At 41.5% G+C, this 117,976-nt stretch overlaps 3 protein-coding genes across 6 annotated transcripts; 2 read left to right on the top strand and 1 right to left on the bottom strand.

Annotated features, from left to right (window-relative positions):
- Positions 1 to 17,738: 17,738 nt before the first annotated feature.
- ccdc88ab (coiled-coil domain containing 88Ab) lies at positions 17,739 to 102,000 on the top strand. Of its 3 annotated transcripts, XM_066696946.1 has the most exons (33): positions 17,739 to 18,475; positions 18,582 to 18,682; positions 27,403 to 27,511; positions 50,048 to 50,117; positions 57,885 to 57,943; positions 58,660 to 58,743; positions 60,239 to 60,379; positions 64,785 to 64,954; positions 71,150 to 71,231; positions 71,617 to 71,775; positions 72,225 to 72,371; positions 72,570 to 72,714; positions 73,256 to 73,440; positions 74,778 to 74,915; positions 75,636 to 76,706; positions 77,090 to 77,217; positions 77,753 to 77,891; positions 78,526 to 78,702; positions 79,094 to 79,255; positions 80,030 to 80,307; positions 80,759 to 80,902; positions 81,963 to 82,149; positions 82,791 to 82,936; positions 83,166 to 83,258; positions 84,760 to 84,965; positions 86,981 to 87,064; positions 88,232 to 88,429; positions 88,927 to 88,995; positions 90,426 to 90,506; positions 94,215 to 94,486; positions 95,335 to 95,842; positions 97,814 to 97,919; positions 98,610 to 102,000. In XM_066696946.1, exons 1-32 carry the CDS (start codon positions 18,413 to 18,415, stop codon positions 97,879 to 97,881), a joined length of 5,664 nt encoding a protein of 1,887 aa, XP_066553043.1. In that variant the 5' UTR covers positions 17,739 to 18,412; the 3' UTR covers positions 97,882 to 97,919; positions 98,610 to 102,000. The 3 variants fall into 3 exon arrangements, with proteins under 3 accessions (XP_066553043.1, XP_066553044.1, XP_066553045.1); XM_066696947.1 differs by lacking the exon at positions 90,426 to 90,506; XM_066696948.1 differs by lacking the exon at positions 86,981 to 87,064.
- Positions 102,001 to 102,866: 866 nt separating this feature from the next.
- On the bottom strand, positions 102,867 to 104,612 carry prorsd1 (prolyl-tRNA synthetase domain containing 1). Its single transcript, XM_066696952.1, has 2 exons — positions 104,397 to 104,612; positions 102,867 to 103,938 (listed from the first exon to the last, which is right to left on the bottom strand). The coding sequence occupies exons 1-2, from the start codon at positions 104,481 to 104,483 to the stop codon at positions 103,510 to 103,512; spliced, it is 516 nt and encodes a 171-aa protein (XP_066553049.1). The 5' UTR covers positions 104,484 to 104,612; the 3' UTR covers positions 102,867 to 103,509.
- A 35-nt stretch (positions 104,613 to 104,647) lies between these two features.
- Positions 104,648 to 114,275, top strand: mtif2 (mitochondrial translational initiation factor 2). Of its 2 annotated transcripts, none has more exons than XM_066696950.1 (14): positions 104,648 to 104,769; positions 106,062 to 106,291; positions 106,686 to 106,800; positions 107,644 to 107,815; positions 108,358 to 108,518; positions 109,401 to 109,577; positions 109,775 to 109,914; positions 110,451 to 110,575; positions 110,812 to 111,016; positions 111,490 to 111,742; positions 112,016 to 112,156; positions 112,767 to 112,931; positions 113,392 to 113,532; positions 113,852 to 114,275. In XM_066696950.1, the coding sequence occupies exons 2-14, from the start codon at positions 106,076 to 106,078 to the stop codon at positions 114,019 to 114,021; spliced, it is 2,181 nt and encodes a 726-aa protein (XP_066553047.1). In that variant the 5' UTR covers positions 104,648 to 104,769; positions 106,062 to 106,075; the 3' UTR covers positions 114,022 to 114,275. The 2 variants fall into 2 exon arrangements, with proteins under 2 accessions (XP_066553047.1, XP_066553048.1); XM_066696951.1 differs by lacking the exon at positions 104,648 to 104,769 and adding an exon at positions 104,845 to 105,236.
- The last annotated feature ends 3,701 nt before the right edge of the window (positions 114,276 to 117,976 follow it).

Below are 117,976 nucleotides of genomic sequence, written 5' to 3' on the forward strand. Positions count from 1 at the left end.
AGCAGCACGCCAGCCTGAGCACTGGGTTGTTGTGTGCAGTGTGATGGGTAAGGGCCCTTCAGTTTTCCTGCAGCACCACTGTTCCCCTTGTTCAGTTTATTTGCTTTACTGATTAAATTCAATATATTTACATGCTTTCATTATTTTGTAATGGTTTAAAACTATTGCTGCTTGAATACATCTCTAAATGACTTCAGTGGAAGCTTAATTAAACTTCAGTTGTCAGGCAGGACACCAATCCTCTAACCGCAGTTCCTGTAACAGCTAATCCTCTAACTGTTTCTACACAGAAACCTTCGGTCTGGGCCTCTCATTCTGTACTGTACCTGAATCTCGATTCAAAATAATGTGTACACTACCCTGTTGCAATATGCCAATATTAAATATATAAATTAAATACATTTGGAACATTTATACACTTGCTGGCCACTAGATGTCATTAGAAGACCGAAATCAACATTGCATGCACTTCACATTTACATTTACACTGTACCATCATAAAATGCCAACTGTATCTGAAGAGGATTCCAACAGAGCTATGTAAAGGTGAATGCTGAAAGCAGAGAGGTGTAGCAATAACTGTACAATAAAATGTCACATTTAAAAGCATTGAAGAGAAACAATTTACAGTACAGCTGTGCCAGCAACAAGACTGTGTAGGACTACGTTGGCCTGAGATTAATCTATACATACAGACTACATTTTTTTTAAGATGTTCACCACTATCTGGTTGATACAGAGTGCGTTTACACAAGATAGGCCATGAAAGTTTAGAGCGTGTGTTTGCAGACAAATAAACAGGTGAGCCCATCCAGTGATAAAGTGTTTAACAAGTTAGAATCACTTTAAATCCACTGTCTGTACAAGTGGACTGTTAATTAATGTATTTATCTACTGTAGATCGATCCTAACCAGTGTCTTAGATTTCTTTCTCCAAACCAATGAGAGGGAAACACACTAGTGAACCATGCAGCAGCCAACCTGTGCCAGTAGAAGTTTCACCAAGAAAGCCTTTTATCTTTTATGGCTTTGAAGGTAAAGACAGCATAGTTATACGGGGTGCCTTATCATATGGATAATCATGAAAAACAACAAAATGGAATAACTCGTCATCATTCATATTGAGCAGTGTGGGACATGTCCACTGTGCCTATGGAGCCAGGCACACATTATTTGGGGGGGACAAATTAACATCATGCAAACCTAACCTCACCAGTGATGACGTCAGTGCTACAGATCCTCGAGTTCAAGGTTGGCACCCAACCAATTCGTTTCAACGCAGCAATCAAAGCATTAAGCTGTGTCGCAATTTTGGGAAAATTATACACTTTTATGTATAGAACATTTGTCCCGGGCCATTGGGAACATCCCACCACCAAACAACAAGGTCCTAATGTTAATTTCAATATTGCTGTTAAGATAGCTGGCTATGTTGACAAATACCTGCCCTGCTCTTTATTTACCGGATGTTTCAATGTTGGGCCTTTTAGTGATACAAATCCCGCTGTGGCCGGAACCCCCCAGTTCATTACAATATATTACTTTAAACTCTTACTTTTTGCTAAGATCTGCTCCTAAGACATGCAGATAATGACGATGTCACAGTCCCAGTCTAAGCACTTCCACAGTTCAACATTGCCCCTTCCATACCAGTCTCCTATCCCAGCTTCATTCATTCAACATTCAATCATCACCACAATCTTCTTTCTGCACACCTGCTGTCCATCAGCTCTTCCTCTACCTTCCTATTTAAACCTCTCCCTAACTCTCATTCAATGCAAAGTTTTGTATGCCTTAACTACATCCCTGAGCAGTTCCCTATGTCTTGATTTATATGTAAGGATTTGCTAGAATCGGTGGCGCTGCTGAAACCGTTACAGTCGATGACCATCCCACACAGAAATCATTCGAGAACTGTAAAATCCAACGCAGACCAGCTCACCCTGCTCACTGATTGGGTTAGGAAGAACCGTCACTCAAACCTAGTGGCCCAATGCAGACCCATGATCCACGCCTCCCTGTAAGCCCCGCCCTCACGACAAAACAATTCGAAACCAAAAAAAAAAAAAAAAACACGAAAGCAAAGAAACTGGCAGAGAAAATAAAGATCCCAGTATCACAACCACAGGGAGTGACTGCAGTGCTAGCTTTAACATTATTTGCTTTCATTTTTTTGATTTTGATATAATTAATTTTGTTTACAATTCTATACATTTTGTTTTCTATTGTTTAATTTTGGATCTCAACATTCATTTTTTCTTAACTTTATTTTATATTTATTTCATTTTGAATTCGTTACTGGTGCTAATTTGAGCCCATACACTACCTCTATTTGCAGCAATGTTAAGAAAATAGTGTGCAACACACTTAAAAGACATGTTACTGTCATGTGTAATTTAACAAAAATAACACTTGCACTTCATACAACAGTTAATTACTCTTGGAAAATTCTGTACTTGTCAAGACAACTACTGTATACACACCAGTTTCATGCGGGAAAACAAATGTTAGTTATTCCCTTTGCCTTCAGCCACATTTCGTGGATCGATTTTGCTCCCTTAGTCTTGGGATTGTGCAGTCTTGTAGGCGGTCCGTAAATTGTCCCTGTTTAAATGAATGCATGAAATTCCGACAGAAATGGCTTCAGGACTGTCGCTATTTCGAACTGCAAGTTTGATTAATCACTGGATTTCAGGAAAAGGTGATTAGAAGGAACTGTCGCAATACAAAAAACCTAAACAGTTCTAAATAGCGACACTTTGATTAATAGGGCCCTACCCTGCTAACACAAAATGTCGTCACAACGGTGTAGCAACGTAATTGTGTGTTAGCTGGGTATATGCTTGAAACATTGATATTCATTTGTAGACATGACAACTAATTATCCAAGTTCACACTCAGCCAGCTTCTTATCCAACAATTGTATTTCCTTCTCCACCTTCCTCATCTTTAATTGTAATTCAGATAGGCTTAACCGGTCATTACATTTAAAAAGGCTTTAAGCAAGATCAAATACAGTACATGTTCCAACAACCTAGAAATAGATAAATTATGAATATATATTTCTATACAGTATACTACTGGCCAGCACGGAGCTCTACATTATATCTGCATAAGACTGAGATCAAGTATATTAAACATCACCACGTTTTGGGGTCCTCTTACAGTATTTCATTGAAATCTTACATTACTTTGATACAGGAGCGCCTGCAAATATAGTATATGTGCATCCCTCGGTCATTATTTGTAAGAGTATGCAGTCGATTTTCTTGCCTGCACGGGTTCTAAAAGGAACCTTTTAGGGTTCCTGGATTTGATACTATGGAGGGACCTTTAAATGTTCTTATTAGAACCACCAAGGTTGCTTATAAACAGGGATCCTTAAAGAACCTTAAGTGTATCTTAAATCATCATGATGAAAAAAGGTTCTTAAATTATCCTTTGTGTTTACGACGGACCTCGCGGTTCTTAAACGAACCCTTTCATTAAAATAAACTCATGAAGAATCCAAAGGTTCTAAATAGAACCGCATTGTGTGTCTTCCATTAACAGATAGAGCTGTTTATAATATTTGTTTAGTTTTTGTTCAAAACATCGGTTTTGTGAGTACATTTGGAAGGAAGATGTTCATAGTAAACCATAAAAGCGTAGACTTTAATTTAGTAAGTTGTAATTTAGTATTTTGCCATAGAACAATATACAACATGTCCCTAACTAAACAAAACTAGACATCTGTGCAATGTACCCTAGAAAATACTGGTAACAGTGACTCCAATGTAAAACATTTATTGAGGGTATGTCTCCACCTAGGGTCACTTTTGTGTAATCGTTTAGTTTCTGGCGCTATTAAAATGGCAGAACAGATCATTCAGAGTTATACTAAGGTAAGCCGTTGTGACATTTAATCCATAATTGCTGATATCAAGAATTAAATTGCTGATATCAGCAATTCATGGCACTCTGTTGTGACAGTTAATCCTTAACTGGATGTTAATGAGTATGCATTTTTGATATCAAGAATACAATTGCTGATATCAAAAATTAACAAGAATTAACTTCCAATTGTTGTTTTCTATTTCTGTTCAAATCAAAATGCATACTAATTAGCTTCCGGTTTTATTTTTGATATCAAAAATGCATACTAATTAACATCCGTTGACGTGTAACTTAACCCTTTACACTCCGCCCCATTATTTTTAGTCTCTCAGCCGATTTGCACTTAAAATACGAAAGGCCACAACTTGTTCTTCAATTTGATATAAGATAAATGCATATGGCACAATCTGGCAAGGAGAAACACAAACAGGAAAAATGCCAGTAGAGAATGGCTACCGCAGAGATTGTTTATTCAACAGTGAACAGGGCAATGTCAGGCTTTAACAACGAGACGAATGGCCATTCTGAGTGCTCTGAATTATTAACATCTACTTGGGGACTTTTCCGAAGAAGGGGAGTAACTATAAAGGTGCCCTGATTTGATTGAATGTAATGCCTGGACAGTGACAGGGCACAATGCATCATATAGCCTAACAACATCCCTGTCTGAGTCCCTCCTGCTGGAGGAAGGCTACACTACTGCTGTCAATCACAGCTGCAGCTTCTGCTGTTTCCACTTGCCTAGACTTTTACACACAATTCTCTCTAACCTAAAGTGGCCTTGTGGTCACTAGTGATGGCAACTGATATAAAATTACAATTCCACATCTAGTCTATAAACAGTGGAAATGTATATTACCATGATTACTTTAACCATTTTTATTAAAATCTGAAGTTCCGTTGATCCCAAGGCAAGACATCAACACCAGAAGCAAAGAAACCCAGCCACAATATACACTCACCTAAAGGATTATTAGGAACACCTGTTCAATTTCTCATTAATGCAATTATCTAACCAACCAATCACATGGCAGTTGCTTCAATGCATTTAGGGGTGTGGTCCTGGTCAAGACAATCTCCTGAACTCCAAACTGAATGTCTCAATGGGAAAGAAAGGTGATTTAAGCAATTTTGAGCGTGGCATGGTTGTTGGTGCCAGACGGGCTGGTCTGAGTATTTCACAATCTGCTCAGTTACTGGGATTTTCACGCACAACCATTTCTAGGGTTTACAAAGAATGGTGTGAAAAGGGAAAAACATCCAGTATGCGGCAGTCCTGTGGGCGAAAATGCCTTGTTGATGCTAGAGGTCAGAGGAGAATGGGCCGACTGATTCAAGCTGATAGAAGAGCAACTTTGACTGAAATAACCACTCGTTACAACCGAGGTATGCAGAAAAGCATTTGTGAAGCCACAACACGTACAACCTTAAGGCAGATGGGCTACAACAGCAGAAGACCCCACCGGGTACCACTCATCTCCACTACAAATAGGAAAAAGAGGCTACAATTTGCACAAGCTCACCAAAATTGGACAGTTGAAGACTGGAAAAATGTTGCCTGGTCTGATGAGTCTCGATTTCTGTTGAGACATTCAGATGGTAGAGTCAGAATTTGGCATAAACAGAATGAGAACATGGATCCATCATGCCTTGTTACCACTGTGCAGGCTGGTGGTGGTGGTGTAATGGTGTAGGGGATGTTTTCTTGGCACACTTTAGGCCCCTTAGTGCCAATTGGGCATCGTTTAAATGCCACGGCCTACCTGAGCATTGTTTCTGACCATGTCCATCCCTTTATGACCACCATGTACCCATCCTCTGATGGCTACTTCCAGCAGGATAATGCACCATGTCACAAAGGTCGAATCATTTCAAATTGGTTTCTTGAACATGACAATGAGTTCACTGTACTAAACTGGCCCCCACAGTCACCAGATCTCAACCCAATAGAGCATCTTTGGGATGTGGTGGAACGGGAGCTTCGTGCCCTGGATGTGCATCCCACAAATCTCCATCAACTGCAAGATGCTATCCTATCAATATGGGCCAACATTTCTAAAGAATGCTTTCAGCACCTTGTTGAATCAATGCCACGTAGAATTAAGGCAGTTCTGAAGGCAAAAGGGGGTCAAACACAGTATTAGTATGGTGTTCCTAATAATCCTTTGGGTGAGTGTATTTCCAAAGCTCATCTCATTTCAGTGTAATAACAATGTGAATTTGCTATTAAACGAAAAGGGATCCACAGCACAGTCTATTAATAAAGGACATAAGGCTCCCGTACTACTAACAGAGGCCTTGGGGGCACATGCATGATTATAGTGCCTCTGGGACCCCTATAGATTAATATTAATAGAGAGCCTGTGTCCTCTACATCAGCAAGAAAGCCCAGAGACACATGTGTTGTTAATGGGGAGCCACTGGTGCTCATAGTAATAAAATCAGTGTCTTTTTACTGTAAGTCCTCCAGGTGGCAAATATAATATTCAAGTTGTCTAGGAAACACATGATAAGCTACTGTAAGATCTATCCAGTATTAGGAAATCCAAGCATGTAATTCTAATAATTGGTGTTAATGGTGATTGGTTTACGGTACACTTATTTTTTCAGTTTTTTTCAGCACTCAAACATGCACAGATATGTTCAGTGTGCGTCTGGGAAACACTCTATAAGAAAGCTTTAATGACCAAACTGGTGCTTTATGTATTGGTCAATTTGTTAGTTGTCCAAGAGTAGTGTGAACAGTGTTGGTTGAGAACATATATGTGGTACCACACACTCAGTCCCAAACATATCTCAGTAGAACTCCCATACAAAACCTCTCAATGCTTTTGATTTTAAATAGGACATGAATGAATGATGTCAGCTGGCATCCATTTGCAGAGATGTTCATTAATACAAGATGTCAATTTAGATACAGGTGAGCCAAAACCACTCTGAGACCATTGATAGACAGTTAAGAATTCCAAGTTCCCAACATAGACCAATGAATCTCAAATAATTTCAGGAACAATCTAATATAGGACAGTTGTGATCAACCCTGTGAGTAATTTACTCCTAATCCCTTCTGTTGCACTGCAGATGGACTCCTACGGTATGGATGGGGGTTTGGGCATGTGTGTATCTGCTGCCAATGAAAAGCATTTCAATTTAAATTGACAGAGCATATATCATAGTGATTGATTAATTAGAGACTTAATAATTGGATTATCATCATCAGAGTTAATTGATCACGCATGTATGAGATATTGAAATGTGATGGTTTGTGAATTCTCTAATCCTGGTGGAGATCTTGTAGAGAACAAAACATTGATTTGACATTGCTTAAATAAATTCAACACTTGTCACATCTACAGGACATATTTCAAACCATAGAAGATTTGGTCCCTCACTCCCCACACATACTGAAAACATACCACACTGCTTTGATATAGCAATGGGCATACAATTAATTACTCTATAAGGCTATAATATCACACCTTGACATATTGGCCTAGATTTAGCATAGGCCTTTGGAGATTAATTAATTAATTATTAATTAATAGCCAAAACCTTTTCAGCTCCTATAAAACCATCCAGGGGTTCTTAATGAGGAATTCAAAGTGCCTGTCAGTGTTTCTTTTGTTTGTTTTTCTAAATGTTATTAAGAGACCTTGAGAAAACAGATCATAAATCATTAGCACACCCTAATGGCGGTTTATTGCATTTGTCACTAATGCATACAGGCACAGTAAGATATTCTTTATTTATATGTTGGCCTGGGGATCACTAATCAAAGCTAACAAATGTCTGTTTTTCGCAGATCTTTATTGCTTTCCATTTCATACAACCACGGCTAATTACAGTGAATGTAAGGCATTTGCTCAGATTGTAACAGGATCTGGTAGGAGGGGAGGAAAATAATCAAAAGACACACGTGCGATTTTGCACAGACACTTTCACTGGAGCTCTTGGCGTTTTTTGGTGTGGAGCATTTGAAAAAGCCTCTGGGTCACCCCCTTGTAAGAGCTTTGGGGGAGATTAAAATTTCACCCCCCCATAGAGTGTGCTGCATCATTTGTCAAAACCGTGTACATCCTAGCTGTTAAAAAGGGAATTTTGTGGGGAAGCCTTCTCTATAGATGCTGAACAGTCTGCTTCAGTGATGTGGTGGTGGTGGGGGGTGTTGTTATGGAAACAGATTAAGGTCAGCAACATTTTTAAACAGCTTCTATTAGCAGTTCTGCCGTTGCCATGGATTCTGATAGGTCCGAATTATTTCAAGGGCGTCTTCTCTGAAACCTGTTTTGCTGTAACTCAGCGTGAATCCCCCACTGTGATATTCGTCCGGAGATTTCATTCTGGAATAATTGTGTACAAGTTGTTGGCTGCTATAAATCTACAGTCATAATGCATTTTTGCATTTTTGTGGATGTGGCTAGCTCACAATTGTCCTTTCTAGTGCCCAAGCAAGTGATGTGCTCACGATGAACAGACTTCAGAGTGCCTCCAGTTAATGTGCAAATGACATGAACGTCAGACTTAACCACCAAACCGAAGAGATGCTGACAGATAATGCCTGCCATTTACAGCACAGAAATGGGGATCCAAAGCCTTAAGATTCATAGCTATGCAGACATATGCATAGCCTATATGTAATTTCATACCATTCTTATTTTATAATTATTAGTAACATTTATTATTGTAAATCAAGAACATAAGAAAGTTTACAAACGCGAGGAGGCCTAACGACCCATCGTGCTTGTTTGGTATCCATTAATTACTAAGTGATCCAAAGATACTATCCAGTCTATTTTTTAAATGTTCCCAAATTTTCAGCTTCAATCATATCGCTGGGGAGTTTGTTGAAGATTGTAACAACTCTCTGTGTGAAGAACTGTCTCCTGTTTTCCATCTTGAATGCCTTGAAGTCCAATTTCCATTTGTGTCCCCGGGTGCATGTATCCCTGCTGATCTGGAAAAGCTCCTCTGGTTTGATGTGGTCGATGACTTTCATGATTTTGAAGAGTTGAATCAAGTCCCCACGTAGTCTCCTCTGTTCCAGGGTGAAACGGTTCGGTTCCCTCAGTCTCTCAGTAGGACATTCCCTTCAGACCTATAATAAGCCTGGTTGCTCTCCTCTGAACTGCCTCTAGAGCAGCGATATCTTTCTTGAAGTGTGGTGCCCAGAACTGTACCCAGTATTCCAGATTAGGTCTAACATTGTACAGTCTGAACATTACTGCCCTTGTTCTCAATTCAACACTTTTGACAATATACCCTCACATTCTGTTTGCCTTTTTTTATTGCTTCCCCACATTGTGTGGATGGAGAAAGTGAGGAGTCCACATAGACTCCTAGGTCTTTCTCATGCGTTACTTCATCTAGTTCTGTTCCTCCCATAGTGTAATTATAGTGGACATTTTTGTTACCTGCATGTATTACCTTGCACTTGTCCACATTGAATTTCATCTGCCAGGTGTCAGCCCACAACTGAATATAATCTAAGTCCCTTTGAATAGCCTGTGCTGTCGAGATTGTATCTGCTGACCCACCTATTTTAGTATCATCTGCAAATTTGACAAGTTTGCTAACTATCCCAGAGTGCAGATCATTAATATAGATTAGAAAAAGCAACAGCCCTAATACTGATCCCTGTGGAACTCCACTAACAACCTCACTCCAGTTAGAAGCAACTCCTCTAATCGACACCCTCTGTTTCCTAAACATCAACCAGTTCATAATCCATCTACTTACATTACCCTGAATGCCTACAGCTTCCAATTTGAGGACCAGTCTTTGGTGTGGAACCTTATCAAAAGCTTTCTGAAAATCTAAGTATATCATATCTTCTGCTTTCACATGATCTATAGCTGCAGTTGCGTGTTCAATTTAGTAAGCGATGATCTGCCTAGTCTAAACCCATGTTGACTATCTCCAAGAATATGGTTTTCATTAAGATGCTCCTCTATTTTCTGTCTAATCATTTTCTCCAACATTTTACAATTAATGCAGGTGAGACTAATTGGTCTGTAATTTCCTGGCTCGGTTTTGTCCCCTTTCTTGTGGATTGGTATGACATTTGCCGTCTTCCAGTGAGTTGGCACATCCCCTGTTCTATGTGTCATTTGGAATATTTGAGTTAGCGGCCTATAAATAATTTCCCAAATTTCTTTAAGTACTGTTGGAAATATACCATCTGGCCCAGGTGATTTGTTTGTTACTAATTCTGCTAGTCCCATTAGTACCTCCTCCTCATTTATCCTGATCTCTCTTAGGGTTTGACTGGACTGATTGTTAACCTGTGGCATGTTATCTGTTTTTTCTTTTGTAAAAACCTCTGTGAAATACTCATTTAAATAATTTGCCACATCTTGTTCGTTTTCCAAAATACTTCAATTTTTGCCCTTTATCTGTTTCACTTCCTCCTTTATTGAGCTCTTGCTGTTATATTATTGAAAAAAACTCTTTGCATAACTTTTAGCTCCAAGAGCTATGCTTCTTTTTATTTCCCTCTTTGCTTTCCTGATCCCTTTCTTAAGGGCTCTTTCCAGTTCAACATATTCTTTGTATTTTGTTTAGTCTCTGTCCCTTTTGTTTGCGCTATACAACATTTTCTTTCTATTGATATTCTTTGCATACTTCTATTAAACCATTTTGGCCAATGTTTTTTGGTCCTCAAGTTTTGGTACAAATTGCTCCTGAGCCTCAAGTAGTATATTCTTAAAATATAACCATCCATTTTCAACTGAATCTGTATCCAGTGTGCTCCAATCTACCTCTTCTAAGTGCCGCCTCATACCTTCAAGGTTTGCTTTTTTTAAATTGTAGATCATTGTTTTAGACATGGTCCTTGTTTTTTGAAAGAATGCCTCAAAGCTAACCATGTTGTGATCACAATTTGCCATTACTTCTGTAACTAGTGTCCCTCTGACTCGATCTTGGTCATTTGAAAATATCAAATCAATACATGCGCTCTCACTGGTTGGTTCCCTGACAAATTGAGTTAGAAAGCAGTCATTTACCATCTCAACCATTTCTATTTCTGCATCTGTAGTCCCAACTGGGCTTTCCCAGTCTATGTTTGGGAAATTGAAATCCCCCGTTATAAGAGCCACATCCTTGTTCATGCAGTCCTGATTACACTGTACAATGCCACATCTTTCTGAATATCTGAATTGGGTGGTCTGTAATTCAGGGGCTGAGTAGTGTCTTTAAGGGGCGATTCACAAGTGAACCTGCTGCAGGTTTGAAACTTGGATGGCTGTGTCTTCTGAGTTTCCTTCCATAATGAGCTCTGAGTGCCTTAAAGGGTATTCACGGAAAATAGACCTACTACAAAATGCATTATATTGTCTTTCCTGACAGCTTGTCTGAATTTCAGGACCACGGGATAAAACAATTTTAAAACATGAAAAACAGGGAATTGGTTGGCGGAGAATGAAAGCAGGCTGCTTTGTGTCTCTGCGGTTTATTTGAGGCAGTCCAGTCCAATGAAAATGACGTGTCACCACTATGATGCAATTAAATGTAACATTTTTAGCAAGAATGCTCCACCACAGACAACACAATTATACAAGCTATACAAGCAAACAACTGCTGTGAACAGAGCCCAGCTGAAGGAAATTCAACTAAACTCAGACTTGACTACAATTTATGCTAAGCTAACCAAATAATGTTGTGGCAACATTGTAGTGAACTCAATAACATTATTATTCTTTTTTAATCTGTGGTGCTAATAAGCTTCTGTACAAGAAATACATTTGTGCTTCAAATGTATTGTAATTCTAGGGAGGGACCTCAGAAATGTGCAGACAACATTACTGCAAAACCCAATGAACATTAGCAGATAAGTGTGGTGAGCGGCAATAGATTTTTTGCGCATTTGTCAATACCAAATTACAACCAAACTAAAACCTCCCACAATATTGCCCAAAATGAAATGTGTGGGGTGGGTTTTTCAGATGACATCAATAGATAGACAGACAGGCCAATCTCTTGAATGCATCCTTTCATTATCACATTAATAATAACCTACCAGCATTATCCCACTCAGGACCTGTACAGTAATTGTCACGCAACCGGGTCAATCAATCCGAGGCACAATGCTGCTATATCAATCATCAACTGATCTTTATTGATCATGTCTTTGCAAAGCTCTTTACAAAGGACAGCTGTAGGCAGCCATAATTAAGTCCATCATTACAGTGAGCTGCGATGTTCCATAGGCAAAAACCATACTTAATCAGTCCCTTCAAATAGAATTCACATTTGTACGCTTTACAACAGCTCTGTTGGATGCCAGAGACTTTTTTCAACACCGGATGCAGTTTTTGGAATTAGTTTGGAACTGGTCCCGAAGCACCTTCCTCAAAAATGTTTTCTCAAGCTCAGGGCTGCAGTAATATCCCAGTTCAGGTTGTTGCTGCTTAGAATATTTCTGTGACTTAAATTCAGAGGGTTCTGGATATATTGGGCCAGTTGCAGACTGTAATTTGTCTGTTTTTGTATGGTTGTGTGTGCATGCTGGGGTTAATAAGTAGTTCAGAAAAGGTTTAACATGGATTCATTGATTTATTTCAGGGTAGGATACAGTGTGCATATTTGCTCCATAGTGAACCACACACTTTGAGACGGTGGGATTTTAAAATTGCTTTAGCAGAAAGATATTAACGTTTAATAAATCATTACACCGATGGTTAACTGAGTATTGTTGCTTAATTACAAAAAACGAATGAATGCATGCTGTATTTGCATTGATAAGAATGCATTTGAATGACCTTTTCTTTGTCGTTTGCAGTTATTAACACGGTAAACACACTATTTACTTTTTGTTAATTAACAACTGCATATAACAGCTAATGTGCAAGTATGTAATATTAATTAATGGTTCACTCAAATTGGTGGCAGGAATATTGAACAGCCACTCTTTGCTTTTATTCTAAGGCCATCCTGTCTCAAAGGGTCAGATGAGACGTGCTCAGCCTAGTTCAAGGACAAGTTATAAAACTGTTCTGCCTCAAATTATAAAGCCAGATGGCAACCCTAGCTCTCTGGAAGTGATCCCAGAGGTGCAGATAATAGTTTTTCAGTGAGCAGGACTCCACAACTGTCCACCCCATGCTGATGTTACACAACCTGAGTCAGGCTTGAAACCAGGCCTTCACAGAGCAAAAGGCCATACAGGGGGTGATTGAAGTAGCCTCCTCCTGAATCAGTGAAAAGCTTTTCATTTCTGTAAATTCCACTCTGAAAGACATCAGACTTGTCTGAGGCAGTACAAAAATGCCGGGTAAATGAGGTGGAAAGCCTTTTCAAGTCCAGCACGAGGAAAATATTTGCCGTTTCAGCATTTTGTAGCTCCTATGGATAACAAAAGGAGGAAGGCAAGATAAATGGATTGCATCAGCCTAAGAATTAACATTGGATCTAATTAAGTCAATTCTTCTGCAAATTGGTCCTTGGTAATCTGTGAGGTGGAGACTTCATTGATTTATTTGAAGGACCTTTTGTTCTGTACAGTGACGAAGGAAATCATGTTTTTTTGTGTGTGTTTTTAACAGTGTCAGCAAAAAGAGTTAAGCGATGGGTAACTCCCAATTCATTCCGGAATCGCCACTTCCATTCTTTATGTTGTTGCCAGTTGAGCTGTGTGTTTTTGTTCAGCATATGACAGCAAACACAACACATATCAGACATCTTCTAATGCAGGCTAGTGGTCTGTGTAATGATGAAGATTATGGATTCCCAGTCATTTAATTTATTTTCAGTATTCTTATTCGCTACAGGAAATTATTCTAAATTCTGATATTCTCCCACAACAACCACCAAAGCCTCTATAAATACATTTCCTATTAATCTGTACACCATCTTGGAATCTCTAATTGGTGATCAGTATGAATAGCTATTGTACCTTTCAAATTCTACTTAGACTCGAGTCTGAGTCTAGAGGTGCCCTCTGGGGAATACGTTACGAAGCTGAAACAGCGCACCTATTGTGTTGGCCAAAAGGGATATGCTAAAATGATGGAAAGACAGAGAAACTGGGAATTAAAGTAGCAGGACTGACAGAATTCATCCCACAATCCCACAATTCCCTTTGCATGTTTAAAATGCAACTGTATGGTTATTCCAGACATTATTCCATTTTCAATAACCAACTGATCCAGTACAGGGTCACAGTGAGTTGGAGCATAGCCCGGTAGGCCGTACAGACTTTTATCCTGTGTCGAACTGATGCACACAAACTGCATTTCAAATCAAGTGGCAGAGAGACAAACGAGTGACACAAATCCCAGAAACTTGTCTACCATTGCCCACTAATGAGCTTTCAAAGAAGGGTGTTGGTTTGGATCTCATCAATATCATTCTTTTGTGAAGAAACAGATGCAGTGCCAAGAAGGGGTCCAAAAGAACTCCTTCGATGGGAGTTATTTGACAGGCCAGACATGACTTCAATGAAAATGAGCTGTCTGATTTTAAAACGAATGTAACCGAGGATTTGCTCTTCTGTAAAAAACATTTTCGTTCGGCGCTTGTGCCCCAACTGAGACACGAAGTCTGCTGATAAAAGTGTTAATCCTCTCCTGGTGATAAATGACCCCTTTAAATGACAGGCTGCGAAAGCTTGATGAGTAATGAGCCTTTCTTTTTTTGTTACCGAAGATGGACCTCCCATAATTAAATTGACAGCCCCTGTAATATTGTGAATGGCACACTGTATAATTAACAAGCTCGCCTTTATCTGCTCTCCCTACTTTTAGAAATCAGAGACGTTCCGATCACTCGTCCCATGATGATTTCTCATACGGCACATTCCTTTCGAGGCAAAATAACCTTTCACATTTGCCCAGAATAGAGGCTTTTCTTCTTTTTGTATATCATGCATATAAGGATGTTTCCCCCCAATTTTATTTCAAATGTTGCCAGTCCACCCAAGCCTAAATAGCTTTCTGCTGCTCCAGTCTGTGCTGTATATTTGCAACTAGCTCTTTTTCTCACAGAAATTGGGCCATGACTCCATCTTGGCCAGCAGCCCAGGCTATCTTAAAAACACATGCAAATCATTTGCCTGGTTCAACGCTCAGTTTTCAAACAAAAACACTGCTAAATATGTAAGTATGTGGATACACGAGTAAGAGACGTCAGAGTACCCTGTATGGCAGTTGGGTTTGTGGCATTTTTCAAAACAGGTCAGGGTGTTTTCAAAGTCTCAACCGCCTTTTTCAAATTAGTAAGTCATGTAATGTTTTTCTTCCTTCTGTAATTTACTCGAAGTCAGACACAACATAATCAATATGATAACCCTCAAAGAAGAGATGTACCACTTACATTTACTTCAGTATACTGTAAGTACACTCCTAGTATACCACAGTGCACTTGACTGCACATCTTTTTCATCAGGGATTGTTTTTCTTATATGTTTTAATTATTCTGACTTTGGAGAGTTTATATAAATGCAACCCGACACAATTGTATTCACAATGATCTTATAATAAAGATAATAAAATGAAAATAGGAGACACCAGAGCCATACATTCAGCTCACAGCAACTGTTCTAGTTCTGATTTAAGGACACCTTCTGTACCTACCTATATGTTAGCTCATATCATCTAGGTTAGGGGTAGACATGTTTCCTACAGGGATTGTTATCATTATTGGAGCAGCTCTTAACAACACCAACAATAATAATCAAACTTGCGAGCGTTCAGTCTACTGGGCAAATACAAGCACTTCGCAGTAGATGCCATTGTACTCATATTCCTCACTTAAATAATATAAAAAACAGCAGCCTGTGTGATCCACAGTAATAGAAACAGTCATTATTCATGTAGACTTAAAATCAGAAATTGAAGACAACATGCACGCTGCATTTGATATGGTGCAACCCATATTCCACAAGTAGGATAATGTGCTAAATCTTGAACTGCTTTGCTTGGCTGTGGAGCTTGTGGTTGTATATATGAGCACTGTGTATTGATGCTTAGTAAGATTTTAAATTAATGTAGCTGCTTTAAATATCAGCCAGTACTCCCATGTCAATTACACATGAGCAAGGTGCATCTAACCAAAAAACAAACAACAGAAATACAGAGTCCTGGTTTGGGATATTGGTTTTGCTTCAGTTTCTCAGTTAAGTAGCAGGACTTATAATTAATAACAGAAATGCATACATATGAACTACTATGGGGGTTTGTTTGATTACAGTCATTACAATGCAATAAAGCATTGTAGAAATACCTGAAAAGAAAGACGTGTATCCACTCATTGGATTAATTGAATCAGACACTCAACAATAAGAATATCCCTCTAGTGTTGTCAGTGGTTGTTTTATAACTGTCCTATGACCAAAAAAAAAAAAAAAAAAAAGATTGACAACCGAAATAAGAGACTACTAGTTGAACCAGCTGTAATGTATCGTTATGTAGAGCTTTCAGCCCAAGACAATGATTATTACTGAAGGGAAAACCTTCAACAATGGTATTAGTTAACATAAAATGAAAATTTGAAAATCTATACAGAGAAATCCATGTGGGAAATGGGATACAAATCTGGTCAGTGAAGTAGTAGTAGTAGTAAAATGCAGGCAATAAGTAAAGTGAAATGGAGGTCAGAAATAAGTAACAAAACTGATATTTAAGAAGGTGTGATACAAAAAAATAGATATACATACATTTCCTAATTCAGTCTAAGCCAGGGTTCAAAGTTACACAAATGTTTGACTTGATCTGTGAAAAAGCCCATCTGCTTTAGAGTATTGATCCTGTAATTCAGGCGGCATTGAGGCAGAAAGCCTCTCAACAGAAAACGTATCCTCCAGCCATGGAGATACACCAATAAATGGCCACACATTTCTAATTACATTGTGGCCCACTATAGTAGAAATGTCTCATTCCCTTTCTTTGTGTGCTAATGAGCTGAAAATCCTCTCTATTTTTAGAAGTGACAAGACAAATGGCCTTGGGAGGAATAACCATATATAAGCCGCATGTTGTTTGTGATCAAATTGATTTAAACATTCATATTTTATTTTTTGAACTTCCGGTAAACAAATGAAAATCGATGATGACGAATCTTTGATCGCGTTCAGGTAGCGCAGATTACCGCAGTTCTGCACGGGTTTGCGCGGCTCCACCAATGGGATCGGTTGGACTGTGAAGATCTGCGCAGAATTGCGGAAATCTGCCCTACACGAACGTGACCTTTGCTTTTAACCCAAGTATTAAATCAAAACTGCTTAACAAGCAGCAGGTGGCGCTGTTTCACCACTCATATTTAAACAGGGAATGTCATTCAGCAATAAGGAGAGCTACAGGGATGCTGGTTAAAAAGCTCACAGACATGTATGCGAAGCTAGAAAACAATATTCCAAGTGTTACATCCATATATATAAATATCTGCATACGTATGCATATAATAATAATAATAATAATAATAATAATAATAATAATAATAATTAGAATATCTAATTTTGTAATAGACTAATTCGCCCACCCATTGACAACGCATTATCTAAAAAAAAACGAGCATTGTATGTATGCTTCGTGCAACTAGAAATGTCATAAAATAAAATAAAAACACTCATAGTTTATTTGTGGAGGAGGGGGTGGCTGTCTTCTATCTATTCAAAGCATTTGAACAACAAACAACCAAACAAACACACTCGCTTAGTGTGGTCGTGACGGACAAATCTGATGTATCTGATCTCAGGTACTATTTTCTTCCCTTCCAAGAGAGGAGCGGACCAGCTCTGGCGGACGTAGACAAGGGCTTCTTGCGAGCAAATCAGTGCCCTGAAGGGGGTGGGGGATCAGGGAGCAGAGAGAGAGACCGACCAGGGGAGGTGGTACTTCGGCTCTGTGCAGCTCTGACTGACAGTTCATAGCGGTTACTTGGCAGCCTGGAGAAAACCAGGAGGAGCGAGAGAGAGAGAGAGATATGTAACAGTACAGTCACCGCACAGGAAACATAATTATACAGCACAAGGGACGGAGACGGTCCAATCTGGGATGATTGTCACACACTCCTGATTTGCAACGTTTCGGAGCTGACATTTTTAAAGGATTCTTTGGAAGAATTTGCGTCTTTGTTTCAAGACACCCTTAAAAAAACAGAGGGGGATAGTCATGATCGATTTTGTGGGACCCCAGCCTATCCGCGTAGAGAGCAGCCCGCTGCCGTGAAGCGGTCCTTGGGGCAGCGGTGCAGATTAACGCACATTGCTTTGGTGGGCTCCGCTTTTGCAGGAATTTGCGAGCACTTTACGGGTCGCCACCAAGGAGGGAGGGAAGGCTGTTTGAAACAATGCAACAAGGCAGCTAATGCAACCCTGTCTCGGTGAAAATGATGTAGTCTCCCCGATCCTGCCTTCAGCAAGCCTGCATTTCAAGGAATGGTCGGATGCTGTTCCCCCCCCCCTGCTTCTGAAATGGATGTCTTTCAAGCAGGAGCTGCGCCTAAATAAAGCAAGGGTTCATTTTTTTTTCAGTGGAAAAACAGGAACCCCTCACTGGGAAACTACACAGATACACGAAAAGATCTCGTATTGATACTCAAAATGGAAAACGAAGTATTTACTCCTTTACTGGAGCAATTCATGCTGACCCCCTTGGTGACTTGGGTAAGTGCTGTTTTTTTACGCATTTACGCATGCCTATATTGTAGTCATTTGTGTAACTGTTTTTTTTTTATTTTTGATTCTCATTATTTTGTGTTTTTCGCTCTAGGTCAAGACGTTTGGGCCACTGGCTGGAAAAGACGGTGGGAAACTTGGGGAATATGTAGAACTGGTGGACGGGATCTTTTTGAATGAGATCATGCTCCAGATGTAAGTATGGTTTACAGTCCTGCTGCTTCAGCGGTCGCGATTCTGGAGCGCAGAGGTCCGCAGTTCTGCGCGGCTCCACCATTGGGAGCACCGGATTCTGCAGCTCATGCGCAGGAGTGCGGGAATCTGCGCTTCCAAAAGAGAACTGTGCATTCGCACGTTACTGCATTGTATAGGATCCGTGTCAAGATGAGACACAGCAGTGGGAGGATGCTTAGTGTAAAGAGCCTAGTTCTTCATTTCCATAAAAAAAGACAACGCAGGGTGGATCTGATTGCTGTTTGTGTCGACTTGTGTGAGTGACCCAATTCTATGACCTGGCCAGCGGAGTGGGATCATGTTAATACAGTCACTTCCACTTTTGACACATTGAAGGACGGCCTCTGTGCCCCTGTCTGGCTTTGCCATTGGTAACCCGAGTCAGCAGCAGCTGATCTTCCACTTGAACGATCAAATCACACCATCCGCTTCCATCTAAAGTGTCATCTGCAGCCTACTGGAATAGCTATCCCCCCATCTTTATGTGTTTGTACAGTGAGGGTACCACCAAACAAACAAACAAGCAAGCAATAACTACATGGGCTGCAGTATTATCAATAACAACCCAATTATTAACATAGATATGCCAACCAAAAAACCTAATAGACATTTGCATTCCTGTCCAGAAGTTATACCTGGAGGGTCATGATTTGTATTGGAATTTAATTGATTTGGATTGTCTGCGTTATTGATGGTGGTCAACAGCAGACGGAAATGGAGTTTGTTCTGTAGTGGCCGTGTCCGTTGTCTTGTTATGAGGAGGACGGTGGAAATGGTGTTTGGGTGCTTTCTTGTTTCCAATCAGAATGGAGAATAAGGAGAACTGTGAAAACTCCAGCTGCCTGTGCATAGTGCAGTGGACACCATATACTGTATAGCTGATGCTGCATTGAGATAGTCATCGTCTAGGATATTCAGGCCTAGTGTTTGCTGGGAGCCTTGAATTCCTGCTCTGATCTACCCGTATTGGGTTGAGACGCATGGTTTCACATAGCTGGTGTTCGAGCAATGCAGTAGTATTAAATCCAAGCAGGATTATCTCAGTACAGAGATAACTGGCTAACTGTGCCAGTCACTCAGCTGGTCTACCTGTGGGTTGCTGCTGGTTTTCACAAGTGGACTAAGAGCTGCCCCTTCCCTATCTGTCAGCGTGAGTGTTGCGTCTGTCATCACCTTAATGTGTTGCTTTGAACTCCTTCGGTGTTATGCTGGTGAGGTTTCACTTCAATGCTGGGTTAAGGTTGTGGTCCAGCCCTGTTGTGTGTGACATTGGTTCATATCCCACAGTTAGATTTACAATAATTGTGTGATTTAATTGAGACATTGTGCTCTAACGCCTCTTGCTGTAAATAAATAATTGTAATAAATCGTTTTTTGTGTCTTGAATGACTTTTGGCAGTGGGACCTATTGTATGGCCAGAAAGCCTCGTTTGGCAGCAGAGACTCTGGTACTTGGCCTACTTTTATCTAAATAAAATTGAGCTTTCTTGGCTACATTTCTTGGTCAGATCAGCTGGACTGTGTGAGGGACAAAGCAGCGCGGGCATTTTTTATGTTTTGTGTGGGTTTGCCGTTATTGTGTCCTTATGGGTTAAAGCTTTCTTCTCTGGCTTGTATTTGACATGGGGTCGGGTGTTATTAACTTTTTGTGTCCTGGTTTTATGACAACAGCCAAAATGTGATTGGTGTTTGTGTTGAAACAGAGTATGCACCATGTCCAATTACAGGAAACTACAGTAGGGGCCTCTTTTGTTTACAGGATGCTTTTATAGGGTAATAAACCTATATATTGTTGCTGTCCCTGGTCCTCTCCGTTATTTGAAACTAGATGCAGGCCTATTTGTATTTTAATTGGTCTAAAGTGCTTTTGGCAAGATCACACATTTGTGGGAAGACTGTTAGTCCATCAATTTGAAGGAATGTGTCAGAGCTCCAATCCCCCTCCAGTCTGACTTACATTGCTTTGTAGACAGAAAAGGCTGAAGCATAATGGAGAATCGGCTCAAAATGTGGAAGTAACACTGACTGGAGGCCTTCAGGAAACCTTACTTGTACTCATTTTGACCATAGCTCAACACATCTGAATTCCACAGAGACGGACATGGCTTAGTAACATGATGACTGGCTGCTAGTTTACTAATTGCTTATTATTGATCATGTTAGAGGGGTTTGCTCCTTTCTCAGAGAGGGGCTTCTGCATATAGTACGAAGCCAACATGTCGTATTGTCAAGTTGAAAGTCCAATTCCAGTGATTTCGAAGCGCAGTCCCCAAATAAGAGTTTCTTGATTCGGTATGTTTGGTTTCTCCTCTCCAGGTGTTGGTACAGATAATGAAAAATAAATTAGATTGATAGGATGTTCTGTTTATTGGGCTGATCATTCTGATGAAGGGGAACAATATAAAATGAACCCACCACTTTTTAAATCAAATCCCTATGAGCCAATGCAAAATCCCATGCTCCAGAAATCAGGAAAACGGATTTCCTGGGGGAAAGTGCACCACGTGTAGTCTGCTAAACTGCGGTGGTCCTCCCTCATGCTCACTGAGAGCAACACAAGAACCCTTCTCCTGGACCAAGTGGACAGCTGCTGTTAGTCTCTGCAGTGATTCCTCAGTAAATCATGGTATTCAGTAGATAGTGGCCAATAACAGAGCTGGCATTGTGAAGCATACTCATGAAGTACTTCTTTGTCCTAGAGAGCCTTAAGTATACTTGGGTCATGTTTTCACTTTGGAACACGGCTCCCCAGTTGAGTCTCGTTATTTTGTCTGTAGGCTTTCCCCCGACTAAGTATTTTTAAAAATTGTATTTGTCAGGCCGTTGTTTTGGATCTCTCAAGTCCGTATGTGTAGTGTCTACAGTATTTCCACAGCAGGCGAAAACGAACAACCCCGTTTGCTTGGCCTGCAAACGGTGGCAATGTATGACCCAGGAAATAGACCGATTACGGTGCGTGTATTAAAAGATGGAAGGAAAGTGATTTACGGCCTGGTAATTTGTAAAGACAAATTAGTCAACGAGTCAATGAGGCATGGCTTCTTTGTTGTCCACTTAAACAGCGGTGAAATATAGCTATCCTAGTCTCTAACTCATGTGGCTAAGGAAAGCTCTGTTTGTGTGTGTTTGTGTGTGTGTCTGTGTGTCTGTGTCTGGAGATCAATACCATCATTAGAGAATTGGAGACCCTTGTCTTTAGATGTGCTGTGTGATTACCAAGAATAATGGGTGCTAGACAGATCAGACAATCAATTTTTAAACCTTAAACACCCATGCGTTTACGGCGAGGACATTCATCACTGCAGGGGGTGTGGGAATCTAGTTTCTGATACAGCAGGAGTCGACATAACCTGAGATAATGACCGAGACGTCTGACACATTTCCTTTAACTACCGTCCTCCAGGTACAACCATGTGATGCTTCAGTCTGAGCCTCTGAAGGCAGGGACAAACCTAAAGCAAAGCCACATAAAGTACAGTGTTAAGTGATAAGTAATGGATTGGTGCTCACCCCATTAATAAAGATTGATTGTGATTGCTGGTTGTGATGTCATACTTAAATGTATTTGTTGTTATCTTTGAAAGCAGTCAGGAGGAAGTTCAGCTCATTAGATTTTTAAGGGACAGGAAATAGAAAGAGAAAAAAACCCTGTGTATAAAATAACCTTTGTTAAATGGTTTTCAGGGATGTTTTTGTCTTCTGTGATCCATAGATTTCATGTGAGTCTAAAGGAGGTTTAGGATCCTGTCTATTCCGTATACAGTGGGGTCTCCTGTGCCGAACTCCGGACAACAATGAAAGCAGTAAAGGCTGCAGTTGTCGTGGGGATTGGGAAACCCCTCCTGGATTATTTAATGGTTTATACTAAAACATGCACAGATGGCAGGAGATGAGGCCGAGCGTTTCCAGAATGCTGAGACTGGAGCATGCTGGGGCCATTAAGCTATCAGATTCCAGCCCTGAAAGATGTTGGTCAGTATGTCAGCCGACACTGTCATCCCTCACGGGCTGAGAGTCGAGCAGTGGCAGTGCGGGGGACAGAGTCTTTATTCAGCAGCTTAGGGCTTCGTGCGACTGTGTTTGTTGCCATTTATTTATATATTTGATTGTCTCCTGGGCAGGCCTAATTTTCTAGAGAAAGGGGTCAAATGCCAAAATCGAACAAGGCGTATGTAGCTCAGGCCACCAAAGCTCGAATTGAAGTGTCATCAAAATCGATACTGGGATATGAATCCTGATCTCTGGAAAATAAGAGACTTGCTGGAATCTCTTTAAGAGCTGGTTAACTTGCATGCGACTGTCAGGGAAAGTTTTACAGTCTGTATTGAGTTCTCATTTTTCCCCCTTTTGATCTGCCTGGTATACTGCAGCTTATAACTGGTTTTCTTTTAATAGATAATTAACTCCCTAATGCATCATGTTGTTATATGCAATTCTAGTAAAAAGAAACCACAAAGAAAATACATTACTAAAGTGCTCTTTGCTGGTGCCGTTTCCTCAATCGAATTGCCATGCGGCTTATGTAACTCAGATTAATTATTAAATGAAGTGCCCAGCCTGTACGGTACAGTTTATTTCACCTCTGCTTCAGACAGAGTCCGTAACAACCTGTGAAGTCATGCAGCAGTCTTTGGCCTCCCTGCATCTGGAGCTGTGGTTTCACCGGCTCTCTCTCTTTCGGTTATCTTCAAGAAAACACAAAGTACATCCACGCAGCCATGATTTGAACAGCCTTTGCTTTTTTTACAGTAGTGAGGAAACTTACGCAGAGATAAGGTATCTGTGGCGTGACAATTTAGGAAAGAAAAACATAAACTCTAAAATATTATTACCTTTCTAGTGGTTTCATCAATACACTGCAGTTTTTTTAATATTTTGTCTTTTTGTTAGATATGTCAGAATTCCTTGCATTCCTGCTGGACTCCTTGTATGCACTTGTCAAATTCCCCATTGCTGGCTATCAGGGTAGATGAAAAGCCTTTATCAGCTCTTGCAGTCGGGAGAGGGGATAGATAAAATGGCAGCACTGCTTTGCCATCAACCAACCAACTTCCAACACAGCCTTTCCACTAAAGCGCCGTTTGGGTTTTCCGTTTTAATTTCCTGCATATGCAACTCTTTGGTTAAACACATGCACACACATATACACGCACACCCAACCCACACACGCACTTTAAAGGATTTATGTTTTTTGTAACCCGATCACTTCCTTTCATATTTCTAAGGAGCAGGAAGTGGATGATGCATCTTTAAATGACCTGAATGAGGTGTCAGGAAGTATAGTTCTATGCCACCAGCTTCTTATTAAAATTCACTTTGTAGATATCCTGAGCTGATTGCTATATTTAGCTCTAAACACTCTTCTTTTGATTAACACTGTGTTTATTGGTGGGCCGGAGATCGCTTTTAAATAATCCTAGGATCTTACAAGTTCATTTATGGGGAGGCAAATGCTCTTTCACAACAGCTGCTGAATTGAACCACAGCAAACAAACCCAAACATCTCACAGTGACTCCAAACCATAAGGAAGACAATCTTGACCCGTTAAATCCCTTCTAACCTGCCCCCTCAGGAAGCGGCTGCCTTGACATTGAAAGTCCGTTTTACAAGGCGAGAGACTCTTCGCGCTGGGCTTCAGCACTCACCCGTATTATGAATTCTGCGATGAGTAGGACTGTGCGTCATAAACAAAATGCCACGTCTGTTTTATCGGTGCTGGCGCTGCGGTTGCTGTCATTGCATATCCTTCGGTCTCCAAACCCTGCCGTTCACACAGCACTTCCATGTACGTCTCATTTAACCCAGGCAAGTGTCAGTGGGGAGCATCCATCACAATTTACTTCCTCTGTCTCTCCTGGGAGCCTGGCCTCATCTCTTGGGACAACACAGCAACAGTGTGTATTGGGGAATGGTTAAGCAGCTGAGTATAAGTCTGCTTAACTTCTGCAGTAAATAATACAAGCAAATGTATGCAGTCACTAGTCCAGTATATTGGAAATTATAATGTTGTTGTTGTTGGATTTTCATTTGCTCTGTGTGTGGTTAAATATTAGTTTCCCTCCCCAATCTTTACAGCATCAACCTCCTTCACGTGTTTGTATTGTACTGTCCTCTCAGCCTCACACACAGCCAGCTTTTAGTTCAGCTGAAATTGATGCAACTTGTCATAAGTAGGTTACTCATAAATGTAAAAGGCCTTCAGGCTGTGTTTTACTGCTGTGCTGCCTATTGACTTCTGCACAGATTCAGCCTATTTTGCAGGGGCTATTTTGTCATTGAAGCATTTTAATTTCCTACCTTACAATGGGCCCTATTCAACTGCTTGAGGATTGAATGGCATTGATAATCTCTCTAGATAAAGTACCCAGATCCCCCTTTCCCCCTGCACTGTACTGCACAGGACCTGAGTGTAGGTTAGCAGGTTTAAAGTGTATTTATTTATGGCATGGGGGGTGGCTTCTGACCTCATATCAGGGTGCTATCTAAACGAGCATTGAGATATCGCCCCTTTCTGTTAACTACTGTGCGTTGCATTAAGGGATTACATTTTCTGCCCTGGTATTAAATTAAAGGGGTTAAGACAGTCCCCCGCTGTGCATCTTCAATAAAGGCAGTGATTTGTGGGTCACGTGACCGGGCTATTCACACTGCAGAGAAAAAAAGAAGCCTTGTTCCTGATTTGCAAGACTATGGGGAAGTTTGTGGGTGGGAGTAGACAGCGAAAGAGTGTTAGGGTCTAAAGATCATGGGGTGACATGAACACGTGAATTTGGTAACGGGCCAGGGTAAGTCACAGGTATAGGTTAAAACTGGGCATTTATTTTCTTTCTGAGATGCAAATTTAAAGCATGAAACATAAAGCCTTTTTTAATTCCTGGGCTGCAGTTTTGGACATACAGTGCATCACAGTAAGCTTCCATTTCCCCAGTAATAGACTCTTTATTTATCCCCTAGGAAAGTTGGTCCATTTGTAAATCCCGGGCTATTGGGACCTTGGCAGGCTGCCTCTGCTAAATTGCATGAGAGCATTATGATAGTGTTCAATTGTAAACAACAGACAAGCCTTTATTTTTTTTTATTTCTCCAGTATATCGCTGCTGTAAAGGTTCAAAGATAGATACACAACCAGAAGGAGCCTTTCTGAATGGTTGAGTTAGAAATCTGCCAGATCCATACGGGACTCTGCATGACTTCAACGCTAATCTAGTTTAAAATGGAACCCAGATGCCGGGCATCTACACACACATTTGCGCCTTCACACACCCGCTAATATTATTTCATATAGTTAGTTATTTATTTAAAATATAAACGGATGTGGCAGGGCCCGAGAGTCTAGTTTACCATGGAAATGTGTTCGACCACTGTGCTTCTTAAGAACGTTCTCCTCCCAGTCATTGCAGCACAGAAAGGCGGGTTTTCCAGATCTGCTCTGGTGAAAAAAATAGGTCAGAGACTAGCTAAAAACCACCATCTGTCCAGTGGAGAATGTTAGCTGTGCCTTGTGTGTGTTTTAATCTTTTTTTTGTTTTGTTTGTTTGTTTGTTTGTTTTTGGAAAGTATCTTTATCTGGGGATATTCTGGGGGCAGCACTATTAAGATAAGATTAAAATAGATTGTCACTGAAATATGTGGATTTCAATACTTGTCAGCCAAAACCTGAGATAACAACGCTTGTAACGCATAGATTAAATCCAAAGCAAATTTAAATCTGTCTCTGGTGTCAGGTTTTGAAATCCTCAAAGCAAAAACTATCTATTTTAATTTGAAGATGAGCAGAATAATAGCATTTGTAAGATATCTGATCCCTATTAAAGCTGAGGTAAATGTGCTCATTTATATCTCAGTTCTAAGCCATTTTTGTCATATAATATACAAAATATATATTTAAATAAGTAATTCACCTTCGGATTCTCCCTAATGATTACCAATATAAAGCCAGAGTCTGAAGCGATGGCTGACATGAAAGGTAAAATTGGAAGAATACCCTTTCAAATGTAGATTTTTACAAAACCAGTCAATTTTAAACATTTACTTCCATTAGAAAATGGATTTCCGTAGACTGTAAATGCTGTTGTAAGCACATGCAAATGTTCCCTGGAGTGGCTTTGGCCTCGGACATTGAAAGGTTTAACACCTTTTCAAGTTCATAACAGTGGAGGAGAAACCCATCAATTATTAGCCAATTCTGTGCATAAAACCTCATGATATTTGGTCTAGTTCCAGACCCACCTGAAGGTGACCATAATACCATAATTTTCACCTGCTATTATGTGAAATTGGACAGAATGACTAAAATTAAATCTTCATTTTGCAATTATAGACAAGAGCTTCACACTGTTCTCTTTACAGTACCCCTTGCCTGCCATTAATTTCCATCTAGTGTTGATCCGCCGTGCTTTTTCTTATACCCATAATTCAATGTATTAGCCTCCTGAAGAGACTCTGGGCACATATTAATCTAATGTGTTCTGCAGGGGAAGTGGATTTGCACAGGAAAGTCTGTGAGATGTTTTTATTTTATTTTATTTCCCTTATTCCCCATTAAACCTGATTTTCTTCCAGCATACAGACTTTGTTTAATTTCCTCAAAAGCGAGTATAGAGGAAAATATGCCAATATGACCACATGGATATGTATGCTCATGCTGACTTTTTATTTTGTTTTCTTCCCCCCTTTACAGAAATCCTAAAGCAACCGTTCAAAGAACAAACAAGAAAGTGAACAATGACACAACTCTCAGGATACAAAATCTGTCCATCCTCGTACGCCAGATGAAGTCCTATTACCAGGTAAGCAGACCCTGAGTCCGATCCTTAGTTCCATATTGTGATTTGGACTGTAGACTGCTTGGGTGGGGGCCAATTCAATTGTGCGTCTTATTGTTTAATTGATTGACATTGTTGTTGTTATGAAATTAGCCAGGCTTTGCATTGGGGCATGTGGAGCCCTCTCAGGCTGGAGAGTCATAAGTTAATCATTTTCAATTTGGTTTGAGTAATATGAGCCTTTTTATCTGGGGAAGCAGGGCACGGGATGACCCTAGGAGCTCTCTAATGGATTGAATCCTGCCTTTTCTATTAACGTTTGCTCTGGACAGAGATAAATGGAGGGCCGTGCTGTGAAACTGGGCTGCTGTGGCTTTAGTTTCCCCCCTGGGGTGATGATCGTGTTGCCTGAACATCTGGCCATCAGCCGGTACTAGCGGCCTCCTCTCCTACAGCAACTGGTGCTTTGTGTTGCCCTTCTGCTGGGCCTGCACACCGTGCTTGTCTGTTGAACATGTGAGAGGACTGAGCAGTGCATTACTGTGGGGAGGCTGCATGCATTACAATGTTTCTTGGCAGACGCTCTTATCCAGGATGACTTAGAAGTGTTACACTATATCGCATTATGTTTACATACAATTACCCCTTTATACAGCTGGATCAATCTAGTTACAGTACCTTGCTCAAGGGTACAACAGCAGTGTCCCTGTGATCACATTCCATGATACAGCACAGAAAGCACCGATGTTGCCTGCTAGAAGACGTCGCTGTGCTGAAATACCGTACTTAAAAAGCTCACCACTGCTATATTGAAAATAACAGCCAATCAGATGTGATTGTCACTGTAGTCTTTCCTGATTGGTTGATTCAGGCCTTAGGTATAAGCACGGTGAGGTATTTCACCGAACAACACCGGAATAATGTTGTTTTAAGAACAACAAAATCTGTTTTAGGAATAGTTGGAATCTGCACCTTCTAACTAAAGTAAATGGTGCTTGAACAGCGGGGGAAACAAAACAAAAAATAATAATAAAGAAATAAATGAACCATTGTTAAAGACCCCACAAATCAGTGCTGCTCTTAAATGCAGATTCATCTTGGTTTAATGTAACAAATTGGTGGGCCAGCTAGAGCGGATGATGAATTAATTCACAAAATGTCATTATCCTTTTCACTGTAATAGGTGGTACATTAAATTTGCTGGCTGTAAACACAGGAGTGCATATTTAATCCCCGGCACGGCTCCTAATTCTCGGCACAAATGCTTGAAAGCCTGTCCTGTTCGGTGCTGGTGATCTCCTGTAATGGGGCCTTTAATGTTGTCTGTGTAGTAGGTATAGCCTGCTATAGAAATGGCTGGCTGTTTAGTCCTCTTGTAACCCCCTTAAATAACCACTGCTCTAGGATCTCTGTGAAGGGTAGAGGTGGAGATTCAGTTTAAATTGCTTTCAAGTGTAACGCATGTATTATGAAATAGGCTACATTTCGGATTGGCACAGGTTACCCTTTTTAGAAGGAATGACACTGAAATTGTTAGATTAGTAGTTTAGGGTAGCAGAGCAGGTACATGTGCTGACACCACTGTAGTGGGAAAATGTACTTTTATTATTTTCTTTATATTATTAATTATTTCATGTTGTTAATTCAGTTAAGTCTATAATGCAAATAATTAGTTTGTGTTTACCCCTTTCTGTGAGCCACTTTAATTATTAATTTGCTATAGCATTTTGGTCTATAGCTTTATACCAAACTAAGGATGCTACAGAAATCTACCAAAGTTATGTTACCCTGCCTCTGCCTTCAGGTTCATTGTTTCTTGAATTGTATACAGCTATTGTCTTTTGAATACTTAATCAACGATTGTATAATTATGCATGGGGTAACCTGAACTTGCACAACTGGATTTGATTGAGATGTAATCACTTCCGTAGATAAGAATAACTTATTGTCTATCTAAAGATACAAAAAGACTTCTTCCAACTCACCTCTTGAGTTATTTTTCTTCACTTCATTTGAGAGGAGAGCTCAGAGTTGACATGTATTTATTATTTTATATAATAAACTTGTTTCTTCATCAGTGTATCCTGGGGTTTACTGAAACAACCACTATTTTCATTGCCCACTGCTGTCTTTTTAGTTTTATCATTTGATTATACTTAATATGTCTTAAGATAAGATGGAAATTACACACCAAGGTTCAACGTTTAATTACCCAATTTTCCTCCCCTTTGATGCCGTATCCTTGATAAAACTGTTGGATAGTAAGATACATTCTTGAAATATCTCTTGAGGTGAAAGTTTGACATATGATCCAAAACATTCAACATTTGGAAGCAGGTCACTAAATCAGGTCTATGTATTTGGCATTCAAAATCTGCCTGTAATGTGAATGTTTGGTACAGTGCATACGTATTTTCTTCTGTTACATTGTAGGTTTTCTTCCAAAAAACATGGTTTAACCAAATTAACAGTTACATAAAAAGCAGTTCCCCAAGGTCATGTAATGCTTGTAAGTTTCTCTGTCTCTGTTAAAAAATGTAGTTAAAGTATAAGTGACTGAATGTAAACTTTTTCAAATTATATAGTTGGGATTGTAAGAATTTCAGTTATAGTAATTTAAAAGTGGGTTTCCATCAAGAAATTGTAGCTTGCCTGCTGAGCCTTCTGCTGGGGAAGATAATTGGGCCTTTGGAGATGTACTTTAGCATTCTGAATAATAGCCATGACATGAACATGACTCAGCATGCAGGAAGCGACCCACTAGGAAGTGCCGCTGAGTCATGGACCAGAAAGGGCAGAGAAAATGTATTGTGATTTCTTCTACCTTGCTTCTCTGAAAACTACAAAAGTATTTTATTTATTTTTGAAGAGGTGACCATTTCTTGCCCAAGAACACTGGTAAACTTTAATTGGCCTGTAATTCTAGCAGATTACAGGACATCTTTGACAGGGTTGCTCTGTACACCAGCAGATGCTTCAGGCACACTGACCATGTGCAGAGATTCCTCATGGCCCAGTCATTAAGACAGGAAGCTCTTCCTGCCTGGTAGCAACTTTACAACAGATATGGTCAGTACCACACCACAACACTATTTCATTACTTATGGGAGTATTTAAATGTACATGTGATTAATCTACAGACCTTGGAAAAACATGTTTCTAGGATAAAGATACAATTTATAGACTATATATTTAAATCAGTAAACAAATAATTAAAATGTTTTCACACGTGGAGCTCTTGGCTTGACGTGAAGTGTTTGTACCTTAGTATATTAAAGCTGCTTATTGCCAAGAATAGTTTAATGTACCCTCTAGTGGGAAAGTTTTTGACAAGTTCTGGAAAATAAATGATGAAAACACTCCCACGATTTTCTCCTAGGACAATCTGCTAGGCCCACTTATTTTCTTCTGACTAGTAACATTTGGATGTGTGCTTAGGCCTACATTAAGCTATTCTACAGCTTACACTAAGGAAGTTATATGAAAGTCCAGACACCTGGAAGACCTCGTTAACCAATCATGGATCCGTTTGAACTGGCATTTTAAAATTGAATTTAAAATGTTAAAAGCATGCCCAAAAAAACAACATATGGTAAAAATTGGTTTAATACTCTTAAGTGCTTCCAACAAAACAAAAACTATGGGGTTGATTTTAAATCCTTTACCGCAGTGAAAAATCTATGGAAAGTCAATGGTGTTTTGTAGTTTCAAATCCAGCCCTATTCCTTTTTGCCCTGCCTCCCTGCTTGGCTTCCATATAAGTTGATTAGATGAGGGTGGGAAAATGCTGCAGTCGCACTTCATTGTTGCCTTGCTGGAATACACTGCCCACTCTCAACCAGCGCTCTGAACATCAAAGAGCAGGCAAAACCCCGTCTGAAACGCCGGCGATCAATCTTCTTGACAAGGCACTGAATGGCTGGGTTAGCGAGTTGGAAACGCAACAAGCACTGTCCCCTCTTCTGTCCGTTGCCGCTGGGACTCCCCGTCTTGGTCACCCCCTGGCTGCGTGGTGTGCCTTGTTCCTGGTGGAAAGTAGTGGCTGTGTGCTGGGAGAGGCAGGGATCTTGGTGAAGAAGCAGTGGGGTTAGGCCAGCTGGGGATTTCCCACCATCACTGGTTGTCAAGGGTTGTTTCTGGGTCAGCGCCAAGGGGAAGGATGACCAAGATAGGATTGATAGATCAACACCCCTGCTGTATTGTTTTTTTTCCTCCTTCTTCTATTCGATTTTTTTTCCCTTCTAATTTAAGCATGCTAGTGGGAGATGGAAGGTCGTTCAGCCAGTTCAGAATGCATAGCTCTGTGCCTGCCTTTGTAAATGCTTTTTTCTTATTGGTCTGATTGAATTGGCCTGAATACAGCCGAAGTTATCCACAAGGAGATCTTAGCCCATCGATTGGGGCTTTAACTATCTCTGATTGCGGTTTTAAAATACGAGACCACACAGGCGAAAGGGCAGCCCAGGCCAGAGCACCAGTCCATCCCCCCCACGACCCCAACTTTGTGTGCAGGGCTCACAATATACTGAAATGAACATGGCCGCTTTTGTCTAGTAATGGGGGTCATCCAAGGACACAGGCCCATTTCTATGCATGCAAGGTATGATTATATAAAACATTGACTTGATTCTGGGCCTAAATGCAGAAGCTGAAGTTTGACTCTACATCCACTGCTTAAAAAGGTGGCCTTCCAAGTGCGCACGTGGCTTGGCAGTTTATTTACAGCAGTTAAGGTGCTCATTTATAAATCATTGACCGTGAATAAGTGACGCAACTGGCTTCCTGTTTAAATCTGGACTTGGCAGATACGGATATGAGAATAGTTTTAAAAATAGAGGCTAAGAGCTGCACTGAAGACATCTGTATGACAGAGAGAGACACTATTCTGTGCTTCCAAAGTGACAAAATCGGTCTGAGACCCCGTGTGAAGTGATTCCAGCAGGTAACCCCCGTGTTCAAACGCCTCAAATGAATGCACGACAATCGCTACTGCCCCCCATTTGCTAGAGAATTATAGCTTTTCCTATACAATACAATACGGCTGCTGTGTATCTGGCATTTGTACCAGTGGGCTAATGATTTCACAGTTGACTGTAGTAGCTCGTTTGGTGTCTGTGACAATGAAGCAGACTCGTTAACGAGCGGACAGTGATGTGCGAAAGCCACGATCTCCCTGCAAGTAATTGAGGAGTGAGCAGAGGCTATAATGGCTCAGCCAGTACACCAGTGGTGGGGTCCCGACTCCTGTCTCCCTCGCTACTTTGCATATGGGTTAGCAGCAGGGGTGCCAGGCAAGGCGTGCCAGTGCGATTGGCAGGATTTCTGGGTATTTCCTTGATGCCTTGAAACTTGGCTGTTTTCTTCACTGTAAACAGACTCCCTAACCAGCAGCCAGTTGCTGAAAAGCTCTTATTTATCCTGATGACAAGGAAAGTACAGTTCTGCACTGTAAGTTATTGACCATTGTATACGTTGATTAGACATTAGTATACCTTAAAGTGTACTTATAGTTCACTTAAGTATACTTAAAATGTACTTAACTGTATTGTAAGAGTTGTAGAGCTCATTAAATGCAGCAGCTTTCCATGTAGCTAGTAATTGTGACTTACCAACACCCTAAGTCAAGAAACACTAAAGAGAAACTTCATTAAACATCTTAAGAGAGACATTTCACTTAATTTGTTTTCTGCAACCACACTCATGCACTGGCATGCAGCTGTACTTGAAAACGTTCATTTCTTGCATTTGAAATAGTATTTGTTCGTTAAACTACTGAAAATCAATAGAGAGTTTGTGTCCAACGTTACAAAGCCAGACTGTCTGAATATTTACGGTATTCTCTAGGCCGAATCTCCGAGAGTATATCATTGGTAAATACGTATATAGCTGAATGGACAGTATTTATCAGTGTGTGTTACATGTTTTGGTGCGGTGTAGTTTGGTTGTGTGTTCAGTGCTCATGCAGCTGTGTGTCCTCAGGCTGTCAGAAACCACAGGCTCGGGTTCAATCAACTAAAGAAGTGTCTGTTAAGCAAGAAAATCAGAGTTCAAATGAGAAATTAAGATTTTGTACCAGTGGCAATCGATTTCACCACATCCTTTACTTCCACAGCTGGTATTATAATCTTCTAATCACCAAATTGTGTGTTTCTGGGAAGACTGGAATAGGGGCTAATTGCTAATAATCAAGTTCATGAGTATTTTTCAAAATAATACAGCTCCCTCTGATCCTGAAATTCAAAGAAAAAGGATAATGGTTCAATTTCAACACATGGTTTTTGCAAAAGGAAATTATAGCATTATAGTGGTTTACTAATTTTAACCCTTAAGGCAGCTGCCTAAGAATGTAATCCAAGTCAGTCATTTTATTTTAAAAACAATATATTCATATTCCGATTATTTTATTTGATCCCAGAACTGGAATGATATAAAAGGGAATAGCGTTTATATTTAGGGGGTCAAATGCTGTCTAGACAGCACTCGAAACACCATAGACCCAATTTGCTCAAAAGATCTGGAGGTTTTGGAAAAATGCATCCACCAGAATGTCACAAGGGCCCTGCTTTACATTTTAATTCACATCGTATTGGAAATGTGGTAAAGAATTGCTGAGAAAAGAATTCTTCTTGGCTTTTAACTGTGTAAGATGCTCTGGGATTTCTGCAGAATGAACTGTTCAAAAGGCCGAGAAGCATAGAATGGTTTACAAAACTGGTAATTAGCTTGTTTTTCATATTTTCCCCAATTAATTTCTCACTCGGATTAACTACAGTACCCCAATGTGGGCTCACACTCTTTCCAAGACCCAATTCATTTGGTATCCAATAACTCAAACCACTAGATTTGTGCAGAAACTAATTGACAGGAATGGTTTGTACAAAGGTCACAGACACAGAAATATTAGGTGTCTCGCTAGTCCTCTCACTGCTGGATTGCTGAATTTTCACTTCTACATTTTCCTTATATCCTCAAAGCATGGTGATTTTCCCCTGAGTCAATATGGTCAAGATCAAACAGTTTTTCCTTAAAAAAAATATATTGCTGTATCGCATACATCATTCGATTGATCTACAGTACTTTGAGATAAAGGATATGCTGCGCTCTGTAAGTCTAAGGTTCAGCCCATGTACAGACAACAGAGACATTCTTTGACCCGTGACCGATTCCCTAAAAGTAACCACTTAACTGATCACTCATGTCATTATAGCTTTTGAAGTTTTAAAGAAAATGTCAACGTCTATTTTACAGATAATATTTCAGGAGTTATCTTGTTTAATAATTAAGAACCCAGATTACCCTCGAACAATAAAGAACATCTGCCTCCTGTCTTTTAAAAAAAACTTTTTGTAACATGTAACCATGAATGAGGGTTTTTTCCGTTTCCTGTTATACCTGCATTAACCGTCACTTTCTGAATGCTTTTGCCACTTATTGATCAGTGTTGGAGAGGAAGCATATTTTCTGGATAAGCTCCATATTTGCTTCGGTGTGGTGGTTCTCTCTAGGCCACTCTATTAAGGAAAGTGCAGTCTTTTGGCAGGGATTGGGGATGTAGGGATGTCTATTACTATTGACTTTAGTTTACCATTTTGTAGTCTGTGTGATATAAGAACACTAGAAAGGTTACACACGAGGGAAGGCAAACTCCCAGTACTGTCTGGTTTGAAGAGCTTCATTATGCTTCTACCCTGAGAACAACTGATGTTTTTTATTTCTATACATTTATTTATATCCCCATATATTCCCAGTAAATTATGTTTTATGATATATATCAGCAGCTGAAGGTCAATTGGTCAAATTCTCAGCATATGGATCAAAGGAAGTTTATTCAATAGCCTAAAAAAATGCGTCATTAGTTCATAGTGTGTTATCCTCTTAATAAAAGACTTCAGCTTTATCCGTGCTTTTGCAGTTCCCATTAAAGGACTGACTGGAAACAGGCCACACTTCATAGAAACTGTTAGGTAACTGTGGGTTATTTATTTGGATTGCTTTAACTAGTGAACAGAAGGCCATTCTCAGGGAGAAATAGGCCCTGCCTCAAGGGAATTTGGGCTAGTTTCCTGAACTGGGCAAGCTTTAGACCTCAGAGTTTCAAGCTTGATAAAAAAACTAAACCTTCAGCAGTCAATAGGCATAACTGCTCTCAAAGTGTAGGCCTAATTAAGCATCAGTGTTTTCCCCCACCCCACCCACCAGCTAAAATGGCTTAATGAATGTATTTTTCTTTTTACTTTTTACTGTAAATTCATGCAGCTTCCTTTGTTCGCAAAAGCCATGTTTACTTTGCAGGCTGGCGATTTGCTTTGGAAGTGATTCCCTGGAATCCCCTGCCTAACACAATGAATATCTGTCAGGCGGCTTGAGGCTTCAAATGTACAGATGAGTTGTGTGTTGTTTTTTTCTTGGTGTTTATTTTCAAATGCAGCCTTTGTTTGAGGTAGTCCACTCTGAAGAGTTGGCAAGTAGACTTCCGTTTCTTTTTGGGTAACCTTGCACAGTGCCCTGTAACTTTGTATACAGAGGCTCCACAATGCTTTTGACCTTGAAATCTGTCCACACTGGATGATTCTTAACTCCCCATTAAAGATATGCCTTAACGCATCTCGGTTTCTAATGCAAAAAATGCAATTCTGTTTGAGTCCTTGAATTTCGACTCGGGGAAACAACCTGTCCAGTGTATTATGGCATGTTTATTTAAAAAATGTTTGCCTCGAGCTACAAACATGCAAACACACCAAATTAGCGGCAGAGTCAAAATTACCAAAACTTCCCCGGGCACAAGAAATTGTTTTAGTAATGAATGCAAATTAATTAACCCGTTGTGAAAAATGTTATTGAATATTGTTGCATCTTTGGATTCACAGTAAATCAAATCAACAAACACATTTTATATACAATAAACAGACCTTTTGATTCACAAAATGTCCTTTTTTTACAGGACAGTGGTATATTTAAAAGCTTGGTTAAAAACAACAAGAAACCAATCCCTCCCTTTCTAATATTTTGGTTGAATCTGCAATCTGAAGTTTAGTTTATTGTGGTTAAGATACTATTTTCCAGATTCTCACAGTGCTGAAAGTGCACTACAGACCCATTTCTACTATCAATGCAGATGTCAAACTGCTTAATTTAGTGTAATGCTGTTCCGCACAGAGGCACTGGAGACAGATGAAGATGGGGAGGGCATGCAAGTTGGCACACTGTATAGCTGTGAGGGCAGGATGTCTGATCTTGACAATGGGTCTACTGTACTGTGTGTCAGCAGACTTAGTTTCTCAACTAATGGAAACAAACGACTTGTCTTTAGTACATTTTGCAACAAACCAAGTTCGCTGAATTAATAGTTTTTCTTCTTTTATTTCTGCAAAATATTGACACAAATCTGAGGCTACTCACAGTGTATCCCAGGTCCAGATTACATGCTGAAGCTTTACATTAATTACAGAGGAAACTTTCAAATATAACCAAATGTAAAGCGTTCTACGTATGACTGGGGCCTTATTTTTATGTTGCCCATTTTATTCTTGGACTGCGACCAACACAAATATCTCAAGGGAGTTTTTAAATTGCAGACTTAGTGATGCTGGCTTTTGGTTACCTCCTCCTCAGCATTGGTAAAGATAGCCGTGCTTAAAGTATCATTCTTACGTGACAAAAATAAATATTTCTTCTCCGTTTTCCAAGTTACATCCGTTAAACAGAGCCTTGCTGTTTTCATTCGACCTTAAAGGGAAATGGTACCCTCTTCTTAAACACGAGTGTCCATCTCTGCAGTGACTGTTGGGTCGGATACAAGATTTGTAAAACTGGAAACTGGAAGCAGTCTTTCAATTTTGATGACACGCATATCAAATACATCCCTTGACTGCAGTATAGTAAAGGAAGATCAAGAATGGGTGATGACAGTGTTTCGATCTTTGTGTGCATATGTTAGAAATGCCTTTTTAGCCATGTGAACACCTTTGGAATTAAATCCCGACAATTCAGTTCTCTTCCCAAGCATTTGCATTTTCCGGTTCGCATTTGACTTCTACACAGATCACCCAAGTCACTGGCAGCCTGGCGGCAGTTTTTATGCTTCCGGCTTATTGTGAATCGAGTATGGATTTTCACGGTCCCAATTTGCATATAACATTTCAAATAATATTATATTGCTGAGCAAGGCTGATAAATCAGCGGTTTTAATTATGGGCACGTCCGCGTCTTGACTCATCTGCAGCTCTCAGATATGAGCGTTATGAGCAGTCTTTTGGAAGATGAGACGGTTTTGAAGTGAAACTGTTTACTCTTTCATTTTGAAGGATTATAGAATTCATTTTTGACCTTGATATGAAGAGGGTTCTTGAAATTATTATTACTTGGAAGTGTCTGATAACCTTTTATGCCAGTTCTTAACTGATGTGGCTTGCCATTATACTGAATCAAATGCTTGCCAATTTGTAGACTGATAGTAAAGATGTAATATCTGCTCTGTTAAAAATAGGTTTTACATTCGCAAATAACTGCATTTACCATGTTATTTTTACACATTGCTCCCCCTGCCTCTGATTTTATCCTGTCCAATTTTGTGACTGTTTTATGTCTGTCTTTTTCTGTCTGCTCTGCCAAATTCTTGCTAGTTATTTTCCTTTTAAGCCCAAAACTTCAGCTTTTTCTGATGGTAGGTCTTCTCCTTTTTTATTTCCCCCCCTTCCAGACAAATGTGGGAGAGACGTCTTCAGACGAATAGCCTTGTTACCATGGCTTCAGCTGTCATAACTCCTATGGCTAAATCTTTAAAGAGACACAGACACAACACCCCACTGATTTTTACATCTGTGCAAGCTTTGGAAACTCAACTCAACTATGATCCCTGTCCTGTCCTGTATTGCTGAGAAACTCTAGATTCTGTTTACATACAGTACTATCGCTATCTAACCAGTCAGATGACACACCAAAAGGTTCAACGTAATGCCCACTGAGGTATATTATAGAGACGGATCATATTCTATATTTGTAGCACAGTTCTTATGAGCAGTAGTCTGTGATCTCCCGAGTCATTAATAGCCATAAACACTATCGGCGAACTCTCGAACCTCTGGTGAAGGAGTATAATTGCGTTAGGAAGCTGAGGCACAGTGAAGGTCACTTGAGATTGTATCTGGTAAATTACTGTTCCTGGTCTCACTCATTAAAAGCTTTTAAACAATTATGAAGTACTTGATTTGCAGGAAGTATTTTAGGATGCATGGAACAAAAGGACAGGAAGTGGTATAAACTCGCGTTCCCATCAAATTAGAATACAATGAGTTTCACAGCATGAGAGGAACAGTGGTTTTAGCTCTTATGCTATGATTATATTTTTTTAATTATCTGATGATTGCTATAATTTTAGTGTGATATATTTTTAGATGTCACTTTTACAATATCTGTGTTTGAAAATGCGAATATTCACATAAGGAAAGGGAAACCAATTGAAAGACATTTTTAAAATTCTGCAGGCATCAGAGTTGAGTTTATTTAAAGAATACCTTTCAGTCCTGTGTAGTTTGGTCTCTCGATACAATCCACTGGGGCCTACACCTTGTCAATTCAGTTTCTGACTGTGGGTGACATGATTTTATGTAATGAACGCTTTTCTTGTGATTAAATCCCTGATTAAAGAGTGTTACTCTCGCTGAGCGGGTGCTTCCTCTCTGGTAACCGCTGATCAATGTGTTAGTGGTGTACAGAGGCTTCTGTGTTCAGTCAACACGGCGACAGGGCTTGTTTATCAAGCTATTGATTGATGGTTCATCATGGGCATTATGCAGCTTTTGCTGCTTTTGGTTAATTATCTGTATCATTACTGCTGAGTAAATAATAATAATTATAATAATTAATAAAGGATACAATGTGGCTTCTTTCTGTCTGTCTGCATGGCAGAGGGCTCATGCTGTGTATATTATTATGGGTTTTACTATTTTTATTAAGTAATTTCACAGACACCTTTATCCCACATGGTTTGATGCTGAACATACAATTTTAACACGTGCACAATATGACAGGGGTTACATTGGCAATATGAAACATCATCCACAGATTATAGCGATTAAACGGAAGGTAAAGAGAGAAGATCAGAATGGTCTCCAGGACAAGCTGTGGAGAGGCGGTACAGCTTTAATGGTCCTGGGCAGCTCATGCCATACTGTGGGGCAAAGAAATCTCAAGGAGACTAGTGACTAATTAGAGTTGTGTTCATATCTTTCCAGAGAGCTGTGGGAGGGCTGTGTGGTAATTTAGCCTGGCCTTCTCTCGGGGCGGAGGTAATGAGAATTGAGAACGGGGGCTGGCTGTTTTTTATTGACCTTAAAGCTGGTGCCTGTGAGCTGATCTTTTCCAAGAAGCAGATGTTTGCGAAGGTTTGCAAACAAGTAAGGCAGGTTCCAGCCATATGGTTGGAGTGCCCTGGAGGAGTGGGGACGGGAGCGCTGATGTGTGGCTTTCACAGGCCAGGATTGGCTGGGGTTAGACCTTTCAGGCTGGAGAAGCCCGAGGCCTCAAACAGTCCCCAATATTTTGTGGTGATGGGGAAGATGGATAGCAGCAGAGAACAAAGGAAAATAAGCTAATAACTGCGGTGACTCCTGCTCAGGACAATTATTAAAGTCTGGCAGGAAAGTCAGCTGCAAATTACACATGTTCCTGACCCCGTCTCAACCTGCTCTGCATTAATGTAGATACGGTTAAGTGCTATTCATAATGAACAATCCAGTTATGCACTTCATAGTTTTATGACTGTATAACAAACTCTACAAATGGTTAGGTACTCTAAAGTTTGCAGTTTTGTTAAGAGTTTAAAAATCCATAATCCATTATTAAGCATGATTGCATTGCAAGTAGGGAATTTGTTTTGGCTGCAAAGCAGGTCTTTGGCTTCAGTCTGTTTTATTGGGATTTAAAAGGATACTTTTTTTTTTTTTTAAATGAGTTCAAATTTTACCAGCAGTGATGACCTCCTTACTAAATAGTGTGATGTTCTATAATTGGTCTGTATCTTTCTGTTGTCCTTGAGGCATATGATGAGAGTTGAGTTTAATGTTTAATTTTTTTTTTTTTTTTTTTTTTAATCTTTAGTATCATATATTGTTAGGCTTGATTTCGGGACAGAATGGGATGTTAACCTCGGTACGGTAGCCCCTTTGGAAAGAGGGTTTTCGTACCCAAGCTGACGCCATGCCACTCCTAAAAACACATCCACATATTGTAATCCTGACAAAGGCTGCATTGGCAACCGTCTTCTCGGTTGTCTTCTATTCATTCCCCCCTTTATAATTAAAACATGTCTTCATGAGAATGAATCCTATTGAAAACCCATCATTTCGTTAATCAGAGATGGGAGCAAGAGCCTTGCAGAAGCAGGAGACTGATCTAGCCAGCGGCTTTGATAAGCCCAGGCAGGGTTGAATAAGCCTAGTGACGTCTCCATGGAAACCTCCCCCCCCCCACCCCCCGTCTCTGTGGAATGAGGCAACGGTAATTCAAAGCATTCAGGGCCTTACAAGGCATGCGAGTCGCTATATATCCCCCAGGAGAGCCCTCACAATCCCCTCTTCTTCCATGGAAGTGCTGAATAGGGAGACGTCTTACTGCAGCCCCAGCAGAACTGAACCATGTTGTTCTTTTTATGTGCAGAATAAATAATTTGCTGTCAGGCTGCAAGCAACAGAAACGATCCCAGTATACACATTCCCCACTGAAGATGCAGCTGTGTAAACTCTATATAGCGCTTCAAGTAGTTTCCTAGTAATCATAAAGACAACTGGGGAAAATGTGTTCTTCCCTGATCAGAAAAGTTAACAAACCCAGATGCAGGTGAACAGTCTGCCGTGCGGCTCTTGCTCGGCTGCTTGGGAGTGACCCGATTCGAACACAATCAGTGTCTCTTCCCTCCCTATTGCCCTGGCGATCCACAGAGCTTAATGATCTAGAGAGGACACGGCTCACTCTGTGAACTGGAAATGCCAACTGTGACGGGACGAGGAGTCAGTAAGAGGGGATCATGGCGGCAGGAGGCCGCCCATAAACAAAGAGCGGAGTGCCGCACTCGCGCCACAGACGTCAGTGTGCTGCGGATTAACGGCCAAAGATCAAAGACAAACGCAAACATGCATAACTGACACTCGAGGCAGGGCAAGCTTGGGTTGATGTGGTTGGGGGGGTGGGAATGTGTATTATTAACCTGCTCCAGCTGTTTTATTTGTATTTCTGGACTATTTTTTTAATTTTGTCTTTTTTAACCATAATGAGGGTTTTTTGTGGTTCACTATATACCCTGCCATAGTGTTGTCAGCACTAGTTAGAAAAAAGAATTGCTTCCCCCCCTCTAATTAGTTTGTGAAGGTGTTGCACAGTATGTAAAGCCATTTTTCACTGGCACTGTGGAAAACCAAGAGCACATTAATCACAGAACCTTTTCAGACACTTCTTGAAAGGGCTGGGATCTTTTCTCGTCTTCCCACTGGCAAGCACAAAACGTCCTCACTCCCAAGATGACACCTCACACTGTATTTCTACCAGACCATAAACATGAAGGGGGGTTGTATTATTGTAAGCGAGTCTGGTGCTCTACATACGCTCTGAACCGAGTGTCACGTTGATAGTACGCAATAAAAACAGGCCCCCCTGCTCTCTGACTCCTGCTTTTCTAAACTGAAATATGACCTGCGCTGGAGAGTACAGTGTTTTGTTTCTGGGCTGGGGGAAACACTGCCATTATTAATAATTGAAGAGCAGTGTTGGCTATAGACCACGAGCTAGAGCATTCATAGCACTACTGGGACACTGGAGTGCAGTAGATCTATTTTCCTAATGATGCAGCTCTTGGCCTTCACAGGATTCACAGCCTTTTCTTCAATGAGTCTCTCCAGATCTGAGTCTGTGGAGCACAATTATAAATCGAAACACAATCCAGTCAATAACAAAATCTGGTTTGGATAATGGAAGCATCCATCCAAGGGGTTTTATTCACAATTGGTCTCCGTTCAGGTATATTCTGTAGTGCTGCCAGACCTAAGGGTGTGAAATGAAAAGGGCAGTTATTTTTAGTGTAAAAAATCTAAATAATTTGTTCAATAGTTGTTTTTTTAAGAGGCTTTGCTGACACGTGTTGTCTACCCAAGCTGAACACGACACCAACAGCGTTCCATTTTTCCACAATGTGGTCGGTCATGCATTATACATGAGAAATATACACTAATCTCACATCATGCTATTAACACAGTGTAATCCAGTGTTTGTCTTTTCCTGCTGAGCGCTGAACTTCACATTTGCGCTCTTGAAATGTGTGCGAGACGGTGGGCGTTGGGAGTGGAACAAATGAACCATTTGGATGAAGGTTGATATGAAAACTGAGAAAGTGTGCCTGCAGTTGAAATGCTTAAATGCAGGGCAAGGGCGTAATGATTTGTATTAATCTGTCTGCAAAATAAATCCTTTATGTAAAATAGTCTGTATTTTGTATTGAACTTTGTGCGTTGGTTGCATCAGGAAGATGAAAGTTTCTAGTTTTTTTTAGGAAGTTGTTATTGCTGTGGTTGCTGTAGGTTGCCGGCTCCAAAAACGCATGCATTTTATTGAGAGACAGGTGGTGAAAATGACTTGGGATAGGTGGGGGCGGGGTCAGGGTGTAGACTGACCCTAAAAGTGACAGTTGTTGTTAAACTGTCCAGCTCATTTTGCTGGATTTCATTTCACTCAATGTGGAGTTAAAAAAAAAAAAAAAAAAAAAAATTTAAATGTGGCATCATACAATATATTCAGATTATGTATACATATACATATATACAGATTTATTCAATAATTTCCCTGTGCCTAATTTTTTTTTTTTTATATATTCCTTATGTTCTTATGAAGTATTGAATAGCTGTAATATACACTCACCTAAAGGATTATTAGGAACACCTGTTCAATTTCTCATTAATGCAATTATCTAACCAACCAATCACATGGCAGTTGCTTCAATGCATTTAGGGGTGTGGTCCTGGTCAAGACAATCTCCTGAACTCCAAACTGAATGTCTGAATGGGAAAGAAAGGTGATTTTAGCAATTTTGAGCGTGGCATGGTTGTTGGTGCAAGACGGGCCGGTCTGAGTATTTCACAATCTGCTCAGTTACTGGGATTTTCACGCACAACCATTTCTAGGGTTTACAAAGAATGGTGTGAAAAGGGAAAAACATCCAGTATGCGGCAGTCCTGTGGGCGAAAATGCCTTGTTGATGCTAGAGGTCAGAGGAGAATGGGCCGACTGATTCAAGCTGATAGAAGAGCAACTTTGACTGAAATAACCGCTTGTTACAACCGAGGTATGCAGCAAAGCATTTGTGAAGCCACAACACATACAACCTTGAGGCGGATGGGCTACAACAGCAGAAGACCCCACCGGGTACCACTCATCTCCACTACAAATAGGAAAAAGAGGCTACAATTTGCACAAGCTCACCAAAATTGGACAGTTGAAGACTGGAAACATGTTGCCTGGTCTGATGAGTCTCGATTTCTGTTGAGACATTCAGATGGTAGAGTCAGAATTTGGCGTAAACAGAATGAGAACATGGATCCATCATGCCTTGTTACCACTGTGCAGGCTGGTGGTGGTGGTGTAATGGTGTGGGGGATGTTTTCTTGGCACACTTTAGGCCCCTTAGTGCCAATTGTGCATCGTTTAAATGCCACGGCCTACCTGAGCATTGTTTCTGACCATGTCCATCCCTTTATGACCACCATGTACCCATCCTCTGATGGCTACTTCCAGCAGGATAATGCACCATGTCACAAAGGTCGAATCATTTCAAATTGGTTTCTTGAACATGACAATGAGTTCACTGTACTAAACTGGCCCCCATAGTCACCAGATCTCAACCCAATAGAGCATCTTTTTGATGTGGTGGAACGGGAGCTTCGTGCCCTGGATGTGCATCCCACAAATCTCCATCAACTGCAAGATGCTATCCTATCAATATGGGCCAACATTTCTAAAGAATGCTTTCAGCACCTTGTTGAATCAATGCCATGTAGAATTAAGGCAGTTCTGAAGGCGAAAGGGGGTCAAACACAGTATTAGTATGGTGTTCCTAATAATCCTTTAGGTGAGTGTATATACACTCGGCAGCTCGGTCCATTTCATCTTATTCAACTTGAAGGGTGGTGAAAAACATCTTCAGTATCGTTAGATCTTAATTCTTCAGAGGAGGTGTGTATCCAAAGACACCTGAAGCAGGGACAGAGCTTTATTTCTAGCGCCTATATCTGACGCCCTTCCTCAACTCTAAATCTGCTGCCGATAAAGGATGTTTTTCTGTGTCTCCTCCGATGGGCTCTAACGCACATTAAAAATATGTCCGCTGTCCTTTTCCCTCCAGACTGCTGGGGTCCAGGCAGCTTTTGCTTAATGCTGGGGACTGATCTGTTAATCCCTGCCGAAATGCACCTCATCCACCCTCTCTCGCTCTCCTGTCTGTGGAAATTCGTCACAGTCCCTTCAGTGTGGCAATCGTAGACAGGACTAGGCCTGAACAACAAGTTCATCCATCGGGATATTCATTCACATGTGCTTTGGCTTGCTGTTAAAGGAATAAATGGAGGATGACTGTGGGGGATGAGGGATATGGGAGACCTTGATAGCAGTGTGTTAATGGCATTTACTGCACCTGCTGTCAGACCCCATTACCATCCACAACAATTAAATCACAGGTCGAGAATGGAGACTGTATCTCAAGAGCAGACACAACTGCAGTGCTTATGTATCGCCGATTCCAATGAGTATTGTAATTCGAGATATTTGTGGCAATGCATGTCACAGGATTATCTGGATTCATAAACTGCTATGCCTGCTGTTGTTACTTTGGCAATGCTACGGCGGCAAGGATTGGTACCAATAGTGTACTCATTCATTATAGATAGAATATTATTAAATGTGATTTTATTCATAGTAGATTTTTCTGAGGATTTTTTTTTTTCATGCTGATCGCTTTTTCTGGAGTTGGGCAATGAATGGTCTCAAAGGGGTACTTCCCTGGGGAGAAAAGAACGAATATTCAGATGCTGAATGAAGAATTGCCATTCAATCAATTTTCAATATGGGCACCTCTGTCTCATCTGGTAAAAGCCTCTCTTGGAGCACAGATTGAGACCTGTAGTCCAGACATAGTTAGCTCGGATCTGTGACTGTCTGGGATTTCTGTGCAAGCGCCCAAGCACATCATTGGCTTCCTTGTGGCATATGACCCTGCCAGTCAGTGAGAGCTATATTACACCTTGCTACAATGCTATAGCTCTGCTGTTAGCTCAACGTGATAAAAAGCAGGGTGGCTTTACAGTGCATGTGTCGAATGAGGCCTGTACATAGTCTTCATCTCTCCTGTGCTGCTAAGACCGCAGATGCAATAAGTGACATTCATAAACGGGGTAAATGGGGAAATAACTGCCGTTCCAAAAGAGTTCTGTGAGAGATACAATCAGGAAAACGCCCCCGTTCTGACCTGTGTGAACTTGAAATCACCCCAGGCCATCATGTCCAAAATCAAGAAGGAATCATATAAGGAGCAATCGGCAAAGCAAATGCAAGGCTGCACTGTATCTGAATAGCCCCTTACGAAAGACTTCATAGACTTTGAAAGGAAGCGCCTGATTAAGTCAACAAAAACAAAGCATTTAGGAAAATAATCAGACTTCCTGTATATTGTACTGTGCCACCGCCAAGCATCCCTGGGGTTATACTTTCTGTGATGGACAGGTCAGTTCTCTCAATTGCAGACGCATTCTTTTTGAACAGCGATGCTCCATGGGAACGTGTCTCTGAGCTGCTTCGGCTTCATACGTGTTCACGTGGATTTGTTTGGGGAAAAATGATGAGTGCTGCAGAGCCTTGTGTTCTGTCTTTTGTTCGGTATCTATGACAGGAGAAACTGTGATAGCACGGCATCTGTGGAGCAGTAATTGGTTGGCTAGGCCGTGGTTGAGTAAAAGCTTTATTGTTGTATATAATCAAGACTTATTTATACAACCTGGAAAGGAAGACAAGATTTGACTTTGGCTTCTTCAGTGTGCAATGCCTTAAGGGAGTGTCTTAAGTCTGATTTATGTGTGACTGAATAAAGGGCAACAGCAGACAGTCAGTCTTAGCATCCTTACCTCTATAATTGTGTGCGCCATTGGCTTTGTGTTGGTGCCTTTTCTGTTTCTGGCTGTAAATTCTATACATACATGTAGCTCACGTGATCCTGAGTTAGATGTGATCTTTGGCGGACTAAGCTTAACGCTTCCTGATTCCCTTACTCCTTTCTACTGATATTGGTATCTGCTAAGTAGGCCTATATATTTTAAAACCTAAGCCATGATAACAAGACAGAATTGCTGACGTAGTGAAGACAGCCAGTACTTTGGCTGAATGATAACAATGGCTTGGAAGTCTCGCAATACAAAGCAGACATGACTATGACTGTAATATCATGGATCTCTTAAACCAGATGCTGAAAAGCTTACATAGACTAGTACATTAGTTGATAGTCATAAATTAGCTAATCAAAATAAAGCCTTGATTGCAACTAGTCATTATCAGGCATCAAAGTGATTCAAATGAATATTTCATAACAGAAATTGAAGAGAGTTATGATCTTGACATGGAGCTCAATGCGTTTCCACTTTGCTTTGAAATTGGACTCCACTCCCCTGTACGCTGTCATTTATTGATCCATCTTGGCACCATGTGCAGTTTATCGACACTGTGTGTTTCTATAGATCTTGTTTATTTATTTATTTATTTATTTGCTTTGATCACAGAATACATCATATATCAATGTTGTGCTGTTTTTGAAAATACCTTTCAGCAAAAAAAAAAAAAAAAAAGCTTTTGTTAAGGCCTGAGCACAGAGCTTAGACTGGCCCCTGTAGTCAAGGCATTGCTACTTCAAATCTAAGTAATCTCATTAGCCCAGTGTTACTGGCAACTCCTCAGGGATAGGACCCACTTAGTCAGAATTTGCCAGGATTGGGGGACTTCCTCGGCTCTCCAAACCATGCTGCTGTCAGGTTGGCCGGGGGACTGTTTTGTCATTGACAGCTGATAAAGTCTTCTAACAGATGTTTAAGCTTTCCTGATTGTGCAGTTAACTTTACTGTGAGAAAAGGGGAGGATCACCTGTCAGTTCATGTTTTGGAGAAGGTGTGTTGGTTGTCATCTCTCCTACTAGATAGAGCAAGTAGACCAACGGCTCTCAGAATTTGTGTTTTAAAGGGAATGGAAATTACTGTTGATTTTTTTAATTTTAAAAAACAATCATGGACTTTCATAAAGTGCCATGAAAACAGTTGCCTATGTGTTTACCAGGCTAACAGGAGAATGCAGAAATTGTATGGGCTGATTTATTACTTAAAAATGCTACTGCACTTTATATAGCCTAGTAGTGTAAATCCACACTATCTATTTTCAACCGTTTCTTAGATCTTTCCATGCTAGAGTTTCCCTTCTTTTAAATAAGATTGGAGGTCGTAACCCTTTATTACAATTAATGTTTTTGGCACTCATTTATTGATAAAAAATAGTTTGTTGTAAGGGTTCTGGTAGTAGTACAGCTCTATTAACCTGTGATGCACCCACACTTACTGGAGGCACCCAAAGCATAGAACTCTTCTCTAGAAGCTGACAGAACAAAAGTACTGGACTGCAGTCTTTGACCTACTGCTGCCCCAATAGTTAATTTTGAGTTAAACAGTCAGTGTAAAAGGCAGCACCGGGGAGGGTTTGTAGAGTTCCTACAGTTACCTTGGAGATAAGAGGCTTTCCCTGTCTAGCCGGTAGGAAAGCGCAGAGTGCGGGTGGTTGTCTGGTTCAGCATCTGAAGGGTCTGGACAGTCATAAACGCCACCCATCTGGACTTGAAGGGGATTGAGGCAGCACAGCAGAGAAAGTGCCTACGACAGACGCCAAGACTGTCTGCTAAGAGACGTCTTGTTTGTCAGCAGAATGCGCATGTTTTTTTTTTTTTTTTTTTTTTCCCACTATGAATGTCTCCTTATGTTTGTTTTTTATAGCATTCCACAAATGTTTTCCTCCCATGCCTCAAGGGGGAATTGTCCGTTTTCACCCCTAACTCAAAAATCTAGCATTGGATGGAGCGCTAGGGGAAGGAGTGGCTTGAAGTGGTGGTTAGGTCTCTGGACACCGCCATGGGTTCAATCCCAGGTGGAGGACACTGCTGTTGTACCCTTGAGCAAAGCACTGTACCCAGAATGCTCCAGTAAAAACACAGCTGTATCAATGGGTAATTGTATGTAAAAATGATGTGATATACGAACAATTGTAAGTCACTATTAATCATTAAAAAAGGTGAGATTGTATAATTTTTTGGTACCTAAAAACGATCACTGGCATACTGATGTTGAACGGTCAATCATACGCTTACCACTTATCTGTGCAATGGGCAGCATATGATTGACATGCATTTCCCTTTCAGCTACTTGGCACCCTGAGAATACCGCCTTGCAGAAAAAGACCTGACACCTTTATTTGATCCTCCGTAGCTGCAATAAAACACCACAAAGCTTCCCTGTGTTGGCAGGGAACGCTAGCAAATCGAAAGCCTGCAATAAGAATGTTGTTCGAAGGAAGTGTCAGCTGTTGATAAGTCTATTAGTGCTGGCGTGTGATGAACATTAAAACTTCTAGAGTTACTGTAAGCCTCTGTAAGGGAAATACCACCCCTTTTTAATGGTTTATAATGTGAATGGCCCCCCGCTCCAAGTATTTCCTGTCTGAGATCGTATTGTTTTCTTTAAGGGGCAGATCAGTATCTGCCACAACTGAAGTGTTGCAGATTTACTGTCCCTTCTGCTGTGGGCTGCCTGGTGTGGAAATCAGTGCTTAAAATGGTTGCATATGAATGAAGGGTGCATACTTTCTGAATACAAGGCAGTGCCCTCTGGGAGTGCACCAGCAGGCTGCATGCTCTTTGTGTTCGTGTTCTTTTTCTTCCTGTTTGTGTTGCAGGAGATGGCATGGCTCTATTCCATGCATGTCAAAGGAAATGTGCACATGACTCTCATGAGTGTGTTCTGACAGCAGCCTGCCCGGCTGGGGGCACATGACACCATGGGACACCCTGTGATGCCAGCAGTGTGTTGTTATTAAAGGGACTAGGGACTCATTCTTTATATTTATTTATTTTTTGGCTGGGATTTCATTTTTGCCAATTGATTTGATGTACTGCAGATTCTTTTGTGTGTGCTCTGCCCCAGTCTTTGTTCTCTCTTCTCCTGAGACGCTTTCCGCCATGCCACCCTTGTCTGCAGCAATAAAAACCAGTTCTGAAAAGACGCGTGGAAGCAGATTGCCAGGATGTCCGATGGGGACAGGCACTTGGTTTGTATCCGTTGTTCTGAAACCCACTGGCTGCAGTGTTATGGCCTAATAATTTTGTAATCAGTATCTCAGGAGCACTGCTCTGAGTAGAAATTGAAATTGAAGGGGCACGTTTGAAAATAACAGGGTTACATCTGTCTTAGCTGGCTAACATATTTTTCTCTGTTTCTCTTTTTCTAGGAGACGTTACAACAGTTCATTATGATGCCGCTCCCGAACGTCCTAGTGCTGGGCCGAAATCCTCTCTCTGGTACGTTTTATAGTCCAAATGCATCCGTCTTGATCTTAATAATCACAGGCATGAATGACTACCCTCACAATGACATCATCGAAATGAACAGCAGTTTGATGTAAAAAAAAATTAAAAAAACTAAATATCAAGTGTGATTCATTTTATTTGACCGGTGCCTGCAACTCCTCTTCAACAAGGACCTGTTCAAATATGCATTTAGTGGTAAGCTTACATATTACAGTATGACGCAACAAACAATACAACAATAAAAATAACAAACCTAGCAGTAGCCTGTAACAATTGCTAAACAGTGGTGCTTGTGATCTGGTGTGTAATACAGGAAAGATGGGAGAGCTGTGATTGTTGTGCTCTTTTTGGACCCTGTAGACTGTAGCCTTTTCACCATCAGTATACTTTTAAATGGGATATAAAGGGGCAATAAAGAGTCATTTCTGATGTGGATTGAAGCAAGAGAAACACGCATGTGTAGTGTTTCCTCATTCACAGGGGCATTGAGCAGAAGCAGTAAATATGGAACAGATTCAGTCCTTCTCAGTTCTGCTTGAGGAGCAGCAGTTTCTTACACAATTACTCTGCATTTTCACAGTGTTAGATGTGTTCTTTGGAGTTGCTGCCAATGCTCGGCTATTTGTTAACAGCCTATTTTGTGTTCTGCAATGCAGGGCGTCTTTAGTTGTCTAGTTTGTGTTTGTTTTGAAGGCAACACAATCTCTTGCCATTCATTTAACTGACCAATTCAATCTTCTCTCCATCACATTTAATTGGTTTACGTTTGTAATCATGTTTTCCAGTCGAAACGCCAAGCAGTGGGGGGCAAAATCTAATTTTGCCAATTATCCATTAAAAAATATATATATATTTGATAATTGTTTGACACCAAGGGAAAAAAAATAGTTTGAAGCACCTTCCTTGACTCCATGAGCTACTGGTATTGGTATTGACCAGTCTTGAATCAAGGTAACTATACACAGTGTCTATCTAATCTATTCTAGAAGTGTTTTATTGAAGGCACTGTGAAGCTTTGTGAGCAATATAAAGGGTAAAGTGGTATTGATCCATCTTAATAGTGGGGGATTATGATTTTTTTCTGGCAGCTGCTATATATGTCTGTCTGAAATGCTTCATGTATGTGCCTGTTGTAAAGCCAGTTTTATAATTTATTGTAAGATCGCATTAAGTTAAAATCAGATTTTTGCAAGCGAAGATGTGTCCAAAAATTAATAATTCACCAGATTATATCTTAAATTAAGTGTCTGTGTTCTTGAAATGCATTAAGGTCTGCAGTGTCATGTGACCTCGAAAATCAACAATGGAAAATGATAAACATTCTATTCTATTCTAAAGTATTCTATGTTCCCTCTGCTTAAAATGCAAATACAATAATGTTCTAATGATAGCTGTGGAGCTGTCACAATAACACTTATATGGATAATAAATGGTGGTTATTCCGCATACATTCCTAAACTGTCATGTGACTCCAGATGTAGATCAGACTCTGTAATCTCTTTATGAGCCCCCCAAAAAGGATTTCACTTTTAAGGAATCTGCGGTTTTGTGGCAGGAGAAGGTTTTTGTCATCCACAGCCAAGGCTTTGCATGTGAGCAGAGCACAGCATTCCATTGTCTCCCTGGCTGTGACCTTTGAACCTTGGGGCCTGCAGTGCAATGACACAACATCTGAAACTGATTGTGAGCTCAAGACGCCCATGTGCATTTTATTACACTGTCATTAGTGCTCTCCTGTGGGATGGGAAGGCCTATGGACTGTGGGAATTTACAGTAGGCTTGAGTTACTTTTTCATAAAGTACGAACCGAGAGGAGTTCAGAAGTCTTCCCTGCATTCCCACTGCATTGCTCAGGATAATCGTTCCTTTAATTTGCATTGCATTTCTCCCATTTACATTTGAACTGCAAAGTAGTGTGCGCGCTGGCTGTAAAAACGTATCACTGGTGTGCTCAGAGCCTCTAATTTAAAGCACATCCCTCATGTAGACAAAACACAATGTAGCTCACAACCTTTTGCTCTAGGCCTCAGAAACATCTGTTCCTTGTCAAGTGAAGAAAGTGTATAGACCATTATTTCTGAGTCAAACTAATACTTACTGGATACTAGAGATCTGGAGATTTTTTTTTTTAAATCCCTCACCCACTCCAGTACAGAAGATTTTGAAAAACACACTGACAAAGTAATGCTTTTCAAAGCTGAATGCCTCCTTTGGCCTGGATGTCCTTGCTCACTTGCCACTGGCCACGTCTGATCTGCGTGGAGCTACTTTGGAAGATGCGCTGCCACATTACCAGGCTTTCAGACATCCAGGGCCAAATTCAGCAAGCAGTAAAGATTTGCCTGACCTAATTGAGAGCGACAACAGCTGGAGCTTCACAGCGTGCAGCACCTCCAGTCTGCCATCTCCGACACAAGGACCCTGCTTCCTCCCTGCAACAGGGTAGCCGAGAGGCTGATGCCACTGTAGATGAGAGACTACCTCTCATTGGTTAAAACGTCACTTTAATAGTCATATTGATGTGTTAATGTATAACTTTACAAACCCCCGCAATATGCTTTTATACACCGTATAGGTTCAGTTAGTGTTTGTGCCTCAATCAGCAACATTTAAAAATAAGGCAATGCAAATTCCTTTAATTTAAGGCACAGCCGAACCAGACTCCGCTATCACAACCCTTGGAATAACTGAACTTCATTAATAAATCTCCGAGATGCTCCTGAGATAACCTAGCACTACCAGCAAAGTTCATCTTTACATATTTCAGCATGCTGTCACCATTTTCTGTCAAGTCTCAGCCTTTTCCCAGAATGCACTTCCCAGAGATCTGTCATTCTCCCCGACTTTTATAGTGAAGTAGCTGACATACTTGCAAGCTGAATATAGAGCTAAACTGATGAAGGGCCAGAAGTAATACATTTGAGAATTGTGCAAATACTAATGGAGAAAACTATGCTGTTGGCGTTCAGACAAACTGATGAACCGTTAAGGATTCAAATGCTGAGAATGTTTTCGACTCCTGTTACTGGCCTTTATAATGATGTAATATTTTGACACACATATTAATGATGTACTCATTACAACAGAGCAGAATTTGAAATTGGAATTTGAAGCAAGAGAGATCGTAAGATGAAGATGTAGACAGTATGAACTATTTTCTATGCCGTGTATTCTGACATCAGATCATTCATCTGTTCTAAAAGTTCAGACCTAGCTGTTGATGTTGTCTAGTGACAGGTGCATGGTGGCTTGGGCACAGATTAACAATAATGACGGCCTCTGTCTTTAAAAACAACTGGTCTTGCATGGCTGGTGGCACCCGAGACAGCGAAATGTGCTGGGAAATCCACCAACGTGGGTTTTCCTTTGGAGGTACAGTGAGCAGTGCATAAAATAATTCAAATTTGCAATAGCAGGGATTGTGGAGTTGTGTTGGTTGGTGGGATATACCCCATCTGACTAAACAAATGCTGCTTGATCTTCTATAAATGTGTCCCTTGAGGAGGGAAAAAAGTATTCATCCCTTCCATGGTTGACAGAATTTCTTCACTGGAGATTAATTAACTGAATGGAATGGATGTAAACTTGTAGGCCCTAAAATGCTAATTCTCACTTGATAGCATAATTCAATTAACCTTGCCGACTTGGTTTAATTGAAATTCATTATCCTTTCATTTAAATTAATCACTTGCAGAAATATGCATGGGCTGCACAGGACTGAAGAGGGCATTTGGGGGGGTTTACATGCTTATAATTAAAATGGAACAGGCCCCTCCAATTGGTATCTCTTGGCTCCTCATCCTCCCTATTGCTCTTGATTTCTTATGTATTGTTAGCACTGCTGTATTTTTCCTGTAATGTCTCCCATGCCTACCCCACACCTTAGCACATACCTGGCACTGAACTGTATAACGTCTGCACTTTTTAGCATGTTTGTACTAGGAGGTATGCTTGTTTTCCTTTTTACTGATTGTATTTACTGCACTTTGTAATGCCTTGAAGATGTTGCTTGTGAAATCTGTAAGGTGCCCGGGGTAGGGGCATCTGCACAGAAATAAATAAATACATAAATAATGAGAACAATCTGTTGGCATCTCAGAGTTCCATTCTGAGGCCTTGTTTTTCGATTCATGGGGAATGTTTGACTGAGTTCTGAGTACTAGAGTAAAAACAAATTAAAAAAACAGAAATTAAGTAAGCCTGATGAGTGTCTCTGAGAGGAACCCTTTCCTTTTCCTGTCAGCATTTGTATGACAGGATGGGGTGCAGTTCCTAGGAGTCGTTCCCTAGCAGCCCCAACCATATGTTTCCTGACAGGATGTGAGCACTGTGACTTAAAGACTGAGAACACTCCCCCCCCACACAAAAATATTGCCATGATAAACCAGGGCCAAGAGGGACCAGCTCCTCTCGGCCTTTTCATGTAAAGGACAACTTCCGTGAGCTATTTTAAGCCTCACACTATAGCCTACATGCTTGGTTCACTTCCAGTCAACTTGGTGAATTATTCATTCAGTTGCTGTTCCTTATTTCTGTCGCTTCTGGTCATTTTTCTGTATTACCAAAAGTCTATTTTATGTAGGCTTTTCCTATATAGAAACATAAAGAGCTTTTCTATTGGGAGGCATTAAATCGGCTTTCTTTGCTGTGCTAATTGAGCATTTTCACTACTGTACTGCTGGCCACCGATACACAAAAGCTTTATCTTTTAATGCAGTTGTTATATATTAGCCTACATAGCGAGGATGTACACTGGTGTCTTCTCTATGTCTGTAACACTGTAATGTTATTGGCCTCTGACAAACCAATGAGTGGTTCACTGTGTAAGCTTAGCCTTTAGGGCAACTCCTTACATTTAAAGGTCTTCTGAGCAGTATTTCATGAGAAAATAAAATCACCCTAACCACTCTATTTGCTACCTAATATAACAAGTATTTGTTGTTGTCTAGAATGATAGAGAGTCCACTGTCTGAAGCTGTCTCCTTCACAGCTTCTAGTAGAGAAAAGAAAATAGACTGTAATACTGCTCAGTGGACCTGTGTGTCTGTCTGACTGTGTAGACTTAAAAGAAAGTAGCTTCAAATGAAAATCTGTCCCCAAAATATAATCATAGGGAGTTGACGATTATGTAATTCCAGTCCCAGATTTTTGAAGGTCAGTTGTAAGCTGCTTGGTTTTAGGGTTTTAGTCTAGCTCTGCAATTAAATTCGGCACGCCTCTCCTTCCAGGGCATGGTGAAATGAAAATGATGATTTCTTATTCAGTCCCTGGATTTAGTGAACTCATTTTGATGTAGTAGAAACAGACCCCAGTTATAATAGGAAAACGGATGCTTGGTTATTAGTAGGTTTGATTTGTCACCCCCAAATCAAACCAACTTTGGCAAAACAGTTTAAATCCTCTCCATTTTCGTATTGATGTGAATTATATTATGGATAGTGTTGCTGTCTGTCTCTTCCTTATCATAAATATAAGGAATCAACTCTCTTTCCAGAAGTTGATTTTTAAAGAAGAGCATACATGAGAATCGATTCCATTGAACACTCATGGAATTTAAAGAGGATTTACAGTGTATCGGCAAGCAAAGTCTTTCGGCACCGAGGAGATCAATTATATTTAGCTGGGAAATAGATTTTGTCAAGCTGTTTGCTAATGAAATGCTTACTGAATTATGCCAGGTGTGTTTGTTTTGGTGAGGTTAGAAAGTGTGGTTTGAAGTGACACGCCATGTCACCATAGGCCCATGGGGTTGGGGCAGGTCTGGGTCAAGTAAGGAAATAAATAAATGAATACAGAGATACATAAATGCCACAAGTATCCGGCTTAGTTAGCTGAGCTTGAGTTATTTTATTGACTCCGTGACCACAATTCTGTTGCCTCAAATAGTTCTTGTGAGGAGGCACTACCCTGTATTTTAAAATACAGCTTAAAATAACCAGATTTACCCGTACTTTGTCCCCAAATATTTATAAAAACAGCCCCACTCATATTCTTGTCCAGCAATGATGTTATTTAACTTTGAGGTAAATTTGACCTGGTCGAAAAAAGAAAACTAACTGTTCAAAAACATCCTGTTACTTTAGCTGGAAGCTTTAAAACAAATGAAAAATAAAAAGCAAACATTGCAGTGGACATCCTGTTTATGAGTCTGTAATAAGCTGCAGTATCATATTATTTCAAAACCTTCATCCTTTAAAGGGAAAACTGAAAGGATTCACATACACTCACCCTACATAAGTGCTCCAGGATGGCCACATTGTGCAACCACTGGTTTATTTAATTTTTTTCCCCAGAGCTGCTTGTCGTCTGTTTGATTCAGCAGTTTTATAATGTAATTGCAACCCATTAGTATGAGCACTTATTGTGGCCAGTGCGTGGTCAACTGTCTTGTCCTTGGGCCACATTCTAAGGCTTGAGTTAGGATACTGCGATGTTGCTTTTTAAATGAGCCTTTAAACTCAGTTGTGGGCTAAACAATATAAGTGACATCTGGCCTATGGATTCCTTCCAGTTTTGTCTTTCCCCAGAAACTCCTCCTCACTCTAATCACGCCTGAAGCTTTGCCCTTTGCTGTAAATGTTTTGGGTTTTTTTTTCGCTTAGATTTTTGTGTCAGCTATTTTTACTAAGCCTTTGTTTACAATGCCCATCTTTACCACCTGTTTCACCACCTCCATTCTTCCTGAGCACCCAACAAGCAGGCGGATAAAAGTCAAGATAGATGCCAGACGATTGGGGGAGGAAAAACTGGGGTGAAAAACTGCCTAATTAAACTGCACACTAATCCTCCAGATTATTTTCTGTGCTCGAAAAGCCCTCTCCCTCCTATGTGTGTTTTTTTCCATCGTTTTATGATCACTCTAATATACTGTCTGTTACTGTCTGCTGCTGTTATGGTTTTAGCTGTTGCATTGAGCCAGGCTGTAGAGATGTTATCTCTCTCAGAATACTCTTCAATCAACAAAAAGGGCAAGATATTTAAATTGCCAGTGCCTGTCAATGAGAAGCTTTAATTGGCAGCATGAAAAAAATTTTTGTAGCGTTCTTTTAATGCATAGGCAGTGTGTATTATCGCAGCTGAACTCACTGAGCTCTGTGCCGGCTTCTAGGTCCAAGTGTTTTTTAAATTTATTTTGGGTGTTTTTTCCTGTGCGGACACATGAATAATAATAAATGATCACCAGTGAATCGGCATACTGAACAATGTGTTTCTATATTTGGTGTCGTACCGTATGGACGCCATTTGTCAGCACTGTTATCAATGCCTTTGTCTTTAATTGTTGATCAAATCCTTTATAAAAATGTTAAAAGCATGAATTTTGAGAGAGAATTTTTTTTTAATGAGTTTTCAGCGTTTCTTGTGTATGCTTCTTGATAAAGCAGAAACCTGTTTAAATCTGGCAGATTAGTGAAGCCCAGTAGCAAGGCCCCAGGCATCTCAATTTACCCTCCAGAGGTGTTTCTAAAACAGCTCATATATGCATTTTATATCTGTATTTGTGTATCGATTGCTGGGGTTAAATCTCGCTCTGTGTTAATTGAGTTATTTCTCATTAGGGGTTGTATAGCTCGGGTACTAAATCCCCCCAAGAGGCAGGAAACTGCTGCAATGGGAATAGAGGGGTTGGATACCTGTGTTTAGTGCACAACAGCAAGGACTTTCAGTTCAGATTCCTGTTTGTATTCGAGACTGATCTCACCTGAAGAGTTTTAAATGGAAACCAATTGTTTTGTATTAAATACATGTCTGTCTTTTCAGAGCAAGGTCTAGATGAAATGAAGAAATTGCTCTTGCTGTTGCTGGGCTGTGCTGTTCAGGTAAGTTTGATCATCTTGCTATCGCAACTTAGTCTAAGTGAAAATTTCAGAGAAATGCTTTATATCATAACAATGATACACCATCGCCTCCATAGCCTGTTTGAGGTGATTTGTCTGTCTAAAAAACAACAGCAGCCTACAATGTGATTCACAGTAAGTAGGCTGGGGAAGCAATTTTCTCTGCAAACGTGTTTCTTTTCTTCAGTGTTGGGAAAGATAATGCACTGATGGTTACATTGCGAGCAAAAACAAGGTCAATGATCTGTTTAGCCAAAGCTGTCATCACAGAGCGTCCGCTTTCTGTAGATATAGATATTTTCATAACATTTGGTTATTTGATGTGATTAGCTGTGGCTTCATTTTGCATAGCATATTGTTTGTGGTTGCTGATTGTGGAGAAAAAAGCACTTTCATATTTTGATCTCCTAGGAGCAAACTGAAAACACCCAGGGATGATCCCAGAAACAGAACGCAATGCTTTTACCTGTTATGCAAAGCTAATGATATAAAGAAAGGCTGAAGTGTTTTGTGGCCAAAGATCGGTTACTGGGAACAGACTCTGAATTTCAAACCATCTTGTTCAATCAGCTATTCATCACCATGGCTAAAACTGTGTGTTTAAAAAGGCTGCAATGCTCCTATTTGAGACTTTTGTCTTAAGTGAAAGTGTTCAGTTCTCCCCTAGACTAACGCCAGCTTGCTTTCTTTGTTTCCAGTGTGAGAAGAAAGAAGAATTCATTGAAAAGATCCAGACCTTAGACTTCGACACAAAAGCTGCAATAGCATCCCACATCCAAGAGGTATGTACACCTTCTGTTAATAGAAGAAAAATAGCCTTATTATAATCATGGTGAGAAAGATAAGTCTTTGTGTCTTACAAATCTACAACAGTAGTGTTTATTTCTCTCTTTGCTTGGCAGACATTTTGTTTAGACTCACAATGTCGAGAGATTAGATCTGAACCTCAAATAAACACACCTAGAATGACATACAATATTTAATTACCTACAAAAAACCTACTGCTTCAGTTTTTTAAATTTGCTGTGACTTTCAAAACCAGGCACAGCACCAAATGTATTCTGCCTCTTATCCTCTGCTTTTTGCCCCCCCCTCTGTCAAAAGATAGTTGAATCTCTTTCCTCAGAATAATCCTGATTAGTGTCAGTGTCACTCATTTAATTTAACATTCACCACCGAGATATTGTTTTTCAGGTTGTCTATGCCTCACTCCATGCCTTCCCCGGTCACTGTTTTCAGTGCTGATTACATGTTGATGACAGCTCTCACCTGTCCTTCATCGCACAAGCACCACCTATCTTTCAGTTTAATTGTTGCAGCGTATCATTGTCTCTGCAGTACAGTCTGGTTCAAATCTGTATGGAGTTAGACATATAAGGCCCCATTGTTTGTTTTAAATTTATTGTATATGATACTTAGTCAGAGTTAACAAGTACCCAGTCATTCAAATTCTCATTATTCTATGTCTGTGCCATTTTTTTCTTCCCGTTTTTCACTTCCTGTAGTTCAGTGTCTGAGAATGCTGACTGTAACACATATGGATCATGCAAATCTTTTAAATGAGTAACGAATGACAAAACCTTCCCTGTAGAAAACAAAAGAAAAATACCATACTGTTGGTACTTCTGTTTCTTTAAACCAAGGTGATAACATTTAGTCTTCTGTCAAAGATGCAATCTAATCCAAAGCTAAACTCACCCTCTAGTCAGTGGTTTCACTTCTGCATTACTCGCTGTCAATCCTGCAGAAGACAGAGAAAGCCTTTGTCCCTTTGTCTTTTGAATTGGTCCTCCAATTAACTATTTTCTTTTTGATTTGATATGTTATAACCAGCTTAGATGGTAGGGATGAAATCAATAGTATTAGGGGGCTAGACCAAACCAATGCATTGACCTGTGAATTTAAAAGTACAAACCTGTATGGTAAAATGGTTTATTTTTTTTGTTAAGATACGCTTTCTACAACTTCTAAATGACGGCATTGTAGGGTACAGGTTTGTACTTTAAACATTGTGGGTTGGTAAAGGTTTTGATTTGGTCTAGGCCTAGGATTAATTAATTGGTCTCTTAACCAAAGATTCCCAGCACTGCACTTCAGGAAGACAATTGAAATCCTTGTTCATCTTTTTTATGTTATGTTATGTTATTGAAATTTGGTGTCATTTCTGTTCGTTATGAAACCAGTACAGCCGCTCAGTCTTAACTGGGGTGAGCAGTGAAGGTGCAAAGGTCACTGGGCAGGGAGAGTGGGTAATGTGCCTCGTGTTCCTCTCTACAGGTGACTCACAATCAGGAGAACGTCTTTGACCTGCAGTGGATGGAAAATGCTGAGCTCTCTCAGGAGGACCTGGACTCTCTTTCCAGGAACATGGCCTTCCATTTGAAACGCCTTGTGGACGAGAGGGATGAGCACTCAGAGGTACAGACAAGCCAGGGCCGGGGACAGTTCCCTGGGCAGCAGTCCCATTAGCCAGAGTCACTGATACCTCTCATTATAAATCACATACGAGAAACCAGCCAATCACAGGGCAGCACGTCTAAATACTTCCTATACCTCTTATCTTGTTTAGAAATGTTCAAACTCTGTGAGATCTCTTATACAATAAGAGGCACCCTTCAATTGAGCTATTAACGAACTTATAGACCAAAGATCTAGAGACCTGTAAAAGCAGAGCGCCTTCCAGGGTAACACAATCTACGATCTATGGCAGGGATGGTGAACCTTTTTTGAATGGAGTGCCCAAAGTCTGCTTTGTATACTTTGCTAAGTGCCAAAGGGTGTCAATGATAAATTAGGGATATAAAAGTTTATACAGGGGCTAAACGGCACTTTTTTTTACCTATATATATATATATATTTATATATAACTTAATATAACTTAATAACTTAAATATAACATATATATATATATATATATATATATATATATTAAGCAAACTGCAATACAGACAAAAAAATATATGGACAGATAGATCCCAATCAGTGCCAATCAGTTTAGACAATTGAGGGGTGGGCAGATAGTTGCTCGCTTGGCGAGCCCACCTATACAACTCTGCGTGTCATTCTGGGCACACATGCTATAGGTTTGCCATCCCTAATCTATGGCAGATTGAGGTGCACATGAAATAAAATGAATAGTGTGTATAAGATTTGAAGAGAAACTATAAACACCTTGCCCTTTGTGAGTTTTGATCTGTTCTGTGGTGTGCTTGTGGTCACCCCCCACCACAGTAGCTGTACTGCATCAAAGGGATGTTTGTTCAGCTGGGTTGTGAACTCTGAACGCCTGTGTAACAAATACTACTGATGGCAGCCATTTATGTTGGTGTATTTGTTTTCCTTTTTTTTTGTCCCCACTTCTGTTTATTGATTTTTGATAATCACAATGAAGATATTTTGCAAGTAGTGTTATACAGATTACATAATATATTTATGAGAGAGAGAGAAAGAGGCTGTAAAGCAAAGAAAAAACAAAGGATAAAAAGAATGAAGTGAGAAAGAGCAGGTCTTCTGAAGTCAAAATGTGGAGAGCGTCAGCCAACCGAGCAGGGGATTATTAGGGCAGAGATGGGAACAGTAAGCGGTTAAAGTAAGACAAATAAGGTTGCCATGTTGAGTCAAATTTCTCTGTGGAAACCTGGAGAGTTTGAGGAAGTTTAATACATCCCTAAGCCAGCAGATCTAAGTGGGCAGGGCAGCTTGTTTCCAGTTTAGTAGCCAGGAGAGTTTCAAACGCCATGGCGTCCGACTGTGCTCATAGATCATGCCTGGTTCAACACCCAACAATCCAACCAGTGGTATAGGGTCAATGCTCAATTGTAAGAGCTTTTGAAATAGAGGAGTTCTAAATGAGTATTTCACAGAGGTTTTTGCAAAAGAAAAAACAGATAACATGCCACAGGTTAACAATCAGTCCAGTCAAACCCTAAGAGAGATCAGGATAAATGAGGAGGAGGTACTAAATGGGACTAGCAGAATTAGTAACAAACAAATCACCTGGGCCAGATGGTATATTTCCAACAGTACTTACAGAAATTAGGGAAATTATTTATAGGCCGCTAACTAAAATATTCCAAATGACACATAGAACAGGGGATGTGCCAACTCACTGGAAGACGGCAAATGTCATACCAATCCACAAGAAAGGGGACAAAACTGAGCCAGGAAATTACAGACCAATTAGTCTCACCTGCATTACTTGTAAAATGTTGGAGAAAATGATTAGACAGAAAATAGAGGAGCATCTTAATGAAAACCATATTCTTGGAGATAGTCAACATGGGTTTAGACTAGGCAGATCATCGCTTACTAAATTGAACACGCAACTGCAACTGTAGATCATGTGAAAGCATATGATATGATATACTTAGATTTTCAGAAAGCTTTTGATAAGGTTCCACACCTAAGACTGATCCTCAAATTGGAAGCTGTAGGCATTCAGGGTAATGTAAGTAGATGGATTATGAACTGGTTGATGTATAGGAAACAGAGGGTGTCGATTAGAGGAGTTGCTTCTAACTGGAGTGAGGTTGTTAGTGGAGTTCCACAGGGATCAGTACTAGGGCCTCTGCTTTTTCTAATCTATATTAATGATCTGGACTCTGGGATAGTTAGCAAACTTGTCAAATTTGCAGATGATACTAAAATAGGTGGGTCAGCAGATACAATCTCGACAGCACAGGCTATTCAAAGGGACTAAGATTATATTCAGTTGTGGGCCGATACCTGGCAGATGAAATTCAATGTGGACAAGTGCAAGGTAATACATGCAGGTAACAAAAATGTCCACTATAATTACACTATGGGAGGAACAGAACTAGATGAAGTAACGCATGAGAAAGACCTAGGAGTCTATGTGGACTCCTCACTTTCTCCATCCACACAATGTGGGGAAGCAATAAAAAAAGGCAAACAGAATGTGAGGGTATATTGTCAAAAGTGTTGAATTGAGAACAAGGGCAGTAATGTTCAGACTGTACAATACGCTAGTTAGACCTCATCTGGAATACTGTGTACAGTTCTGGGCTCCACACTTCAAGAAAGATATCGCTGCTCTAGAGGCAGTTCAGAGGAGATCAACCAGACTTATTATAGGTCTGAAGGGAATGTCCTACTGAGAGACTGAGGGAACCGAACCGTTTCACCCTGGAACAGAGGAGACTACGTGGGGACTTGATTCAAGTCTTCAAAATCATGAAAGTCATCGACCACATCAAACCAGAGGAGCTTTTCCAATTCAGCAGGGATACATGCACCCGGGGACACAAATGGAAATTGGACTTCAAGGCATTCAAGATGGAAAACAGGAGACAGTTCTTCACACAGAGAGTTGTTACAATCTTCAACAAACTCCCCAGCGATGCCGTTGAAGCTGAAAACTTGGGAACGTTGAAAAATAGACTGGATAGGATCCTTGGATCACTTAGTTATTAATGGACACCAAACGAGCATGATGCGTCGAATGGCCTCCTCTCGTTTAAACTTTCTTATGGTTCTAGGACCAATAAGAGAATAGCTGGGGACAGGACATGAACATATGCAAGAGAGGGGCTGGTGCTTGTTTACATTTTTACCATATTGGATCCAAAAGGTTGGAGAGTTGGAGCATGGTCAAATAACTGTGATGATCAGTCCATGTCGAATGCAGACAGAATAAGAATGTTCATGAGATAATATGTTATTCCAGTCTTCATCTGTACATTCTTCACCTAAATTTTGTTCCCATAAAAAATTTTATGTGGATAATGATGGGCAATGTAAAATAAATAGTTTAGAGTAGATTTGTAACTAGAGTAGAATTTGGACTCAAGAATTAAGTAAATAGGGGAATTTGGAGGTGTTATGGGAAACTGATGGACCATAGACTTAATGCTGTGATAACGCCAAATATAAAAGGCCTTGTATTGCAGGGAAGCTGAGAATAAATGGTTTGAATAGAGAGGGGCCCGTTGGTGTATTTTCATTCCTCGTGGTTCATTTTTAGCACCTCTTTAACTAAAAGATGCTGCTCATCCCAGCTTCGGTAAACCAGCCTACATTATCATTAGCCACAGTGTGAGTAAGCTGTTGCTTTAAATAAGTTCGGCCCAGTTGGAAGAAGCTGTTAATTGTTTCAGGTTTTCAGTTAATCAAATAATCCCGCCTCAGTACGCTTATTACTCAGGGAAGACCATGACCTAATCTTTTGGATCTGGCTCATCATGCGCTACTCTGGAGTGAGAGGAAGAGCCATGCATACTCACTGTTTTTTCTGAATATTGAGATGCCTTTAAGGAGTGGCTCCTCCAATTCACGTCAGTGTAAATATATTCATAGTTGACTTGTTTTCATGTCTCTGAAGCCAGCCTGGTTCAGACTCATAAACCTGTTTCAGTTCTGTTACTGTATTATGGAGCCTCAAAAGGGTTAGGGTAGTTACTTGAGTAGCTCCTTTCTTCTCTCTTATCCTCTGGTAATAACTGTTTTTAATACAATTGCCTTGAGACTAAATTAATTGTATTTATTTGTTTAACCTAAGAGTGTCAAGACAATTTTTGCTTCCCTTTGAATTCTGTGCGCACCAAGCGCACACTACTGCAGCAAACTCTTTCTGTTCCTAACGATGTTGTTGAACTGCAGAAAGGAGCAGTGTGTTTTAAAATAGAAGCCATTTTCATACAATTTTAACTTCTTAATTGTAACTTCATGAAATAGCAAGGTTTTGTAATACATGCAGGGATTGGAGATTGGAGATTTACCACATGAAATGGGGAAAAAACATGACGTCAACAACAAGATGTGGATGTTGAGAAGTGACGGGATGTCTCTGTTTGTTTTTCTCCAGATGATCGTGGAGCTGACCCAGGAGAGGGACTGCGGCCAGTTCTCACCCCTTGTGCCCACAGCTCAGTCCCCCAATGGCTCTCCCAGCATGCGGCGCACGGAGAGCAGGCAGCACTTGTCAGTGGAGCTGGCAGACGCCAAGGCAAAGATAAGAAGGCTTAGACAGGAGCTGTAAGTACAGTGATTGGACGTGCGCTTGCAAGGAGATATTAAGGTTTCTTGAAGTCCATTCCAAGCAGCTTGCACATGTTCAGCCCTTAAGTAGTTTAAAGGGACAGTGTCCATATTGTGATTTTTAAATTAATTTAATTATTATTTGAATTACATTGTACCCCCCCCCCCCCCCCCACACACACACACACAGTGGTGTTTAAATTGTGATTTTTCCTCTCTTTGTCAGCAATATCACCTCCTGGAAAAGGCTTAATTTTAGGTAGATCAGTGGTGCACAGGGTTCTGTGTACATTGTTCTGCCAGTAGGCTTCAGAGCATTGGTGTAGCGCTCATTGGCCTCCCCAGTGCACACCACCTCTCCTGTGTCCTGAAAGAGGTTAGCTGGCGTGGAAGATAACCTTTTCAGGAAAAAAAAATAAAGGAGGAAATTTTAGAAACTTAATAACAGCATATCAAAACATGAGAAAATATGCACGATGTAAAATATGCCTATAAAGTTATCAGTGTGATGGGAGATTCTGTTGGTTGTGTCTTTTGTAGCTGCAGTAGGTTTCCAGCTTTTGGATCAGAGAAAATAGTACTAAAGAAAATGCCTGCCTTGTTTGCCAATTCCAGAGAAACTGTGTCTTGTAACCTCTTGGTTTCAGGTCCTGTGGTTGTGCTGTTCTTTTTTTTTTTTAATTCAGCAAAATTCACTGGGAAGATAGCGGATTGACTCACACAGGCCTTCTTAAGGCTAAATCCGATTCGTATTTATTCTGACTTTCTTTCAAAATGGACTTTTCAAAAGCCTCTTTCTTAAATGTGAAGCATGCTTTTGTAAAATACTTTCACTACCTACCACATTTTACTGTATATGTAAATATTTTGTGAACCTTCTTTCACCTTTTTGTGAAGAAAAATGTTTACCGATGGTTCACAGGAAATACAATTCAAATGTTCAGTGCTCATGGATGCTATGTGCCAATGCCTAATTGCACACTGGCTAACCCTCATTATACACTCACCTAAAGGATTATTAGGAACACCTGTTCGATTTCTCATTAATGCAATTATCTAATCAACCAATCACATGGCAGTTGCTTCAATGCATTTAGGGGTGTGGTCCTGGTCAAGACAATCTCCTGAACTCCAAACTGAATGTCTGAATGGGAAAGAAAGGTGATTTAAGCAATTTTGAGCGTGGCATGGTTGTTGGTGCCAGACGGGCCGGTCTGAGTATTTCACAATCTGCCCAGTTACTGGGATTTTCACGCACAACCATTTCTAGGGTTTACAAAGAATGGTGTGAAAAGGGAAAAACATCCAGTATGCGGCAGTCCTGTGGGCGAAAATGCCTTGTTTATGCTAGAGGTCAGAGGAGAATGGGCTGACTGATTCAAGCTGATAGAAGAGCAACTTTGACTGAAATAACCACTCGTTACAACAGAGGTATGCAGCAAAGCATTTGTGAAGCCACAACACGTACAACCTTGAGGCGGATGGGATACAACAGCAGAAGACCCCACCGGGTACCGCTCATCTCCACTACAAATAGGAAAAAGAGGCTACAATTTGCACAAGCTCACCAAAATTGGACAGTTGAAGACTGGAAAAATGTTGCTTGGTCTGATGAGTCTCGATTTCTGTTGAGACATTCAGATGGTAGAGTCAGAATTTGGCATAAACAGAATGAGAACATGGATCCATCATGCCTTGTTACCATTGTGCAGGCTGGTGGTGGTGGTGTAATGGTGTGGGGGATGTTTTCTTGGCACACTTTAGGCCCCTTAGTGCCAATTGTGCATCGTTTAAATGCCACGGCCTACCTGAGCATTGTTTCTGACCATGTCCATCCCTTTATGACCACCATGTACCCATCCTCTGATGGCTACTTCCAGCAGGATAATGCACCATGTCACAAAGGTCGAATCATTTCAAATTGGTTTCTTGAATATGACAATGAGTTCACTGTACTAAACTGGCCCCCACAGTCACCAGATCTCAACCCAATAGAGCATCTTTGGGATGTGGTGGAACGGGAGCTTCGTGCCCTGGATGTGCATCCCACAAATCTCCATCAACTGCAAGATGCTATCCTATCAATATGGGCCAACATTTCTAAAGAATGCTTTCAGCACCTTGTTGAATCAATACCACGTAGAATTAAGGCAGTTCTGAAGGCGAAAGGGGGTCAAACACAGTATTAGTATGGTGTTCCTAATAATCCTTTAGGTGAGTGTATGTTGTCACAGTTGGTCCAGACATTTGTATCTGGTAAGACCACCAATAATATATTCCGGATTGTCTTGTATGTTGGGATGTGTTCATTAATCATCTCATGCAGAGGAGATGTTTATTTTCACTGCGCACATTTTTACCAATGATATTCAGTTGCACTATAAATTATTATGCGAGTATTTGTTTTTGCAAAGACTGTAGTAATTAGGCGATTTTTGCGGCAATTATTACCCATGAAAATATTTGTGTATATAGTATGTGGAATTATTCCAAACTGTAAAACAGTACACTTGGTTTAAAAGCTTTTGAACATATGTTTGCTTCTTACCTGGCACATTTCCTGTTCCTAGATTATATTGGGTCAGGGAAGGCCACTGGAGAGAGATAGAGAGATATGCATGTATTTGCTGATTAAGGTTTCTTAAGAACCTCACCCAGTTTAGGATCTTTGTGGTACATTTTGAGATTCCCTGACATAATAGATTATTCTGTTATTCTGTGTAATTTGTGCTGCTGTGTAAAAGCATAGTAACTGGTACCAATTCATCACAGCAACCTTGTTAGGGGAAAAAATAAAAGACCTGTATTACACACAAAGAAACAGTATTAAATCTATAGGTGATAAAAACCGCTCCTTTTATATTGATTGACAGCACAGAGCTTTCACCTCACAACCTATATTTCTGTCACACATCTGTTGTATTTGTGGGTTTGAGACGTGCTTCCAATGTATGATGAGCTCCTGAGCCCGAATGATTCCTCTTTCTCGGGGTCTATGTGTGAACAGCTGCAGCAGGAAAGCAGCCTGGAAAGATGGCTATTATTAGTCCGATTAACTTGTCAGTAATTGAGAAGCTAAACATTTTCTTTACTCGTTGCTTTGTGACACAGTGGGACCACACCAATCATTAATAAAAGAAAAAAGCTCATTACAGTGCGGGTGCAGACAGCTAGGAAATTAAAGGGTTTGTTTTGTTTAGTTTTTTTTAGCTGTCTCTGTCCCTGACACTGAAAATGAGCAGCGTCTTGGCTGTGTGCATGACAAAACACGTCAGTGCTGTATTGGGATAATTTAGGGACTGACATTGAAAAGGTGGTAGGGGCTCAATGCAGGACTTGAATTTGTGGTGACTGAATATGGAACAGACAGATTGGAAGGGGTCCTGTGTGCTATAATTGAATGATGTCAGGTCTGGCTCATTTCTGCCTGGCAAACAGGGTGGAGCATTTGTTTTTTGTCCTTTCCTGATATTCTTCAGTCTAGATTTTTTTTTACTATTAAGGACAGCTATGGGCATTCACATGGCACATCAGAAATCATTCTTCGGGCAGCTGACTCTACTGTTTGCCAACATTGACTAAAAACAAAACAAATGTAAATGAAAGCTATATAAAATATTCTCTCAGATTAAATAGAAAGGCATCATTTGTATGTTTTACTGTCTTCAGTGTATTCAGCTGAGACCTGGTTTGTGGAGCCTGCCGTCTCATGAGGACAGGCTCCTCTTGTGCTATGTGGATGGCATGGCAACAAAGGCTAAAACTCCCATTTGAATGTAATTGTTCAAATGTTTAAATAAAGCATCATTGAAGAAATCCCCTCCCCCAAACCTCTACTGATAGAAATGACTGATTTCTTTCAATCATCCTCACCTGATATTCTTGTGCAGAAAAGACCTAGTTGGGTGACTTCAGCGGGGCAAAAGTAACAAAATGTTTTCAGGCTGTTTGAATGCAAATATTTGATGGATACGTTTCTGAATACATTTTTTCCGTTGGCTTTTTGCATAATTCCAACACAGCACTAAGCGAAGTGGTATCTTGGATATAGATGTGCTTTTTAAGTTCACAGCACAAGTTATTTTCTCAGCAGGGTGCTGCATTCATGCAGTAGTGTGAATTGGAGTAGAATAACACAGGCAGGGACCTGGATCTTGCAAGACCTTTGTATTTATTTTTTTACTTTGTATTTTGTTTCTCGCTCTGACAAAACAAATCGGAATTCAACTTGTCAGTCTAGAGCAGCCTTTCCGCTTTTCCAGATCCCAGGGCCATATGCTGGACACATGTATCTTTCTAACACGGCAAAACCACATAGTCAGTACCAATGGAAAACCCTCAAGATTTGTAAGCAGATCCTGCCTCCATTAAGTAACCGAGCATGTGCAGTTTTGTCTTTACAAGATGCTGAGTCATACTATTTGTACATCTGCTTTAAAAGTCTTCCAGTTCCAACTGTTGCCCTGAATATTTCTCTCCATCTTGATGGGTATGTGTGAACAGTTACCGTTTTTCTCTCTGTACTTTGATTCAAATGTCTACTTGGCAGTTACTAGGGTGCTGAAATACTTGATTCATTAATTTCATTTCATTTCAGATATTTCTTGTTTAATGTCAGCTGTTCAAAGTCATTAAGGAGAGTTTCCGGTTTTCCCAGGCTTAATTGAATTTCACTGCCAGTCAGACTGGCTGACGCAAAGCATTTTGATGAAGTCGAGTCCATCCACCAGAACGGATAATATTCTACTGGCATATTGCTTATTAAACAAGAAAGGGAGTCACAGTGATGAGAAGTGTAAAATGCATCATGCTCATTAAGCGCCTACAGTATTGAAAACCCAGTGCTTTAAAGTCTCTTTTATGCAAATATGTGGCAGAATTGATGTCACTGAGAGAGGCTCATTTCACAGAGATAATGAACTCTCTCTTTAACGATGAATTGCACTGAAGTAAAGTATACAGGCTTGAACTACTTATTTACTTAATGTGCACTTTCCTGTTCAACAAGTTCTTGAGGTTTCCATATCTTATTATAAACATATAACCCAAAGGCAGGCAGAATGCACAAAACTGTTTCTGACTCTTTCTGATTTTGCTCATGCAGGTTATACTAGAGCTGTTCTGTGGGATTGAATTCAGGAATTCGGACACTTCTCCTTAAACTGCTGTGAAATTCTTTAATCCTTCAGCAGAAACTGTTCTTTGATAGAACACTTCAGAGGCCTTGACTTGAAACGCTTCGCAAATTCTGGGAGTGATGTTGAATTCTTGCAGATACAACAGAGGCTGGTTTTAATTGGTGGTGCTTGGGAAAAATCCAGCCCTGTGAATAAATCCTGTTCTCTACAGAATATCGCACAGTCCTTTGCTGTAATAGTAATGGAAACCCCAACATGGGACAGGGCTGGACTGTGTTGCTGTCTGCATGTCATTTTGTTCTTTGTCTGGCAGACTGCAGGTCATAACGAGGTCACAGGCGTGCTTTTGCTCAGGCACAAAAGTGCCTGAAAAGTGAGAGGGGGCTTGATTGGTGGTTAGATTAGCCCGTAGCCCTGCAGAGAGCTGAAGACAGTCAGCTGTGACATCAGGTATTATCAGAGGCTGAACTGAACTATCAGATTACTGCTGAACTGGAATAATTTTATTTTACATTCAGTATTTTCTGTTGACATGTAAAATAGGTTGAACATTCTAGTTTTAAGGTGTTCGTTGATGGACATCACTCATACTACGTCCTCTTGAAAGTTGGGTTCTTCACCCACTTTGCTTTCTGAAATAATGTCCTTCTTAATTGCTTGTTCTTGAGTGCATCGTTATTAAGAGCTCATTAATGTGAAAGCAGCTTTTCAGTATTTATGTCTTTATATTAATGCTCACACCAGTGTCCTTTGCTATGAGGTGCCCAGGTGAGTGCAGTATACTCTGGTCTAAGTGATGATATACATTTACAATAATCCTTGGAAGAACTAACATGTGACATGGGTGACATGGTTAACTACATCAGGGAGAAAATGTCCAGGGCTGGCAAGGAGGGGAAAGTGTGAGGGAGTCAAGGAAGGGAGTGTGGTTTGATCGCACTGTCCCAGCCTGCTTTTGGTATCCAGTAGATGGGACAATGGGCATCCCAGTCGCGCTGTGAACTGTAGTGTGGGTAATAAAGACTGTGACGAGATGTGTGCCCCTCTCTTGCAGGGAAGAAAAGAACGAACAGCTGCTGGACTGTAGGCAGGAGCTGGAGCACATGGAGACGGAGCTGAAGAGGCTTCAACAGGAGGTGTGGTACAGGAGATCTGTCGGCAACACTCACTGTGCCGGTCCCCGTGGGCCACAAACTTTCAAAAAGCACGTGTTGAGATTCCCCAGCCCCTTTGGTCTTGTAAAGTGTTCAGGATGTGATGGCCCTAATTCAGGTCCTGCTTTTAACCCTTCAGAGAAAAACTCTCAAGTCTCACTCCTGACATAGGAGATGAGATGAGGTCTGAATAAAATTTCTTCTAACTGGAGCTGCCTGGTCATAGTCATGTATATTAAGAAGCTAATGACATCACTGATGACTCATTTCATGTTTTGCTGTATATGTTTTATATGGTATATAAAGCAGAATGGAATTAATGTGGATCACAGAAGTGTCTGTAAGTTGACATACGTCTCTCTGTCAGAACATGCAGCTGGTGTCTGACGCCCGCTCGGCCCGTGCATACCGTGATGAGCTGGATGCACTGAGAGAGAAGGCCATCCGTGTGGACAAGCTGGAGAGCGAAGTGGGCCGATACAAAGAGAGGCTGCACGACATTGAGTTCTACAAGGCCAGAGTTGAGGTATGGCAGGAGGCCAAGTGATTTTGTTTCTTTGTAATGGTTAAAGCTGACACCAGCTAGACTCCCCACCCATTTAACAAGGTTTCGCCACATGGATATCAATTCTGTGGATGATTTCAAAATTCTTGATCTGCACCGAAAGAACAACAAAACATTTTTGTTTGACTGGCAGCTGTTGAATCTCATATTCGAACTTGACAACAATGGCAGCTCTGGCTTTGAATGTGTAGATTTTCACCCTTTTACGTGTCACTGTAGCGGAAGACTTCCTGTCTCCGTTCCCAATTCCCCGTTTCTAAATGTGACTCTGCAGATGAAACCAGGAAGTGCTATTTATAGAGAAACAAGACCTGGCATCCTCCAATGCTGCATGTTGCTGGGTCGCTGCTGCCTCTTTGTGTTGGTGTTCTTAAATTGTTATTCCCTGACCCTTGCTGTTCTCTTTGCAGGAGCTGAAGGAAGATAATCAAGTACTGCTGGAGACTAAGACCATGTTGGAGGACCAGTTGGAGGGGTCTCGGGCCCGGTCTGACAAACTCCACGAGCTGGAGAAGGAGAGTCTGCAGCTCAAGGCCAAGATCCACGACATGGAGATGGTAATCCATTCAGACCTATATTCTGTAGACACTGGTGTCCACACACATAGTCATTTGAATAAGAGTATTTATATTTTTGGATAAATGAGGCTTTGCATTGTGAGCTCAGACGGTTGAAGCGATGTACGGATTTGCTGAACAGTCGGCTTTCCAGATGAATGAAACGATGGGCCTGTTCTTCTTCCTCCTCTTCTCCAGGACCGCGACATGGACAGGAAGAAGATCGAGGAGCTGATGGAGGAGAACCTGACTCTAGAGATGGCTCAGAAACAGAGCATGGACGAGTCTCTGCACCTGGGCTGGGAGCTGGAGCAGCTCTCCAAGACCACAGATCAATCAGACGGTAAGCTTCTCAACTGAATAAACCAGGGTCTGCTGTCACCCAGCCCTGTACCTGGACCACAGCTGTTCTTGGCTTCCAACTGTAATAAATGTGGGTTAGATTGATGAAATCTGATGGATTTTGTCTTGTTTTAGTTTTTCTGCACTGTACTTTCTGAAGCAGTGGTGGGGAATCCTGGCCTTGTGGAGACTGAGCTTTGTTGCACCTCAACTCTGAAGCATTTATTTGCTTAACAGAACAATTTAAGCACTGTTTCCCGGTTGTGTGCAGATGGGGATATTAAATGACCCACAAAACCTACAGGATTGAAACCCTCCAGGCCAAGAGTTCCCCACAGGGTACATATGGAAGCGACTGTAATCTGATTAACAAACGATCATAAATAAGCTGCCAGGAAACCATATTTCAGAAAGGGCCTTGCCACAGAGCAACAACAGTGTTACATAGTCCTTGTGCAATTCAAGGTTAGCGTTTATGGTTAGTGCTGTAAGTTGTAGGTATTTACAATGCAGTGGAGTGACTGTGAAATGATTCCTTGCAGTGCCACAGAAATCTCTGGGTCATGAGGTGAATGAGCTGACTTCATCCCGGCTGCTAAAACTGGAGATGGAGAACCAGAGTCTCTTGAAGACTGTGGAGCAGCTCAAAAGTACAGCCGACCCAACGGAAGATGGGAACTCTAGAGTCCTGAAGATGGAGAAGGAGCATCAGAGACTGACGAAGAAGGTTACTATGTTTTTTTTTTTTTTTTTTTTTTTTTAATGCTTTCCTGAGCCTGAGATTTTCAACTGTCATGGCAGAGAGTGAACAAACCTCACACTCTTGTCTAGAGTTACTGCCTTTGGTTAGGTTACTAGAATCTTAGCTTTTTCCATCTGTTTATATTTTTTTTGATTATGAGTTGTGGCACAGTTTTTCCGTGAAGGTGGGGTTTAGAGAGAGGATCATGGGTCTGCATTGGTCCGCTAGTTTTTGTGTGACAGGTCTTCCTAACCCAATCAATGAGCAATGTGAGATGGTCTGACACGTTATCACCACCATGCAATTGAAAAAATATTCAGCGAAAACACAGAAACAGACAGCGAATCAAAATTCAAGCAACGTAACCAAAGGCAGTAACTCCAGGCAGGAATGTACGTGAAATGGATTCAATCAATTAGAGTTTTGCTCTTGCTTAAAAATTATTTGCTTGCAAGTTTTTGTTTTGCTTTTGATATAATTTGTTTTGGTTACAATTCTGTACATATTGCTTTCGATTTGTTTTATTTTTGATCTCAAAATCTGTTATTTTGCTTTTACTCAAAAATTGTATTGTTACATTTTCAACTAAATGTATTTTATTTTGAATTCAATATTCATGGCAGTAACTTGATCCCATACTGAAAGAAAGACAAATGGTACCTGAAAGTCATTTTCCAGGCAGGTTTCCAGAATTTATTTTCAGACACATAAGGGACTGCTGCAGTTTTTACAGAAAGAGGCCTGAAATGTATCATTTTGCTAATACAAAAGAAAAGGCTTCTGCATAGCTTCGACTAACCGCAATAAAATAACAAATGTATAAATAACTCCAAAATGCAAATGTTAGTAGTTGAAGTTTGTTAAAAGGGTGAAAAAAAAAGATGAGTATTTTTTTTTTCCATGGTTGTCGCTAGCAACCTGAAATCTAACATTTTTGGGATAAGCAGCTTAAACAGAATAAGTAGGTTGTTGGAGTAGTTCTTTACTGATTTGATTCCATCAACCTTGATTGCAAACCCTTGTCTTGTCATAGTTTGAGAGAGACGAGCAAGAAACACAGAAAAAATATATAAAATAAAAAAACAGTATGGGCCTTAAAACAGATGCCTTCGACGCAACCTTAGATTACCCTGCTGGAGTTAAGCCCATTTTGAAAAAAAAAAAAAAAAAATGTATTTGTAATGCAGATTTCTTCCTCTGCCTACATCTTAATCAGCCTCTGTAAAATGACATCTAATTGCTCCTGCCAGACTGCATTCTGGTGTTCCCTGGCAGCCGCTCCTCTTGTTTAACCCCTTTTTTCTGCATTACCTCTTGCCCAGCTGGAGAGACTGGAGAATGAGATGAGCATCGAAAAGCAAAGCCTGCAGAATGCAGAGAACCTCAGCAGCGACCTCATGAAAGAGAAAGCCCAGCTGGAGAAGACCATCGAGACCCTGCGAGAGAACTCTGAGAGACAGGTACTGCGGCGCTGGGCGGGTCCTGCTCTTTCATGATCCAGTGCACGGCCGACCAAAACTGGAAAAAAAAAAGAATCAATCCTCCAAAACCCACATGAGGCATTTAATTAACAAGCACATGCCATTCAGCGTAGAGCACTGCCTGCCATTTCCCGAGTGAAACCTTTTATCTCGGCACTTTCATATCCAGCTTCATAACCTCTCTTCTGTCAGCCTGTCTCTCTGGAGTTATTATTTTATTAAACAAAGGTAGGGGTCCATTATCTGCACACAATCGGGAGGCATCCTGCATCACTAGATCTCTTTGTGGATTCTCCCTTTAAATGGATGGTTTGTACTTATGCTGTACGTTATGCTGACAAGACATCTACTGTTCAAAAGTGGTCTGTCAGTATAAAAGTAGTGCAACATTTTTTGGTCCACAAAAAGAAAAGCTGACATTAGATTGTAGTTCTGGAACAGGGATGTATTGTATCACTCATAGAAGGGGATTTTTGCAAGTTTTTATATCGTTACTCTTCATAGTAATTAAGCTCCTAGGTTAATTACTTAAACAGAAAACCTGTTTGATTTATTAAATGTGAGATTGAACGTTTTGCTATGTTAGATAGCATTACAGATGACAACGGATCTGCAGGTTTTAATGAAGATGTGTTCAGCTATTTGTATATTTCTGAACAACTGAACTGAATGTGTTTTACTTTCCTCCTCCTATTCTAGATGAAAGTCCTAGAGCAAGAGAACGAGCACTTAAACCAGACCGTGTCCTCCATGCGGCAGCGCTCTCAGTTCGGGGCCGAGGCTCGGGTGAAAGACATCGAGAAGGAGAACAAAATCCTCCACGAGTCCATCAAGGAGACCAGCAGCAAGCTGAACAAGACGGAGTTCGAGAGGAAGCAGCTGAGGAAGGAGCTGGAGCACTACAAGGAGAAGGGTGAGCGGGCGGAGGAGCTGGAGAGGGAGGTGCACCGGTTGGAGAGGGAGAACGAGCAGCTCCAGAAGAAGCTGACCAGCCTGAGCATCACCTGCGAGAGGGTGGAGACCCTGGAGCAGGAGAACTCAGACCTGGAGGTGGAGAACAGGAAGCTGAAGAAAAAACTGGACAGCCTGAAGAACCTAAGCTTCCAGCTGGAGACGCTGGAGAAAGAGAATGCTCAGCTGGATGGGGAGAACCTAGAGCTGAGAAGGACGGTGGAGTCCTTGAAGTCTACCTGCATCAAGCTGGCACAGCTGGAGCTGGAAAACAAGGAGCTGGAGAGCGAGAAGGAGCAACTGAAGAAGAGCCTGGATCTAATGAAAGCTTCCTCCAAGAAGACAGAGCGCTTGGAGGTCAGCTGTCAGGGCCTGGACACAGAGAACCAGAGGCTCCAGAAAGCCCTGGAGAACAACAACCGCAAGATCCAGCAGCTGGAAAGCGAGCTGCAGGATGTGGAGATGGAAAACCAGAGTTTGCAGAAAAACCTGGAGGAGCTGAAGATCTCCAGCAAACGCTTGGAGCAGCTGGAGAAGGAGAACAGGATCCTGGAGCAGGAGACGTCCCAGCTGGAGAAGGACAAGAAGCAGCTCGAGAAGGAAAACAAGAGGCTCCGGCAGCAGGCCGAGATCAAGGACTCCACGCTGGATGACAATAACTTGAAGATCTCCAACCTGGAGAAGGAGAACAGATCCCTCAACAAGGAGATGGACTTCTTCAAGGACTCCTGCGGCCGGGTCAAAGATCTTGAAAAGGAGAACAAGGAGCTTGTGAAACAGGCCACCATAGACAAGAAAACACTGGTTACCTTACGAGAGGTAACATTTCCTCTCTGTTCTGGAATATTGATTTTAATATAGTAATGCTCAGTTATGGATACATTTAATATTTTATTTAAATTATGAGCATGAACCATTTAGCTATATAAGACAGAATATTATTTTAGTATAATATACAATCCTGTAATGTGCTGGTAAAATCCTGGAATATAGGACATTTTAAATTCCCAAAGGATTTTATGGATTTCATGTATTACTACACAGCTGTTTTTATGTCTTTAGTAAGATGTTCTACCGAATACAAACCTTGGAAGCCCAGTATAATTGAGCACAAAAGTGAACAATATATCAATATGTATTTATCTATACATATGATAGGGGAAAGGATCAAAAGATAAACCATGATTATATTGCTGTTTTAGGAGCTGGTGAACGAAAAACTGCACACTCAGCAGATGAACAACGACCTCGAAAAACTCACTCATGAGCTGGAAAAGATTGGACTTAATAAAGAAAGACTTCTGCACGATGAGCAAAGCTCAGATGACAGGTAAGGTATAAAATATATATATAATTTAGGCAATGTAAGGCAGCCAGTGTAAGTCTTAGACAACCCTGTGATCCATTACCAAAGATCTCCGGGAGAGCATCTGGCCTTCAAAGGGAGATGTTGATACACAGTTGGGTTATCAAATTGGTATCACCCAGTTCACTGATTTGTAATGCAAGTCTCATACTCAATTCCATTGTCCATTTATCTCAACTAAATTAAACCACAAATGTAAAAAGAAATGTAAAACTATAAACCAGAAGAGTGAAGACCCTGTTTATGAAATTAAAGAGTTCCAAGGCTTTGCTGCTTACTGTAGAGTCATGAAATATTCCTATGGAATGCTTGTTGTGGTCTGGCAAGTTTTCAAAGGGTATCTTGGGCAAGAACATAATGGTGTGAATATTTGTGTGGTATTTGGAGAGGAACCGGTTGTTGTTTCCTAAATCAAAGTGAGTGTCATCAGAAGAGTATGTTGTGTGTGTCTGTGCAACTGTAGAGCGGTCTTTTCATGTGGTGCGTGCGATATGTCAAGGTATAAACTGCTGGAGTCCCGACTTGAGTCAACGCTGAAAGAGTCTCTTGAAATCAAAGAGGAGAAGATTGCAGCCTTGGAAGCACGCCTGCAGGAGTCCTCAAACCTCAACCAGCAGCTCCGTCAGGAACTCAAGACTGTAAGTTCCCACGTACATAAAGCGAACAGTAGAAAGCGGTGGCAATCTGCGAAAAGAACATTCGTCCACTCACAGAGGTGTCTTCTTGATTATTCCTGCACTGATGGAAACTTCTGGACCCCTTAAAAAGCTGTATATTGCTTGTAGAATACCTAGCTTGGTAACAAATTATTTGAGATTTTCTTTCCTCTTAAGGATCACATTGAACATCTGCCAGGTGTAGTTCACAAGAATATTTAGTTCTAGACCAAATGTTTGGAGGCCGCTAGTTGTTTTTTTAAATGCGTTTACAAAGCCAAGATGGTCTAGAAGTCTTCGTTTGCTTTACTCAAAATGTAAATATCTGCCTGCCCTTTTGGTAGACTTGCAGTAGTCCCTATATGGTGCTGGACACTGGTGAACAGTGCTCAGCAGGTCTGTGTGGTAGCACAGTGCAGGCGTCATCCTGCCCAATCCCCCAAAAGGTATTTACCTCAAAATAGTTTGTTTAAAGGGACCTCTGTGGGCATGGATTGACTACTAGAGGGGCCATCTAGAGCTACACTGCATTTAAGGGGCACAGCCAGAGAGTGGGGGTGCTCTGGTTCGGGTGAGGTGCATGTGTTATGAGACCTAGCCTCTGTTTTGGTTGCAGGTGAAGAAGAACTATGAGGCTCTCCGACAGAGGGAAGAAGAGGAGCGCATGATGCAGAGTTCTCCGCCTAGAGCTGGAGAAGAGGTGTCGTCTGTCAGCAAGTGGGAGAAGGAGAGCCATGAAGCCACACGAGAGCTCCTCAAGGTCAAGGACAGGCTGATTGAGGTGGAGAGGAACGTGAGTGCACCATGCCATCAGCTCTGTACCTGCAACACACCGCCTTTCACCCGACCCTCTGTGTTACAGTGCTAGCTTGTTTACTGTGATCTAAAAGATACGTCGCTCTGAGAGGCTCATTGTAAGGCACTGTATTGCATAACGATTGGTTCACGAGTATCAGTTGTGGCAAGTCTCCTCATTGTTGTATGTATAAGCTGAGTTCACATGCAGGACAGATGCTGTGTTTAGATGAGAGGATAATGAGATTCAGTTGTGGTTTATACTACAACAAACGACTCATGTTACTTCTAGACAAAAAAAAGTTATCATCTTGTAGAAGTGGGCCTGAATCTTCGTAAGGGTTCGGAAACGGATGAACCCGGTGCCATGTGTTTTTCTCGTTGTGAAGAATGCCACTTTGCAAGCAGAGAAGCAGGCTCTGAGGACCCAGCTCAGGCAGCTGGAGACGCAGAATGACAACCTGCAGGCCCAGATCCTGGCCCTCCAGAGACAGACTGCGTCCCTGCAGGAGCACAACACCACCCTGCAGACACAGAATGCCAAACTGCAGGTCAGACCCTACCCCCTGCCCCGCTCAGCACTGCTACTCACCACACCGGGCCAGTCAACCGCTTTTCAGTTTGACTTAACTTCCTCTTATATTGTTATTATTGTTTTACTTGGTGGATTAAGTGATTACCAATTACCTAGGCTGCACATACGTACCTCATTGTTATAGTTCATCAGCCTTTGCAAAGTAGCTTCCTGTAGTGAAACGTTGTTCATAGCGCCCTCTGCTGATTTTGTTTTTATATGAATTTCAGCTCAGTCCTTGTACAGTATATGTACTTATTATATAACCACAAGTATGTCATAGTGCTTATCACAAGCAATTTGTGCTTTGTGGTGTTGCAGTGATAACTGTTATTCACCAGTGACTTACGATTGTGTATTAATATAGAGAAAAAAGAAAGGCTTTTATATCCTATTATATTTATTACATACTAGGTGTCATACAGTCAATTTTTGGTTCTTAATTCTGCAGTCTCTATAACTATCACTAGCTAAAAAGCAAAGGTCAAACTTAAAAAGGGGACACAAGGGCTTAATGGGTAAAAACACTTACTGAACCGATACAGCTTTGTCTCTGTAATAGTGAACTCTGTGAAAGCGGCCATTCTTACATTTACACGCTAGAAAAAGTCCACAAAGTCCTTTTCTTTAGCAACCAGAGACATGGCTTCCTCTCACGGGTCATGCAGGTCATCTTTAGGGGTGTGAGTCAACTCCCGCAGTTCCTGTCAGTCTCAGTAGGTTGACGGTCCGTCTCTGCTTCGCCGCACAGGTGGAGAACTCCACCCTGAACTCGCAGGGTGCCTCCCTCATGGCCCAGAACTCACAGCTGCAGGTCCAGCAGTCCAGCACGGAGAACGACAAGGAGGGCCTGCTGCGTGAGAAAGAGGAGCTGCGGGCCGTGTACGAGCTGCTGGTGAAGGACCACGAGAGGCTGGCCGCACTGCACGAGCACCAGGCCGCCGAGTACGAGTCTCTTATCAGCAAGCATGGCAGCCTCAAGTGCACACACAAGAACTTGGAGCTGGAGCACAGGGAGCTGGAGGACAGGTATTAATACATTAATATACAGAAAAATGTACTGACATGAAAATCGGGCCCTGTATCTGTATTGTGGAATTTATAAGACTCAAAGAAATGTAACATTGCAAGATAGACAACCCAAGTGTTCTTGGCCTGTGAGTTTGTGGTCCTTCTCCAAAGAGAATCCAAAACAATGCCAGGCTTGATTGACCGAGTCTGTAATATAGCACAAACTCCTGCAATTGTAAAGTATTATACAAGAAGGTATCTGATCTAGTAAGGAAAACAAGTCTTTATTGACTCTCCCATTTCAGCCAGCGATCTCGCATGATTTGACCTCCGCCTGACTGAAAATCTAAAGCTGTTCTGATACTAATGTTTCTATCAACTCCTTTGGGAATTCCAGCGAGCAGCCCTGTCCCTCGGGGCCTTGCCTTCACGGCGGCCTGACATTTGAATTGTGTCTCTGTATCTGCAGGTATAACCAGCTCCTGAAGCAGAAGGCACAGCTGGAGGAGCTGGAGAAAATCCTGAAGGCTGAGCAGGAGAAAATGCTCTCGGAGAACAAGAGCCACGAGGCCACGGCCGCCGAGTATCAGAAACTGTGCGACGAGAACGACAAGTGGGTTTGCAGAGGGAACTCGTGTAACGGGGCTCGGAGTGCGTGAGCTCGTTACAGTGTCGCAGTCGCCGTCTAAGTCCAAACGGGTTCTGACTGGCACACGCAACACTTGCAGACTTGGCACAGAGCTGCCATTTGGACGGGAGCAGCTTTGTCGGTTGGAACTGGTGTAGAAAAACATGCAGAGACATGTTTCTGTTAGACAGCGGGGGCCCTGCCTGGAGGGAGGGCTGAGACAATAGAATCGGTAGAGATGTCAAGATCTGTCTGCAATGGGGCTGTTTTGTTTTGTTGATTGTTTTGTGGTTTTCATACGTGTGTTCCTCCTTTGTTTCTCTACACCTGCTCCGCCTGATTAAGCTAACATTATACTTATTCAAAAACCTACTATTACAGTGAGCTACACCTCTGTTGCTTCCTTGTCATTGCTTTATACTTGTCTTGTAGTTTTTCAATGGCAATCTGTTGACTTGACATCTATTTTGGACTGCAATATTTTAATTTTTACCTGTCATGTGGAATATTTGTTATGTTTTGGTTTTGGTTCATACCTAAGATTTACAGTTTCATATAATTCCCTTTGCAATACTTAAAAGGTCTTGGCCAAACTAAATGTACGCATATCTACGTTACATTTTTTACTGCTATAGCAAAAACCATCGGCTTTTTCTTAACAAAGAGACCCCAAAACGGGGATGTAATAATACCAAAGTGACTTAACAGAACTAAAGCAAGAAATGTAGGGTTTCAAAAACATCTGCCAATTATTAATCCAAAACGAAAGACTCTCACTCTCATCTGTTTATCTTTAGCCCCCTTTGAAATATCAGCCACAAATTGGTACAGGCATTTCTGCGCCAGTGACTCATAAGAACTTCCAGACCCCCCTCAGTATCAGTCGACGCAAACTGATAATATGGATAAGATGGTGTTTTTTTCCCCTTCTTTTACTTGTGTTCTTGGTAGGAACCTTGACTTTAGGAAATACTAAGATTTAATAAAACATCAACAGCCATTAAAGTTAATATCCCCCTAATGTGTCCTCCTCTTGTGTTTGAAGGCTGAACCTGACGTACTCTCAGTTGCTGAAAAACAACGAAGGCCTGCAGGCTGACCACAAGAACCTCAAGAGCCTACTGAACAGTGCCAAGCTGGAGCAGACCCGTCTGGAAGCAGAGTTCTCCAAGTTAAAGGAACAGTACCAGCAGCTAGACATCACCTCAACCAAACTGAACAACCAGTGCGAGGTACTAGGGATACTTAGCCGAGAATCAGGGTCTGTGTAGGACCAAGATCCTGTTTATCCCCGTTTGCCATTCCAGGACTGTTCTTAACTACAAGCATGTGCTAGGCGTGTGCTGCTGGCCTGTGTAATTGCAGTGGCATTTAGTAGTGAACCAAAGTTGTGGCTCTCTTCCAGGCTTCCATATGTGGTTTGGGGGTATTTGAACAGTATCACTCCCTGTCTTAAAGTGGAATGATCCAGGTCCACTTTCCCTGAGAGAGAAGGTCTTTCTGTAGCTGGAGCACATTGCATGGCTTTCATTCTGTGTGCGTTTGGGTGTCAGTGCCATACTCGGCCCGTTCAGCTGTTTTTCTGTGAGGAACCGAAAACAAAGTCAACATGGAAACTTTGATTTCGGCCTTGTAAATGTTGGCGAAACTATTTTTTTCATTAAGGGAGTGCTTATTTGATGTCTTATTTTCATGGTCCCTTTAAGTTTCCACATGATTGAGCCCTTATTAGATCTAATTATCATTAATGTTGTTGTGGCTGTTATTTATACATCTCCACAGAATGTCCACGTCTTAATTTAATGTGTTTATGTGGATAGGAATCAAATACTGAAAAGCTTTTTCTGGTCGCTGAATGCAATTTGTCTTCCAGTTACTGAGTCAGTTGAAGGGAAATCTGGAGGAGGAGAACAGGCATCTTCTCGACCAGATACAGACACTGATGCTGCAAAACAGGACCCTGCTGGAACAGACCATGGAGAGCAAGGATCTGTTCCACGTTGAGCAGCGACAATACATGTATGTTCCCCATTCCCAGCATGCCTTTTGTTCTGAAGGTACAGACAGAGTGTTAGGCCAAAACCATTTGTTTACTGAGTACAGAGTTACACTCTTTTTTTGTTTTTATGTTGCCACAATTCTTGGACTGCCACAATTTTCTTCATAAAATGTTCTAATGACAATTGTTTTGGTCCGCCATTACCCTGATTCTTTGAGTAATTTATTCTTTGCTATTTCTGACTTCCAGAGACAAACTGAATGAACTGAGGAGACAGAAGGAGAAGCTGGAAGAAAAAATCATGGATCAGTACAAATTCTACGACCCCTCGCCCCCAAAGAGGTAGATGAACATGTTTAAGCATGCATCTTTGAATTACACATTTATTCACATTTCACATTCCTACTGATAACTGTAACTAGACCCATGGGTGTTTTCTGGCACCCAACTGTGCCTGTTGCCCATGTGTTGACTAATTCCAGGATGTTTTTCTGCATCATACTCGTACTACAATTACCCCACTATGTAGAATCCAAGTGCTGGGGCCCAACTCTGTTCCTCAAGGTCTAAATTCCAGCATTTTTATAGGTACATTTTTTAAGTAATTAAGTTCTCAAGATATTGTACACTTTCTGTAATTTGCAACATATGGGATTAAAGCCACAGGGCTGTAATAAGAGTTGAACACATTTTCTTCATAGCATTTAGTGAGTAGAAATTACATCAATAGAATTTCAGAGAGAATGCTAAACATGTCTGCTCTAACAGATGTGTGCTTTACAGTTTTGTGCTTTGGAAATGTATTTATAGCATCTGCATTTCTTCTTTTTTTTATGGTTCCATTACCTCCTTTAAGTGACCTTGCAAATCCTGCTTTCGACTTTGTAGATGTTGTTTGTAACCTAGACATCCATACTGCCTAGTTATTCCAGAGCTTGTGAAAATGCTTCTGGGGAATCAAATTGAGGGCTGTTGTGCAGACATATAGGGGGGATCAGTGCCTGGTGCTGATATGAAAAAGGGTCTTATTTGTTATGATAAACATAATACTTGTATTTGAAAAAGTCAATTCAATTTATTCTGGCAATGTCGGTGATCATAAATACACGTAACCTGTTACATCTAAGTTTTTAATATATTTAATCCCAAAGAATCAGATGACAGTGAGTGTGTTAGTGAAGACGTGAATTAAGATTGATATTTAGCAAGTGAAGGGTATCCGGCAAAGTGAGACTCAGTAAAGAAACTGAGACACGGAAGCAAGGACACTTCACTCCAAAACGAAATGTTTTTATGCAAGAAAAATAACAGATTGAAACAGATTGTCCGTATATCCATCAGTCTTTCTGTTTAAATTTGTCATGTTTTATTTTTTTGTATTACTTCGCCGAAAGTGTTCAGAACAGTTCTTGTAGGATAATGTACACCCATCAAAACCATGTGTGGATAATGTCTGGACAACATTAAGCTTTTCTCAAAACAGATTGGTAGAGCCAACAACAAATAAACCGAATATTTGACTAGCTAGGAAATTCCCAGCCAGTAGCAAACAAGACAAAATACACTTCGGCCGTAAGTTTCAACCATAATGCCAAACTAATACATTTCCCGCAGAATATGGCGGATAGCCTTCAGAACCCGGTGTGATATTTTATTCTTCCCCTTGACCCTTTCCTCATGTCCGCCTTGCGAATTCCTTCTGAGATTCTGTTTTGGAGGCACGAGCAGTCGCCGAGCCCTGTTATTAGGAACACCAACAAAATAAGATGTTCAAAAAAGAACAGTCATATCTTCAGGATACATGATAGGATTTCAATTTTTGGGAATTGTTGTAATCTCCCAGGAGAGGTAACTGGATCACACTGAAGATGAAAAAGCTGATCAAGCCCAAGAACAGGGAGCGCATCAAATCCCTCACGTTGACCCCGACCCGCTCCGAGTCCAGCGATGGTTTCCTGGGCCTCCCACAGCAGGACAGCCAGGACAGCTCCTCCGTGGGGTCTGGCTCCAACTCGCTGGACGACAGCCTGTCTGGCAAGAGGGGCAGCTGTGAGTATCTATCTCCTGGGTGTTAGGTGCTGATCACAGACAGAGCAGGCAGATAGGGAGGACCCAGATGCCACACAAATATAGACAGCCTTCCAAACTGTACAGAAGATTGAACAAATCTATATATATATATATATTGTTTATTTATTTATTAGGCAGGTAGAATATAAAGCCATAACTCAGTTGATTCCAGTTTGTTTAATTATGTTGTCCTTTTGTTCCTTCACTTAGGCCTAATTCTTTCTGGGGTTTTTTGGGGGGAGTGCTCTTGTACCATTTTTGTTTTTCTTGGCATCCACCCACTGAGGCTATGCAAACCACAGTGCTGAATGGCTTCTGTTTGTGTGTGTGTGTGGGAGGCACTCTAAAGTAGAGAAAGGGGAATTCATGGTCTGTGTGAACACCTTGTTAAAGGTGTCCATATGTATTAAAAGTTGCAATCCACTCGATCGGATGTAAAGGAGCCGTTGAACAGCGAGCGGCTCTTAATATTGCACTGACATCACCCCCCCGCTGCTGCACACTTCACTGCGCTGGCCTTTGGGTTCAAGTCTTGGAATTGCTTTTTACGCAGGCTGTTGGATAATTTCAGCAGCTTTTATAACATCCATCACTTCTGAAGCATTATACAGTTTGCATGTATTCTATGTATACATATTGCAATACTGGAATAAGTTTCTCTAATGATTAATGTAGAACTTTGTGTTTCCGGAGATTTAGAAGCAATACCTAAACAGAGAAGAAGTCACCTTTTTAGTTTTTCTGTTTTTGTTATCCATTCACTCCAGTGAACCGTACAGGACTATCTAGTCCAACTAAGCTTCATTGGCAGCCTCTAATCAGCTGAAGGGAAGGAAGATAGTGTAGTTTAGTTAAATAATGGCTCATTTATGACTGACTGACATGGTGCAGCACACAAATAATGTAGAAATGCCATCATCTCAGCAAATAGTTCTTCTATTCACTAATAGTCTCATTCCCTTAAACGTTTTTAGTTTTTTTAGTTTTTTTAATCGATCCCAAATTGAGTAAATGTTGGGTTTATCGAAAACTGTATTAAAAGCTCCATCTCTCCATCTGCCAAACGCAGAAAACACACACGCCAAAAGGCAATGAATCAAAAGGCAGTGATCACGCTATTTGTGGGTGAGAGGGTGGGCCACTGACTCCAGTGTAACATGTGCCACTAGCTGTGCGGGCTAGGGTGAAGTCACAACTTCTAAGCCGGGCATAATTATTCATTAGACATGATTGTGGCTGGGTAATTCTTCCATCATACTGTATTTTTTAGAAATAATATTTTTCTGGCCTAGCTAGGCATTCAAAATTCACTCCTTGTGTTTGAATCTTTTGGTGCCAATTCCAGTTGAGTTGGGCTTCAAATAACTTGGTGTAAAACATGTATTTTTGTTTCTCACATAATCAGCTCCGACAAGAAGTTGCATTTGCCAGAACGGTCTGCTTATAACAAACAAAAAGAAGCATTCAGCACATGTAGTAGGAGGTCTGTTGTACAAGATATTAAAGCCCTTCACCAGTTCTGCAGGGTTGGCCAAGTACAACTAATATTTTTTCATGTACTTTAACATAGAAAACACAGAGCAGTCTAGTCCCTTGCCCCAGTCCCCCCTCTCCCCCACTGCAGCAACGGCTTACCTCCCGTCCAGTTGCACCGTTTAATAAGTGTGACTGTGTGCGCTGTGCGTCCGGTTGTGTCTGTGCCATCCCGTGAAGGACTGCCAAGACGCTGTTCTGTGATTCGCATCCTCTCACAGTCATCCCACTGAGCTGTCTGTTTGTGGTAGCTCTCTCTCTCTCAAAGCATGTTACAGCTGAAACTCCGTAGACCGTCGGCACTGGTTTTCTGTTTCCTGTTTTTATTTTCAGCATTTGTTAATGTCCACCTGTTCTCTCCCTCCCTCCTTTCTTTTATCTCCATTTCCCCGTTTGTTTTCTTCCCCTCTCATTTTTTTTTTCCTTGTTCTCCTTATAAACCACCTGCTCTGACATAAAAGTGGCTGCACTGAAAAGGTTGCCCTTTATGAGGAACAGACCGAAGGGAAAAGACAAAATGAAGGCCATCTACCGTCGTTCCATGTGTAAGAATCTGATAGTCTAGCTACTACCTTCTCTATGCTGCACTCTTTTCCTTTTCCTAAGTTTGATTTCTTAGTTTTCAAGTTATTATTTTGGTTGGCTAACTTTTTTCTTTCCCTCTCCAATCCCTGATTTTCACTGTCTTAAGGCGCTGGCTAGCTTGTAGATCAGTAGAAAATAATAGCTTTAGAAGTTAGCCAATTAGATTACAGCTAATAAAAATATAAAAGAGTCTCCTGAAATTCCCCCCCACACTTTTTAACCTACAGCTTGACTTGACAAGGATGTACCTGGACCTGGGCAAACTGCAAGTAGTTTGCTCCTGTCTTTTTGAAGATTGAACTATAGCAAAATCGTTCACAAGCACCTGATTGCTGTATGGGTGAAGCACAAGTACACTAATCTCAATTTTAAAGCTGCCCACTGCTTCCTGAATACAGCTCCAAATTGAATCTGGGTATTTTAAATCGTTACTTTTAGCCCTGTGGCTTGATAGATGAACAGACCTTAAAAGATCAGCTTGAAAAGCCGCCATCTTTGTAGTGAAGGACTGAGTGTAAGCAGACAGTAGCTACTGTGTGTGTTTAGCCGGCACTGAGCACAGATCCCCCCAATCCATTTCTGCCTGTCGCATACGTAGAGCATCCTCTCCGCCATCCATCCCCACGCTCTTCATCCTCACCTTCCCAGATTCCCCCCACTTGGCTTTGCTGTACTTTCAAGGCTTTGCTGGCATGGCTTTGCTCTGTACAATTACCAACAGTAGCTATCATGTTATAGGAGCTGAAATGGAGACTGCAGATTAACCTCCTCTTGGGCAAACAACAAAAAAAAGAAGAAAACAAAGAGCTACATTTCAGCTCTCCGCATGTCATGATAACATGGACGACCCAGTGACTGTGGCCCCAAAACATGAAATCATTGTAAATGACCAAAGAAAATCAAAGAAAAACACACACATGTTGATATAGATATTCAGGACTAGTGTGCTGCTCCCTGGAACATGATTGGCGTTGACCAGCAAGGGCGCTTCTCGTGTGTGTTTTCATGGACACCTCTCCTGCCAGATCAAGGGCATGCCGGGGGCCAGCACACTAGATTGGCGCTCAGAGGAAAAGTGGTCCGTGCACTCGACCATGGTAATTCATGTCTTTTCATTTCCATCTCAGCCATGAATGACCTGTTGCAAACCATGGCGCTGGCGGGGGGGCAGTGGCCCGGTAGCTCTGAGCATCTGGACGGGCCAGATGAAGCCACCGGCAAGCTGAGGAGGGGAGGACTGGGATCTATGGCCTACTCCACCACAGCTATCAACTATGCCACCCTCTCCACAGGCCTCAAGTCCAAACAAAGGCTTAAGTCTAAAGGTAGAGCTAGGACACCATGCCATTGTTTGCGTTTTTGTTCGCTTGTTTGTTTTGTTTGTTGGGAAAATTGAAGTTCTGCAGTAGAGTGTCAAAACACACCCAGAGTTTCCGAAGAACAATCGGCGTAGAAATTGCTCTGCTTGGTATTGTGTGTTTGAAGCGACCAGAGTGTTTGTGAAACATGTTGGGCTGTGTGGTAGAGAATTATTTTAGAACTTCAAGAACACAAGTTGTTGATTAATGTTATTGACTGGAATGGGGAGAAACAATCATGGCGTTTGATTGCCGCCAAAGCAAAAACGCACACGTGTGAATGTGTCAGCTGGGACCGAGTGACACCCCTAGTGTATTTTTATGTAGGGTACCCGCTTCTCATCCCCTGCCCGTGCATCTGAATGGATTGGCATGGGACGGCCTCTTGTCTGACCACTTCAGCCCCTGCCCCGTTTTCTAACCAGAGGTTTCCCCGTCGTTGTCCTTTTCTGTGTGTTTTCCAGACGATGCGTCTTGTGAGGACGTCACCCCGTGCGTCGTGGACGAGCCCAACAACGGAGTGAGGAGTCAGGGTAAGTGGCAAACGGGGGCAGCCATGACCGTGTCTCCTCTCGATGTACGGATGAGACGCATCTCAATGTACAACTACTGTACATTGTGGATGAAAGTACAGTGCATTTTGAGCATTGGGAGGACTAGTTCTTTGCTAACCAGCATGTGACTGTATCCTGCATTCTTTTACTTTTCTTCACAAGCATTTTCCTCTGAATGTCTATTGTCTGTTCCTGATTGTATTTTGTTCTTCCATTGTTTTTGATATCGATCTGCAATTAATTTACTTTACTACAATTAATGTAAAGGAAAGTGATGCCATGTGATGCTTGCTTCCATGTATGAATGTGTTAATGTGTTAATATGAGTTAATTTAGCTTAAATCTAATTCTTACATTCATTCTGTGCTTAAAGTCACTCTGTCCCAGTACATAGTAAACTAGCATATTGTATAAATAGAATAGGATTAAGTTAATCTTATGCAACACAAAATGAATGCTTCATGAATAGATAGCATTTGACTTATTTGTAGGATATCTTTATAGATCTGTAGCACTGTTAGCAGATTAGAGCTGCGCCTGGCGTTTATATTTAATAAAAGATTTCGTCATATTTCTAATATAAATGCATTACAGTTAATTAAATAGAAATTGATCAAATAGTGTTCAGAAGCTAAAGCAGGTCTACCCTGAATTGATTTTTTCATTAGATATATTTGTGATAAAACAGACCCCGATTTTGTTTAAAGAAAATGTGGCTTTAGTTTGACATTATAAACATTTTGACCACATTTAAATGGTATATCAACTCAGTTCAATTTAGGGACAGCCTAGGGTTGCTTTTCGAGGAGCACTGACACACCTGTTTCTGTTGAATTGGCTAGGGCTGAAGGGTATTATCTGTGCTCAGCTTATCACTTCTCCTGTCCTTGGCTCCTCTACAATGTGCAGAATTCCTTGTAACATCTGTTGTAAGTGTCCTACTTGTATGCATCATTCTTGCTGCTCCTTTCTTCGTTGCCCATAATGTTTTGTTCTTAAAGATTCTCAATTCTACTTGTGTTTCTGTTATGCCTCCCCCTTTAATTCGATCTCCTTCTTGTTCTGTCTGTATTCCACTAATGACCTGGTTCCTTTACAGTCCTGTCTCTCCGTTTGTCCCTCGTCCCTCGTCCCTCCTCTGAGCTCACCTTCCTGTCTGTCCCCCTTCCCCCCCCACACACACCCTCCTGTAGCTGCCTTCCCCAAAGCGTCCCCCTGGATCCCTTGGAAAGCACTGGGCTCTTTCTCCTGTAAGCCACCCCGTACCTTGTGCCAGTGCGCATGCCTGGCTTGCCCACTCGCTGCATGGCTCCTGCCTCTCACTGTCCTGTAGTCAGAGCTGAACAGTAGCCTCCCATTTGCTGACCGTGCTGTATTTCTCATGCTATACCCTGATCTCCCCTATCCAGCCTCCAGACCCACCAGCCTTGATAGTAGCAAGACTACCAGTAGTAATAGCAATAATAACGCTTCACCGCTCGAAGGGAAAGGTACAGTTCTGCTGCTTCCTTGCTAATGTGACTGTAATGTAACTTTGTGTTTCTGAATAGCAACTTTAAGTGAACACATATATGTCATATATATACACAGATGAGTTATAAAATTGCTGGCACTACAACAGTGTGAACAATTCACTTTAGATGCCTTGTCCCAGGAAATATGTGAGAAAATAGGTGACTCTCAGCATCTCCCACCTGCATACAGTCCATAGTCATAGATCGACAATGCTCTGAGAAAGACGAATGAGTCGAAACGTGTCAGCATCATGTTGATTGTTATTTCTTATATAAGAATCTTATATACGTTTTAAAAGAACATATGACTATGGACTGTATGCAGGCAGGACACGCGGACTACTTTTTCCTTTAGTTTGTTTATCCACTATAAGGTAACCTATTTTCGTATATATACAGTTAGGTCCATAAATATTTGACACAGTCATCTGTACGCCACCAGAATGGATTTGAAAGGAAATAATCAATATGCACTTTAAAGGTAGGGTATGCAATATTTTCCAGAAACATTTTTTGTTATACTGGTTGAAAGTCTCTTCACATCTTGATAGCAATCAATAATTTAAATGGTCTAAATTAAAAAAAAAATATACATATATCTTCTGTGGAAGGGACAGGACTAAAAAAGGATCAACCAATCATTGCATTCGGTCCGAATGTAATGATAGGATGTCCTTCCTGTCTGTCAATCTATATTTGCATACCGCCGCGCAACTTGTTCGCGCAGACAATCACACGTCATCAGCGCGGGAACCTTGACGCTGTGCAGAGCGAGCGCGAGAATGGAAGGCGAGCCACAGCTACTATTTTTAAAAACATAATAACCGTAAATAAGATGTTTACGTTTGTTATTACTGTAATGTCTAACCTATGAATGAGACATGCGGTAATCTGAAACTGTTGCGATCGATTCTACACACACGTCTCTCCTCCTGGCGCTGAGACTCTGCATGTGTGCGCATGTGTGATAGAGGGGGCGTGGCTTTTGAGACTTCTCTGAAGCGAGGGCGGGCTCTATGCTTTCAAAACAAGCTGCTAACTGCTGGCGTCTCAGGATTGCATACCCTAGCTTTAAGTGTAGACTTTCATCTTTAATTTGAGTGAAATTGGGTGAACGATGTAGGAATTACACCCAAACGCACCAAGGACAAGCAGGAACTACAGACTGCTGCAGTACAGGCCTGGCAGAGCATCACCAGGGAAGAGACCCAGCATCTGGTGATGTCTATGGGTTCCAAACTTCAGGCAGTCATTGACTGCAAAGGATTTGCAACCAAGTATTGAAACTCACAATTTAATTAATTATTATGTTTATCAAAATACTTTTGAGCCCCTAAAATTTGGGGGACCACAAAAAAATTGGTGTAATTCCTACACTTTCACCCAATTTGGATGTAACTACCATCAAATTAAAGATGAAAGTCTACACTTAAAGTGCATATTGATTGTTTCCTTTCAAATTCATTGTGCTGGCGTACAGAGCCAAAATGATGACAATTTTGTCACTGTCCAACTATTTATGGACCTAACTGTATATATATTAATATGCATGTCTGTACTCTCCCAAGATATGCTGGCTGTGTGCAGAAATCTCTTGATGTCTTTTAAGGTGTTTTTGGGAGGTGTCGGGGTTGGGGGGAATGTAAGAAAACTACATTTGAGAATTGTTTTTGTGCTTCTGACATCTGTGAACTGAGCATGTTGTTTACTGGGAGAACAGAAGGATAGAGTCTAAACTAAGTACTGCTGCGATGCTTTTTAATACAAAATTAATAAATGAATTAATAAATATGTATTGTTATTATGATTATTATTGAACTGGACTTTATTTAGCCCTAGTGGACTTTTGTTTGATTCATAACACTATCGTTAACCAGGTGAATGTGCCGATTGCTTTGGTGATACAAAAATATATACGACTAGCTGTATAAACAGTACTGTTTGCTGTAATAAAAAGGTACGACCCCACCGCAAAGGGAGCAGTTAATTTCTTTTTTAATATTGACCTGAATTCTGCACAGACCTCTGCCAACTTATTTTGGGAGGGAAGTACACATGCATGCTTTATACTGTACTTTCTAGTAAGATATGATTTGGCTGTAAGATATGATTTTTGAATAGCAACTGATGAACTTCCAATGCAATGATCTCACACTGTGCACTGACATTAAGATTAAGACGTTCATGCGATACACTACGACCAGTCAGATGTATTCTCTGCGTATATCTCGGAGGTCTGTACAGGCTGCAGCTGTGCCACATGATTTTGGGGATTAAATCTCTAAAGACATTGAATGTTCAATTGCAAGATATGTTATAGTCTTACAATCAGGAGTAAAGGAGCTTTGCGGTGAAAGTGTAGTCAACCCCGTTTTCTCACTTTGTTCTCCAAGCGGCGATCTGCGTGAGGTCACTTGGTAAGATGTGAGAACCTGCACTTTCATGTCCAGACATGAGCTTAGCTTGCAAAAGCCGCATGATGCTTCCTCCACAATGTGAACCCACAAGAGAAGAATCGGGCCTCCTTTGGGGTTGATCTGGCAGCGCAGTGCGGTGACACTCAATCTAGTTTTTGAAGGTGACTGTATCACTGGAATTTCAACACAGCCTTCCACCTGTCCCCCCCGGTCTTTACAGACCCCTCAAAATGTCACCATGACAACAAACATACCCACAGAAGGGCGACGCTACTTCTGAAAAGCTACTGCCACCCCCTTCTTCCGAGCAGCAGTTTGAACATTATTGATTTCAGTTTCTCATTTATCCATTTTGTGTATCTCTGGTTGACTGTGCATATGTTTTACGCTCTTGAAGATAAGCAGGTGATGAACGTGTGAATGCCTCTGTCTAGAGAAGTATTGTAATGATGACTAACGCGGCTCAACTCCCAAGCCCCCCACCCCTCCTGCCAATTTGCTTTCTGTGGAGAGTGTGGCCCCCTTTGCTTTCATTAGTGTAAACAAATGTAATCTGCATGTTCATCCATTAAGCTCAGCAATGCAGAACGCACACATACCATAAGAGCAAGGAATGTATTTTTTGCTTAGTGTTTTAATTCATAAATGGCTCATTCAATTACGACGTCGTGTTGCTGAGTAATGTGCCGTTTCGTATCTGAGGCTCTGTCGTTATGCGAGTTCTCATCTTGAGCCCTGTTTGTGTTTACAGAAGAGACGTTAACCATCTGTCCCGCTGGCACAACTGTGACGCCCGTAAGACAACAGTGTACCCTATTGTATTGGGTCCTTTCCTTTTGTTCCTGTTGCACTGTTGATAGTGCCTGCAGGCCTTTGCAGTAGAAAGGGTCTCTTTTCAACAAGAAGTGCCTGTTTTTTCTCCCGTATTCAAGCACGGCTATCTGTTGCATTTCTCCTTTTGTAATACTGTGTTACCCATGTGCCTACTAGCCTCACGGTGTTACAGTGACTAACATGTGGCTCAGGGCTTTTTCTTGGTCTCTGCTACAGTATTACATGAGCGTTACTGATAGGAATTTGAACTACAGTGACAAACCAAACCACAGAAATGCTCAAAATCAGAAACAAATGATGTACCATACATTATATCTTGCCGATATAATGTCAAGTATCTCAGTTCTTGGAATGAGGGACTAGTGGGAGTCAGTGCAGGACTGTGTGCTGTTGAACTGACTTGATTGTGTCATGTCGTGTTCCCCTTCCCCAGCGGCTACAGTCAACGGGGGCCACAGCCGGCCACACAGTGAGAGCAGTGGCGAGTTAAGCCTCAGTCTGGACAATGAGGTGTGGTCCACCGGCAGCAGCCCTGTCCAGCAGCAAGGGACCTTTACCCCGAGACCCTCCAATCAGAGCCCCCTACTCTTCCGCAAGTCGCTGGACGTCCCTGCGCAGCACAAGAAGAAGACCGGCTCCCCGGGCAGCGAGAAGGTCTCCTTGCAACAGTTCCTGGAAGAAAGCAGCAAGGAATCCCCGGCAGAGGTACAGCAGATGGACACAGGCCTCAGCCTACTAGGACCATTGTGATTTCTGCTTCTTATGTATTTCTTAGAAGGGCAACTTTCACTTTTACAGTATACAGTAAGAGAGCAAGAAACATTTCCAAAGAATTTAAGTAAATCCAATACATTAAAAATACATTAAAAAGCATATATCCTAGTACAGGTGTGCTAAAGCACGGGCAAAATATCCCTGTTGACTGCAAATAGACATTAATGTTACAGAAGTAGTTACTGTAAAATTAAAAGTGCTAAAATGCATAATTTATCAGGAGCATATGAGTTCGATAAGAAAGCGCATACAAGCGAGAGTGGCGAGATGTCCAGGAGACTAATATCACAGGAAGGTGGAAGTTGGACCATGGATCTTAGAAAGGCAGGGTGGTAGTTGTTACAGATCAAACCAGATTATTTTAAACACAATGTCTAGAGGTATAATACAGGTGGACATTTCTCACTAATTACTTCGCAGCTGGTGTTGTGACATTGCATTTACTAGGTAGACCGAGACCACAGGCAGCAAAATTGAATTTCGATCTGGAGATCACAGTCGACAAGATTTCCTTGGAAGTTTGAACTCTTTTTAATGGCCTCACTAATTACCTCCACTTTTCTTTCAATTATGAAGTAAAGGCATGATAATGACAAAAGTCTTTTAACTGCTATAAACCACTCTAGGGCTGTAGCTGTAGAGTAATTAGAGGAGAGTGAGGCCACCTAGGAGCATTACAGCCAGTCAGCAGTGCCAGGAGTGAGAGAGGAGGCACTGTACTGTACTTGTTTGACCTGTTGGTGCATTTGTCCCCACCCTCTTTTTTTTGGTTACTGCAGTCTGGTAGCCAGGAGAACCTTCCAGTGGAGGTGGCAAGACCAGGAAGCGACTCCTGCGAACCGCCCAGGAAGGAGAAGGCAGACCGGCCCACCTCCGCCTCTTCCTCCAGCAGCCGTGGGATCATGAGATCGGCAAGCGGGAAAACTGCGGCGGACTTCTCGGACGGGCGGCCGCCTAAACCGGGGCACGCGGTGAAGCCCAGCCTGAGGAAGGCGGAGAGCACCAGGGTCAGGGGCTCAGCGCCGAGGCCTACGCTGGGGGCTCAGGGCAAAGCCACGTCCATGTCGGAGAAGCTGGACAGAGCCCAGCAGCAGGCCTCGCCCCGGCAGAAGGAGCCCGGCACGTTGTCCACCTCCACCCTCCCCCGCGCCAGCAGCGTCATCTCCACAGCTGAGGGCTCCACACGCAGGACCAGCATTCACGACTTTATGACCAAGGACAATAGGCAGCCAGTGTCTGTGGACCCCTCGCCAGCCAAGGCCGCCGCCAGCAGCCAGGCAGCACCCAGTGAGTACCAGCACCCTGCCCACCACCCCCACTTCCCTTCCCACAGCCCCCCTGCGCTCAGTCGCAAGCCGGCCAGCCCTTTCTCCCTTGACCACTCCACAGTGAAGGAGGGACAGAGCCCAAAGTCCAAGACCTCTGGGCCTACCTTCCCAGTCGAGTCCATCTTCCTCGACCCGCCAGTCAGCCAGCCTGTGTATATGGCCCCCTGTAAGAACCAGCCCTTTCTGTGTCTAAACACGTCCTTGGTTAGCAACATCAGCAGCCTGCCCTCCAGGCCCACTGAGGTGGCTTACGTATCTCCAGTGAAAGCAGGGCTGAGCAAAGTTGACACACAGCACTGTTGCCAACCTGATTCCAACCCCATTAGTGAACTGGCAAGCCCTGAACGTGAAGACAGTCCCGCTGATCTCCAGACCCCCATGCTAGTGTCTGAGGACAACCAGTCCTTGTGGTATGAATATGGCTGTGTGTAGCCCAACAAGATTATTAGATAACTGATCATTCATTTCACCGCGATGTATGCCTTTGAGTTCCTCTGCGGCCCCAGTCCGCCTGACCGAAGCTGATCGATGGACAGTGGTGAACTGCAATGCATGCACTCTGCCCATTCTCCCCAGAGGATGGCTCCTGATTTCCCTGCTCTTTTGCACTGTTGCTCTGTACTGTGAACTGTTTCGCCAGTTCAGAAGCGCAGATTCTTAAGCGAGGGCCATCGTTGGCCAGTCACTGATTTTCTGCATGAGCTTGTGCCTCTTAAACAAAGCCTCCTTACATTACAGCTGCTGCTCCTGTTAACCAAATATAGTGTCCTTCTGTGACTGAATGTGAATATGCACTGAGATTCTGTTGCTTTGTTTTGTTTTTGGTTATTATTATGCTTTCTTCGAGTTCCTTTAAAAAAAAAAAAATGCTGCTTTATAGTTATAGCCAATGATGTTTTTCAAATCTTCATGGTCAAAGACTTTGGCCTGCAGAGCCAACCAGGATCTCGCCAAGGGCTCCTGGTTTAAACCTCATGCTGGTTTTATTAGTAGAAACACCTGCCTTGCACACAGTAGATTAAATCACTATTTTATTTATTAGCTACACACAGATTAATACCCATGAAGTGAGTAAGTGGATAGGACGGGTCATTTGGACCACACAATTCCTAAAATGTTAGTGTTAACTGTTATCAGTACCAGTAGAAATGTACAGTTCACCGCAGACTGCACCCCTTGCTGTGTAATGTATTTCTTGGTGTTTCCTGGGTGTCGTGAGGATCTGGACCATGGATTGTATTATTGCAACTTTATCTGCATGTTTGATTAAGCTGCATGCCCGGACCCTCTGTTGCTTTCAAAATGTTCAGGAATGCTTCGGCCGTGTCAATCCTAAGCTTCCATTTTGATTTTTTCCGAATCAAAATGAATGTGTGTGTTCAGGTGCCAAACACTTACCCTATGTCGTGTGCTGAGACCTCTGCAGCTGTCTGCTCCTTTTGTTATTGCAATCAGGGGGGGTGGGGGGGGATGTTTACAGCTTATATTGGTGCAACTTGTTTTCATACATTTTGTGTGCAAGGTGGTTGAATTGCTTGGAAACCCATATCACCACATGTGATTCAATTTCAACTCTTGGGCTTGGTTGCTCTGTCACAGTCAAATAAATCCACAGTCTAGTTAGGCGGCAGAAGCATTTGGACCTCAAATCCAGTGACTGGGAAAAGGTTGTTTTTTTGGCACACTAAACTCCAACAAAGTCAGCACCTTGTACAGTGCCATTTAGATATAGGCACACAGAAGCTGATCACCAAGGGCATACGGATGATGTCAATGTAGAGTTTTATTTATTTTATTTGTAGTCATTCATTTATTCTGATTCCTACCGTTATCACCACATCGATTACACCATTATGTTGGCGCACTAATGCAAATCTTTCTATAACCCCTTTTTGTATTTGGAAATAATATCCAGTGCCTTTTTCTGCAGATGTGGATGGTACACAGAAAGAACGCAGAAAGTCAAAAAGCAGGACTGGGGAGCAACATAGCTCCTAAGCATAGCCACACTGCCACCGTCAATGTGGGCTACAGTGGTGAGTTTCCTGCAGAGAGCATTCACGGTGGGGTTGGGGAAGCCCCAGTTAACCAACTAACCGCATCCCATTCACCATACGACGATGCACACTATAACAAGTGTAAACGACTGTATGTGCTTGCTTCTGAATTGGCTTTGTGTTCTTCATGCGTGTATAAAAAAAAACAGAAATGCGAGATTGCTGGGCTTTTCATCTGCATGCCTGGGCAGGTCACTGTGGATTTTTATTTTATTTTTTATTATTGTGCTTTTGTGCACAAGTGTACACTATTCTTTCACATGCAATGCATCCAAGCACAGTTCTATAATTGCTCTTTCCTTTGATTTGCTAAGCTGGAAGATTGATCCTTTTATTTTTTTTATTTTTTGGTTGGTTTGGTTGGTTGGTTGGTTTTGGGAATAAAATTAGTATTTAATTGTCAATAACTTAGCTCAGTTTTCTTGCTCTGTAGCAGCGCGCAGTGTTGTGTTGTTTATACAGTATTGCATGGCTCCAGCTTGAACCCATTGCTTTTTTTCACTCCTTGTCTTTCAGTGCATGCCTGTGGTTGTTGCTGGTGTTGTCTGGTTTGTAGCTAGTCGTCCATCTGTGTTTTGTCTGTGTCGCTGTTTTCCTATTTCTAACTATCTCCTTCTATGCCTTTTTTTTTCCTCCTCTCGGCTCTTCTGTCTGCCACCTCCTGCTCAGAGAGAAAAGTGACCTTCAAGCTGTCATTTTGAAGCCTTTAATTCTGGTCTGCTGCGATGGTCTTCACCGAGACATTAAACGTGTAAATCCTTGTCTTAAAGAGAAAAGTGACAAAAGAAAGAGACCTTCTGAAACCCTTTTTCAGTAGAAAATGCTAGCCATCCTACCTTTCCTTGAATCAAGGAGCAATGTAGGACTCCCTCCAAGAATGACATAGTGATGATTTTTTTTTTTTTTTTTCTAACAAAAGAACATTCAAATTTTTATGGCAATTTGCACTGCTCTCTGGATTTGACAGACTTGCGAATATGCACCCGAAATGGACCTATTCCCTGTGCCAAGATTCACTTCTGGGAAGGAGAACAAGCTTTTCACAGACTCTGAAGATTCAACCACGTCTTCTGTGTATAGCTTTTAACTAGCCAGACTCTTTTACCAGTTTAGTGGCCTCTTTGTAAATGGGAAGCATGTACAACATATACGCTTTTTTTCCTTCTACTTCAAGGCACTGCTAAACCCTGCATTTAAAGACCTGCACAGACTTTATAGTGTGTGGACACCCACGGTGGTGACCACATTCTGCATGAAGCAATCAACATACCCCCAACCTCCCCCCACAAAAAGATATTGCTGCAAGTTAATTTGTTTTTGTTTTTCTTTTTTTTGTAAAACATACCAAAAGAAGACTATGAGAAAAGACTTTGTGAATTGCTTTCCTGTTATCTGGAGTATTACTGCAAAAGGTCGTATGTATGTATGTATGTATGTATGTATGCAACAATGTATGATTTTGCTTTGCTTTCCGGAAAGTGTAAGAGTTGGCTTCCCGAAGCACCGGCTCTGTTCCTCCGTTCGAAACATCATCATACTGCAAGTAACTGTGATTATGTATAGAGCATTACCTTTTCCACCTTTTCTTTTACATAAAGGCATTTGATGTGGGCAACTCTGAGGTTTCTGAAGATTTTGTCTCATCATCTCATCCAGATCACGGGGAGTTTTTATTTTATTATTTTGTGTGCCACCCACTCCAGAAAGTTGCCTGCGTTCGTAAAACAATTACGAGAAACTCTTGCTGTCGAGCGCTGACGCCAGCAGTTAATGTAACTTCAGGCAGACAGACACTCATCCAAAGGGCAGACAATAAACAAAAACAGTTTTGTGATATCGAGTGACGGTGTGAAAAGCAGTCGGCGTTGTGGTTTCTGTTGGTGCCCCTTGTACAGTAGGCTTACAGTAGCAGAGAACGGTCTGTTTTCAGACTCCAAACAAACTCTTCCTTCTACAGATAATCTGATTTCTGACCTGCCCCCGATATCATCGAGACATAATTATCCATCTCTCAGCCAAAACCATTTAACTCACTGTGCTTTAATCTTTTAGTAGGGATAATAATCTCCCACTGATACACTTTACAGACCACATAACCTGCTGAGCTGATATGGGAATGACAGCCTGTATTTACTTAAGCCTCCTCCCTCAAGGATTCCAGTGGGTCCAATGTGAATTCACTCCCATCAGCTGTGCCAACTGAATATGCAATCATTTATCGTCCAGGGTCCAGTGTTTGTTAATGGTTGCTTACTTCAGTTAGGCAGATCTCACAGTTCAGTACTTCAGTGAGAGATCAGTTGGCAATGGTTTGTCACCATGGCTTCCCATATTCATACCTTGAGTATGCAGATTAAGTTGTTTCCGGAATAATAAGAGAAAGTGATTTGCTCTGACAGAGTAAATATAGTATTTTGAATTCATGTAATACAGAACTGTTTTTGATCTTGTTTATACTGCAGACGCCATTTTGATTTGAAAAGTTTTTATTTTAATGACTGAATTCTCTGAGAGAATAAATCCTTGAATGGATTTGATTCATTATGTAATTTTGGGGGAAATGGAACAAATCAATGCTGATCGACATGTTTTGCACTATGTCTTGAGTTTTGCCTGGTTAGCTGACCTGGTGTTTTTTGGATGTGAATCATCTGTTGCCATTCAAGATGGATGCTGACAATTGGTAACCCTTTGTTTGGAATTCTTTAATGATCTAACAGTCCATGGCTAAGTCAGGAGTCTGAAGTCCAAAAACTGTTTTAATAGTTAAATAGAAAACATCACAGTCAAGGCCTTCCCTCCTCTTTCAGACCACAGTTAATTTGAAGCCATCAATGAGCCAAACCAAATGGCAGCCAGTGCACATAAAAGAGGCTCTTTGCCATAACTCTGAACCATCTAGGGATACATTCTGGGTATTTTATTTCCCTGTGCATCAGCTCTGCGTGTTTGTGTCATTAAGGGGTAATAAGGCTAGGCCAAGACGCACATCATCGCTTACATGTTGTTTCCTAGTCAAATTCCATAATCCAGTTTGCTACCATCTGTGGCCCCAGGGTCAAACAATCATTTCTACTGTTTGGCAGGTATGCAAATAAGTCGCAATACAGATCTCTCAATGGGTATGATCCTGAAGTCGTGAAGAAAAGGCTGGTCTATGAAGGCCTGATAAGATCGGACATTTTATTTATTTTTCTCAGTAGGTTGGGTATGAAAATGTGAGTTTAGTCCTTCTCTGTTTCCTCTTTAAGCATTGTTCCTTGAGGCACTTGGAGAGAGACTGATTTGCACAAATGTTTAAAAGCTTTAATAAAGGGGGGGATAATGGCTTCATGAAACAGCCATATTGGAGACCAGCAAATGAGATGTTCTTATTTTTAAACCTTTATCATCAATCAAGATTCCTGGGATGTTAACAAGTCAAGCACAAAACCCAGCCAATGGAATTACCAGCAGGACTGAACTGGAAAGCAAAACGAGCATCTCTTGGTGTATGACGGACACCGTGAGAGGCAGTCTGGTGTTGCCGGATGATTCTTGGCAAAGCAATGGATTTTTCAATGAATGATTATCCCAAAGAAGGTTTGTATATCTGCCAATCCAAAGCAGCAGGGCAAAACCAACTTCAACTGAGGGTGCCCAGCTCCAGTCCTCTAGTTTCCACCTTATTTAATCATTTTTTAAGCTGCCGGTGATATAAAGTCAGATTCGAATTTAGATGTGAACTTGTTACACATGCTGTACAGTAAAACTATGCTTGTGCTGTAAACCAGTGGTTCCCAAATGCAAATACTCAGATCTCCTGTCACCCCAGGTAAGCATGTAGAGAAAATCAAGTGCGATGTCTTGACCGATTGTCAATGCTGTCCTGCAACTACTGCCATAAATGTTATTGTATTATATTAGCCATATTATAATTTTGATTCCGATTATTTTCTTTTTAACTTGGGGGGGCGGGGTCATACTATTCCTGTTTAGAGAAAAATCAACACAATTGTTAAAGGGTATTTTGTGTTTCCTTTTTTTCTCAAGTAATGAAAAAATAAACTTGTTAAAGGTGGTCTTCTGTTACACTAATAATGTCAAAACCTCATCTCATAGAAAATGGGACAGTAAAATGACTTTGCCTTGCAATCCACCGGAATCTGGGTATAGTGGAGCGTTCTTTGTTGTTTTTTTAACAATCTCAACAATCCTTCTTTTTCTCTCTAAAATCAGTATTGAGGTGTGACACATAGGTTTAACTTGTATCTTGGTAGCAAATGGTTGGGTAGCTTTAAAAAAAACACTGAACTTTTGTTGTTCTTCTGGCAGCTGTTGCTCAGTCTTGACATTAAGTGACAGCTGGAGACCCACTACCTAACATGTGCATTCATTTGACCAAGCTCACAGTGGAGCCAGTAGGATAATAACATAAGGAAACAGTTTGCCCTGGCTTCAGGAGAGACTAGTCATCCACAAATATGAAGTGATCCAGGCAGTTTTCAGACAAAACACTCTTTTAATAAACAGGCCTTGATCATAATTGATATTTTTTCAGTTTTTTGTTTCTTTTAAGGACGTGATTGAGATGACCCTAGCCTTTGATCTTTGGCAGCTGCCATCTGGTGCTGGTGAAGCCTGTGATTTTCAATTCCCTTAAGAACAGACAGACATTCTTTTACACATTATAGGAAAGTCCAAACCAATGCTGTAGTTCTACACAGTGCACTGGTCCGGGTATTACTCCTAGACGCCATACACAATTCTGTTTGTCTCCTCTGTAAAATATGCATTGTAAGACTGCATTTTCAATGTTCTCAATAGGCAATGTGCGGTTGATGGTTCTTGTTTTCAATTCAGTTTATTTTAAGAGCCAAGAGGGGTTTTGCAGTATCTGTGACATACGATTGTTTTTTGTCGAGGAATTCCAATAAATACCACCAATCAGGATGTTGACTGTTTTATTTTGTTCTTGGTAATGGACACAAGGATTAAACTACCCTTTTCACTGTCATAATATCACAACCTTTTGATGTTTCATTTTAATTGTTCCCATATCCATTAAGGTTAGAATATACCTAGAAAATATACTTATGTCATTTTTGAAATCTGTATTAATTTAACATCCAGCTGTGTGGAACTTGGAAGAAACTTGGAAATTATCCTTGGCTTCACTCAAACTTTTAATATGTAGACCCTCTCTTTCTAGGATGTGGTTAAACTTCCTTTTCCTATTCCTTTTCACATTCACGTGTGTTTTGGTTTAAACTAGTTTCCCAAGTTCTCCAGACAAACTGAACTTCCCAGCAGAATTGGGCTCTGAAAAGAGCTCTATATGTGTGTGTATAAATGTTATTGCAAGGAAGTGTAATGGAGAAGTACAATTGTCATGCACTACTTGCAAATCCACTTCTCTTTTTATTTTATACTTTGACAAGCCTATTCAAGAGCCAGTTTTGCTGGGAAAGTGAGTTTGAACAGAACAACCTAAAAAAACCTAAATCCTGGAGAGAACATTTAATAAGCTACAAACAAAAGACCATGGAAACAGACCCATTAAGGTATCTCAGTTTCCCATCAGTGCACTTTACTCAAAGCTTTGAAGAATAGGTTCATGCCCGGTCTCCTTTAAAAATCTCAGAAAGTCTTCCGGCTTTAGCCCCATGGAGGCTGTGTTAGTCATGGGGTGAAAGTACACCCTCTCATGGCCTCCATCGACCAGGTCGCTGTCCAGGACGAATTTGACCGCCTGTTCTTTGTCGCAGAAGAGCGCCAGAGGGGTGGCGCAGCCCTGGCCAACCTTGAGCTTCTCCAACATGGTGGCTTCGTCGGCAAAGCGCAGGTTCCCACTGCCCACGCCCAGTTTCTTGGCCAGGTCGTTGAGGTTGATGGGCCGGTCGTGGCGGGCCGTCACCAGCCACAGGCCCTTCTTCTTCTTGTCCTTGAGGAAGAGGTTCTTGCTGACGGCTCCGCTCAGGTGCTGCACATGGGCCATCATTTCCTCCACGGTGAAGACCTTCGAGAAAGGGAGGGTTGGACATCACTTGCATGCTAAAGAGCTTGACTGTTTCAAGGTTCAGGACTTATTGTAAAGATATAGAAAGGTACACTAAAACATCTGATATTTTTAGAAGTGTTGAAAATTCAATTAGCCAAAGTATAAACAGGGTGGAGACTTAATCAGTACTTATATGGACCATTTTATTGAGTATTGCGCCCTCCGCTGTTGAACAGGAGGAACTCAATCCAACCATGATGACACGTTTATATATCACAATGCACTGCCAGCTGCTGGGGACTTTTATGAACTACTTTTCTTTTTTAAATATCGTGTTTTTTTATTATTATTTGTATATAATCCCTGGCTCTCCTTTCAAGCTGCATACCCCAAAGACCATCCCCAGCTAAGTGAATTTGCACAAACTACCTTCAGGTACAGAAGAGCGCTTTGTGAATTGAATAAGAAACAAGTACCTCCGGGTGCTCCACGCACAACGTGTCGATATTCAGGTTTTTAAGGTACCCTTCCAATTCGTTTCGCAGCTCGGAAGACCCCATCATACAACTTTCTGTAAAATAATTCAATTAAAACTGGGAATGATAGAAAAGTGTGTCTTTCCTGATTCCTGGACGCAACTGGGATCCACGCACGCCTCCTACTGTAACTGGAGACAAGTTTGAACTCGACTGCGCAGGCGCACATCAGACAACTATGTACAGTAGTTGCATCTATCAGAACAACGGTCGCGTTTGTGCAGCGCAGATTTCCGCCAAAAGGATGTGTGGGATTGTGCAGACCTGGGGTAACCTGCGCTACAAGGACAATTACATGATATCGTATTGCATGGTATTGGATACATTTAATTCCCTTGAGAAGTGTTCGAATATGTGTCAAAACTATACGAAATAAATCAATTATTGTCACTTAATAATAATAATAATAATAATAATATAATAGTAGTATACTATTTTATCTGCTTCACGGCTTTGTCCAAACGAACTAAGAACTGTACTTGTTTTATTATCTGTTAATTGATATATTTGATTTAATATAGTAACACAACATTAAAGCGATTTCGTTGCTCCGGTTTGGTTTCCTCACGGATGAACAGGGGCGAACTCCAGCCGCTGTCACTGCGCTCCAGAGCAATGCATTGTGGGTAGACTGTCATGGCGGCGCCCATATTGAGGCGAGAATGACTCTTGGACCGGCGATTTAGTGAGATTGATAATGGAAACACTCTTTTACACGCACGCACTTAAATACTACACCATGAAAACAGAGTTGCATATGGCAAACTGATGGAATTAGAGGTGAGATGTGTTGATTGAAATAATTTACCACAAAGAAAGTCAGTAGCATCCCTTTCACATTAGTGACATCTTATCATGTAGTTAATAAAATATAGATCCTAGTTAGCTACACGGGCGATACAATTAGATTTGACATTGTATCGATATATGTTTCATGTTAGTTGATAAATCTGATCCCCAGTTTTATGGTCCTTAGAAGGTACGTTGCTACTGTTATATCAGTCTTTTGCACAAATTTAATTTATACATTTGTGCAAAATATATTGATTATGTATGTGTGTATGTGTATGTTTTAATTTAAATCTAACAATTAGAATGTTAGTCGTTTAATAATGTCAAAGTGTAGGACACTTTTGTGATTTAGAGTGACCTTGCTCTTATGTACGTTTTCAGTTACAGCAGTGAATATGGTGATGCATATACATAGCTGATCCTATTTGTGATTCAAGTTTAATTGCTCATTGCTAGGTAAGGGGTTCAGTAAAGTATGATTTCTTCTTTCAGAATAATAAGTCATCATTTAAAAATATTTTGCCCCCCCAATAAGACAGTACAACACTTTCCTCAACCCTTCTCTTTAGAGGAATAATTTGACAAAAAGGAAACAAAAATAGAAGGACGTGGGGGGGTCTGGGTCTAAAATAACTGATGAATGAACCCAGTTTCCATTATGTCAGTCTTGTATGCTTTGTAAATGCTTCATAAAATTACTGTTGATATTTTGTAAATGAGGGCCCAAGCTTCGCCACAAAACAAACAACAGTATAGTCCTCTTGTACTACTCCATGTGGGAGTAACGTGCCGGTTGTATTTTTCTTTCTGAAGTCTGCCCAAGGACCATGAGCTCGACCATCATCTCCAGGCTGGAGGCAGTGCTGCGCTCAGGCCGTGCGTTCAAACAGCTGAGTGCTCTGTGCCGGGCGGAGGAGGGCAGGGTACACTGGAGAGCCGTCCCATCATGCCTCCATCACATCGGACGCCCCATCTCCTCCGCAGCGTGGGGCACTGCAATCCCACACCCCTCTCGCGACCTTCGGCTCCTGTCCACAAAGCATGTAGGTGTCAGTCAGCATTACGTACAAGTTTTAAGATCTACTGAGCAGTCTTTCATGTATAAAATCCCCGCAATATTCACAGTCCTTTGTTTCCTTTTTCATATTAAGATCCTGTGTGTTGGTTGATTTGTATCAGTGCATTTCAATAATTATTCATTACAAGTGGGTAGAGTTCCAATCCTTTCATGGATGTTTGAGAAGTAATAAACCTGCATTCCTCCTTTTCTCCTTCACAGTTGAGATTGACTAACAACATGTATAGAAATATATAGTGTAGGGGAGAGGATGTGTATCCCATGCAAGGCTGCACCATGGTGGTCCATATTCATTTGAATTGAATTATTTTGAACTGAAAAACATCAATTTTTATAGTTGTATTTGTATTTTGTTTTAGGGCAAGGGCTCTGGGAAGATTTCAAAACCGAAAGCAAAGCAAGAAAAGCAAGAAGTGGAAATTAAGCAGTATATGACTGTGTCTGAGCTCGCTCAGGCCATGAACAGAGATATCGGTAGGTTTATAATTGGTTTATAATTTAATCATCATTATTATTATTTGGCTGACGCCTTTATTCAGTGCATATTGCAGGTAGAGTTGTGCCGGTGTATCGATTATTCCATTGAAGAATGTATTGTAAGTGTTACAAACATGTCTTTCAGTAATATTGTGTTGGAGGTTCCTGCCAGAAATACCACCATATTGACTTTGTGCTGCTTTAACGATGATCGCCTCGGAGCTGCAATATTTTGCTCTTTGTTTTAAAACAATTCTTCAATGGAGCCTAATACCTGATCACATGATCCAGGCATTGGAGCCCAAAAAAGTACCCTATCCTATTCAAACAATACTAAATTAAAAAAACTAAACTAAAACAGCCTACAATGATAAAAATAAGATGTATATAAAAGGGGGTAAATTCACAGATGTATTTTCCTGTTTGATAGGCTAGTTGATAGGACAGAAAAAAAAAATGTGTGCCTTTGTTAGGTTGTTTCTCCTTGAAAATATGCATGTACTGTACCGTGGGTCTTTGAACAATGATTTCATTCTTATTGCTCTAGTTGGGTGCACAGTTTTGGGAATTAAATGAGAAGCAGATGGTGGGGTGGGGGGGTCTTGCCCAGGACTGTAATACAATTCAGTGTCATGGGATAAACGCACATTGTCTGAGCTGTATGCAGGGTGCTGCATGCTTTCATAATCAGAGCCAGGAGTACTGACCCCCAATAAGGTCAGTGTAAAGCTGATGGAATGATGTGAGAGTGTTTTATGCTGAACCAGGTACTGAAATGCTACCCCAGGCCCCTTTCCAGTCATGGGCCTGATGCCATGATTTGCTATTCCGCCTTCCCAGACCATGTCTTTGAAGCTCTGCTCAACACTGCCCTGGACATTGACTCCCTGGAGCCAGACTCTGTCCTGGCGGAGGAGTGGATTAAAGTAGCAGTGACGCGGTCAGGAATGAAATTCAAGTGGGCGAAGCTGACCAAGGACAAAGTGAAGGAGAACAAAGATGCTATGAAGAGGTGCGCTCTTTTTATTCCTTTGCTCAGTTGATTTTGTTTGAAGTCCTTTCTGCCTAACCGTGCGTTAACGTGCGCCTAACCCAAGACCCATGAGCCATGAGTCGGTGTCTGAGCTCCTGTTGGTTGTCTGAAGCGCAGGCCAAAATAACCCCCGTGTCATCTTGTGTTGAAAATGTTGTACAAAGATACAGGCCACGAAACGGTCAGAATCGGACCAACAAAACCGTGTACAAGTGGGTTTTGCTGAATTGGATGTGCTGCTGTTGGTTTGGTTACGTGTTCTGTCTGGTTGGATATTGTGCTTTTCTTCTTTAATTCTATAATTTTTGCATCGAGACTGAAAGGCCTTCCTGAGCCCACAGTCCACACCAATCACCAATCAGGTGTTATTCTGCAGGTCTTTAGACATTATGTTCCTTGTCACCTATTAGCAAGACCAGCAAGTTCCATAAAACCAAGCCCTGTAGTGCCCTGTTTTGCATGCTATTGCACTGTATGGTGAAATGTGATGCAGCAAGCCGTTGATGTGTCTGTGTTGCCAGGCCCCCAGGAGACCCTGCGGTGCTGGTGTCTCGACCCCCGCTGGTCACCATCATGGGCCACGTGGACCATGGCAAGACCACCCTGCTCGACAGCCTGCGGAAGAGCCAGGTGGCGGCCGGGGAGGCAGGGGGCATCACCCAGCACATTGGGGCTTTCATGGGTGAGTGGGGCTGGGGGCACTTTTGACTGTTGCATAATCTTAAGCTTTGTCACTTAAATACTGATATAGATCACTCTTTCTTTCTATTCTTATCCATTTGTTAATGATGTAGTGGCTAATTCCAGCACAAGATCTGTTGATGGCAGTGTGTGGAATAGCAGTCTAGATAAGGCAGACAGAGAGTTAAGGGGCCTTAACTGAAAAAGCAAGATCCCCCTTAGATCTAGTTTTCGACTCTGAAACAGTCAAGAGATCTATATTTGCTGATTTTAGATCTCTATTTGGAGAGTAAGGGGTTAAAAGTTCTAAAATATGATCCGGGGCATCCATGTCTTGCTTTAAAAGTAATTAATAAAATCTTAAAATTGATACGATAAGTAATGGGCAACCAGTGCAGTGAGGCCAAGATTGGGGTTATGTGACATCTTTTGCCTGATTTTAAAAGTCTAGCCACTGAATTTTGAACTAATTGCAGACTGGATGTGTTATGCTTGCTCAAACAGGGAAAAAGAGAGTTACAGTAATCCAATTGAGAGGAAATAAAAGCATGAATGACCTTCTCAGCGTCGGCATTAATTGGAATTTCCTAATTTTAGCAATGTTTCTCAGCTGGTAATAACAAGATTGTATAAGCTTTTTACTATGTAGCTCAAACTTCAGGGATGATTCAAAAATAACCCCAAGGTTCCTGGATGCTAGTGTGACATTGGAGATGAGGGGGCTAAGTTTGTACGGATACGCTTCGTTTCTTTGTCTGTCTTATCTGTCTTGTTTAGTTGTAAGAAGTTATGCACCATCCAGACAATAGCATCGTGTTTTGCTTTTCAGGAGGGAAAAGATTCCCACTCTCCCATTGTTATCTCCTGTTCTTTTCCCCCACAGTCCAGCTGCCCTCCGGAGAGAAGATCACATTCCTGGACACCCCAGGACATGCCGCCTTCTCCGCCATGAGGGCCCGGGGTGCCCTGGTCACCGATATCGTGGTGCTGGTGGTTGCGGCGGACGACGGGGTGATGAAACAGACGGTGGAGTCTATCCAGCATGCCAAGAACGCCAAAGGTGCAGCCAGGAACCGACCGTGGCCCTCTGTCCATATCGTAACCTGAGGCCCTGCGTTCAATTTGAAATGTTGTTTAACTACACATTTGTTAAACTAGTTCAATGGAATTTGTCTGATCTGAGTATTGAAGGGAATTGACCACGAACATAACCACACTGCGTCTCTGTGTCTGTCTCTCCGTCTCTCCGTGGCGCAGTGCCCATCATCGTGGCTGTGAATAAGTGTGACAAGCACAAATCAGACCCTGAGCGGGTGAAGCGGGAGCTGCTATCCCATGATGTGGTGTGTGAGGAGTTCGGGGGCGACGTGCAGGCCGTCCACATATCTGCGCTCAAGGTCAGTCTCTCCCCCTGCCCGGCCTGGGACCCAGTCCTTCATCCTGCATTTAGACGTTCTCCTGCTAATGATCCCCCACAATCCCCTATCTGTTCTCCACACCTCATAAAGAGCCCACAGTATGAACTTGTGCCATAACCTGCAGCCTGGAGACAATAATACAGGCAGCGATTTTATCATTTTAATCTTCCTAACAGAGGACAAACCAGAAAGAAGATCCCGAACACCCAATGCATGAAATAGTAGAATTTAACTCATGGCTCTTCTACTATGAATTCATTAATTCTGCTCCTGTATAGATTTTGCCCTCTGGAATTCCCAGTTCAATCTTTTCATCAAAACAACACCACTACCAGGAGACAATAGAAGCTACCAAGACATTGAACTCAAGGGTCTTGAGACCCCCCCCAATCCTCCTCCTTTACCCACTTGGATTACTGAATCCAATTCATCCCTTGAACCCAGATGCTCCAATGTGTTGATGTTTCAACCTGCTTCTACTCACCATTCTCTCTCTCTTCCTCTCTCTCTTCCAGGGAGATAACCTGCTTGCTCTGGCCGAGGCCACAGTGGCACTGGCTGAGTTTCTGGAGCTGAAGGCCGACCCTACCGGGCTGGTGGAGGGCACCATTATCGAGAGCCGCACTGACAAGGGCAAAGGGTGGGTCACCACTGACTGCAACACAGCCTTAATCAGTGCTAACCAGAAACATGCAACGAATAACTGCTTTAAAATCACAAGACATTAACAGTGTCCTGGCATTTTTTGTCTGAAAATTCACCTTTACCAACTTTGTGTGGTGAGGCTTGGTGACCAATGAAACCGATACAAACAGGGGTCAAACAGAACCAATGTAAACCAGCAGAGTCACTGCAGCTCCCGCCTCTCCCCCACAGCCCAGTCACCACAGCGATCGTCCAGCGCGGCACTCTGAGGAGAGGCTGCACGCTGGTGGCAGGGAAGTCTTGGGCCAAAGTGCGCTTCCTGTTCGACGAGAACGGCCGCGCGGTCAACGAGGCAGGCCCCAGTGCCGCCGTGGAGGTTGTGGGCTGGAAGGAGCTGCCGTCGGCCGGGGACGAGATCCTGGAGGTGGAGTCTGAGGTGAGAGAGTAGAGCCAGGTGCCAGTACACCTCAAAGTCACATCCTCCCCCTTGGCTGCTTTCAAACTCATCTTCCGTTACGTGTTCTGGGTGGTGTCCCACCTGTTTTTGGCCACTCATTCCATCACAAGCTTAGACTTCTCACGTACAATTTTTCCAGGGAGAAAATGCCCCTGGGGTTGCCCTACCTTGTGTGAATGGTGTTCTAGGAGCAGACCCCTGGGGTAAAACTCACCGGTGCTCTTGATGTAGTGGTCATTCTACCAGAGCATACGTCTTCTCATAGAACCAGTCACCACTCTTGCCAGTGGGTTTTCTGGTTTGCTTTTGAGTTTATCCTGGTATCTGACAATTGTCATTTCCACTGTGTTCTATTCATGTCATAACCCCAAGAGATTTTTAAATCTTAATCTGGGGCTCCTGTACTGTATAGCTGCTCGACTGTACGACTGTTCCTTCCCCTTTTCCCACAGCAACGAGCCCGTGAGGTGGTGGAGTGGCGGCAGTACATGGAGGAGCAGGAGAAGCAGAAGCAGGACATGCATGTGATCGAGACCAAGCAAAGGGAGCACCTGGAGAGCTACAAGAAGGACCGCGAGAGCTTGAGTCACCTGACCTGGAGGCAGAGGAAGGCGGCCATATACAGGGCCAACAAGCATCGCATGGCGTTCAGGCCCAGCGAGAAGACTGAGGACCAGGAGCTCTCCCTGCCCCTCATCATCAAAGGTGGGCACTTGCAGGGAGGAGGGATTGATTTGGCACATTCAACCCAACACTTGAGACTTACAGGTTGTCATCCTTAAATCATCAGTTTATGTTTTATTTCATTCTGATGAGTTAAGCCCCCTGAAGTAATTGCCTATTCTGATTCATTCGTAGTAATATGTGTTTTCAATCAAATTTTAGGGGATGCGGGGCTGCCCCAGTGGGCATTGTGTCGCCCTCTGAGGAAGAGAGGAGACTAGCTGTGAACATATGAGTTGTTGTGGTTGTTATCAGGTGACGTGGACGGCTCGGTGGAGGCCATCCTGAATATCTTGGACAGCTACGACGCGGACGAGCAGTGCCGGTTGGACCTCATCCATTTCGGGGTGGGAGATATCTCTGAGAATGACATCAGCCTGGCGGAGACCTTCTCAGGTAGGCTCTGCTGCGGTCGCCCTGCTGCGGTCGCCCTGCTGCGGTCGCCCCGCTGGAACGCTTGTCACCTGCACAAGCCTGGTTAAAGGGAGGCCCCAAAATCTGCTTTTCTGGGGCGGCCCTGGGCTCCAGTCCCGGCCTTCTTTCCTCAACAATTAACTAGTGATTCCCATGAATGCTCAGGGACTAGTGGACCTGGGTCCATAGATCATGCAGGATCTGGCACTGCAGAACATCTATAATAGTAGCATTTTCCCAGCATGCTACACTTGCCATTAAAAAAAAAGTTAAAAGAGCATGCATTTTGTGGAGGTTTTATGAATAGCACCCTTTGTTTATTGGATACACTTGGGCAATTAAACAAATATGATAAAGAAACTACAAATTGAATTTAGTGAACTTAACCCCACTATTTCCTGTTTTCACTGACACAGTGACAGTATGAGCCTTAGAATAGACTAGTTTCAGTTAGGACATGTTACTGAATCATTCTCTGATTTTAAACAAATTATAATAATTTACAGTATGAGTAAATGTTGTCTTTGACTGCTGACTTTTTTTTTTAAATAGTAGTAGTGTGATTTCTGTGCCTTGCCTCCCTGTACGTCAGGAACCATCTATGGGTTCAACGTCACGGCCAACAAATCCATCCAGCAGATTGCAGCTAAGAAAGGCATACAGCTCAAACTGCACAAAGTCATCTATAAGCTCATCGACGACCTGAAAGAGGAACTGAGCAGCAAACTGCCCGGGACGGTTGAGGAGAGTGTGATCGGTACGCAAGCAGTCCTGCTCTCACTGACCCGATCGCTGTGCTTGCTCTGAAGAATATACAGGAAGCTGTGTTGTGTTTTTATTAGATGTCTACCAATCTAATACCTAAGCCACAATAAACCACTGAACGCAAATGCATAGTTCATTAAACAAGACACAGACGGTGGTGTTCAAGGTTCATGAGGCTTAGGATATTAATGTGTTTGATAGCAGACTTGGCAGATGCTGTAAGAATTGTTTGATTGAGTGATTTTGATTGATAAGGGGAATTTGTCAAGCATGAACAAAATTTTAAGGGCTCTTATGAAATCCAGAATGCACTGTTGGATAGCACTGCAATTCAGTCAATAGTTTCACCCTTGTAGGGGAAGGAAGACAAGATTCCTACATAGCACTGCAGTATTAGTTTGCTGAATGTATATAAACCCCTCTCTCTGTCATACCTTTTTTAATTGGGGCAGGGGAGGCCACAGTGCTGGCGATGTTCGACGTAACCGTGGACAAGAAGAAAGTGCACGTGGCCGGTTGCCGAGTCCAGAAGGGCCTGCTGGACAGGAAGATGAAGTTTAGACTCATTCGCGGCAGAGATGTCCTCTGGGAAGGTACAGTAATGAAGCCCATTTAATTTACTGTCCAGTGTCGAGTGAAATCATTGAGACTTGATTAGAGCACAGGCTGTTCTGAATAGAATATGTCCCAGCGAATAAATTCGAGTGAGGACAACTCTTCTGTGAACAACAGCGCTTATGTGGACATTGTTTTCCCTGATTCTAGGTGTAAAGGGGGCTTATTTTCCATTTTCTTCAACTTATTTCAATAAAAAACTTACAAATCATCTACAGATAATTGAAACATACAATTTATGAACATCTGTTCTGTTCCCCTGGGCTTCCTGTGTGACCCTCTTCCTGTCCCCTGCAGGTTCTCTGACTAAACTGAAGCACCACAAGGATGATGTGCAGTCGGTCAAGACTGGGATGGAGTGTGGTCTTTCTCTGGACCAGGACATAGACTTCAGGCCCGGGGATGAGATTGTGTGCTACAAAGACCTGCAGAAGGAGCAGACCATAGCTTGGGATCCGGGGTTTTAGGCCTGAAGTCTACAAAAGCACTGCAAACGTGTTTAATGAATTAGATATACATGGAATTTTTCAATTTTATTCCAGGAAGGCGGAAGGTGGGAGGGGTGGGTGCTTAGATATCATGGACTCTCTTGGTTCGAATGTATTTAAAAGAATTGTAAGAATCACTCATGAATATGCATCCCCCCCCCCTCCTATGTACATTCAAAATTAAATGTAAATATTGTCTCATCCCGTCTTCTAATTAAAACTGCCAGAAACTACACTGAAATCGTACTCTACTCGTCACTAAAACATTGCTTTGGGTAACAACTAAAACGAGGGATCAGGATCAATTCTCAATGCTTGAATATTGAAAGAGATGGCAGGTTTGCTACAGAACATGTGTGACCAGGAGCTCCCAGAATGCAGTGCAGTTCTCCGGGTGCTGTCAGGGTTTTTCGACATGTTGACCCACTTGGGCACCTATTGGCTTTCAGCTACGATCCTTGACAGCTGCCTCAGTCGAACTTTTAGCATCACACTGTTGCAGTCCTTAATGAATTGAAACAGACCAATTAGCAAAAGCAAAAACAAGATTAATTTAAAACTGGATCTTCATTATAACCAAGTTGTACACTAGATTTATTCAAAGCAACTTACACTGATTTGTTTGTGTTTGTGGCAGTTGTGCTCCAGACAGTAGTATACATCCATGCTTTTCTCCCAAGACATGAAACGGCTTTAGCACCTGGCTGTACACACAGAGACATTTTGTGCAGATTACCAAATTGGAATTAAATGTAAAGCCTTTGTATGCAGGTAGGACTTTGTCATTTTGGCCCCAAAACAATTTCTGACAGCATATTCCTTTGCCTGAGTGAATTCCGAATGCAATGTTGTGCCATTCATGGACGTACATGCTACTTTTGGACATTTGCAACGTTTCCCTTGTTTATCCATGATGTCCCCATTGGACATAATGTAATCTGTACTGGGTAGGGAGAAGGAGCTGCGCTGCATTTGACTACATAATCAGGTAGAGGGGACCACAGCCTTTCAATTGATACCAGAGTCACTATAATTGGACACTTTACATTTTAAAACAATATTTTTCAGTTCCTATTGGTGCCATATGCCGCCATTGTAATTCTATCAGCTTTGAGTCTCAATATCTCCTGAACAGTAAGGGCATTCTATGTGATTCCAAAAGATTCTGTTTAAGAGACTTAGATTTATATTTGAGCATATCATCTGTGCATTTTGAAGCATTGCAAGAATTTTTTAGAAATTCTGCAGCCAGCACTTTTCAGCACCATGCATGACAAATGGCATGCGTTCTGGCTCATTCCTGGAAAACTACATGCTGAAACCTGTGGTCACCATGGTAGGCACAGAAATTCAATTAAACCATTTTTATGTTTGAAAGAATTGGGAACAAAAGTGCAACAGACAATAAGGAACATAACCACATACAAAAAGTGCAATCTATTTTACTCATTTTAATACACCTAGGTCCGGCACACTGTGAGAAAGACATGCAATGGCATTAGTTCCAATCTTTGAAAAGGCTAAACACACCTGGAGACAGGACCCACAAATTGCACTGCAGTAGTGTAATGCATTTACACTATATAGGCTATATCTATAGGCTATATCTTCAAGGCCAATCATAAATTACACAAAAGAAAGCCTTTAACAGAACTTCTTTGCAACCTACTCAAATCCTACCATAATTCCAGACAAATACTATGAAGGTAGACGTCAGGAGCTTTATTTAGAGGACCAACTTTGTTTCATTTGGGTGGATCTGAAGGTGTGCAAACCAGTTCCTTAGGCTACCAAGTCTGAGAGTGCTGCTATTCCACTACACACAGACAATGTGACAATGGTTACTACTTTGGTACAAAAGCAGAGTTCCAAGAATAATTCCAAATGCATATTTCTACTGTAGTCAGCCTGTACTTTATTTTCATTACCATTTCATATTTACCTAAAAGGCATACTGCCTGGCCCCCGACTTCAGATGGCATTGCCTCTGTAAACACCTGTAACATCCCACATTCCGGCAGGACAATCAGTGGCAGGTGAATTAGATTTGCATTGTTTATGGATATAATGTGATATAGGGAGCATTCATGGGGCTGATGGGGTGCTATCATTTCTTTCTGAGTCAGATGGCCCAGAGTTTTGGCTTTGTCTGAAGTGTGAAAGTTGGTTAATGGGCCATGGGGTAGATGCCACAATGTGAAGGTAAAGCCCAGTTTTGTAGTCTCTATATGTAGACCGGGGAGAAGCTACCTTTCTGTTTGTCTGAGACAGAAGTCTTGCCGCTGAGAGACTGCATGATGGAGAGATTGTCCTGCCTGTATTTGGAAACTGAACTTATGCACCTACAATCTGAGCCTGCACTTTGTTCTCCTGCCTGCATTGAGCTATATACCTGCCTTCTTTGAAAGTAGCATCTGAAGTGAATGTGCATGACTACAAGCAGCCCGGAGACAATTCACCAAGTGGTCCACGGAGCCAGGGACTCCATGATCTACTACCTTTCGATAGGCTGGGTTCTGGAACACACCACTTTGTACGCCATTATCCCCGACCCCCATCTTCTGAAGCTGCCAATTGCGAAACTGGAAGAGACTGTGCATGTGATCAGAAATATTCCTGCTGTTGAAGAGGCCACGATCTTGCATTTTATGACACAACAGGTATGCAAACTGTTCATCAGGCAAGGTGGATTTATGTTCACATGAAGGATTGTTTTCCAGACCAGATGTCAGCACATGGAACACCAAAGTGAGGAAGAACATGCAGGAGAGCGGCTTCTACCAGAAGCATTCACTGGACAGTGAATTGCTGGCTGGATTCAGAGAATACCTCCAGAATGACAGAGGTGTTCCCAATTGCAAACAGGAGGTAAGCATTCTTGATTTAATTTGGTTTACCTGCCTGGGATGTCTCCAATGGACATTCAGGTTGCCAACATGTAGAGTATCCACTTCTTCATGGAATCCAAGCCTTCTCTAGAGTTCATCCAAGACATAGAGGAGTGCAGGTCATACTTTGTGCAGCAGGAGAAAAACGGACAGTCACACCAGATGGCAAAGAACTACATGAAGAACCTGGTGTGATTCATACGCTACATCATCCTCATTACACCACTCATCCACCCGGACAGGCAGCTGTATTCAGACTGCAAGTTCTTCCTGAAGGGCATGCTGAATTTTCAGAAATCTCTGAACAAGAAAATGGCTGTGGAGGTGGTCGGGAAAAGGTAAACATTGCTCAAGATGCGTTTTTGCCATTTCTTATGACTAGTTTTAATCTCTTTACCCAATCAATATACTGAATTGACAATTTGTCTTTTATGTGTCAATCTACAGGTTCACTCAGCTAATCGCAGAAGTCACTGACACTGAAGGAATGCCTTGCAGTCCTCGATGCAGCAAATTTCGACTTCATGTGCATCATTAGCATAGCAATGTTTGTAGACCCTACGGACTAACAGGACCAGCTGACCGTTCTCTACTACCCGGAGGCCCTGCTGATGCTTCAACACCTGCAACATGCCAGTGTCATGAAGAACCTGACAGTAAGTTAGCTTGTTGGTTATTCATTCTACAGTTTTGAATTATGCTTTCAACAAATGTGCTAAACCTCTATTTTCCATTTTCAGTGGTTTGATATCAGTCTTGCATACCAATTAACCAATAATAAGAGAAAAGGAAGGTAATTCAAACAAATTAGGAAGCAAAAAGAACATACTTCATAAGTAAAAAGACAACCATGACCATAAAATAATAAGTGCAGCTAAGTAATTAAGTAAAGAACTCGTGATAATTCATCAATAAGTGATACATTGCCTGTCACCCCCCGCCCAGGATATTTATGTCGGAGACAAGCTGCTTGTCCTTAACATGTTTGTCATGTTTGTGTATTTACATATCACTTTCCAGTCAGCCAAGAGGGTCAGATTGAGCGT

The sequence above is a fragment of the Amia ocellicauda genome, chromosome 23 (assembly GCF_036373705.1).
Source record: "Amia ocellicauda isolate fAmiCal2 chromosome 23, fAmiCal2.hap1, whole genome shotgun sequence".
NCBI classification, from domain to species: Eukaryota; Metazoa; Chordata; class Actinopteri; order Amiiformes; family Amiidae; genus Amia; species Amia ocellicauda.

Excerpts from the sequence above, each read along its gene's own strand:
- mtif2 (XM_066696950.1), top strand. The coding sequence starts at position 106,076 with ATGAGCTCGACCATCATCTCCAGGCTGGAGGCAGTGCTGCGCTCAGGC. Across the intron at positions 107,816-108,357 it reads AACAAAGATGCTATGAAGAG|GCCCCCAGGAGACCCTGCGG; the intron begins GTGCGCTCTTTT and ends CTGTGTTGCCAG. Across the intron at positions 112,932-113,391 it reads GGTTGAGGAGAGTGTGATCG|GGGAGGCCACAGTGCTGGCG; the intron begins GTACGCAAGCAG and ends TAATTGGGGCAG.
- prorsd1 (XM_066696952.1), bottom strand. The coding sequence starts at position 104,483 with ATGATGGGGTCTTCCGAGCTGCGAAACGAATTGGAAGGGTACCTTAAA. Across the intron at positions 103,939-104,396 it reads TGTGCGTGGAGCACCCGGAG|GTCTTCACCGTGGAGGAAAT; the intron begins GTACTTGTTTCT and ends CCTTTCTCGAAG.
- ccdc88ab (XM_066696946.1), top strand. The coding sequence starts at position 18,413 with ATGGAAAACGAAGTATTTACTCCTTTACTGGAGCAATTCATGCTGACC. Across the intron at positions 88,996-90,425 it reads CAACGGAGTGAGGAGTCAGG|CCTCCAGACCCACCAGCCTT; the intron begins GTAAGTGGCAAA and ends TCCCCTATCCAG. Across the intron at positions 94,487-95,334 it reads GCAAGGAATCCCCGGCAGAG|TCTGGTAGCCAGGAGAACCT; the intron begins GTACAGCAGATG and ends TGGTTACTGCAG.